Source organism: Elgaria multicarinata, chromosome 8 (assembly GCF_023053635.1).
Source record: "Elgaria multicarinata webbii isolate HBS135686 ecotype San Diego chromosome 8, rElgMul1.1.pri, whole genome shotgun sequence".
NCBI lineage: Eukaryota > Metazoa > Chordata > Lepidosauria > Squamata > Anguidae > Elgaria > Elgaria multicarinata.
Window position 1 is genome coordinate 102,701,412 of NC_086178.1, and position 140,337 is coordinate 102,841,748.

General features: G+C 43.0%; 2 protein-coding genes across 2 annotated transcripts; one reads left to right on the forward strand and one right to left on the reverse strand.

Moving 5' to 3' along the window:
* The first annotated feature begins 11,507 nt into the window (after positions 1-11,507).
* On the forward strand, positions 11,508-19,118 carry LRIT2 (leucine rich repeat, Ig-like and transmembrane domains 2). The gene is made up of 3 exons (XM_063131653.1): positions 11,508-11,623; positions 12,235-13,016; positions 18,319-19,118. The coding sequence occupies exons 1-3, from the start codon at positions 11,508-11,510 to the stop codon at positions 19,116-19,118; spliced, it is 1,698 nt and encodes a 565-aa protein (XP_062987723.1).
* A 15,954-nt stretch (positions 19,119-35,072) lies between these two features.
* CDHR1 (cadherin related family member 1) lies at positions 35,073-109,710 on the reverse strand. The gene is made up of 18 exons (XM_063131654.1): positions 109,650-109,710; positions 108,775-108,870; positions 96,215-96,360; positions 95,316-95,366; positions 93,385-93,474; positions 92,196-92,282; positions 87,523-87,639; positions 83,943-84,086; positions 78,715-78,793; positions 68,762-68,862; positions 63,592-63,795; positions 59,975-60,127; positions 54,735-54,899; positions 52,230-52,297; positions 44,335-44,563; positions 43,886-44,140; positions 36,681-36,692; positions 35,073-35,627 (listed from the first exon to the last, which is right to left on the reverse strand). Exons 1-18 carry the CDS (start codon positions 109,708-109,710, stop codon positions 35,073-35,075), a joined length of 2,613 nt encoding a protein of 870 aa, XP_062987724.1.
* Between the last annotated feature and the right edge of the window lie 30,627 nt (positions 109,711-140,337).

Genomic DNA, 140,337 nt, shown 5'->3' on the forward strand with positions numbered 1-140,337 from the left:
ACCCCTACTTGATTACTGATTTGGGCTTGGAGGTGCAGACATTCTGTTTCCTCTCCAAACAACATCTTTTGGTTTTGTCTCTCTAAACACTGATTGTGAGCAGGGGAAGGGGGAGTCTGGTTAGGTTAGACCATCTCCTAATCCTATGGTACATTTTACCAGGACTTCCAAACACTGGGGGAGGGATTGAGATCTAAGAAATATTCTGATTCTCTTCCATTTCTCTCAGTTGTTTGTTCTATCTGTAGCAAAACAGTAAGAAGCAAGAAATTCTGTGTTGGTTTGGTGCGGTTGATTGGTTTCATCGATTCTTTTCTTTGACTCAATCCTTCTCACTATCTTTTTCCGGCAGAGAAAAAAAATCATTCCCTAAGATACACTACTCTGATCTTTTCTGATGTTGTACTTTCTCAGTCATTCTGTGTTGTTGTTGTTGTTGGTGGTGTGTGTGTGTGTGTAGAATTGGGGCTATTTAAGCAGAAGGAGAGAGAAGCTGCATGACTTCTGCAGTTGTTCTAAATCATTTTCATAGATGTTTTTGTTTGTTTGAAATATTTCTATCCTGCCGTACTTACTAAGAGGCTCAACATAGTTTAAAGTCAATTATAACACAAAGTGAATTAAAAACATCAACACTGCTGGACAGTAAGGAAGCGCTGGAAATGCAAGTATTTTGTGTTGCATCGTAGTGAAGGTGTTTTGGAAAAATAAATACTCTTTATTATAAAATATATACGTTGAACAATACACCCTTGAAAGATGGCAAACACAAAGACATCAGTGGTTAGAACAAATGCAGATACAGACATATCATTGATGAGTAACTAATACAAAGAGAGTAAGGGCAGCATTGAATGGGATCACTGCACTTTCACAATTGACATAGTCCTAGTCCATAGGTCATAGGTCCATAGTCATAGTCCATAGTCAACGCTAATAGAAAATGCGGGGAAACCCATCGTGGCAGCTTATGCTATGGGCATAGAGATTGTTTACACTAGTTAAAGCCACAGGAGCCCTGCCCTCTTGACCAGGTACAAAAGAGGGCAGGGTTCCTGCAGCTTGAACTGTTGTGATGAAGAGGGAATTTCACCAAGTTCTGCATGCATACAAATGACACCTGCTGAAATTCCCTTTGCTATCCAAAGATATAGGAGCCCTGTCCTTCTTTTCATAGGGTCACCCTAGCCCCATTGAACTCAGGAGGATTCACTTCCAACTCAATTTGCACAGGTCAGGCTGCATAATCTACACTGAAAAATGTAGCAGCATGAAGCCTTTGAGCCCATGTCTACACTTATCTTTGCTAGAAGAAGAAGAAATTAGAAGCGTGAATATTATGATGATGAAAAGTTCCACGGGGGAGCATTTTAAAAAATGCAATTGGCCTGGAACAAATAAATAAAAGCATTTTTCTGTTGCAGAAAGATAATAATGTTGGAGCAAGGCGGGCCTCTCTGGCAAGGGATTCCAGAAATGGAGTATCACCACTGAGAAGGCTCTGTCTCTGTCCTTAGCTGTGATGGTGGGGAGATTTGAATGAGAGCATTCAAAGATGAACTCAATGCGCAGGTAGCTTTATTTGGGAGCAGGTGTTTCTTCAGGTACCTGCATCCTAATCTACGTAGGGCTTTAAATGTAAAGACCAGCCCTTTGAATTGTCTCAGAAAGAGACCATAAGCCACCAAACCTCTTTGAACGCTGGTAAGAATTGTTGCCATGAAACAATCCTGGAACTGCTCTATACTCAGGAAAAATACTGCAGCCTTACTGTGGCTTTCATCCTTGCAGCCTTCCCACTATCACAACATGCTTCTTTACACATGACCATGTGACTTTGAACTGAAACTTCCCTTCCTTGAAGGAGTGTTTAATGAGACACCACCATCTAGTGGTGGAGAGACCCTGTGATATCAGATACTGTAATACTACATTGAGCTTCTTCAGATAAGTGTTTTATCGCACGTTCGTGACTGGCCATTCATGGAACTTCATGGGTCATTTTAACAACACAGTGATCCCTGCTCTATTTCCCGTTCTTAGCACTGTAAAGTAATCCACAGAAAAGCCTTTTTAAAAAAAGACAAAAAAGACTGTATTTTCTGCCATGTGCAGGAAAGTTGCACTATAAAATGTCCACTAGAAGCTGCTATTTCCATTGAACTGTATGGGCCATGTGGTCTCTGCTCTCTTTACCCATGTAATGTCAACTTGTTCCCAATGCAGAAGAAAGCAAGAAGCAAGAGTAATGGTAAGAAAATGGATTTCTCCCATCTGAAAGTGCTCTGTATTTCAATTTTTGTTTTTGTTTTTAGAAAATGAGATTTCCCTGAGATTAGCAAGGGAGATGTCCTGGATGTTGATGACATCATAAAATGGACCCACAAATTTCCATGACTGGCTAATCACAAATGTGCAATAAATTGTTCATTTAGAGTAGGTCCTGGACCACAATTATACCAAATTGAATCTGATGTGAAGTGAAATGTTATTGCTGATCCATTTTATTGTTTAGTACATTTAGTACATTAGGCCCTTTACCAAAACAGAACTTCACAGTGGGCCTGAATGCGGAAACCTCCTTTTCCTCTGATGATGGTGACACATGGTGAACAATCAAAAAGTGCTCTCCATTTTCCTAGGGGGTTTCCCCTTTGTTTTCTTGCATTTGTTTTCTTGCATTCACAGTTACATTGCTCCCCTCTTTTTTAAACTTATTTTTCCATTAAACAGATAAACAAAGCTTTCAACAATAGAGGGCAATAGAGCTTGTTATACTGCATAAACATCCAGCTTCAGTTTTGTAGTGCCAAAGTTACATTAGGTAGAAAGTGTTGTTGTTGTTGTTGTTGTTGTTGTTGTTATTATTTGTATCCTGCCTTTTGCCCAATGCTGGGCCTCAAGGAGGCCTTACAAAGTTTAAAACATACATGGGGGGAGGGAAACAAAACCATAAACGTTTAAGATACACAACAAAATTATAAGATATTAACATAGATGGAGGGCCAGATTATTCTCCAAAGGCCTGCTGGAACAAAAAAGTTTTAGCCTGCTTCCGAAAGCCCATCAAGGAGGGAGCCAGCCTAGCTTCCCCGGGAAGAGAGTTCCAGAGCACCGGAGCAGCCACCGAGAAGGCCCTCTCCCATGTTCCCACCAAGCGCGCCTGTGAAGATGGCAGGACTGAAAGAAGAGCTTCTCCAGAAGATCTTAAAGCACGGGCAGGCTCATAAGGGAGAATACGTTCTTTCAAATAACCTGGACTTGAGCCATATAGCCATATAGTGTTGTACAAGGTATATATATATTCAAGTCTTGAGACATGACATCTCTCCAAAATTATCTCTGTGTGACTGGAGGTCTGAAATCAGTTTCTTCTTTGTTCACAAAAGTCAGCGATGGAAACCATCACTTTATTAAACTATCTTGCTTTGTCAGCCCTTAATCCATCTACTGTGATGGGTGAGCTGTCCAGCTATTGCTACTTGCCAAATTCTGGCATGTCCCCTGTGGACTGCATCGCCTCTGTCTCCATACATGCTGCTGGCAATAATAGGGAGACTCTGGCCTTAGCTAGACCCAAGGTTTATCCCGGAATCATCCCGGGGTCATCCCTGTTCATGTAAATGACACACAGGGGATTCCGGGAGCAGGCAGGGACGACCCCGGGATAAACCTTAGGTCTAGCTAAGGCCTAACTCTTTATGGGTGACAGGGATCATTACATCATCACAAATAGTGAGCAGTGCTAATAAAGGGTTTGGTGAAATTTGTTGTGTCGTGTCTGAATTTCTTTTAAAGCTCTTTAACCCAAATCCTTGCGCATGAACGCATTCCCACCAGATCTGCTAGGCAACGTTTACTAACACTGCTTCTTAACTGTACTGACTGTGGTGGCATCCTGCATGATTTTATTGAGGTCATCATGTCTCATGGGGTGACATTATGGGTTCCCAGAAACAAAAATCACATGGGATGCCACAGCCAATTTTGTTCCATGTGGCAGTGTGGGCAAAAGATGCTGAGGGCTCTGAGGGCAAAGAAAGGAAGTGGCACTTGGAAGCGGTAGCAGCCAAGATAATAAAAAGATGCTAGTCAGGACTCAAGCAATGGGTTCATTCGAATGGTTTGCTTCTGCCTATAGAATGGACACCACTGGTGGATTAAATTTCCCCTCCCTCCTTCACGCCCCCATGCCCCACAAATCTGTTCTGATGGATTGGGGGACCCATCGGAGCAGATATGGGGTGGGCACAGGGCTGCAAAGGGGAGGAAGGGAAGGAAAACTCCCCTTGTGTGAGTAGAAGTCCACTCACTTAATTTTGGATTTAGCTCAATGTGAATTTTGTTGAGCTGAGGATCTTCTTCTTCTTCTTCTTTTTTATGGTGGCAGTGGTGGTGGCATTGTCTGTGTTGAATGTGCTGCGTTTGAATCAAATATCCAAAATTAGAGAACATCTGGTCCAGCCATATTTAGAATATAATTGTGTGATGGCTTGAATATAATTCAGTTTTGGCATATACTTTACATCCCTCCCATGGCTTTTAGCTGCTCTGATTTAAATGTAATTGGACACATGACCACCAGAGGGCAGATATAAGCTTAATATCTGCTGCCTTGTATGCACCAAGGCCACAGCTAGACCTAAGGTTTATCCTGGGACCATCCAGGGTTCGCCCCTGCCTTAGCACTAGATCCCCTATGTGTCACCTAGATGAACAGGTTTGACCCCTAGACGATCCAGGGATAAACCTTAGGTCTAGCTATAGCTCTAGAAAACAGGCATGTACTTGCACAATGCCATGCTCTCAGGATTCCATAAGATGCTTAGCAGAATTCTTGTAGCAACATCATCAAGAGTGTGTCTGCTTACTGTTCCTAGTGATGCCAAAGCTTAGCGAGAGGACTGGTGCAAGCATATATGCCAGTTTACAACATACATTAGATATGGGTTAATATCAGAAGTAAGCAACCTGGTACCCTCCAGATGGCTTGAACTACATCTCCCATCAGCCCCAGACACTTATGGAGTTGTAGTGTAAAACATTGAGAGGGCACTGGGTTCCCTGCCAGTATCTATATTATCATTTGTATCATAAGAGACAGCAGTATTACACACATACCTTGGTGCAGTGTGGTTGATGGCACCTCTATGGTTGTTCCCATGTAAAATCTTCCAGCTGTATGGATACCTCTGAGCTTTTGGTTAGCAAGCACACAAAACAAGGCACCTACCAAGGCAAACTCACCATTAGCAGGAGAAAAGCAACAGCCACTGGCAATTGTGAAGATGCTCACCAGTCATGACTCCATTTGCATACAGCTTTGCACCAAGCAACAGGCAGCAGCATCACAATGGCAGAGCTGACCTCACTCAATATGGTGAAGGATACCATAGCATCCCTCCTTTGCTGGCTCCCTTAGCTCTGTTCCCATTACCAAACGATCACGAGGGCTGCATGTAGAACTGGGGCCCACACTGAAGTCTAAGCAATATCCCCACGGAGAAGGGGTTCAAGCCTGCCTTTTGCTCTAGCCCATTCAGCAGTATCAACACAGTGCATAAATGATACGCATGGGCAACTCGGACCATCACCATTTTGCCATGGAGTGGTCATGGGAAGATGGAGCCTCCAAGAGCATGGCCAATGCAGGCACTTTCTGCTCTAATGTGGCAGCGCAGAAACTGGGCTTGCTGTATGTGGATTGATGCATAGAACTGAACCAGATGAGTGGATAGTTAGGATCCCAACTATTATTTATTTATTTACAGTATTTTTTACCCTGCTCTTCAGTAAAAAGAAAAAAAATGGCTTACAAAAATTAATAATAAGGCAGCCCCTGCCCTCAGGCTTACAGTCTAAAATACATGACACAAAAGGAAAAGGGATTGGGAGGGAGGAGGAAAAAAGAAAAAGAAGTAAAACTCAGCAGTTCTTCATTTCAAAGTTCTGAGGGGGTGGGGTTTTTGGCAGGGAGGGGTGAAATGAGATCCCTGCACCTGTTGTTTCTCTGGCTGATGGATGGGGCCAGGTTGGTCTCTGCCTTGCCATGTTATTCTTCCTCGGAGGCAGGGGGTGCAGCCTCCCAGTGGCCCATGGTTCTCTGTTTGATGCAGGCGTGCAGGCAGAATCTACAGTCTTAAGAATCCATCACTAACCTAGTCTTGTTGTTCCCCACCATACCACCCATCTGTGGACTTCCACACTGGTATAGTTGCAGTAACTTAGTGATGAAACGCTAGCTACACATCATGACATCACAATGTCACATTGTATCACATGCAAGGGGACCTAGTTATGTCCACATAGTGTAAGTGTAGGATCATGCAAGTGTAGGATCTTGAGTGTGTAGGAACACACTCAAGAATTGGGAGCAACTAGGAACACATTCTAATGGGCTTTGCTATCATTAGCCAGTGACACAAGGCCCAAATAGTCTATGAAGCTGTTCTGGGGCCACTCTTTATATAGATTAGGAAATGCTCAGGAAAGAAAACACATTTGCCCTATTGCTTATATCAATGCCAACTTCTTCAGCTATTGATTCTAAGGCACCGCTGGCTCAAAGGACTACAAATTGGTACCAATGTTTACTTACAACAAACGCAAGCCAAGACTGGTGTGTGTGTGTGGATAAATCTAATCTGTCACTGGGGATCTATAAATACCTTTTCTATCCTGGTCTTCTAAGGTGATGGGTTAAGCAGGTTCAGGATAATCTCTGTTTTCGACCTAGCTTCAGAGAGCTGTAGCTAATCATTTTTCCATCAACATAGCATCTGCTGAAAACAGTAACACCAGCTACAGGCACTAGATGGCAGCAAAAGAATACAGATTTTTGACTCTGAAATGTGCCTGCCAGCCTTCCGATAACATTTTTAATGCAGGTTAAGCAGGCTCAAGTCCATTTCTATTTTCAACCTAGCTTCAGAGAAATGTGGCTAATCACCTCCCTATCAAAATGGAGTCTGCTTTTGTTGCCTGCTTGTTTTATTTATTTCATTTTTGTCATTATCCATATTTATTATGTATTTGTTTTTTAAAAAATATTTATGTAATCAAACAAATCTTTATAAATAAAAAGTTAATTTAAAACAAACAAACAACCTGTGATGCTTGTGGAAAACTATTAAACTAGCTACTGACACTAGATGTCACTAAAAGAACACAGACTTCTCATTCTGAATTGTGTGCCAGCTCTGTGTTGGCATTTTAAAAATACAAAAATACCTTCTGGATTGGGGGGTAATCTCCATCCAACAAGGCAAGATGGCCACGCTATCAATTAGGCTGGGATTTTCAAAGCAAGGTAAAAGGTGGATGGGTCCATCTCTACTCTAATAATATTAGGAATCAGTATATTCACGGAGGAATGAATGCTCACATTAAGAGTTTAGTAGAGGAACAGGCTGATGGAATAATGTTGCTGTTTGCCTAGTGATTAAGGCCACAGCTAGACCTAAGGTTTATCCTGGGATCATCCAGGGTTCGCCCCTGCCTGAGCACTGGATCCCCTGTGTGTCACCTAGATGAACAGGTTTGACCCCTGGACGATCCAGGGATAAACCTTAGGTCTAGCTATGGCCTTAGGCTCAAAATCTTAGAGATGGTCCATACATAATTGCAGGCTTCATGCCATTTGTCTTCTGAAAGCATTGCACTGGCTGTTGGCTTGTGGTCAGAGCAGGCTTGCATAGAGGCGCTGTTTGTGTAAATGAGTGCCTGCAGGTGGACCGCCTATGTGGATGATGTACATTCAGGGGTGGACAACCTGTGGCTAAGATTGCTGAACTACCACTCTCATCAGCCCTAACCAGCATGGCCAATGAGCAGCAAGGATAGCAATCGTTGATCTGTGCTGAGAGAGGAAGGGAGAGACAGACACCCAGGTAGTGTGATGTTGTTGATTCTCCTGGACTTCTCACTGACTATCTTGGCAGCTTTCAGCATCATCAACAATAGTAACCTGGATCACCCATCCGGTTTAGGAGTTAGGGACTGCCTTAAACCTGGGGCCAGTTCCACGTGAAAGAGATGACTCACAGCAGAGAAGAACAATATTATCAGAAGGGAAGTATGAAGTATATAGATCTGCTGGGTATTATCAGCAAAAAGCACTGATCGTCACTATATTTGTATACAGCTATGTGAACCAACTCTTAACTTCACAATGGCTGCCAACTACTCAATTAAATAAGTATACCTATGCTGTTAGACTGTGTATATGGCTCTGTGAAAAGTTCACACTTGACTCCTCACCATTTTCTTCCATGAGAATCCACTACAGGGACACCCCCAGATTCTCCTTCCTGGACAACAGAAGGTGGTGGTGGTGGGACTACTGGGCGATTGTTCTATTCTCTGGGGATTTTCTCATTGAGTTCTGCAGGATTCAGTTTTGTCCCCTCTGCTTTTTAATATGGAGATGCAACTAATTGGTGGCTGTTAGGCCATAGCTAGATCTAAGGTTTATCACTGGATCGTCCAGAGGTCAAACCTGTTCATCTAGGTGACACACAGGGGATCCAGTGCTCAGGCAGGGGCGAACCCTGGATGATCCCAGGATAAACCTTAGGTCTAGCTGTGGCCTTAGAGTGGTCCAAGAATATGGGATGAGGAGCCATAACTTTGTTGATGACACCCAGGTCTGTTTATCCCTTTCATTAGAAGAAGGTGAGGCAGTTACTTCGCTGGACTGGATTAGGGCAAATAAACCGAAGTTCAATACAGATGAAAAAAGAGCTGGTGAACTAGGGGGACCCTGGACTGGCTGCAGAAATGCTTGTGTTTGATGGAATCACGAACTCTCCTACATGACAGGTTCATAGATTGGGGAGGGGATGCCTGGGGTGCCTTTTACTAATTCCAGCTGGTTTGCCAGCTGTGCCCTCTGTTGAAACCTAGCTACTCTCATTCATTCCTTAGTGACTTTATTATTTATTTATTTTTATTTATTAATTACATTTCTATACCACCCAATAGCCGGAGCTCTCTGTGCAGTTCACAAAAATTACAAACATTCAAAGTATAAAAAAACAGTATAAAACCATAATATAAAATACAATATAAAAGCTCAACTAGATAAAAACAGCAGCAATGCAAAATTACAAATTTAAAACACCAAGTTTAAATTTATTTATAGACTTTAAAATGCTGGGAGAATAAAAAGGTCTTCACCTGGCATCTAAAAGCATATAATGTAGGTGCCAAGCGAACCTCCTTAGGGAGCTCATTCCACAGCCGGGGTGCCACAGCAGAGAAGGCCCTCCTCCTGGTAGCCACCTGCCTGACTTCGTTTGGCAGGGGCTCGCGGAGAAGGACCCCTGAGGATGACCTTAGGGTCCAGGCAGGTACATATGGGAGGAGGCGTTCCTTCAGATAGCCTGGCCCAAGCCGTTTAAGGCTTTAAATGTTAATACCAGCACTTTGAATCAGGCCCGGACGTGGACTGGCAGCCAATGAAGCTGGAAAAGGACTGGCGTGATGTGGTCTCATTGGCCAGTCCCTGTTAATAACTGTGCTGCTCTGTTTTGTACCAGTTGAAGTTTCCGGACTGTTTTCAAAGGCAGTCCCATGTATAACAAATTGCAGTAATCCAAACGAGAGGTTATCAGAGCATGGATAACTGTAGCCAGGCTATCTCCGTCCAGATAAGGGCGCACTTGGTAACTCAGCCTAAGCTGATAAAAGGTGCTCTTTGCCACTGAGTTCACCTGTGCCTCAAGTGACAGTTCTGGATCGAGGAGCACCCCCAAACTACGGACCCAATCCTTTAGGGAGAGTGCAACCCAAGAACAGAATACTATAACGCGCTGTTCATGGGGCTGTCCTTGAAGCCAGTTTGGAAATGATAGTTGATATGGAATGCCCCCACCTGCCCATTCACAGGTGAGAGCTGACACAGAGCTGTTTTACAGCTAAAAACCCATTTCCCAACATCCATGAGCAATCTTAAGATAAAGACTTGTTTTGTTTTGATTATTAAATCCTGTAAAAAAAAAGAAAAAAAGAGAGAGAGGATAAAAACAGCAGTCCAGATCTGTGAATGTCTCGGCCGCAGTGAGGGAGAGAAGAGGATTCCTTCCACCCTTTCTGCTCACAAGAGCACCCCTTCACCTCCCCTCTTCCTCCCCTTCTTTCTCAGGGAAGGAGTTCAACAGAGCTCCCCATCACTTCACAAGTAAGCAGAAAAGGAGAGGTAAATCCTTTGCACTATCTTCCATTTTCCTTCTAAGTCATCCATACTCCAATTATTCACTTTTCCTCCCTTTCTCCTACATCAAAACCCTTTGGCTTTGGAACTCCTTTCACACCTCTCCATCTACTCATTTTGCTCCAACACTCCCTCATTTGCTCCAACCCCTTCCTTCAAAATGCTCACACAATTCTACAAAACAGTCTCGTTTCTCCCCCATTAAAATTATTATCCTATGCTAAAACCTCTTTCTTTCCTTCCACTTTCTCCCCCTTTCCCCATGATCAAGCAACACACATGCACACACCTTGTTAAAAGTTAAAACTACTCGTTGAAGTGTTGAAACACATATATACGCACACACAATTTTCTATGCATTCTGGTGTACCTAAACTTCCACTATTGACTTTAAAAACATGATTATCTGAAACTTTCTCATTGATGTATGAGTCTAATTCCTCAAATGTATGCAGAATTCTAATTCCCCAGATGTGTGATCTTAATTCATTTAAAATTCTTCTGTAATAAATTAAAGAATTGCTTTCAAAGACTTTGTTGTGGTCTCTGACTCTTAGCTTTCAGGGGTATCTGATTTTCCTAAGTGCCCAGTGTTCAACCCCAAAAGATCCCACAGGTATGTGTTTTGTTTACATGTATATGAGATGCATGTCCATGTAAATGAAAGCATACTTTGTAGGAAGGAAAGGAACCTCTCATGCAAGCACTGAGTCATTAATGACTCTTGGAGGGACGCCAGCTTTCGCTGATGTTTTCTTGGCAGGCCTTATAGCGGGGTGGTTTGCCGTTGCCTTCCCCGGCCATTATTACCTTTCCCTCAGCTAACTGGGTACTCATTTTACCAACCTTGGGAGGATGAAAGGCTGAGTCGACCTGAGCCGGCTGCCTGAAACCAGCTTCCGCTGGATCGAACTCAGGCCGTGGGGAGAGTTTCAGCTGCAATAAATAAAAATGAAGAAAATATAATGAGTTTGTCGCTCATGTAATTTGAACCAGGGATGTCTTGGCTAGAGGGAGACTTGAGTTTTCTTTAGCATCGCTTTCTTCACGTCATCCATGGAATTAAAGCTAACAGTTGCATAGGGAGATTCTCCAAAGCCACCCTAACCAGAACACTTCCTGGGCTGGCGCAGCAACAGGTGCTGCAACATGCACACAAGTCCTTAAGATCTGGACCTGCCTTCACCAGCAGCGAGCCCTGTGCCAAGGAAGATTAATCTTAATAGGATTTGCTACTTGGAGGCTGTTGTTATGTCTGTTGCGAAACCCGTACGGTGTTTACTTACAGAAGAATATGGACCTCATGTGTCATGCATTCCTCCTCCTATTTCTTCTTTTCTTTGATGAGACAAACCTGGCAATTTCTTCTTGTGTTCCAGGATGCTTCTGTTCCAATGATAACTTTGGAAGGTAAGAAATGGTGACAGCACCAATGGGAAAAAAAAACTGGGCTTTTTTGAGGTCTCTCATTATGGGCAGTCTTATTATACTAAACAGGATCAGATAGGGGAAATGGTAGCAATAGCCAAATGCAGTCATGACATAAATGGGACATATAGTCATAACTAAGGCTGCAATCCTGTGCAGTCTTATTTTGGTGGAAGTTACAGTAAACAGAATGAGGCTTACTTCTGAATGAATATGCATAGTGTTGAAAAGCATTTTTCATTCCATGGTTTTCAATTTACCTAAGTAGTAGCCAAATTCTGTCAAGTATCCCTACTATTTTTAAACTATTATATTTGTTTTTAAGTGATTTTTAATCTTAGGGGATGACTAGTTTCCTGTAATATTTTTTTGGATATTATGCTAATAACCACTTTAATGTGCTTTCATTTGGGTTTTATGACCAGGGAGATGAAAATGAATCAAGTTCATGGTTACAGTGCATGCAAAAAGAAAAGTCCACTTTGCAGTCATTCAATGGCACAATCCATACAATGATGATGATGATGATAATATAATCCCTGAATGGGTTACTGCATAAAAAAATGTGTTAACTCTGCTGATTTCCATTCCAGGAGTTTGTTTTGCATGTCAACATCTTTGAGAAAGATCCCAGAAGGCATCCCTGAAGATATCAAAAAGATCCGAATAGAAAACTCTCACCTAACCGAATTGCTTCGAGGGTCCTTCTCTAATGCAAATGCCTTGGAATATCTTTGGCTTAATTTTAATAACATCACTGTCATGCATTTAAAAAGTCTCGAGTTTCTGAAGGATCTGACTGAACTGAGATTGCAGGGGAACAAGCTGAGTTCAGTACCATGGACAGCGTTCCAAGATACCCCATCATTAAAAATACTGGATCTGAAGCACAACCGTCTTGATGTCCTTCCAGAACATGCCCTCCGCTATCTGCCTAACCTGACCTACTTAGACTTATCTTCCAATCAGCTTACTGTCATCTCCAAAGATGTTTTCTATAACTGGCCTGTGTACCAGAAAACCCAGCAGCTGGAGAAGAAGGTGGAAGCTATTTCCAACGTCGTTTTGGCCTTGCACAATAACCCATGGCTCTGTGACTGTCGCCTGCGTGGGTTTGTCCAGTTTATCAAATCTATTAGCCCACCCATCATTCTGATGAATTCTTATTTAACTTGTTCAAGCCCTAAATTTAGGGCAGGAAAATACTTTCATGAAGTGGAGCTGAACAGCTGCACAAAGCCCTCAATATCATCCTTAGAATCCAACATTACTGTCTTGATTGGACTAAATGTGACCTTGACATGCTTGGTACAGGCCAGTCCTTCCTCAGCAGTCTGGTGGACCTATATGCTCAAACACCTGAGAGGATTTAACGGTAAGCTTTACTCCAAGGCAAGTGATTTCATAGGGATGTTTATCAGATCGGGCAAAGCCTGAAGCCTGAGCTGAATTGGGCCCCTTTGGACCATTTCTGGTGCTTCTTGAGGTGAAGTGGGTTTCACTCTGAAGTGATCAGAACCAGAGCTGGATCCTTAATGGGCCTTTGTTCATGACTCGGCTTCAGAAAGGCAGGCACAGTGTCTCTAGCAGCATCACCCCAAAATGGGAAAAGGGACAAATTTCATCCACTGCTGACAAACAGAAAAAAAGTGTTAAAGCTGTTTATTTAAATTTCCCATGATAGTTAATGGGAGGCATGAAGCCTCAGATTTCAATGTGCTGAATTGGGGTCTGAGTCTAATCTTGTGGTCGGTGCACACCTCTATTATTTCATGCTAAGAAGTGCTCCCAGTTTTACAGTATAAAGTTTGGCAACCAATCCTTCCCTCCCTCTGCCCATTTCTCTTCCTCCTCCTCCGCTTCCTCAGAGGCTACTCTATATAGCAGTTAAACTGATTTAGCTCATTGGGTTCAATGGGGCTTAACTGCCTTGCATTTTATTTTGTGGACTGGGCTGCCAGTTACTGAAAATAAAGACTGTGTGAGGCCTGAACGACAGTCATATGGTGTTATATGACAGGATTTGAGTCATTAAAGAAACACATTGATTTGGGAGAACAGAAGCATCAGGAACTACCAATTCCAATGCCTTCCTTTTCATTATATTCGTACAGTGGAGCCTGGTGACTCCGATTTCAGTGGGGTTGTGAATCCATTCTGGGTTTTAGTCAGAACCAGCTGGAACTCTAAATGAATATCCAAAGTGCTGGACCTATCCCCAAAATAGGTTCTGCAACTTGGATAGCACCTTTAGAGTTCTGGCAGGTTCTGACTAAAACCCAGAATGGATTCACAGCCCCACCAATATCAGAGTCTACAGTCTCCACTGGATTTGTATCATGACTTTCCTCTAAGAAACTGAAGGCAGCTTACATTATTTCCCCCCGCATTTTAACCTCACAACAACCCTATGAGGTAGGTTAGCCAAGAGATGGTGACTGGGTCAAGGTCACCCCTTTGGGGATTTGAACCTGGGTCTTCCCGATCCTAGTCCAATACTCAAACTACTACACCACCTGCTGTCATCTGTATGGTGGTAAAAGAGGGAGAATGAAAAATCAAACATGCCATATACTTCAGTAGGTGTGCCGAATCTCCTGGCATCCCAGATTACTTAAGGCTCTCCTGCAATGGAGAATGTATTTGCAAACCAGAATACTGGCTCTTACTTTTGAAACCAATTGCAGCACGTTGACAGGGGAGGGAACCTGGCTCAGTGCTTGAGCACATGCTCTGCATGCAAAAAGTCCCACATTTAATCTGTGGCATTTCCAGTTCAAAGGATCAGGTGGTCGGTGAAGGGAAAGTCCAAGCAGAGGTTGGTGGCTCCAATGTCACTGGGGCTATAAATCTGCTCTGGGTTTCAGTCAGAACTTTAAAGGACTATCTATGGCAATGAACCTATTTTGGGGGTTGGGTTCAGCCCCTTGGATAGCTCATTGGTTCTGAATGAAATCCGGAGTGGATTCACAGCCCCACTGACAGTAGAGCCACCAGCCTCCACTGCAAGACCTCTGCTTGAGACCACATTCTGCAACTATGAATCCAAGTACAGAAGCCTGGGCTAGGAGGGCAAAAAGCCTTACCTGCTATAAGGCAGCTTCCTATATTTTTGAGTATTCCCATTGATTTCAATTGTTCTGCTCCAGTGTTGTTGAGTTACTGGTCAAGCTGACCTATGCCATCTGCTTTCTGATTTTTTTTAAAGCCTTAATGAGATTACAGAAACTATTAACATTTCTATTCTTCCTGAACCCCATGTAAATCTTCAGGGTTCATCTTCTAGTTCTGATAGTCAGTAGACTGCCATTTTTTTTAATTTATTTTTTAGTAATCTTTCATTAAATAATGGCTATCCCATATCTGGTCCTATTTGTTTTCTTTGTTACCCTTAGCTTGATTATCAGTCATTGGTATACACTGGCCATGATACAGCCCTGAGTTGAAACCTTTGAGACTAAGCATCCCTAACGCTACAATAGATTGTGGCCATTGAGCATAATCCAGTACAAAATAGGCAGAACTAAATCAAAGTGAAATCAATCGGAGTTAGATGTCTCCCAGTTACGTCCCCTTCCTTTGCTTTCAATGGAACAAAGTTGCAACTAACTTTACCTGGGTTAGGACCATTCTCTTCAAAACATACGGATGCTTTTCACCTGCTTCCTCACACTGTTAATATATTGGGCGGTTTGGCACTAACACTAACATTAATTAAATTGTGCTGACCTAAGTGAACTCTAGTGTAACAGCACTAGCATTTGCAGAAAAACCATTGTCCCAGCAAATGCTATTGAGCTAAATGTTGCTTACACCACTACAATGTAAGTTACATTAGCACTACTGCCAAATTGGATACTGCCCCACTATTACTGAGCGCCTTAAAACTGAGTATAAAATGGAAGAGTGAACAAAATTAAGAAAGCATTATAATTTTGAAGCCTTACTTTGTTGAGCAGATTCCTATGGGGCTTAAATTTTCTTAGGCTGGCCTCAGCCCTGAAGTAAATTGTTCCAGACAGTCCAAATGAAATTGGTTGAGCTATTTTCTGATTTATCTGAGGACACAAAAAATACAAAATAAATAATACAGGACCCTGAATTTTCCCATAAGTCTTAATTACAATTTTCTTGCAGTTCACCATAACAGTTGCAGCTAGAAACAGTGACCTTGATTTGATCTATAGATCTTATTGAGTAGAAAGGGAATCTTATATCCAAGAGTCCCATATTATTTTGACAATATTGGATCAGTTGCCAAATGGAATGAATTATTGCTGCTCTGTTGACTTAAAAATCCTGACAGACACTTGAGAATAAAGTTTCTGACATTATTTTTAAATGAGATACTAGGCTTTGAGATACTAGAGAAATACTAGGGCTTTGTCATTGCCTAACTGCCTCCAGACAATGTCTGTCAAATCCTATTTAGGATTTCCATGAGCATTGACAAATCTGTGTTCTTCATAACAGGTGGACTTGGGTCCTCTCAAAATATGGGATGTATAGATGCTGTAATTCTTGTGGTCAGCAGATGATCATGTGCACTGTATTAACGTGGCAAACCACATGATCAAGCGTGCTGTGCCTGAGACCTCCTGCAGCCTTCACCACTCCTGGCCTGGATGGGACTTTCTCCATCATCACCTCACCCATTCACAAATAATACAATGACGTCTAGTGGTGATGAACATTCCACCCAGCTCAGGAAATGCTCAGTTTTTATGGAGGTCTCTAGGTCCCTGTGTGTTGATGAAGAGATCTTCATGCCTCACTGATTCAAAACTGAACCATTAAAAAACAATAACACTGATTCTTTCTGGTCATCCCCTGAATTACTTCATTGTGGGAGTGCAGGTGGATAAATAACGAGACAGACAACAATAGCTGGGTTTAAACAGGGCCACATATTTATTTAGCGATCTGCAAAGGGGGTTGAAAACCTATCGGGCATCCAGTATGGCCTGCTTACAGGCCCCTCAGGTCGGGCGAGATATTCATGGCCCGTGGGCAGGCGCTGCACCAATTGTCTTCCCACGGGCCTCCCCTTGTGGAGTAGGGGAGCCTTTCTTTGTCACCCCCAACTCAGACCGCCCGGTTCAGAGTGGATGAGTAGGGTTGGCCCCAACGGTGAGTCTTATCTCCCTAGCTAGGCCACTGGGCTCAAAGCTGGGAGCCTCGGACTTACCAGTCACCTTGAACAGCGCCCGTGAATCCCTCTGGATGCCCGTACCTAACGCCAAATAAGTGTGACCAAATTAAAGCAGATTAACCTATTAATACTCCCAAACTGTCTTACAGTGTGAAGTAGGCAAAAAAACTCATGTACAATTCAGTATATGAATAAAAATACCCTACTCGGCCCCATAAAAGGCAACCAGCAAGCCCACACTGTCTACAGGGAGGGAGAGAGGGAACAGCGCAGCAAAAGAGGAGGGGGGAGGGGGAGCCTCCTTTTAAAGCCTCTACACCCCCTCCCCACCTCGAGGCCTGGATGTGCCTTACCAATGACAGGAGGGCACATCTCGTTCATCCCCCCCACCCACAAATGCTTCCCCACGCCCAGGCCAGGCGTGGCAGAATATCCATTCTTTATTGACTAATTATTAATTGGACTCAGGGGAGTCTGCATCCTTAAAAAAAAGGCATGAGAAAAACAGGTTAAATTACCTGTGCCCCCCCCCCTCAGCAAGATCCAAACATTAAATTGAAATGGAAGGGGGGAAATGAAGAGAAATATAAACAATATAAGCCAACCTGGTGCCTCTAGGTATTTTGGACTAACTCTCATCAGCCCCAGACAGTGTGGCAATGGTCAGTAATGCTAGGAGTTGTAATCAAAAACATTTGGAGGGCCCTTGGTTGGGGGAAGGCTGGCTTCGACTGAAAGAGAGGGGGTTAGATTTAAATTTTATTGGGCTGGATCCAGTTATGGCCATTCTTTGAGTAAACCTTTTGAAATCAATGGGACAAGAAACCATGACTAACTGATTTTAGGACTCTTAAGTATGACCAAGTCTGCATCCAACCCATTGAACTTTGTTGGAAACAGTCCTATGCAAGCGTGATGGTGGGTCACAGGTGAGAGAGGACAGAATAGAGACGTTGAAGCATCCACTTAGGGAAGAATGCCTGCTCCCACCTATGAATCTGCATCTATTGCAAGATACTACTACTAACCATCACCATCATTATGCATAGGATATACTGGACCCCAGAGAGATTAAAAAGGACACAAGCTGAAAAAATAGTGACTTATCTAAATCACTCACAAAGCTTGGACTTGAACCCAGGTTTTCCCATCACAAGTCTAGTACTTTAATAGGACAATTGCATACATGTCTACTCAGAGCTAATGCCCACTTGGTTCAGTGGGTTTACTCACAAGTCAATGGGTAGAGGATTGTAGCCAAAGTATACCACCTTGGTTCTCCTAAGTTTGGTGGTTCCTGCTGTGGCAAAACATTTGAAGAACTTCAAGGGAAGCTAACATTGTTTCAGTAAAGCTAGTGGAATTTCTCAAGGAGATTTGCACATCTCTACAAGTTTTTTAAAAAGCTTCCCACCATTCTGATAGGGCTATAAAAAACAAAGTAATGGGATACCTAGAGTGCTGCCGTTGCTGAAAAGTAGCATTTAACATGCTTGCTCTTGGGTTTGTTTTTCCCTCCCTCTAGTGTCCACGACCCACATAAGTGAAGATACAATGAAGTCAGAATTGGTTATCCCTTCTGCCCACTTAGTGGATGAGGGGAATTATACCTGCACAGCTGCCAACTTCCTGGGTAACGCCTCTGCCACAACGCTGCTGAAAGTTCAAGCCCCCCGAATGGTGGCTTCTTCCTTTTCTTCCTCTATCTCCAAGGAGAATTCATACATCGATGTGAGGATCGCCAAGCAGACAGTCTATGGGATAACTCTGGAGTGGTATACTGTGACTGAGAACCCAGGGGATACTTGGTACACCCTCCATTTTGGGAAGTATGATGACACCAAGAAAGACTTGATTTACATTGGACCCGGCATCAACAGCTACTCCGTCAATGACCTGCTCCCTGCCACCAAGTATGAAGTGTGTGTTACTTTGAGGAACCAGACACCTCAAAAGGGGCAATGCATTGTGTTTGTTACAGGAAGTGACATCAGCGAGCTGGAGCAGAGGGAGAAGCTCATTCATATCATTATCATTGTGTGTGCCATGGTGCTGGCTGTCCCAGCTGGGATGTATGCATGCACCACCGAGACCCGGTTTAATTGCATGGAGAAATGTGCTGACTTCTGCCACAAGAAACGGAAAGGGCAAAATCTGAAAGGAGTCAGCAAAGAGAGCACGTTCGACAGCTTGCCAACCGGCAGTGAAGAGGGGCTCTGCCACCGAGATTTGAGTGATGACAAGAGAAGAATGAAGGCGTGTGAGGACAAGGAGAAGGCCCACAAGCAGAAAACTGGGCACAGAAATAGCGCTGACCTCTATTAGCCGATCTCTGAGCACAAACCCATATCACATAAGAGCAAGATAAATATAGGAAGGCTGACAGAAGTATCCCACACATGTGGACAGTAAGTCTTTGTGTTACATCAAAGTCAGTGTGTGACAACAGGCATACACAATGGAACTTTGTTTTCAAAGGGCTATGGAACCACCAAAGGCTGAAAGAGGTAGGGTTATTGATAGGCAGGGGAGTAATACACAGTGCATACTGTTCCAAAGGGAACTCCATACCTCCTTCAGCTGTCTAGCTATGATTTATGTTTTATAAAGCAGGCAATCGATGGATGGAACTGCAATGCTTGTAGAACATTCATACGAGTGTGAACTATCAATACGTTCCCAGGGAACCTTTGTAGATGTCCATCCGTAATTTAGATTACCAGGCTGTTTTAGGACTTCACCACATCACTTGTTCCCATTATAATTGATTGCTGGTTTATTTATTTTTAAAGAAATTGCTTGGGAAATCTTAGAAATGTGACCAGAAAAGGAGCACCAAAACAGGACAGAATGTGAAAAGAGAACATATTCTCAAAGGTTCCAATGGGGAGGGGGGGGAGTTTTATTGAACCCAAAACATGTTTATAGTGGCAGTTCATAACTGTATTTTTTGTTGTCCCTTCCTTTTGTGTGAAAAGTTTTTATTTTTACTTTTTCCACTTAAAAGATTTTATAATTTAAATTATCTGTAGACTGCCCTGGATGAAGGTTCTACAATGCACTGGGTTCGAGTTTTTCACTTTGAGAATAGGTTCTCTTTTTGCATTCTGAGCTGAAACCGCTGGTCACAATTGCATTCCTAAATGAGAAGAATGTGCTCAACTGCATTTAAAAGCAAAATGGGGAAATATCTCATTTATATTAAGGACCGTTTTGTACAATGGCTCATAAGTGCAGCACAGTTGAAGATTAAAACAGAAAAAATAGAAAAAGAAACAAATAGTTGTCATAAACGGTAAAGCAGCAGTTTCTGCAGCTGAAACTCTCCCCACGGCCTGAGTTCGATCCCAGCAGAAGCTGGTTTCAGGCAGCCGGCTCGGGTCGACTCAGCCTTCCATCCTCCCGAGGTCGGTAAAATGAGTACCCAGCTAGCTGGGGGAAAGGTAATAACGGCTGGGGAAGGCAATGGCAAACCACCCCGCTATAAAACCTGCCAAGAAAACGTCAGCGAAAGCTGGCGTCCCTCCAAGAGTCAGAAATGACTCAGTGCTTGCACGAGAGGTTCCTTTCCTTTCCTGTACCTAATGACAGTCTAACCCATTCATTTTGATGGGTCTACTCTAAGTAGGACTAACATTGGAGACAACCATAAGTTCTGCTTCTGGGGTGGGTGGTTCATCACATCAGACCCAGTTCAGGTCTTGCCAGCTGTACCAACTAGTGATTCTGGAAGCGGTTGTACATCTCCATCGGCATCAAAAGAGATGTCCATCGATTTCAATGAGACCCAAAGAGCACTGGGATGTGGGTGCATGTCTGCATTAGCTCCATGTGAGGGAGACTTCACTTCCACTCATAGATTTATACAGACAGCTTCAAAAGGGAGAAAAACACAGAGGACAAGTTATCAATGGTTATGAGCCATGGCAGTTAAGCCATGTTTGGCGGTAGCATACTTCTGAAGCCCAGTTGCGTGGGACACACAATGTGGGAGGCTGATGCCTTTATGCCCTGAACATGCACTTCCTGATGTCATCTGGCTGGCCACTGTTGGAAGCAGGATGTTGTGCAAGATGGACTTTTGATGTGACCCAGCAGGGGCTTTCTTCTGTTCTTATAGATATCCCTCGTTGGATTATGTCAAGAATGTATAACTATGTAAGTTTATTTTTAGCATTCTAGTGAGCTTGCATGAGTAGTTTCATAAACAGTGCAAAAAGCCAATATAGTTTTAGTTGAAGACTAGTATCCAATGTGACAGGAGTGCTAGAAAAATTACGTTGTGCTGAAGGACCTCTAGTGCAATGTCAACAGTGTTGGCTGAAAAGACAGGATTCCCCAGAAAACTCTTTGGATGGATCAGCTAACACTTTTTGCTAGGGCTGGCCCTACCATTAGGCAAAGTGAAGCAGTTGCCTCAGGCGGCAAATGCTGGGAAGCAGCAGCAAGAAAATTGTGTGCCACATGGCCTGCCTTGCATCCTGTAAGCTTCCATCTTGCCTTCAGGGAGAGCGGAGGATGCTCTCCCATTATCAGTGTTGAAGATAGATTCAACTGACAAAGTTCAGTCTGCCTTTGTATATGGAAAGGGGGGCATCTTGGTCTTTGACTCGGCCAGCAAAATGTTTTCGTACGGCCCTGCTTTTGGCATTCTGCTAGAGGTCCCTTCTGCTAGAGCAATGTAATTTACATTAATGCTCATGTTATATTGGATACTGCCCCAAATTAGACCAGATGTGAAGTCCCTCACCTTTAGAAAACTTAAACCACAGAGGAGCCCCTTTCTTGTTGAAATGAAGCTATACTCCTTTTTTTGTTTTGTTTAATCCTGTGGGTTGCTGTTGTTTTGCTATTTAGATGTGTGTGCATATTTTAGACACAAAAATAGTGTGTATGCTTATGGGAATTACTTGTTGTGCACACAGGACACATTCCAATAGCCAAAGGGAAGAGTTTGAGTTGATGTATATTTTCCCCTGTATGGAGAGAATTAGCTGGAGGTGGGAGAATGGTTTTTATCAGGCAAATGGCCTGTGGGGAAAGGGTAAAGCACCCCTCTCCCCACACCTCTCTCCCCACAAATCTTTCCTAAGAAATTCACAGCCTCCCCCATGCACCAGCTGCATTAAAGTAAAAATAAGTAAACTGGGAGACACTTCACAGATCTCTTGCATTACATTTACTTTCCCCCTGATAATCCATTATCTCCTGAATGGGAAAAATGAGATCATACACCATAAGGAAAAAAAATGCATTTCCCTTTGTACAGAATGTATTTACTTATTATTTGGAAGGGCTTTTTTAAAAATTGTGTTTCTGCATAAAACTCCCAAGGCTTTTTTTTTTTTTACAATAAAAACAAGTCAAAAATAAAATACAAATCAGGCAAGATCAAATAAACACCAATAACAAAGCAAGCAGTGGAACAGAGGACAGTTTAAAACAAGGCATGTTCATTGTTATGACTGTGGGAGACATTTCCTTTTAAATAAGTTGCAAGCCCCCCCCCAAAAAACAACAACAACAACAACATATTTAAAGTTGCCTGTGAACCTTCAGGCTGTAGAGATGCACATATATTGAAATGTAACATTGAACTAAAGCATGAAACTCCCAATAGTATTCTTTTACTGGGCTCTTCTAAAAAGGGGGGAAATGGTTCTTAAAAATGAATTTGTATTCCGCCCTTCCTGAAGGGACTTCAGGGCAGTGTACAGACCAAGGATGCACAACTTATTTCAGTCTGAGGTCCAAATTCCATTTTGGAAAAGCTCTGAAAGGTGAAGGCAAAGGGAGTGAAGCCAAAGAGATAAAATACCAGCATATTTTAGTTTAATGCCAGTAACTAAGTCTTAGGAGAGAAATTTCAACTTTTTAGAATGGGGGGCGGGGGACAAAATCTACGAAACCACCAAATGTTGGGGCTAGATTGCGACACTGGGTAGACTGGATTTGGCACCCAGATTTGAGGTTCTGCACTCTTGGTATAGATGATTTTCCCTTATAGGAATTCTATGGGGCCTGTTCAGACAACACACTAAGCCATGGTTAGGTTGCTAAACCTTTTGCAGCAAGTGGTTAGTGAGCATTCTTAAATTGTGTTTATGTAGCCACCATGATTAGGAATGGTTCACATGACACGCTAAGCCATAATGTTTTGCTCAAAATGCTTAACCACTTTGACTTGGTGTATCATCTGAACAGGGTATATGAGGTAGGTTAGGTTGAGTGATAGCCACTGGTCCATTGTCATCCAATCAGCTTCACACCTAAGCAAGAATTTGAACTCGAGTCTCTCCAGCCCAAATGCATTGCTATTATATCATATTAATAAGCACAGCTATGATCCTTCTTTCAGAACTTCTATCTGGAGTACCTAACCTTAGGGCTTTCCTTGCTTATCTATCAGTGACAATTTCCCCCAAATGATTGTCCTGATCCTTAGCTACAAGTGTATAATCATATCAAGAAGTTCTTAATAGCTTGTAAACCCACGTTTTAAAATTAAAACAAATCATTTTCCAAATGTCCCCGTGATTATTCTTTGTTGTGACATGGTTCTTCATTTTGCCCATACATCTCTGGAGGTTGACATGGGAATTAAATGAAAACACACCACAATCACATGAAAATGGTCAAACCATAAGGGTTCCAGATAGGAACAACAGTCCTTATGTTGGCAAATGGCCATTAGGTGGGGGCAGCAACTCAATGAGTTCTTCAGAGCCTTCATTTAATTGACCCCAAAGGAGGAACAAATGAATCTGCTTCAAGTGTGGTACCTCAGTCGTATTCCATCAAGGCCTATGAAACTGAAGTACTCCAAACACGAAGCACCAACAGTTCTATGGCTTTCATCCACCAAAATATGGTAAGAAAAATGGAGTGGTAGAAATAAGAATAGTTATCAGGGCTGCTGGCAATTTTTTGATGCGTGAGTGTAAATTTAGTATTTAATTGAGGTTTTGCTATCATTTGTCAATTTGTCAGGTGGAATCAACATTTTGGGTAAAAAAAAAAAAAAAAAAGCATGAGTGTTGGCCATGCCTTGGCATTTACTTGGGAGTTTGTCTTTCTAACACGTTCAGTGTTGACACTCCTGCCATAGAGACCTTTCTTTGCCACTCCCATCAGTTGTTTGGTGGGGATCCCTTATAACATTTTTGGCTCCAGCATCTCAAGCAAGTTGGAATGCAGTTGGGGCACTTGGTTCCCTTCCAGATCTAAGGCAGGATGGGGTTGTCCAAAAGTGCATTAGGGGAGCAGTTGTAGCCATCAGGCACCTCTCTGGATGCATTTAAGATGAAATTGAGGACCAGATCAGATGCTTTAAGACTGGAAAGCTGAATGCACAGTCTGGACTTGTCCAATTAGCCTGGAGAACAAGGGCCACTGGGAAACTGCACACATACCTCCCCGGCCCCAACCATTGGCCAGAAAAGGAGTTGCAGCTCCACTTGTTTTCCTCTTCCCTCCCCATTCCTTTTCCTTTTGTATCCTGTGAACCCATGGTAGGGATGCACAGGAATTTCGTTCCTGTTTGTAAATAATACAAACAGGTCTGGTTCATAACACTGAACATGAGCAGGGACACAATTCTTGGGATTGTTTTGGGCAATTTTCAGAAATTGTATTTGTGCTTGAAAGCGCGCACTTGTGCGGGTTTGCATTTCCAGATATGTGCAAGTGCTCGCATGCACTCCTCCCACCAACCAAATCTGCATTTTCATGCTTTACCATATGGGGAGAAATGCACATTTTTGATTGGGAAATGCAAAGGAGGTAAAACCTATTCGAAGAACTTCAACAAGCCAAAACGTGGCATGTTCGCCCATACCAGGCCTGCAGGCAGGGCTAATTTTATCATTCTTATTTATGCACGGCTCTTAGAACATGTTAAGTGCTTTATCAGTGTTGATTATTGTTGTTATTATTAGGTAAAAATATGGATGATTCCCTAAATGTCATCCACCTGTCTATTCCCCCATAATGCCTCATACAACGTATTCCTGTCCCAGCACCATCACATTTTCTCTACTTTCTGTCAGTAGCAGCCAAAGAAGAGAAGTGAGGACCTGGTCTGGCTTTGAGGTATGTTGGGCTCTGTGTCTATCCAGGCAGATGAGTTTACATTCCATCCACACTTTCATAAAAGCCATTTTTAGCATTATTGAAAACACAACTTAAGCAGCACGCAACTGATAAATGCAGAGGATCAAGTCATTAACTGTGGAAGGAGGGCGAATGGAAACTGAAGCAGATGACATCAATGAAATGGTTTGGGTGTGATAAAAAGACAATGCAGAAGTCAAGCATTCCAGGCTTCGACTCAGGACAGCAACAGAGAACCAGTCCAGAAGAAGACTGGTTGGCTCTGTCTATAACTGGTTTGCCTCCTATCTAGCAGGTCGCTCTTTCAGTGTGTTGGCTAATGGCAGCTCGTCTTCCTCCTTTCCCCTTTCAGTAGGGGTTCCGCAAGGCTCGGTGCTTGGCCCGTTGTTGTTTTCCTTATACATGTTGCCCTTGGGCAAGCTTATTCAATCTCATGGCCTCCAATATCATCTGTACGCCGATGATACACAACTATATCTGTCATCTCCGGAACTTTCTCCTGATGTTCACGATCGTATCTCGGCATGTCTTTCAGATATCTCAGCTTGGCTGCTTCATCGTCGTTTGAAACTCAATATGGCAAAGACTGAATTGCTCGTTTTTCCTCCTAAACCTTCTCCTCATCTCTCATTCTCTCTTACTGTCAATGATGTTACGCTTACTCCGGTCAAGGAAGCTCGTAGCCTTGGCTTTATATTTGACTCCTCGCTCTCCTTTATTCCTCATATTGAGGCAGTAGCTAAATCTTGTCGATTTTTCCTGTATAATATTGCCAGGATTCAATCATTTTTGTCTGTCTCTTCCGCCAAGACGCTTGTTCATGCACTGGTTAATTCACGGTTGGACTACTGCAACCTTCTTCTCTCTGGCCTTCCTTCTTCTCACATCAGTCCGTTGGTTTCTGTTCACCACTCTGCCGCAAAGATCATCTTCTTGGCTCGCCGCTCTGACCATGTTACTCCACTTCTGAAATCTCTTCATTGGCTTCCAATTCACTTCAGAATCCAATATAAACTTCTCCTGTTAACCTTCAAAGCTTTTCACGGTCTAGCTCCTTCCTATCTCTCCTCTCTCATCTCACACTATTGCCCCGCTCGTGCTCTTCGCTCCTCTGATGCCATGTTTCTCGCCTGCCCAAGGGCCTCTACTTCCCTTGCTCGGCTCCGTCCATTTTCTTCTGCTGCCCCTTACGCCTGGAACGCTCTTCCAGAACATTTGAGAACTACAACTTCAATCGCAGCTTTTAAAGCTCAACTAAAAACTTTTCTTTTTCCTAAAGCTTTTAAAACTTGATGTTGTGCAGACTTTATACTGTTAGTTTTACCCTACCCTGTGCCTGCTTACCCTACCCTGTGTCTGTTTGCATTCTCTTCCCCTCCTTATTGTTTTACTATGATTTTATTAGATTGTAAGCCTATGCGGCAGAGTCTTGCTATTTACTGTTTTACTCTGTACAGCACCATGTACACTGATGGTGCTATATAAATAAATAAATAAATAAATAAATAATAATAATAATAATAATAATAATAATAATAATAATAATTTTTGTACACATACAACAGCTATTTTAGTACTGCAACAAGTCCCTGCAAATTCAGACTGAAAATTGTACCAATGGCAGACAATGGTGATGGCTAGTGAAGCAGATGCAGTGTTACCTAAGCTATGTGCCTAGGGACAGTTAATAAACTATGCTGTTGGCGATACAGAATAGCTGCTGGTGTGACACAGAGGTTCCTATATGGGTGAGGCTCAACTAGGGATGCTCAAGGATTTAGGTCAGTTTGTATTTTGAAGCAAAATGACCTGGTCCATTGCTCCTGGTGGGAATCTACACTGGTGTTATTCTAATGTTTTGAATGGGTTACTGTGATGCACAGCGTCACGTGACCCTGGGTCTCCAGCGTTGTAAATGAGTCGTACTTTCAGGTTCTATTTCTTAGTTCCAGCATGGCTACAGATTCGTGTGCCTCGTCCTACCGGTAATTCTCCTCTCCCTTTCTCAGAGTTGCTGGGTTTCCTCCGCCCACTTCCTGTTCTCCTTCCTTCGCCCCGTTTGCTATCTTATCTGCTACAGCAGATAAATCACACCAGCATTATACTGTGCAATCACTGACAATTGCATGCAAAGGATTCAGAAGTTTTCCACCTTAGAATCTGCTTTTATTGTGAAGTACTCCCATGCATCCTGCCTTAAAATTTGAATCAAATTGGGTCATCGGTTGATTTTTTATGATTTTTTTAAACATTTCCCCCCTCTTTGCAAAGGAGCTGAGGAGCGCTCAAAGGATCGCTGTAGCTCCGTGCAGGAAAATTAACAAGGGTCTCTTGCTCCCAGTCCAAAACTCATGACCAGCGGGGCTTAAATAGGGCTGCTGCTAAAACTTTTCAATTTGGTCTCCCATCCAAACCCTGACCAGACCCAACCCTACTTAGCTTCAGCAAAGTGTCTGGCTCCTATGCATTCAGGCAATTCCCTGGGACTTGTGTTAAGATGTTTTGGGAGAGAGGCAGTTTGTGTGTGCTTATGACTATTGCCCTGCACTGCTGGCTAGGAATGAGGCAGGCAGTGGGCGGAGCAAACCCAGCAGCTCAGAGCAACCCAGAACAATGGAAAGGATTTAACAATGTGCCCTGCAGTAACGTTACAGCTAAACGTAAGTCACGCTAGTATGCCCCATGATTCAGAGAACCGATACAGAGAACCACGTTAGAAAGGGACACTAGCAACGTTATAAGACTAGTGTAGATCCGGCCCAGGTGTCGACAGGAACGAAGCTGTCCTTTGGATTTTGCACTTCCCCAAATTCTGCGATGCATTTCAAAAAATGTACCCAAATGCACGTTTTAAGGTAAAATAATTTTAAGAAATGTGTACTTGGAGAGAAAATAGGATTAGGGGTGTGTGTTTTCTGAGAAAATGCATTCAAAAATCCTATCCAAATACAAGTTTTCATGCAGATTTTTAATGACTGCAGAATTGGGATGGAACGGAGGGATGATTGAATACATGTGACAGTGACACAGACTGGAAATGGTCTGATCCCTCCATAACCATGGACGTTGTCTCACACAAGCATCTACCTAGATAAATCAACACCCAGCTGATTAAGGGCCCATATGGCAGGCAACTATATTATCAGAATAATATACAAAATGGTCCCTTGTAATTTTTATTATTTATTTTCGACTACATTTATATGCCACGTTTTTTCCCCCTTGCAAGGAACTCAAGGCAACTTACATGTTCCTCCTCCTCCTCTCCATTTTATCCACACAACAACCTTCAGCTATTGGGCAGTATAAAAATGTAATAAATAAATAAATAAAATAAAATAAATAGGTCAGGCTGAGAGTCAGTGATTTGTTTGAAGTTACTCAGTGATCTTCATGGCTGTGTGGGAACAAGAAACTGGATCTCCCCAGTTCCAGTCCAACATTCTAACCACTGGCTCTGTTCCATGCCTGTAGTATTCTTAACAGTCGGTGGGTGGGGCTTAAGTGGTCAGCAGTGCCCCCTGGCCCTATTCTGTGATGTCTGTTTCTTCCCCCTCTCAAAGTGTAACCCTATGCTCCATCTCATTCTCATTCTTTATGCCCTTCCCTCTTTCCCCAACCCTTGCCAATTTTTTAAAAATAAATTCTCTGAAAGTCTGAATCTTGGCAACAAAATCTATTATCTAAATCAAGCAATTGTATGCAAAATTTTGCGTGCATATAGGTATGGAATGTCTGTACTTACTTGCTTGTGGTAGTAAAATATCTGACACCAATTCGCTGAGATGGTATTTCGTCAATGGATCATTCCGAATGCTCAAACACCCACCCACCCCCAAGTTTGTGGATCTGGTCACGAGTGGGGGAAAGGTCTCAAGAGATAAGGACACAGAAAGTCCACAGAGAGAGGAAAGGTGACTGAAGGAAGGGTATAACGGATTGGTAAAAGGAAATATGGTGGAGTTAAATCAGGATTGGAGGAAAGAGCTGGCGAGACAAATAAACAGAGAAAGGGCCTTATCAGAGAAGTGGTTCTGAAGAAACCTCATGGAGCTTAAGATAAAGAAGGACTTGGGGACCCTAAATATAGTGAGGGTCAAAAAACCTTGGTGGCAGTGCTGACCCAGGACATTTTGCTGCCTGAAGGGAATGACAAGGGGGTGTCACCCTCCCATTCCACATACAGAAACTGACTAGATTGGCAGTTGAATCTTACCTCAACATGGGAAATGGGACAGCAACTTCTACCACACCTGCAGGCAGCAGGAAGCTTAGGGAGCAGAAGGCCCACAGCTCCGTCCTCCAGCCCCTTTCCATCATTCCCCACCTTCCAGCATCTGCTGCTGGAGGCAGCCACCTCACTCTGCCTAATGGTAGGGCCAGGTCTGTACAGGAACAGGATTTCACATATTGAAATGCAGGAACCGACTCACTCTTTGGCTGAGGGCTTCTAGCAGTATCTGGGTTTCCTTGACGCAACATTTTTTTTGGCACAGAAAACTCACAATATTGAATAGAAGTAATTACAGACACACACACACACACACACACACACACACACACACACACACACACACCAGAAATATAAAAATAGGATAGCAGGTGCATTTTAGCAGTTTTATTAACAAAAAAACATTTGGAATGCCATTTACTTGGTAAAGAATAACTGTATTCAATGAAAAAAATGCATGATGTGTAATAAAGACCGACTTTCCTTCATCATTTCGAAGCCTATAACAGCACAAGTCTTTTCTTAATCATCTTACTTATTTAGGCTTGCCACCTTCAAGCCTGCAAAATTATGGGCAGTCAGGTTATTCTCCATGTCAGTGGGGCACTAGCTGCTCTAGGCCTCCTGTACAGGAAGGGGAAGAAGTGAGATATGCACTTCTAAGTGAGAAATAATATAAATGGCATGGCAGATGGGTTTCTTGTGACCCACAGAATCATCTCCTGTTAGGTTAATTACTTTAAATGATTAAATAAGGCCTTGTGAAAAGAGGTCACCAATGCCCACCAGTGATCATTGTAATTCTTAGATGGAAATTCCAGAGAAGGTACATGAAATAAATTATTGTTATTATTGTTATTATTATCTCCCCTTTATCACTCATGGTGGTTTTTCTATTATTATTAAAAAAGGTTTTTAACCCACCTTTCAGGGCATACTGTCTGCACAGTGCCCTTTCCCAAGAAAGTAACATCCTTATTGTGTGTCTAAAATGTACCAGTTGCTGTTGCTTTTTTCTGTTTCCAGAAGTTCCCCTTTTCTCACTCAAATGCATAATTTAAAAACAAAATGCAGAACAGATTAGACCTTGGGCAGTAAATTCTGACTTCACAAAAAACATGACCCCATTCTATGCCTATAATAAGCTTACTACTTATTATACGGACGAGAGTTTCCAAAACATGAACCATCCATATAAATTATTAACTGGTAGCGACCCTACAGTTATTCGATCCCTGTCATGTTAAAAACACTGGCAATAAAACATGGTGAAAAGAAAACAGAACAGACAATCATTAGAAGTTTTTGATACCTTAAGAAGTACATTTGTTTAAGTACATTGAGAAATAAAAGATAGATATTGCATTATTTAGAAATCATTACATGAAGTGGAGGTATACCCCTGGGTGCAATGCACTCAAGAAATATGCTTTTTTCTGTGATTATTTATTACACTTATACCCAAGGTCTTCTTTCTAAGAGCTTGAAACAGCTCACATATGGTTCCTAGGAGGTCTCCCATCCAGGGAGCTTACAAGGCGAATCCTGATATATTTCCATAACAGAACTGTTTCGTGTGCCTTCAAGCTATTCCCTGTTGCTATGACATCGATAGACTGCTCCTTGATATCTGACACATGGGGTTAGGATTGCACTCCAGAACAGAATTGTGCAAATACATTTGATGGATGGTTTCTCAAGAAATGGAAGTGAGAAGATTGTGTGTGTATGGGAAATCCCTTTAGGATTGAAACTGACCACATAAAATGGAGGGTAAATTGGCCAGTCTGGTTGAAACTACTTTTGTTTCTCTCATGCATCCTCAGATTCACCCATCCCTTCTCTTATAAACACGCATTCACCACGTCATGTTGCTTTGGTAGCAACTCTCCACCCAAACGCTGGGGTATCACCTAGAGCCCAGTCTAGCTGATGCACACATGGAATTAGGCTTCCATAAGCCTTCTGGCTGCACTGGTAATGGTGCTTAATATATGCTGCCATTATAATCAGGGGTAAGCTTATACACCTTACAGACCATATCTGGATAGCCAGGTCTTCCTCCTAGACTGTGTTGCTTCTGTGTGATGACTGATCTGTGGGTCAATCATTCTGGGCAAAAGTTTTGGTACACACACACACACACACTTCGGTAGGTAGAAGACAGCTTGTAAGTCTTATGTTTTCTATCCCATGTATATAAGGATATTAAATAATAAAGTTGCCAATGATATCAACACAGAAGTTCACACATAATGGTAGCAAGGGAGCCCATTGCCTTCTTATTCACACATTTTCTTTGCACAGTTCTACTCAAAAGCAGACATTCCTGACACCCTATTTCCTATATGATGGAATCTTTCATGCTTTTTCTCTGTCACATCTTACGCCTTTCTCTATATTTCAATTTCCACAAATACAGGAATTTGAAACATTCAGTGGTTAGGATGGTCATAAAGCTGTAAACAACGGCTTTGCAGGTATACAGGGAGCAGTTCTATCTTTCGTAGGAACAGAGAACTTGATTTTCCATTCCTTTGTAAAAGTTTTACATCACCGATCTGGAGCAATGAGGCATATAGCATAGAAACAAGTCTACAATCAGTAATACTGAGCATGTGGGTCACTTTTCTTTAATCATAATACTGTGTATGTGTAGATGTGCCATTTTGTTTTGCTGTGGTCTTTGTTTGTGACAGGGCTTCTCTGGAGTCAGCCGAAATACCTGTTTAGAATGCCAAGATTTGACCCTGGAACATGTGAATGATAACACATAGAATCATAGAATCATAGAATAGCAGAGTTGGAAGGGGCCTACAAGGCCATCGAGTCCAACCCCCTGCTCAATGCAGGAATCCACCCTAAAGCATCCCTGACAGATGGTTGTCCAGCTGCCTCTTGAATGCCTCTAGTGTGGGAGCACCCACAACCTCCCTAGGTAACTGATTCCACCGTCGCACTGCTCTAACAGTTAGGAAGTTTTTCCTGATGTCCAGCCGGAATCTAGCTTCCTTTAACTTGAGCCCGTTATTCCGTGTCCTGCACTCTGGGAGGATCGAGAAGAGATCCTGGCCCTCCTCTGTGTGACAACCTTTTAAGTATTTGAAGAGTGCTATCATGTCTCCCCTCAATCTTCTCTTCTCCAGGCTAAACATGCCCAGTTCTTTCAGTCTCTCTTCATAGGGCTTTGTTTCTAGACCTCTGATCATCCTGGTTGCCCTCTTCTGAACACGCTCCAGCTTGTCTGCGTCCTTCTTGAATCGTGGAGCCCAGAACTGGACACAATACTCTAGATGAGGCCTAACCAGGGCCGAATAGAGAGGAACCAGTACCTCACGTGATTTGGAGCACCTCTGATAATGTACAGAGTGTACTTCCTACACCAATGAATAACTAGAGCCTGCCTCTTTCCACAACTACAATAATAAGGAAGGCTTTTGGAAGATTTGAGTCCCAGAATCTCTCATTAAAAATGGTAACTTTAGAAATATCAACCCAAATGAAACAAAACTTGCTCACAATTCTATGAAGACCACTCCTATGCAGGTTATGGGACATATCGTCTTTCCTAAACAACTTCTTGTATTGAAGAATATCCTGCTAGAATATTATTCTCTGCCCCTCCACCATTTCATTCTTAAAAACTACTCCTATATTCCTGATATGTTGGACCAAAATAACAACTGCTTTCCGACCCCAATTAAAAGAAAAAGAAATGCTCTGAGCATGTACGATTTTACATTTTAAATTCATCTAAACCCAAAGCACCATCATGACTACAGGAAGAAAATGGCATTTGCTTCCACAAGCCTGATGCCTTCATCACTTGGTGGTCTTTTGGGTGGTTCTTTTTGGAGCTCTGGAGTGTGTGTGATGGCAACATGGCACTGAGCACAAGGGTGCAAGTGTTCTGGCCCACTGGTGGGCTGCATTTTTTGTGATGGCTCCCTTTTTGTCCCATGAATGCCCTGGAATGACACAAGGTCCAGGGCATTTGGAGAAAAGAAAATGGCCACTGGGAGGCAGCCACCAAGAGGCCCTCTACTGCTGGCTACAGGAGCTAAGCTCTACCATCCTTGAATCATATGAATGCGTAACAAATGGGTACAAAATGCGAGCAGTAAAAAGCATGCCCATTCAACTCCACTAATTCCTCAATTTTTCCATTTTTGAATGAACAATAATTAAACTGAATGGGCTCTATGTTGTTCAGTTTTTTTATTTAATCTGAATGAAACAAATGCTCATCCCTACCTTGTAGGACTCCTGAGAGCAGATAATAAGTTCATCATCTTTATCAGCATTAACTTTCTTCTCCTTTGGGAAGGGAAGGGGAAAGCTGATGCTCCTGAAGACCCTTGAGTGTCTTGGAGGACTTTGCATATTTGTTTTATTATGGTTTTAATTTTTGTGAACCGCCCAGAGAGCTTTGGCTATTGGACGGTATAAAAATGTAATAAATAAATAAATAAATACTTGGAATGCGCACAAACTTTCAGTCCCTCTCTGGATTAACTCGGGGATGCTCATGCATCCCTATCTGTCTGCTGACTTTAGTTACTCATTGGTGTAGGACAAAGCAATTGTCTTTAAGTTGGTCACTTGGGTTTATTTGCCATAGGTGCAGGACAATGAACGGAACTGCTGAACTGTTCTGCATCTATTCCCTACAAAGTCACCTGCCTTTCCTACTCTATCCCATGTTGGTCCTTTGTGACCCTTATTCCTTGCCACCTCCTGCAATGATCCCTTGCATCCTTTCTGCTGCATCTAAGGCCATAGCTAGATGGGGCAAAATCCTGGGGCAATCCCTGGGATCATCCCTGTACCTCCACATGGCACACAGGGGACCCTGGGATCAGGGAGGAATGATCCCTCCCTTGCCCCGGGATCTCACCCTATCCTTTAGGCCTGGAATGTATGGCCGGGGGTTTGTCCTGGCTCCTCATGGTTACTCGCGAGGATCTGGGACCCGGGCACGGGGTGCAGAGCTCCTCAAGAGCACTGCGCCCATCAGGGGCAGGGTGGAGGGAATGGGGAAAATAAAGTTGTTGTTTTTTTAAAAACACACACACCTTACCTTTTGTGTATGAGTGCTGTGTGCATCTTCTCCTTTAATAAAAAACCCAAAATGGTGGGCGCCTCTCCCTCTGAGGTTGTCGCACACCACATGTAAACAGAGGGGGGATCTTGTGATAAAAACATCATGCAATAACAGGTAGGTCTAACTAAGGCCTAAGAACTGATCTTGGACAAGTTGAGGCAAATTGGATTAGTCTCACCTTACTTTGGGGCATATCAGTCTCCTTTCATGAAGCCTATATGATTAGGAATGATGCCAAATCCTGCTCCAATTAGACTTTGGGATGGATTCCCAAGTTCTGGCTGGGGCAGACCAATTTCTGATATTGAGCCAGGGCCCATCAAATTTCAGTGAATGCTGAATCTAGTATGCTAAGAGTTGGGACAGCCTCAGGCCTTGCTAGGCTATACTTGGATGCCTTGGCTATACTTGGATGCCTTTGGTGTGAGATTAAAGTTTTAAAATCTTTCAAGCTGGGCTTTAAAAAAATAATAATTGGAAATTCCTAAAAAATATTGGCCGGAATTCAAAACAAATTGGCATCTTGGTGCTGTACAGAAAACAAACTTTGCATGAGTCAACTGGATAAAAATTGTAACAAATTTGCATCAAACATTATCAAAGTGCTACAGTTGAAACAATTCCACAAGGAAATAATAGGATATGCCCTGGCATGCAATTCAAGCAAATGGATGTGTAATACTGATATGAAATAATGAGAGCTTGCAGCTTGCAGCTTGCAGCTTGCAGCTTGTGGGGAGATAGGGAAATGGTACAAAATGCAAAATTAAAGAATCACACCACGTACCTGGACACACACACACACACACCACATCCAGCTTGTAGGGATGCACTAAACGTGAAGGTGACCGATTGCTGCATTTCTCGTTTCAAACCTCTGCTTGAGCTCTGACACCAGGGCAGTGTGTGAGGTGCAAACAGTGCCCTTTTTCTTCTCCTGCTTTTTCATAAACCGGGGGCTCAGAGATCCTGATACTGTGGGCACTCTCCATTCTGGGCCATTAGTCTTGAATGGGGCAGCTGGAGGGAGGGCTGGGGCAATGGGTGGTGGTGGTGGAGGTGGCACCTGGAGGTTGTTATTGCAGTTCTCGTTCTGCAGGCTCTTGGTGTCCTCTTCAATGGTAAACTTCTCTGCCGCATTGCTTGATCTCTTGAATTTCAGCCACTCCATCCTGACCCCCCTGGGTTGATAGTTCTGTCTTTTTTTAATGATCCGTCGGACTGGCATGATTTTGTTGGATCTTTTATTGCGCCAGAACATGGCAGTAGAGATCAAGACGGTGATCACCACCATGACGCCCATGACACCAGCTAGTACTCCTAAGGCTTTCATGGGGTTATCTTTTGTTTGCATCAAAAAGGCAGCCATAGGCCCTTTGTGAAGAGTCTGTAAAAGAGTACAAAGAGAACATGTGACTTTGGGGGCACAGACAGACTGCACTTTCATTCGTCCAAAATATGTGACAACCAGGGTTAACCAACATCTCGAAACCATCTCCAATTTGGCATCTGAAATCCAGATTTAATGCCATGAAGGCTAAAGGCAATCCTTACAATATGATACTGCAGTATTTCCTTTCACCCAGGATGTTACTATAGAGTTTCGGACCATTCCTGTCATGCAATCCTCTATTAATTGCAAGTGGAAACAAAACCACTGGAAGCCGTGGGACATGCAGCCAAGGGCATCTCTATTCTACAGACTGCTTTTACATTATTCCCCTCTTCCCAAAGGAGTCCTATGGAGATGGTAGTTTTGTGAGAAGCAGTTAAGGATCTCTATCAGAGAATTCTCAACAGCCACAGACTACAATTCCCAGGATTCTTTTGGGGAAACCTATCACAGTTAAACTTGTATCCCACTGTGATAATTTCAGAGTTTGGGTATATTTTGAAGGTGTTCATTATGGTTCAAGTTGTATTTCAGATTCCCCCAAAAGCAGAACATTGCTTTCAGAGTGATTTTAGAAAAAGGATTTTCTTAGCCTTTTGCTGAATTTTCTGTTTAAAGAATTTTTGGAATGTCGAATCAGTTTTTAAATGGCAGAAACTGAGCATGTTCTGTTTTCTAGTACTCTTTTACAGACATTACAAAACAAAACACATTGAGGCAATGAATCTGAGTTGAACAGGCTGTGTGTGTGTTTTTCTGTCAAAAACTCCAGAAGTTAAATATGAAGTAACATGGTCTCTCTGTATGGCATATTAAGGACAAATGAATGAACAGGTCATTAAGCAGTTAGCACACAGAGTGCCGTGGTGGTCCCCGTATAATTTTTCGGATTTTCCCCTGAGGATGGAGCCTGGATCTTTTAACACTTTTCCAGTACGTGATGGTGGAGATCACCATGGTTAAAGAAATGGTGGAAAGGACGCCACTCATGCAAATCCCAAATATTGTCCAGGGATGTTTCTTGAGGCCTAAAACATAGGATTTTACCCTTGATTTGATCTGAAAATATCAAAAATAAGAAAATTGATCAAGCCACAAACTACTGCCTTAAAAGAAATAATGATTCTCACACACACTTTAATTGTAGCCATGGAACTAAGGAGGCACTTGATGTACCAAGGAGAGGGGGGCGGGGAATGTAAACTAAAAGACTACCCAGGAAATAAGGATGAATGAGTGCCTGACATTACACAGACTGGTAAGAATCTTATTAGTTATAATAAGGTAAACAGTAAACTAGAAGACTGGAGAAGGAAAACATGGACCACAGATGATGTTTATAGTCATAATTATGTCAATCCTGCTCTCACATGTGAATATAAGAATACTGTCAGGGCAAGGCTGAGATGGTCCTAGTAGGAGTTCTTTAGCTCAGGGTCTCTGAGACCAGAGGGAGCAACTATAGCAGCCTCCCCCAACCTGGTGCCCCCCATAGAGGATTGGTCCATGGCAGGTTGCCACCTGAAGTGGGGACCTGCTGCTTCCTGCCCATCTTCCCTCTGGATCTGGCCGCCCACTTTCTTACTTTTCTGGGCATGCAAACATACAAGCACCTCAACAGCCTGCATGCCCCTAAGGGGTTTCTGCCTTCAGGAGCCATGTGGTGCCTGTGTTTCAAGCAAAGCATTGTGAGAGGTCCCAGAACTTTCAAAACCTCTTGTAATACCATACCTGACCTTCTGCTGCTGCCACGTGGCTCCTGAAGGTGGAAACATGTTTCGGGCAGCGTGCTATGGAGGCAAACAAAAGTAAACCGGCCAGTTGGCCAGCAGCCAGACATGCATGGCCAGGCAGGCAGGGTTGGGAGGTGCAGAAGTGGAGAGGGGTGGAGAGGGAGGGGAGGTGCGGTACACAAGGGAGAGCGCGGCTGCTTCTTGGTTCTGTTGGGTGGCCTGCCATGTAGGCATCTGATAGGACCATGAAGTGGCAGACCCTTTGGAGGGGGAGAGCCCCACTCTTCACATACTCTGCCACCTGCTGTGCCCACTTTGTCCCGTTTCATAGTAGGGCTGGCCCTGCCTCCATATGTTTTGGACTACAACTCCCAGCATTCCTGACCATTTTAGCTTTGGCTGATGGAAATTGAAATCCAAAACTTCTGGAAGGCTGAACTAGAGGCTGGAGAAGCTGGAAGCTAGAGCCTGAACTACAGCAAGGAGAAGGTACTACTCTGTTGAACTGGAAAATTATTCATTAATTTTATTTATTCATTGTATTTTTAATCCATATAACAGCAAGCATTATCTGGGCTAATTACAAAAATCATATATAAACAGCACAGGAGTAAATATTTAAAATAGTCAATACAATTTGCATTGTATTTTGTATTTTTAACTAGCTTTTTAGTTTTTTAACTGCTTGAAGTCTGCTGAGAGAACATTAGTTACTGGATGGATTAGAAATGTAATGAAATAAATAACGCATAAAATAAACCTAAATTCCAAATCTTTAATGCCTGGGATACAAGGAAGATGATCGCCTGACATCTGAAAGTTAACAAAGTAGGCCCAGAGGTCCCTCTTGGGAGGGGGTCATACCACAAAGAAGGCACCACTGAGAAGACCCTCTCTTTCATAGCTGCCCACAGAAGATGACCTAAGGGTCTGAGCAGATATATATGTGGGGAGATGTTCCTTTAGTTATTTGGCTCCAAGCCAAATCTACATAAATGTGGTGGGGCAGAAACTCTGGCCTTTTCTGGACTGAGATATTCTGGCCATAGTCATCCATGCTCTGTTAACCTCCCTGTTAGACTACTGCCCTGTGATAGATGTGGGGCAGCATTTGAAGAGTGTCCAGAAACTGAAGTTAGTCCCAGACACAGCTACTATATTACTAACTGGGACTGATCATTGGGGACAAATTTCACCTGTGCTTAGAGAACTGCTCTGCTGCCTGGTCCATTTATAAGCACAGTTCAAAGTGTCTAACCTTTAATGCATGGATATGGCTGCTTGAGACCAGGGCTGGATCTACACTACTGCTTTAAAGCGCTTTATAACAGTTATAAAGTGCTTTAACTGCTTTAAAGCGCTTTAAAACTGTTATAAAGCGCTTTAAAGCAATAGTGTAGATCCGGCCCAGGATACTTGAAGAACTGTCTACTCCTACATCAGCCTGCCCTTGCACTGGGTTCATCCTCTGAAGCCCTGACTGACTGATGAAACTGTGGAGGGGGGCAATCAATCAATAATATTAGAGAAATTCATGGAAGATAGGTATATCAACAACTATTAGCCATGATAGCTAAATGGAACATCTGTTACAGGAGCAGTTATTACTACATCTTGGGGACAAATACCATGGAATGGCCTTCATCTTCATGCCCTATATTTGAGCTTCCAGATGTATCTGCCTGGTTGCTGTTGCAAACAGAGTGCAGCACTGAGAACCAGGCAGGCTGCACATTATATTCTTCACTAGTATAATGCCCATGTTGCCATGGGTGCTAGTAGTCTGAGGCAAAATATACTGTTCCGTGACTCCTGCTATGTCAGTCCTCCAGAACCTGTATGGAGGTTACTTTTGTAAACCGCCCAGACAGCTTCGGCTATGGGGCAGTATATAAATGTAAATAACAACAACATCCTTCAATGCAACTGAGGACTTTCGGCCCCTGCTTCCTCACACCCATCCCCACTGAACAACACTTGCTCCTGCCCCTCAGGCCTCAAGCCCTCTTCCCCAACATTTTAAAACATGGCCTTTCCTAGGGTTCCCTGGCTTCCTTTCCTCCTTCTCCACCACCTCAGAATATTTGCCTCCTCCTCCACCACCACTGCCACCAATATGGTTGCTCTGAAAGGGAGCTCGGCTCACAAAGCTCAAGGCCTGCCCTCCATCCCCGCCTTTGTGTATTTCTCCCAGCATGCAAAGCTGCACAGGAGCTGCAGTTCCCCAACTGCCTCAGGCTTTTGGCCAGGATGTGGAAACATACTGTTTGTTAGTAAAGCTCGAACTTTGAACTTTTCTTGAAGTTTCAAAATTTTCTGCACATCTACGCTGCTCAAGTTTCAGTTTAAAACAGAAAAGAGCAAAATTGTTCAGGTAGATCTTGAGTAATATGCCTTACACTATCGTATTCTTATATAAAATAAGGAATTCCCTCTAGCTCTCAAAACTCAGAAGGCTTCTTAAAGGATCCCGCTCTACAGGCAAAAAACCCTAATTTGGCTTTCCCTGTGATCTTGATGAAGAGAGTGAGAGTGAGAGAAAGAGAGACCAGACTCATACTTGCATGGAACAAAGAGCCACTTGCTGGGCTTCCTTCCTTCTGTTGCTAGCTCTCACATGGCTAATCTTCTTTAACATCTGGAAGGGGGAAGAGCATGAGATCCCAAGTCCCTCTAATTTGCCTGTGGCTGTGGGGAGGGATCTTTTAGGAATACTTCAGGGAGATAAGCAAGCACAGCCAGGCTGCTTTCCAATCCTATGTAAGCATGGTGTGTAGGCCAGCTCTGACTAGACCTTGTTCTGATCCAGCAAGGCAATTCATACATTTCGGACAAAGAGTTACTCTAATTGATTGTCACCCCTTATAACCCTGTTTTTCTACAAGATGAGGATCTTACTGACTACTGAACCAACCCCAGCAAAATACTCCACATGCTCTGCCATTGCAAGGACCATTCTTCCAATTCCAACCCATGAAATCTGGGCTTTCAAGTTCTCCCATAAAAATATCTGCTGTCAAGGACAGGAGGGAAGTAAAGAGCACATTTTCCAGCACATTTTTTTCACTGGGTTTGTAATCAATACCACGTTCTTAAAAATAGAATCAGTTAAATGAAATAGCCTTGGGATTTTTTTTAAATCTCTACATTATTCCAAGAGGGAAAGATCTTTTGATGTGTGAAACCACCAAACGTAGCCGCCGGGCATCCATCTCGAAGGGAGCAGCCTTGTGTTAATTGCAACGGTAAATGTTAATCAAAAATATGCCTGCTTAATTACTCAATGTGATTAACACTGCTGGACACCTCTAGTTATGCTGTCAAAGAAGCTTTTCCTTCAAAAGGGAAAACAGGACACCAACCTGTAGGAAGCAGAGGGCTGGGTCAGAGACAATGAAAGAAGAACAGATGCATTCAACTACAGCCTGAACATATAATTCAAAGGGGATGCCTCGTTCACATGCTGTTGGTTTTGATCAAGCTACCTCCACCTGAAATGTGGCATATGCTGATCTTTTTTCCTCCTGAAAAATGTAACTCAGGGCCTTGCTAGACCTACCTTTGAATCTGGCCTTCAGGCGCAGCGAGCCCGTGCTACAATTAGCATGGGCCGTCACGCCTATCCAGACGTCAGACACGACGGGGAAAGGAAAGCCCCATTGCATCCTCCATTTTTTTAAAAAAAAAGTTAAAGGGGCCATGTGTGCAGGAGCGCACCAATGAAAAGGTGTCTTTTTTTAAAAAATAAAGGGTTCCCTGCTCCCCCCCTGCCCGCTCGCCCGCTTGCTCGCCCTCCCCAATTGTCCGCTCACTCACCCGCTCGCCCATCCGCTCACCCACCCGCTCACCATGTCCGATACCCCCTCCACCACCACCACCCCGGCTGCGATTTCCCCACCCTGGCTCCACTCTTCCCCCCCATCTCCCCTGCCGGGTCTGCTCTTTCCCCCCTGGCCCCCATCACTCCCCCCCCATGATTCCCTCTTCCCCGGCCCAATGGGCTCAGCACTCCTATGGAGCGCTGTGCCCAGTGTGCGGCTTCTCCCGGCTACTCGCGAGTAAGTGAGCAGCCGGGAAAAGCCGCAGAACCAGCTAGCCCGGGGCTGCGGAAAAACCAGGCCACAAGTGGATCCGGTTATCCTGCGTCAAGGGAGGGTTTAGCCCAGCCTGACCCCGGGATCCCCTGTGCATCATCTGCACACACAGCAGGGAGCCCGGGCCTCGCACCGGGCTAAACCCTCGTCTAGGAAGGCCCTCAGTCTTAAAGGGTGAATGACAGATGGATTCATGCACTGTGATTATATGGTGGTAAGTGCAGTGGCAAAGAAGGCACAAACAGGGCAAAAAGAAATAGGATCTACAGCAGAAAGGCAAGGGAACGAAGCTGTAGAATCCTTATTGCTGAGGAGATTAAAGGCAGCATAGCAAAGACTAGCAGACATGAGCTTCAGGTATACCCCTGCAGATGACAAGCTTTTGGGATAACAAAGCTTGAAATTGGAGGAATGGAAGCTATTTCAAACTTCTTCACTATTGAATGGAAAAAAATATTCTAAAATATTCGGTTGTTGTCATGAATTGACATGAGAGAGCGCCTTTCGTGAGCTCAGTCATCACACAGTTAATGGGCAGAAGGAAATCCTAGCATATGAAAGAGAAGCCCATAGACTGACCTATGTGTGTGAACCATCATTGGTTCACATATGCATTGTGGAAACATGTAAAGGACCCTCTCTGGACTTCCCAGATATCATCCTGCAATACTGGAGGCAAAGAAGAAAAGCTGTGTTCTAGTGTAGCTACCATGTCATGCTAATTTTCTATGTTTAGGGTGATTTTTCATAGTGGGGGAATATTCCAAAATGTTTGGTTTCCTATAAGCAGCTTGACATGGTGCAGTCCAGTGACAGATATATTTTGTGAGACTATTGCTGTGTATAGGTTAGCTCTCAGTTATCCAAACTAAATAAAGTAAACCATTGCTTGCATAAGTTGTCCACTCATATTCCCCCTATCCTCTCTGGGCAACCACAAATCTACAAGAGGTTCAAAAAATTTCACCAAGCAACTTCAACAATTGTTACAGTTCTTCCCACCAATTAACAATTCTGCAGGAATTGTGCAGCAGTGATGTTACATGTTTAAAATATCCCAGTACTTTTAGCATAATTTCAGAAAGCTAGGAAAAAGGAAGACAAGGACTAGATCTACTCTACTGCTTTATAGCAGTAGTGAAGTGCCCTGATAACTGTTTTTATTTCATATTCGTAACGTTTCGACACAAGGTGTAGATCTCGCCTAATTGAGCAATGCAATAGCTTAAGTATTTTGATGACAAAAGTGTGCAAAGAAACTATTAGGAATATGTGGGCAGATTGCACCACAGCACTTTGGATTGGGCATGGAAACACACTGGGAGCCCGTGCAGAATGAATGGAATTCAGTAGCATGCCCTGATTAATAGGCCCCCACCAGAAGCAACATTCTGCACGAGCTGCAGTTTCCATCCAAACACTTTTCAAAGGCAGCTCCACATAGGGCATGTTGCGGTATCTGGTGACCAGATCTGCCTTCTTGAGTAATGTGTCCAATTGGTGTACTGGCCCAAGCTGAGCAAAGGTGCTCCTACTTAGCCATAGCCACCACCTGACTGCCCAGGAGCAGAACTGGGTCCAGGAGCACCGCCAAGGTGTGAACCTGGTTCTTTAGAGGGAATGCTACCTCATCCAAAACAGACTCCATCACCAATTCCAGAGCAGTTTTTCTACTGACTAAGAAGAACCCTGTCTTGTCTGGATTAAGTCTCAGTTTGTTATACTACATTACAGGCCACAAAAATGGACTTGAAATCTCCATTGCCTCCCTGGAGTCAGTTGAAGAGAAATTCCAAAATCCATATTGGTAGAATACCTTTATTAGGCCAACTCAAATAAAGGTATTACATGAGTATGGATTTTGGACATTTTTCTTTTGGACAACGCAGCTACTTAAAAAAAAGAAGAGAGAAATAGAGTTGTATATCACCTGCATATTGGTAACATGACACTCTCCACCCTCCAGACAATCATTATCATGTGCACATTAAAGAGGAAAAACAGAAGTTTGCCAGCACTTCCTTCTGGAGTCTACCTTCCAGAAACAGTGTCAAAACGGTGTCACCCAGTTCCAACCCACCCAGGTTATCCTGAAAGATACCATGATCAATAAGTATTAATAGCCACTGGGAGGTCTAGAAGAACCAGCAGAGATGCACTCCCTCTATCAAGTTCCTGGTGCAGATCATCAGCTAGGCAATTTCAAAACTAGTGCAGAATCCCAGCTGAAATAGGTCAAGTAGTTTCATCATTTATGGAATATTTTTTTTCAGCTGATAGCTCTCCTTTATTGTTTCCAACCCAACCTCAACATATTTAATAATGGAGCTTTTGCAATGCTATACATTACAAAGCATTCTTTGTTATTCAGCACAGAGCTTGGTCACCCAGTATGCCATTTCTCTCTGGTATGCTTTCCTCTTACCTCTTCTGTGATATCAATCTTCAAGACAGCTGTAGTACTAAATGAAGGAGAGCCCCGATCTTTGGCTTGGACTACCACTGACCATATGCAATCTTTGTTGTTGGTGATGTTGTGAATGATGTCCAAGGATCTTATGTAAGATTTCAGCTTTATTTCCCCAGTGCTTTGGTCTATATCAAACACATTGGCTGGATCCGCTTGCATAATAGAGTAGTCAACTATGTTATTGGGTTCTTCAGCATCTTGGTCTATTGCCTGTTTTTTGGGATGGGGGAAGGAATGATGGAAAAGAAGCTGCTATTGAATGTTTTAGAGTTGCTGAGCAGAAGAATTCAGCTAACACTTAGGCATGGTAACAGAATCAATTTCAACAGGATTACACCATAACAACAACAACAACACAAACAGTGCATAAAATCAAACATACAAATAAGTATATCAAGACTCACCTCCACTTTCACTGGAGATCCAATTATCATGGTTTTTTCCTGGATGTTCTCATTGAATTCTGGGGAGTGGTCATTGACATCAAGGACAGTAATGAATACTTCAGCCAAGCTATACTTCCCCTCTGTATCTTCTGCCTTCACATAGAAGTTGTACTTGGAGTTGACCTCTGCATCTAATGTAGCCCATGGCTGAGTGTAGATGATCCCAGTGGATGGGTGGATTAGAAATCTGGGAAACAAAATGGCAAGGGTCATGTGCATCAACTGCAGGGAACAATACCAAGGAAAGGACAAGGCATTTTTTGTTCAGATGTACCATTTTCAGGGTGATTTCCCTTTAATGCTACAGTGGCTCTAGTTCCAATTATGCTGGAAGAACTGGAATTCATCCATTAATTGATATTAGCCACTTCTCTGTAAAATACTCAAAGTAGCAAACAGTAAAACAAAGCAATGATCACAATGCATCTATTAAACGTAACACTAAATACCAATAAAATACCCATTTCAAATAAATCTCAGCTCAGCCATTAGGCATTTTCAAAAGCCAGCCTGGATATATATTTTTTAAAGAATGCATTAACTGAGAATAAAATGTATGGAAGGATGGAGTTTGGTATACTTTCTTAGGGTAGTGACTTCCATAGGGAGAGTGCCAATACTGAAAGGCTTGCTTGAACTGTGCCCTCATAGTTCCAACTTCAATAAAGGAGATTAAGCTTCAGTGGCTGATCTGCAGGGAAGGCAGGACACATATGGGCAAATGCACAGGATACAGACTTTGTAGGGCTTTCAAAGTAAGCACTACCAGCACAGCAAACTGGGTCCAGAAACAAATTAGTAGCCAATACAGATGGCTTAAAACTGAGGCTAATGTTTTCTATGGCCATCCTTGGCAGATCCACGTTTCTATGGATAGTTCTTGACCAGTTTGCACATTCACTGCAGCCCACCTTGAGTTATTTAAGCCATGCCGCAGGTGGCCACTCTTCAACCCTGGGTGAAGGGGTTGGCATGATTTATTCTGTTGTCTGAACCTGGGCAGCAGAGGTTGTTTGAGGGTTGTTTGAGCATGTGTTATTTGAGGGTTGTTTAACCCTCAAACAATCCCTGCCCCCTGGGTTTGGATGGAATGACAAGCTACTACCTGGACTTGAACAGGCAACTTGTCACCCACAGGTGCCATGGCTCACAGTGGCTTAAATAAGCCATGGTTGGATGTAGTAATTGTGGGAACCAGGACAATGGATAACATTCTTTGGGAGCTGCAGTCCACTATGCTATGCCTGACCCCTACCTGTCCTGGCTGATTAAAATGTCTAAGATAAGACTAAGTGTGTGGGAATCAAAGGTTAGTAATGCCTCATGGAGAAAGGGTCATGTTTCAATGATCTAAAGAAGGAAGTGACACTCTTTATTGGACCTCCACCACAATATCTTTGGACTCCTGTGATATGATTTGAAACCAGTTCCAAATATTTCATTCTTGGGCAAAGTGCTCAAACAAGTTGTAGTGATCCAGCTCCAGACTTCCCTGGATGAAACTGGTTTTGTGGATTCCTTTCAGTCCAGCTTTCAGTCCATTCTGGAGACAGGAACTGCCTTGGTTGACCTAGTCAATGTCTTATGCCAGGAGACAGATAGCGGGACTGCAACCCTGAGTTTGTATTCCAGGTGTTGGTCAAAACCAGATCTGATGGAGGTTCATGCCCAAGTGGGAGATTTCAGCAAGAGTTCATGTCCTGATTTCAGTGGATTTCAGAACTTGGACAGCTCAAAGCAGAGTTCTGGCTGGAGACTCACACATAATAGCAGCTTTCTATCATACACCTTCACACCAGGTAGGTTTTTTTTTACAGCCTGATTATCAGTTGGTTAAGGCAGGCTCCATCCAGCCCACCACCTTCCCTGTCTTATCTCCAAATTCTGGAGATAAGACAATTCCCCTGCTCCCTGCACAAGCTGCATTTAGTTTTTTTTTTAAAAAAGCCTCCATTGTTGTGGGGGATTTTAAGAATGGGCTGGTTGCTGGGCAGGGCTAACCCTCCCCACCAACACTGTGAGCCCCCTTGAGTGTGTGTGTGCTTCTCCTTGAACCATCTCTGGCACTTGAGGCTCAGGTGGCCTCGGTGGCATGGAGTGCTTTCCAACTCCAGTTGGTGGCCCAGCTATGCCCCTATCTGGACAGGGATAACCTAGCTTCAGTTGCCCATACTCTGGTAACCTACAAATGAGATTACTGCAATGCCCTCTTCATGGGGCAGCCTTTGAAGATGGTTCAGAAACTACAGCTTGTGCAAAATACAGTGACCAGATTGATAACTAGAACAAGGAAGTTTGAACATATAACACTGATTCTGGCCCACTTGCATTGGCTGCCTATATGTTTCTGAGCCCAATTCAAGGTGCTGGTTTTACCCTATAAAGACCTATATGGCTTGGGACCACAATACCTGATGGAACGCCTCTCCTGACATGAACCTACACATACACTGCGCTCAACATCTAAGTGCCTACTCCGAGGGAAGCTCAGGGGATGGCAACAAGGGAGAGGGCCTTTTCGGTGGTGGCCCCCCTGACTGTGGAATGATCTTTGCGGTGAGGCTTGCCTGGCGCCAACATTGTTATCTTTCAGGCACAAGGTCAAGACTTTTCTCTTCTCCCAGGCATTTAATAGCATTTAACAACACTAAGTTTTGTTTTTAATGGACCCCAGAACTGTTGTTTAAATGGATACTGTTGTTTTTATACTGTTGTTTCTGATGGCTTTAAATTTCATATATTTTTTAATGTTTACTGTTTTTAACTTTTGTAAACTGCCCAGAGAGCTTCAGCTATGAGGCGGACTATAAATGTAATAAATAAATAAATAAATACGAGTGTGCATAAATGTGCGAATGGGGCCTGATGGCTTTGTACGGAACTAAGTCAGCCCACAGTCCAAAAAAGATTTCCCACTCCCAGGTTAATGGAAACACAGCCTTATATCTAAAAGCAAAAAATAGTCTTAATTCCAAATCTGCACTAGTCAATAGAAAGCAATGCTTCTCCAGGGTAACACTGATGCATTTAGATGCAATGCTAAGTATTATACAAGCTCTCTAGGGCCTCTTTGTTTGGCCAAAAATGAGCATGGGGGATTTATTGTCTGGCATTTCAGGTTTCATATTTTTAAATCCATTTTGCTTATATTCCTTGTTAACAGTTTTCATATTTGTGCATGGCATCATACAATGGATTTTCCTCCAAATGCAATCTCTGTGGTGAAGCAAGACAGACTTACACTTTTATGCAGTTTGTAAGAACAATATATTGAGTTATGCCCAAAATAGAGCATGATGCATGTGGTATTTGGCAGTTCATTAGTTTTGCTGAAGCGTTTAGAAGATCCCATTTAAAACAGGAATGGGGGGGGGGAGGCTTTAGTTGGCTCTCTGATCCTTAAAGGCAGTTAAACTCTGCTCCTCGAACCATCTGCATGCAGAGGAATCCCCAGAGGTACATTTGGACTATCCCAGAGTAGACCCATTTGAAGATTTAAGGATAAATGCCTGCAAAGCTGCAGCCTTATCCCACACAAGCCAAGTCTGCATACACAAGTAAGCAGAACTATCAGTCACACGTTCAGAATGAATCATTCCAATTGACTGCCTGAATTTATCTGAAAGATGCTAATGTGAAATCTGATTAAGTGGAAGTGAAGACTGAATTATGGTGTGTGTGTGTGTGTGTTACTTTTTGTACACAAACTAATACTAGTGGAAATATTTTCTGTTCCGTTCAGTGTGTGTGTGCGTTTGTGTGTGTTCTTTTCCATTCCCAATAGCAATGAAGACTAGTGGTATGTGACTAAGGCTGAGCGAAAAATTCTCAAGTGAACCAATTAGACTTAAAAACTGTGGTGGGTGGGGGAAACTTTCATGAATCCCCCCTTTCAATTTTTTTTGCTCATGGTCCTGAGGGTGGCAGTATTGTTCTGGTCCCTGGTGCTTCCTGCCCTTACTCTTTAAGCTTCATGATGATGACACATAGTCCATATGACGTCTTAGGCAAGATATACACTATTCCTTTATAATGGTTTATAATGCTTTTGACAACTGTTCAGGCACAGGACAAATTCCATATACAGTTTTCAAACTGTTTTCAAAGTGTTATATCCTGTTTGGTATAAATCTGGCTGAAGTCAAAGCAGAATGAGGGCAATGGCTCCTGGCCTCATTGTGATTATTGGTTGGTAAAAACAAAGGGAAAAAATGCTGACCAACACCACCAGTATGCATGATTGCCATCACACGAACAGGACCATCATTAAGGGGGAATAAACTTCATACCACCCCCACAAAATTGCTGAAATGCCCCATCTAAATTTACTTCACATGACCAGGAACATGAAATGAGTATGTGTCTGTCAGCTTAGCTGTATGCAGACTCCATTGGCACACAGTGACCCTCTGTTGACCTTCACCTCTGTTTTCTCTCAGACTTTAGATGCTAAGGCTAAGCTTCTGGACCATGGATCGCAATGGACATAGATGACACAGTAGCACTACTGCTGCTATGACTACAACTATGAGTTGTTGTTTTTTACTGTTGTCTTCTGAAATGCCCCTAGACATGGAAATCTGTCAGGACACATCTTTGTCTTCCTTTCACCAGCAGTTGGAAACGTATTTCTTCTTACAAGCATTGCCAACTCCTTGCTGAGATGATATGTTGCTTTTAACCAATTTATGGTATTTTATTATTGTACTTGATTGTTTTGCATTTGCATATAGTTTTCACTCCAATGTGAAGCCGCTGAACTGCAACTTATCAAAAGGTTAAATTCTATTATCTGTACCCTCAATCAAGATAATAGGGTTTTATGCCACTACAGGTATTAATTAGGTTATCAATGCCAGGGTGCTTGTTTTATGCATCAGCGTTACTTTTTGGACAGTCACTGGGCATGTCTAGATGGGGCAATTTCCTGGGGATCATCCTGGGGTTCCCGGGAGCAGGGAGGGACGATATTTCCCTATCCTTAAATTCCGATTTTTCCCATGGTCTCGGGATGATCCCAAGACCACAGGATGTGTGGCCCGCCATTGCAGTTTTGTCCTGGCTCCTTGCAAGTAAATGTGAGGAGCCCGGAACTGAGCATGGGTGGGGTGGGGTGGGGTGGGGTGAGCATGGGTGGGGTGGTTTTTTAAAACAACAACAACACAGTTTCGTTCGAGTGCTTGTGTGCTCATTTTCCTTTTTTAAAAAATTCAAAATGGCGGGCATGATGTCCTCTTCCTCCTGGAACATCACGCACCACATGTAGATGAGGGGGACGATCTCATGATCATAAAATCGCAAGTTCATCACCCTCAACTGCCCTCGTCTAGCCATGCGCACTGTAATGAGTTTACATTTATTTAAGCTTTAACATGTTTTGCATTTATTTCCTTCTTGTAAGCATGAGGTTAACAGTCATGCTAAAAATTCTACCCCTTCCAACAGCCATATCTGCACTCAGCATAATACTTCATACTTCTGATGAAGTGGACTCCAGTCCATAAAACGTTATCCCATAATAAATTAATTAGAGTCTAAGGTGGTTGTTTCTGCTGAAGGATAATATTGCTACCACTCTGGACATGGAAATGTGAGTAACAAATATAATAACAATTACACTAATAACAACAATCTTCTAACGTAAAGTGTTCAAAAAAAGAATTTAAAAACCATAACGTTATCTCAAGTAGCTTTAATTGTAGTTTGTTTTCTATTTAAAAAGTCCCTAACAAATATAATAACTATAACCACCATCTAATGTAAAATGTCCCTAGAGCAGAATTTAAAAACCTTAACATAGTTTTACATCATATGAAAAAAACTTAAATATTGGAAGTAATTAAAAATGTAATTATTTACTCATTCCTTTGAGACCCCTTTCTGGCAATTATATATGTGATTTTGGATCAGTTATTTGTACCCAGCTTCCTGTAAATGCAAAGGGGGTAGAATATCCCAAACACTGTTAATGAGGGCCTGTTAATGCCATTATACTTCTGCTGGTGCATTAGTGCCTTTAGATTTTCAAACTAACAGGGACTGGCCAGTGAGACCACATCACGCCAGTCCTTTTACAACATCATTGGTGGCCAGTCCAGGTCTGGGCCTGATTCAAAGTGCTGGTACTAACATCCAAAGCCCTAAATGGCTTGGGGGCAGGTTATTTGAAGGAATGCCTCCTCCCATATGTACCTGCCCAGACCTTTAGATTATCCACAGGGGTCCTTCTCAGTGAGCCCCTTCTCAGTGAGCCCCTACCAAAGGAAGTGAGGCAGGTGGCTACTAGGAGGAGGGCTTTCTCTGCTGCGGCACCCCGGCTGTGGAACGAGCTCCCGAGAGAGGTTTGCCTGGCACCTACACTATACTCCTTTCGTTGCCAGCTGAAGACCTTTTTATTTTTGTGAACTGCTGAGAGAGCTTCGGCTATTGGGTGGTATAAAAATGTAATAAATAAATAAATATATAAATAAATAAATATCAATACAGGTAGGTCTTCCCAATGTACAGCTCATCATGGGGTGCATCAGGTTCCACCACCTCTCCCAACTAATATTTTGCAACTAGTTCTGACTGGATCTTGAGGGGAAAAAAAAAGATCTGGTAAGCCAATTGTCTGCCCACTGAGATACAGAGCAGATACTGTATTATTTATTGTTGTTGTTTTTATAATTCCCATTCTTTTTTCTTCTTCTTTTTTGCAGATGAGAAGCCATGCATAGGGGTGGTGGTGGTGAAACATTGATTTGTTCAAGGTCACACAAGAAGTCTGGTTCAGGATTGGAAGAAGAGACACTTGATTCTTTTTTTTCTCTCTCCATCAGGGCTGCTCCAGAACCTTTTGCTACTCCAGATAGCTGTGCCATAATATCCAATACAGGTGCTTACAATATTGCAGAAGGGAGATGCTAAAGGGTTCATCTCACATGTAGCTTAATTTGTATCCCTAAAAGGTTTGTGCTCTTACTCCTAATCTTTTACCGTTTTACTTGTTAATGTAAAACATTCAAAACCTGCACTTCCACAATTACTCAAGGCAACCCACAACATCGATTTTACATAGTTTTATAAAATAAAGCAAACTAAAAGTACATGCTAACAGCATAATCCGTAGGGTGACCATATGAAAAGGAGGATAGGGCTCCTGTATCTTTAACAGTTGTATTGAAAAGGGAATTTCAGCAGGTGTCATTTGTATATATGGGGAACCTGGTGAAATTTCTTCTTCATCACAACAGTTAAAGCTGCAGGTGCCCTGCCCTCTTTTAAATCTGGTCACTCTAGTATAGCTCCTGCAGCTTTAACTGTTGTGATGAAGAGGGAATTTCACCAGGTTCCCCATATATAGAAATGACACCTACTGAAATTTCCTTTTCTATGCAACTGTTAAAGATACAGGAGCCCTGTCCTCCTTTTCATAGGGTCACCCTAATAATCCTATACATGTCTACTCAGAAGAAATCTCCACTGATTTCAGTGGGGCTTTCTCCTATGTAAGTGCATATAGCATTGCAGCCTAAAACTGTGAGCATTGATCATGTAAGACATCAAAATCCTTTCCATTGTCCGTTATTCATTTATGAATTAATATTTGGTTCATACAGGAGAGGAGAACCTGGCGGATTTTGCTATTTGTTTGTTACTTTGTTTGAAATGGAACACTGTTGGTGGGATACAACCTGCAAAAGACATACATTCACCTTAGAAATGAATTTCATCCGGTTCGAGTTTGAGGTACGAGAACATTGTCTCTGCTCTTGTTCAAAAGTGAATCACCTTAAAATTGTTCAAACATATTCCTAAATATATCTAAAATAAATTATAGGTGTATCTATCAATCAATGTATTAAACTTACAGATCTGCTCCAGTTCCATATATGGAGTATTTCATTTCACCCCAAAGGCCCGAATCTGGGTCCGTTGCCTTAAAAAGAGAATGGAAAGAGATTCCAGTTGATTAAAATGGAAATGAAACCAACTCTCAAAGCATCAAGAACTGGTCCCATTGAGGACAGAACTACAATTTACATGATTGTGTGTGCAATAAAACCCCAGTGGCTATTTTTCCTAGGGGAAAAAAAACAGCTTTGGGAGTGGAATTTGCAGTGGAGAAGTGACCATAGTGAGAGAAGATGCTTAATCCTACCATTTCTCCAGCCCAAATTTTCACCACAAACCACTCCCAGCCCCTAACATGCATTTGGAACCTTATGAATTGTGCCTCTGCATCAATTTACAAAATGCTGAGAGAGGATTGCGGCTTCTGAGGTGTGTGAAACACAAGAACACGCTTCAGGATCAGGGTCCTATGTAAATTAATTTGGAGTCAAGAAGAAGAATACAAAATGAAAGGATGAAACGCTCCACCAAAATTCTCTAGCAGCATAACCTAGTGTGACCACTGGATGGCTCTACTCACTTGAGATACATACTACCATTAGGTTCTGTGACTGGAAAAATAAAAAAATGTTGCTCATAACATTTATATTTTTATGCTAATAAAATGCCTAAGCAATATGGAGATTGGATACTTTGAAAATATGGGAGATGCCTGAAAATCTACCATCTTGCAGTTTGCACCTGACATCTTTTTTCTTCTCCTCAGATATTCTAGTTACACTAAGGCCTTAGCTAGACCTAAAGTTTATCCCAGGATTGTCCTGGGGACATCCCTGCCTGCTCCCGGGATATCCTGTGTGTCATTTACATGAACAGAAATGAGCCTGGGATGATCCCGGGATAAACTTTAGGTCTAGCGAAGGCCCAAATAACATATGTGATAGAGAAGGTATTCTGTGCAGAAAAACCCAGTCTTCTTCAAGGGCATATCTATGCTGAAAACTTGTATAAGTTTCATATCAGCTGAATTGGTGTATCTTTCTCTAAAAAAACCCTGTAGTTTGGTGAGCTACTGTGAGGTTTTTGTTTTAATTAGAGATCTGTAGTAACGCTCAACCACAAAAGTACAATTCCAAAGATACCAGTTGGGAATGTACCGTATATGTGGATATGCTCTTGGTGATATTCCTGTTAGGGTCTATGGCACTGGATGCTTTATACTTTAAATACTAATATAATAAATTCAGAGAGTCTGTCATAATGAGTATATTACATCAGGCCTTACCCATAAAGGAGTTTCCACTATGAGAAATTATTTGTGTAGTGTTCCATGCAGAGAAACTATCTACTGTTTTCTCTGTGCTGGGAACTTCCCCCATTTCCCCCCATTTCAGGACATGGTGGTAATTGTTGGAGGACATTTAAATACCCTGCTCAGTTTAAGGTAGCGGCACTCCATTCCTTCTGGCACTCCATTATAATTTATGTATCAGATATATTGTTGTTGTTGTTTGCTTATTCAATTTATATCCCACCTCTATACACAATACCCTACATGGTATACAAAGTTAAAACATTTTAAACAAGATAAAACAATCAGTAAAACAATACCATAGGCAGCATAAAAAAGTTAAAAACAATTTAAAAAGATAAAAAACAAAAACAAAAACAATACAGCTTAAAAGCAATATATAATGGCCAGCAATACGATTCTAAAAAGGGGAGGCCTGCTGGATCAATAGAGTCTTTAATGCCTGCTTAAAGATATTCAAAATAGTCAGCAGGCACATTTCAACCAGCAGGTCATTCCACAGCAGAGGGGCGGCAAAGGAAAAGCTCCTCTGGTGTGATGGCCAATCTCACATTAGGCAGTCGCAACATGATGATGATGCTTGCTGATGATGCTTGCATTTATATCCCACCTTTTTTCCTCCAAGGAACCCAAGACAGTGTACATAATCCTCCTCCTCCTCTCCATTTTATCCTCACAACAACAACCCTGTGAGGTAGGTTGGGCTGAGAGTCTGTGACTGGCCCAAAGTCACCCAGTGGGTTTCCATGGCTGAGTGGGGACTAGAACCCAGATCTCCCAACTCCCAGTCCAACACTTTAGCCACTACACCACACTGGCAGATGACCCTCTGAGGACCTTAAGTGGCAGACTGGAACATAGGGGAGGAGCTCCTCAGGTCACCTTGGACCTAGACCATGTAGGGTTTTAAAAGTAAATAATGGGGTTGTGGGGAGAACAACAGCAATATGGTTTAGCAAATACATTTCTGATTGGCACAGAAAGTTCCACAATTGTTCCATGCACAATGACAGACTTTGGTGAATTCAAATCTAATGTTCAATGTTCTTTTTAGCTTGATTTTGTACTTAGCCTCATGACAGATTTCTAGGTACCAGCTGGAGTGGATGCAATAGCAATCTAGACAATAATTACAGATACTGAGAGCATTACGGTATATTAGAACATCAGTTAGTGAAACAGAGCTTGATTTTAAAGGAATGAAACTTACTGTTACAGCCACTACATTGGAACCACCGGGGGAATTCTCTGGAATCCTAGCGATGTAGTAATCAGATGAAAACTTGGGGACATTATCATTGGTATCCAAGAGACGGATCACAATATCAGCCGTTGAACTAAATTTCTCAGGTGTATTAACTTCTATTGCAAGAAGCTAAGGAAGTAATTGGGGAATTACCATTTCAAGACTTAAAAAGACATACAAAATTGTACTGTGAAATTATTTTTTTAGAGCAAGGGTAGTTTTAATCAACATTATAACTAATAATAATACAGAATCACATCAACTGAACATATGGTATATCCTGGTGGTGCTTTTTATACTGTGTTTTGTATTTGTGTTTTTAACCTGTTGGTTGTTTTATTGTGGTTTTAATTTTAGTGAACCGCCCAGAGAGCTTCAGCTACTAGGCAGTATAAAAATGTAATAATAAAATAAAAAAATAAATAAAAATAAAAATAAATAAATAAATACAAGGAACCAAAATAATGGAACAACAACCTTAAAAGTTTGAGTTTACACACCTGATAAATAATAAAAAGTTAATTCTCAAATGGTTGTTACAATCTGTGTATACACTTCTTAATGTTTCTGTGCTATGTGCTGCAAACTCAAGCTTGTTGAAACACATCCTGAAGCTATAGGGGATCGGAAGTGGAGATTCAACAACTTCTTCTTGTTCCTTGAGACAAGTTGGGTACCTGGGAGACAAATACTACCCCCCCCCCTTTACCACCCTGTTCTTAGAAATCATATTTAGTCTCCTCCTTCTGGTTTCTGAGATTTTAGCAGCTGTTATTCACATACTATCTAGAATATCTTTTTACCCAGAAGGGCTGGAAATTTGCTTTAAAGCAACAATGAATGCTGAGGCTTTCAAAAAGCTGAATTTGGTGCCAGTACCACATGTTGTGTTAATCACTGCTCTGTAGAATCACTGCATACGCAAAGCAATGCTTACAGTACTTGCATATTGCTTCCAAAAGAGACCCAATTGCTGTTGGCCATTGATGCTTCCTGATGCCCATTGCCATGCAGTGCCCACTGCTTTTCCATGTGTCACCTCTTGAATGTATTACTACATGTAATCAAGTGTAATGGTTAGTGGAGGCAAAACCCATGAAGGTGATCACAGGGATAGTAAGTAGAAGATCTGGGACTGGGGGCAGAGACAGGTCACCATTTCTCCACATAATGTATTTATTTCTTTATCACATTTTAAAGCTGCCCAATAAAATACAAAATAGCAATAAAATTGGTAATAAAAGAAAGCAGCTTAAAAACAAGACAAAAACAGCAGAGGCACAGAATAAGCTAGATGTAAAACCAGCAGTAGGGATAAAACATTGTGAAGATCTAAAAGCACTAAAAAGCACATTTCTAAAATGTCTGGGGAAATAAAAAGGTCTTCACCTGACACCAGAAATAGCAGAATGTAGATGCCAAGTGAGCTACACTGGGGAGTGAAATGAACACTCCCCCATTGGATCCTGGGTCACGTGGGGGACTGGGGAGGGGCTGCTCTATATAACCCACCCTCGCCAGCACTCGGCCTCTTTCGGGTCACTGACCCCACCCTCCCTCCCTCTTCTAGTATGGGATTAGGCAGACACTCTCTTTGGAGAGGGGGCTAAGTAGGAATCCCCCCCCCTGGGTTTTCGCCTACTTCATACTGGAGGTTTTATGAGGAAGGGTGAGTAAATAGGTGAATTTGTGGAAAGCAGGGATGTGCGGGAATTGTATAAGTTTAGCTAGGGATGGTAAGCACACTGGCACCCCTTTTTCTGGGTGATTGGCATATCCAGACGGCCTGCTCCGCGGGGCTCTGTGGCTTACATGTCAGGATATGGTGTGCCTTTGGAGACCCTCCCGTTCCATCTACTTGCTGTCATTATGGCAGCAAGCGGGGGTGAAACAGGACAGTCTCCCCACACTTACAAGATGACAGATAAGCAGGGAGCCAGGTTAACCTGCTTTTGGCTTGGAGTGTGGCTTGCCCATAATGACAGGCAAAGTAGCCTGAGTCAGAATTAATTCCCACACTGTCACATGAAGATCCGGGAGGGATGTATCTATGTAATCATAAATAAAGAGGCCCAAGTTTAACCGAAGCTCTGTGTCTGCGTCTTATTTACTGCTTCCTCCTACAACACACAACAGGTTGGGAACATTGTTAATGGGAAGTGTCAATATGATCACATTATGGCCCTGTTCAGACAACATGCTAAGCCATGCTGCTTAACCACAACATGGTTAACAGAACGCATGCATTCCATTAACCATTTTGTGGTTAAGCAGCATGGTTTAGCATGTTGACTGAATGGGGCCATTATCTCTTTCAGCTAATGTAGGGCTTTAATCATTAAAACCAGAACTTTGAATTGGGCCCCAGAAACAGACTGGCAACTAGGGCAGATGGCAAAGTACTGGCATAATGTGATCGTATCCACAATTCCCATTAACAATCTAGCCACCCTGTTTTGGACTAGCTGGAGTTTCCAGACTATTTTCAAAGGCAGCCCTACATATATAACATTGCAATAGTCAGAATGAAAGCTTACCAGAGCATGAATAACTGTTACTTGCAAGGCTAGCTCTGGCCAGGTAGGGCCAATCAGCCTGTGCTCTGAGCCACCGAGGCCACCTGTGCCTCGAATGACATGACAATTATGGATCCAACAGCACCCGCAAACTGCAGACCTGACCCTTTAGGGGGAGTGCAACTTCTTCCAGAACAAGGTAAAAGCATAGCACTCAGCCAGACAGATGAACCACTCATGAACAGTATTTTCATCTCATCTGGACAGAGTTCAATTTATTGGGCCCCCATTCAATCAAATAAAGTCAGTGAGTATTTCACTGCTAGCATCCATGAAATGGTGAATCTGTGTCTGACTTTCTTCCTCTCCAACCAATTTGGAAATTTAGAAAGGGGCTCTATATTTTCTAGCAAAACCCTTTGCAATTTATCCTCAATCACTTGCAAATAATAATAGTAATAACAGTTTTGCCCAAGACAAAGTGCGCAATCTCTTAAGTAAAAAAGAAACACACTCTTTTCTCTTTTAATTACTTCCTTTGGAGTTTACAGCAGTACTGTTAATCATGCTGAATTCTATTAGTATTCATGAGGCCACAGCATGTAATTTCTTTACCATGCATACTTGGGCAATGCTTCATAACCTTCTGTGAATCTTCCAGTTTTAGAAGGAATAAATTGTATGTTGCATTCCAATCGCACCTGCTTAATCTAAACCCTGTGAAATTAGTAAGGAAGGGATCAAAAGGAGTAGAAGGTCATCAAATCCAGCCATCTAGATGGTAATATTGATGTGTATTACAGATGAACCCACAGAGTAACCCACATAAACCAGAATACTGTGTGCCAAAATCAGAGAGTAGATCAAAAAGAAGTAAAACATAGCAAGATATCTGCAAAACAGGTAGGTTCAAATGACCCCAGAAGTGAGCCAAGGAACACACTATGGTGTGTGTGTGTGTGACACCTCTCCCTGAGCTCCAGGACATTAGACTGTCTGACCTGAGAGGGAGGGGATCTATAATTTTAGGGATATGTGAAATCCACATGAGAAATTTCACTAGACTCAACAAAACTCTAAATTTCTCTACCCTTTAAATTTCTCAGGTATTATGTCTGAGGAGGAACCTCCAAATTTGTTTCAGATTTAGAACATCTTTAGATGAATGTTTATCGCATGTTTGTGACTGGCCACTCATGGAACGTCGCAGGTCATTTTGACGATGCAGTGATCCTCCTGTGTGCCTGCCACTTTTACGACCCAGAAAATCTGTTTCTTCTTGGTTCTGACAACAATTTCCTGCTGTGTGCAGGAGAAGCTGCACTACAAAACTGCCCAATGAATGGGCCACGTGGTTGCTACTTGCTACCTCTTTCTTCCCCGTGTGAAGAAAGAGGAAGCAGCTCATTCCTATTGTGGGACAGAAGCAGGAGGCAAAGCGATGGTAGGGAACCCTGATTTTCTCCCCTCTGAAAATGGTCTTGGTGAAATTTCTATGTCATCTTCATAATTTATTCTCTCATGCTAAACCATGACAAGTCTTTTCCTTCTTTCAGTGTCTTATATAACTGTTTCTTGAGCCTTGTTGGGTGAATGGTCAGGGTTAAATATGTTCACAAGACTGCATTCTATGCAAATCTACACCTTTTGGTGAATACACAGAAAACATCAGTACAGTGGAGAAGGCAATAATTTCAAAAGAGATCCGAGGGCCAGTTCACGCTTGACATTTTGTACTTGATTACAGGCACCTACCTGATATTATTATTATTATTATTATTATTATTATTATTATTATTAATTGCATTTTTATACTGCCCAACAGCTGAAGCTCCCTGGGCGGTTCACAAAAATTAAAATACATGGGTGTTGTGTCACTGTGACACAACAAATACATGGGTGTTGTGTACTATTAGGCATGCGACCTTTAAAACTGTTGTAAGCAATGACCAGGGAGGAATCAGACCATTGTTTTCAAATAGTTTAATGGGACATGGAGCTGACATAGAAAAAAGCACCTTTCATGACTGATGTAGTGTATGTATATACAGTATATATTACATTCAGGTATTATTGAAAATGATGCAGGGTTGAGGAACATCAGAAGGACAGTTCTATGACACATCTTTTGTGCAGACTGGGAACAGAAGGGATAAGTGGGAACCTGCAAAAAAAGTTTGCAGAGTGGGAGAAAGAGGGGAGAAAGGCAAAATGGAAGAACTGTCTCTATCTTCTCTCCTCACAATCCACCTGTGGTTCAGGGCTCCATGGAATCAGCTCTGGGGCAGCCATTCAGAAGCGCCCAACTTGAATTTGGAGGAGGGGTTTTCAGGTGGTCTCCTTGGGAGACCCCCAGCTTCAAGGTGTCTTTTTCTTGATTCAGGAAGTGCCCAGTTCAAGCAGGCGTGTGTGGTGATGGCCATCTCTAGAGTCAGCTTCATGAAGCCAAGTCTAGGGAGACCTACAGCGGTCCCACTGCTCCATGTGGGTACTTCTCACCTCAAAACACAGAGGCTGCAGAGGCTGCAGTCCAGCCCCTACCATGGTTTGAGTAATATGTGAGTGTCAGCTTCATGAAGCCATTACAGTGGTTTGTCAGGCTCAAGCCCGCATGAAATGAAGATGAAACTCCTACACTTTTTTAAAAATACAATCTCTAACTAAAAGAGGCAGAAGTAGTTACAATACCTTGAAGGTTAGAACCTGGAACTTTTCATAATCTATGGCAGCAGAGTTTTCAACAATTATTGTGACTTGTGCTTCATTTAGGACAGTCTGAGGGACAACTCGAAAAATGCCACCAAGCCCAACAAGGCGGAGGTTGAATTTAGCATTTGCTCCCTGTGAAGAAAGAATTGGTATGAAAATAAATTAGAGACTCATTTATGATAGTATGTAATAGTATTGCTACACTTCTTGCTGCAAAGTATCTCATACACAATATAGTAGTCTATTAATATGTATAGTATAGTGTGTATTTATGTGTGTGTGTGTGTGTGTGTGTATGCATGTGCATTTGTGTGCTTCTGTGAAAGAACCCTTCTTTTTTTTACACCCCCTCTCCACATGTTGGAGCTGTTTGAACAATATGCTAACTCAAGCTTTTGTCGAACCCTGCGTTAGTGTGTTGTCTGAACCGAGGACATTTTCCACTGGGTGAGTTGTTAGCCATGCAGTAGAGTTTGTTAACCACCACCACCACCACCAAATCATGGGTTTACATGGTTGCATGTTTGAGACAAATAAGCCACACTTCATGGTTCACAAGCCAACCTACAGAAAATGTCCTGGGTTCAGACCACATGCCACAGTTCAACAAATGGTTCAACAACAACCCACATTCAACCACATATCAGTGTGGGTTACTGTGCTGTATGAAGCCAGTCACTCAGTCAACATGCAGAGGGGAACAGGATCATGCTGACTGGCCCAATCCTTAATCTTCATATGTCCACCAGCTTTGGCCACATCCATCACTATGCATAAGAATAGACCCTATGTGCATGCAACTGAACAAGCATAGGGCCTGTACTGAAAATCAGGAAACCTGCTGTAATCATGGTTTCCATGATTCCATTAAAATTCAACCCAGTTGAATTTTAAGATGCCTTTTAATAATGTATTAGTTTTAAATGTTTTAATCAATTATATGTATGTTATGGCATTTGCATTTGTGTTGTACCCTGCCTCAATCCGGAGGGAGAGGAGGATAACAAATACATATATTATTATTAGCCTGTTCATACATTCAGTCTAATGGACAGGGGTTAATGGATGAGGCCAGCCATGGAGGGAAGGAAAAAGAGGGCTAGAGGGACTGCTTAGAATCTTATGTCCTGCAGCTATTGGTTGAGAGAGGACTAAGAGGCTTTCTTAAGTAATCTCCCTGGCTCTGATCACAAGAGATATGCGGCTTTTATAAAAATAAACTTGGCAGGTTGCTGATTCATCCAGTCACAATGGAAAAATACCTAGTTTTGATTGCCTAAGTGTGAAAGTAATCTGGAAAATAGACTTTGGGGCTGGATATTCAGAATGAAATGGTTACCCCAAAATGGGTCATCTTAGGTAGAGGTACACTTCCTTATTCCTTGACCAGGAATATATTTGGATGTTATCCTACTCACTGAACAAAAGTCTGGGAATAGGTCCTGGACAAATCACAGTTCTCTTTGACTTTGCTACAGTAGATCAATATATATATACTCTCCTGGAATTTGTCACTACACATTGCTAAGACCATGAGAGTGCAAACCCTTACCAGTCATAAAATATTTTACCATTCCTGTCTTTTTTTTTCAAAGAACTCTCTGGCAGTTTCACAAGAATGCTGGAAAATCTGTTAGAGATCCCTTATTTCCTCACAAAACAACAGTTCTGAGGCTACTATCGAGCAGAAGACATGCCTGTTATGGCAACTGCTAGACTTTTGTTTTTGGCTTATAAACAAAAGGAAACATTATATTATTTTAGGGCAGTATTTGAGTTCCATGATGGAAGAAAGACAGGAAAGAAATGTATATAAATAAAAATAAATATTTCTCTCTAGAGCTGCCATTTTGTTTCACTAACAGATCCTTGCCATCACATGCCTTTATCAAGGGTAGCAAGATATTAGCCCTACACAACCAATCCCCCTATTTTCAACCAGGGAGTCACTTGTGTTGTGTTTTTCTCTTCCCGAGGGGGAATCTAGGGGGAAAAGAAGGATTGAATTTGTGGTTATGGGGTCTGCAAAATCAAAATTGTGGATGTGTGTGATGTGGGAAAATACTCATTGTTAAAAAAGAAGAAGCCAAGAATGAGGGGGAAATTGGACCATGCATATCCATTTGGAGGATGGGATAACACTTGAGTGAAATGCAAGTGAAGCAAGCATTTCAATCAGCCATAAAATAATTGGGGGTGGGGGAGAAAGGCTCAGGAAAATGTGTATCAGGAGCCAAGGAATTTGCTCACCTTCAAAATATGTCAGGAGGGAATGGTGAGCTTGAAGTGAGCAATCCAATCAGCTTTATATACATTGGGTAAGACTGAGCAGAATACTAGGGGAGGAAACATTCTCCCAGTCACCATCAGTGTACATTAGGGGAAGAGAAAGACTAAGCAGGATGCGAGAAAACACTAAACAAAATGGCGGTAGTAACCATCTACAACCGCAGTAGACTTTGTGAGAGAAAGAAAAGATACAGAATGAAAGGGAGACCAATATCAAATCAGGAGTGACAGTACAAATACGGATGGAAAAGCAACAGTTAACATCGAGAAAAAGTTGTATTCATTCATAGCAATAAAAAAGTGGAAAGAATGTAATAATACAAAAAGTAGAAGCAAAGTATGCCAACTGGTTTTTTTTTTTGGGTTTTTTTTGCAGGTCTCCGTTTGTTTCATGATATTACTAAGCACTTAAATTTTAATTTTGCTGCCTTCTGTGCCTGCAGTAGCAGCAATTATGAGGCTGGCTGCCTCAAATGTCGTTATTTATCCCTTTGCAGCAGACTGGCAGGGAAGCAGCTGACTTTTATATAGCACAGAATGCAGCCATGTTAGCACAACACTGAGTATATGCTCCACGTTGATGGGCTGGGCTTTCTTTTCAATAATTGCAGCCCTTTCATGTGTATTAAACCTTCAGGTCTCAACTTTCCCTCTCAGGTTAGCTCAGGTGGAAGCGATTACCAAGGTTTCCATAGCAACCTCTCTCATAATTCCTACAAACATTATATTGTACTGGAAGGTCTTCGGTAAACCTAAAAGAACCCTGCTCCTTTGATGAAATAAAACAGCACTTATGGCATAGAATGATTATGTTTCAAAACAATGTTCCAGGAGGACGGCTTTAACAAAGCCCCAGAAAGATCCAAATCAGATGATCCAGTAATGGAAATGAAGTGGCGAAGCTCAACAATATTCTTTCCATCAGTTAATGGAGCAAATCATCACTCATGCAACAGAGAAAGAGCACAATCTGGCCAAACTAAGAACAGAAGGCTTTTTTGGATCAGATCAAGCATCCATCTAATCCAGCCTTCCTCAGCTTGGTGTTCTCCAGATGTATTTCGCTATGCCAGTTTATAGTCCAGCACACCTGGAGGGGATCAGCTTGGGGAAGGCTGATCTTGTCCACCATTTTGCTTTAAGAACACCCAGCTAGATCTGTGGGAAGCAAGCAGGACAGGGCCTTAAACTGCACTCACCAGGATCTGTTTTCAGGGCTACCTTTGCCATTTGGTGCGGGGAGGGGGCAGAAAGACGAGTAAATAAATAAATAAATAAATGAAATGACAGATGGACGGATCACTGACCTGATCTGAGTCGTTGACTGTAATTTTGAGCCCCCTCAGGATCTCGCCCTCTGGTGGATGCTCATACATTGTGAGCTCAAATCGGTTCTGTGGCCCGTTTTCTCCATAGAACGTTGGCGGGTGGTTGTTTAGGTCAACAATTCTTATGGTTACCGTGGCAAAGGCATGAGCAGTCAGATCTCCATCTTGGCTGATTTCCGAAGCCTATAGCAAACAAGAGGCAAAACTGTATGGGCTGTTCTCAGTCCCCTCCTTCCCCTCCATCTCTATGTTTTATTATGTATGTTATTTTTACAGTTTGGAAATGCTCTTAATTCTTCAAAACTGCCATGAACTCTCCTGTGAGAGGAAAGTCAGTGGCAGGGAGAAGTTGGGGGAGGGCAAATAAATCCCTAAATAAATAAATGACTTGTTTTTAAATGTATTATTGGTGTGTGTGTGTGTGTGTGTTTATGAAGGAAAATAAATGATCAATTTATTGAACAAGGTACAAAGTGCTCAATCCATCAAAAATAAATAAATTCCATCAGCTTTAGTGGAATGAGTGGGACCTACTACCATTTTATTGCATGGGCCTGTTCAGACAACATGCTAACCCACCATGGATTGCTCAGAAATGGGATCCATTGTGGATTAGCATGTCATGTGGAGAGAGATTTCCCTCCCTGTGATGGGTCAAGTGCTCACACTGGCTACCTATATTCTTCAAAATGCTTAGCAGGCATCCACAGTGGTCCCCATATAATGTGATGGGAACTCTGTGGGTTTCAGGGCTCAGATCAGAACGACATTTTTAAAATAAATAAATAAATGGTGGTGACTACAGAGTCCATCGGCAAGAGTGACTGCCTTTTCTCTTTATACTGTTGCCACTGATGACAATTTCTATGGTTGTGCAGCCCTTTTTGATGGCTGGGAAGGCTGCCACGGCATGCGGTGGTGCCCGCTGGGATACATGGGTGCCATGGCAGGAGGCCATGATGTTATTGATGGAGCAGCGAGGGGTAAATAAGCCATGGTGTTCCATGGGGCAATGGTTATGTGCCAGGTAGGCACATTGTGGTTTGTGGATAATTTATCATCCCTCCCCCTGTGATTGTGTCAATGGGACCCATGATGTCTATTTCTTTTAGTGGAGCTTGAGTGGTAGAAATTGGTGTTCCAAAACAGCCAAGGAGGAAAGAAAGAAAATCACCCATCAACTATACATTTACATTTGTGAACTGCCCAGAGAGCTCCAGCTATTGGGCGGTATAGAAATGTAATAAATAAATGAATAAATAAATAAATATTTTAATATACAGTACAGAAGAGATTCCTTCCTAATACAAAACAACAGCAGCACTTGGTATGAAGTATGCTTAATTCCAAGACATACATTTCTAATAAGACTAAAAATAGAGGAAAAATCTAATTCCACATACAGGCAATAAAACACAATTGACAGCTATATCAGAAAACTAGTTATGACTAATTTGAAGTCTTCACATTTGAATCTGAAGTCAGAGCCTAAAGGCTTTCAAATTGCTGATTTCAATGGATTGAAATGGATTTCACAACAGCAAATCCCTAATAAATACCAGGAGTATGAGTAAGTGATGTCTGGTTGTTGTTGTTTTTAATAAAAGTTATTAACTTGAAAAGGAACCCATAATAATAATAATTTCCCACCCTGCTTTTGTGAAATGTTTTCTGTCTCAGGGCCTAACATTATGTGTAAAAGTATGCTGCATGGATTAGAGAGAAAAAAAACATTGAGAGAAGAACATTTAGAACAATGCAGCAATGGAGGTTTTCTCTCCCCTTTTCTTTCTTTACTTGAAATTGCCTCTTCACCAAGCACCTTCTCTCTCTTTCTCTCAAAGAGAAAAAGCAGCCCTCGCAGTCTCATTACACACATTTAGATGTAACATTTAGTTAGGACCTGAGAGTGTGAATGAAGTGCGAAACTGTCTGATGGTTTACATGAGTCAGTGTGTTTTTGTATTGCTGGTACTTTCCTTTGGGTTAGAACCATTGCGTCTTAGACTCACACGAGATGGCTATAATTAAGGAAAGGAATAGTGATGTCTTCCATTGCTGAGAAATGGCCAAGAGACATGGCTTGGAAGCAAAGAAAGAGGAGCTTCATTGCTGAACGTTTGCTGGAGTTGGGACAAGCAAACCCAACTGAGAAAAAGAAAGCGTCCGGACAACGCTGTAGTTCTTAAAGAACGCCTCTCCCAACATGAATCTACCCGTACACTGCACTCAACATCTAAGGTCCTCCTCTGAGGGAAGCTCGGAGGATGGCAACAAGGAAGAGGGCCATTTCAGTGGTGGCCCCTCCAGTTATGGAATGATCTCCCCAATGAGGTTCGCCTGGCGCCAACATTGTGGTTTTTTTGGCGCCAGGTCAAGACTTTTCTCTTTTCCCAGGCAGTTAACAACAGATGCTGAGTTTGTTTGCCCTTACTTGACCCCAGAATAGTTGATTTTAAAAGGATATTGTTGTTTTTATGGTTTTGATGAATTTAAATTTTGTATACTTGTTTTTAATGTTCACTGGTTTAACTTCTGTAAACCACCCAGAGAGCTTTGGCTATGGGGCGGTATATAAATGTAATAAAATAAATAAATAAATAAATTAAAGGGCAAGGATTCCTTGTTCAAGCAAGGATGTGTCATTGTAAAATAAGGCATATTAGAGATTGCCATTTACATAATATCTCAGGTGAAAGGTCCCACCCTAACTTTACAGGATTGGTTTATCATAATTTCTGGTTTCTCCCATATTGCCTACATATTTTTGTTTGAGGTCTTTATCAAAAGTTCTTATTAGGTCAGTGTGTGATGTTTCATCACAATTCTGGAGCACTAAATGCTGTCTTAATTTGACATGCATTTTCTTCAAAGCCCAAGTCTTCAATGACAACAGGCTGGAAGGCACATTAACCTTAGAAGCAAACAGGAGGAGATCACATGAATTTATAAGACTTTTAAAGAAAGAGAAAAGTCTTTGGTTAGCAGAAATACCAGAACACTGGCATCTTGAACAGTGTCCAAATCATCTTTCCCTTTAATAACTCATCCAAAGGTACAGCGGTAGGAATGTACCACTGTACATAAATCCTTATCACATTGCTTCAGCATTCAATACCATTTGATCATGGTGATCTAACCAATAGTTATAGATTTGGTAATAATCCACTCTCAAAGTCATAGATTTAACAGTCAAATATCTTCCAGTCTAGACATTATTTACAGCAAAAACCTGACACTGTTTTCTGTAACTGGATAGATGTAGCGATTTTATGCTGCATTTCTAGTCTGTTGCATTTGTTTATATGACCTTTTGTATGTTTTTATGAGGTTTTTAAAGGGAAAGCAGTCAATACTTTTCAGAAATATTATATAGGAGGTATTCACACAAAGTGACTATGACACTGAGCTGGAAACTGTTTGTGATTCCTCGTTTTATTAGCCCAGTCATTATATCTGCACAAATGTCACTAACATGAGAATAAGAGGGATCTCTGCAGCAAGCATGGCACTTTAGGCACATGCTAAGTAGCCTGAAATACAAGTCTTCTTGTAAATCTTGCATCATGGAAGGAAAAGGATAGTCAAGATGAAGAAGATGCTCTCGATGTGTTCCTGTAGGATCAAATCAATGTACTGGACATTTATGGTGCCATCTCTTGTAGTCTTTATAGCCCCACCTTTTGCTCATTGACCATTTGCTGCTTAATTAGCTATTTAACAGGCCTCCTGGGAAATTCAGACAGGCACTGCACTGAAATACCCAATTGCTTCCACAATAGAAACATTGATTTAAGTCTCCAGGCTGATCTCTGTTAGTCTGGCTCTCCACCCATGCTTGTTCCCTGGAGTCCTCTCTGCCTGTCCTGCTTAACCACTTCTATGTGCTTGTGTGCCTGTCCTACAGAATTAGAACCATACCCAGCTGGCTTCCTCTACTTTCAATCTTGACTTACTTTGCCTAGAGTTCCTGGGACATGATTCTGTCCAACATGCTTGGCAGCTCCTGTGCATGTGATTTGACTTGAGCTTCTGTACCTAGGACTTTTGTTTCTGGAATTGGTTCTGGCCCATGACTCTGAATACTGCCAGTGTGCCCTTGGCATACCCACAGATAGTATATCTGAGAATAATTAGTCAGCACAATTGCTCATGGCTGAAAAAAGGACCTAGAGGAGACATAGGGCATGACTAGACCTACCGACGGAGGGGGAGGATCTTGCGAAATGATGATCGCGAGATCCTCCCCCTCAGTCTACGTGTGGCACATGATGTCCTAGGAAGAAGAGGACGTTGCACCGGCTATTTTGTTTTTATCAAAAATGAACGCATGAGCACTCCAGCGATCAAGGTATTTTTTTTTTAAAAAAAACCCTCCTGCTCCCCACCCCTAGGAGCTCCATGCCCTGTGCCTGGTTACTTGCGAGGAGCCAGGACAAAACCAGTATAAGCTATCAGAACTACAGCTTGTGAGATCTTCCTGGCAGTGGTGTATTCTCAGGCTCTGGACAGGCCCTGCCCAATGCGACAGGAATGGGTAGAAAAGGCTTCTTGTTTGTGATGGGACTGACTACATCTGGGTAATAAAATCCTTCTAGATGTGGTGTATTTCTGTGCATTCCTCAGCTTTTTGGTTCCTGGCTCAGTTCCTTTGCTCAGACTATCTGGCTCAACCCTGGAAATATGTGCACAAATTTGCCTACCATCCACATGTATTCCTATTCAAATGCCTGGTTACAGAATCCAGATCTTCTGCCCCACTCCCAACACACCAAAAACCATTAGGCAGAAATGGCACTAACTTATTTTTTGAAAAACTGCTTTTAAAATAACCTCTTCACTGACAATGCCAATGTGCAACAGTTCTCTCATGTAAGAAGAGTACATTATTATTATTATTATTATTATTATTATTATTATTATTATTATTATTTGCATTTTTATACTGCCCAACAGCTGAAGCTCCCTGGGTGGTTCACAAAAACTAAAACTATTCAAAGTATAAAACAAAAGTATAAAAACATGATATAAAATACACATTAAAAACTGCACTACCTTTACACCAGTTGTACTGCACAGTACAAGTCTATCAGAAGTGATTCAAACATCATCAGGTTAAACTTTTATGATGGTAAGATGAGGCAAATACCTGAATTTTCAGTTCATATACTTCTTTCTTCAGATGATTTGGGCTTTTAATAACCGAAATGGCTCCTGTCATGTTATTTATTTCAAACGAACCTTCACTTCCTGTCACAAAACAGAGACACACATGGTTATGCCTATCAAATCTTCCATCCCCTTATAAAAAGAAGAAGAAGGTCAACTAATAGTTCATAACAACTCCTGGCCTGGGTGGGGTGTGTGCATAGACTAGTGGGGAGCTAAGTGGCCTGACAATGCTTTCCTAGCCATCATGGAACCATAGAATTGAAAAGTCAACTAGCTCAACCTCTGACAATGCAGGGAACCCAGTACTAAAGCACCTGTTACATGGCCATCCAGAAATGATGAATATGTAACCTGCAGCCCAGGTGGGCTTCACCTGGACACAGATGGTGGCCATGAAAGCAATGCTATGCAACAGCCTATTCTCTTTTTAGAAATCTTACATCGGATCCAGACTTACACTTGTATTCTCCACTGAGATCAATGAGACTTCAGTCAAGCATGACTAAGTCTGGCTCCAGTCCATTGAATCAAAATGGGAATGGATATATTTTATCTCTTCTGTTAAGCAAAAATTTTTTTAAAAAAATCTCTCCGTCGTCAATGTTCTACTGGAAATGCCGTCAAAGTGCCAGTGCTTCCTCTAGGTTGTGAGGAAGAGATTTCAGCACCAAGGACAGGGAATAATTGAACACGCACCAAAAGGCCGTTCTTCAATATATTCAAAGTTCCCAAAAGCAACCAATTTTGAGAGCATTTGTAGGGAGTATTGTCTCTCTCTCTCTCTCTCTCTCTCTCTCTCTCTCTCTCTCATGCACACATACACAATCTTTAGCAATATTGTAAACACTGGACAAAATGTTCTTTTAAAGCAATCCTTCTATTTTGAAGCAAGAGGATTTGAACCATAGCTGCACATAGACACATTTATCTGGCAATTCTTTTCACAACCTGGGGAATGATCCATCCCTATGTGGGTTGAGTCACCCACCCACCCTCTTAGGGAACAGGGTACAGCTCAACAGAAACTCATACATCTCCATTTCCTTGGTGAGCCTACTCTACAGCATGCTGTGGCATTACTAGGAATGGAAGGTCTGTGCAGAACTCCCATATTTAGTTCTAGCCTTCTTTCACTTCTGGTACAAGTTACTTGTGTGCAGTTTCTGTACTGAGCCTTTGATGTATGAGTAGCTTCACCAGCATGGTGGTGGATCAGTCCCTGAGGGAGCTGAACCACTGAGATGCCCAGATGTTTCTGAGGAATAATCATACGCAGACTGAAAAAGGTGTGTGAGATACAGCTTCCTGCTATCTCTAAATGACCTTCCTGATACCTTCCCCCCCACCATCTTTTGAACACCAAATTCCATGGATGTGTGAAGCATACATTAAGCAAAAAAAGAGAACACTTTTGCTTTAATTAGCAGATGCGTAATTATGTCCTCCAACAGTGAGAACATCTCACAAATATCAGATACGTGAGAAGTTTAATTTTTACAGATTCCTTTTCCTGCACACATTTCAGCAGGGGGGACCCACACACATACATAACAACAAACCAATATATATTTGGTATTAAATGCTCAACTTCATCTTTATAAAAAATTGTGAAGGGATTTAAGTCAGGCTTTCCTGATGCCTACAACTGTATTGGTCTACGACAATGGAAAAGCAGTATGACAATGGAACCAGTTACCTAGGGAGGTGGTGGGCTCTCCCACACTAGAGGCATTCAAGAGGCAGTTTGACAACCATCTGTCAGGGATGCTTTAGGGTGGATTCCTGCATTAAGCAGGGGGTTGGACTTGATGGCCTTATAGGCCCCTTCCAACTCCACTATTCTTTGATTCTATGATTCTTATATGTTCTTAAGTTGGGTTGCAGAGCTTGTGACTCAACAAGCCTAACAGAGCCCAGCAAACAGATGTAGCTTAGTGGATCATAATACACAGCCATAATACGCAGCCGCGGCCTGGTCTTCTGGTTTGAGTCCTCAGGCTCAGTTGAAGCCGCTGCCGGAATGCGACAGACTCAGGTAAGACCCTTCCCCCCTGCCCCCTTACCTGGCTCCACCACCATTGGGACATAGACAGCAGTGGTGCCACTGCTGCCAGGTAAGGCTCCCCTCCCTCCTCCCCCTTACCTGCGTCCATTGTGTTCCGGCAGCAGCTTCACCAAAGGCGGAGGCTCAAAGCAGAAGGGCAGGCTGTAGTTGCAGCCTGGTCTTCCGGTTTGAGTCCTCGGGCTCAGGTGAAGCTGCTGCCGGAACGCGACAGACTCAGGTAAGACCCTTCCCCCCTACCCCCTTAGCTGGCTCTGCTGCCATCACTGCATGGATTGCGGTGGTGGCGCCACCGCCAGGTAAGGCCCCCTTCCTCCTCCCCCTTACCTGCAACCCTCACGTTCTGGCAGCGGCTTCACCTGAGGCCGAGGCTCAAAGCGGAAGGGCAGGCCGCAGTTGCGGCCTGGTCTTCTGGTTTAAGCCTCAGTTGAAGCCACCGGCGGACCGTGACAGAGGCAGGTAAGCCCCCCTCCCCTCTGCCCCCTTACCTGGCTCTGCTGCCATTGCCACATGGACTGTGGCGCTAGGTAAGCTCCCACTTACCTTTAGAGCTCTGGATCGAGGTGAAGGATCCGCTTGGTTTCAATCCTCTTCACCTTGATCTGCAGCCCCCCCGACCCGCTTCGTCTCCACCTTTGTCGGAGGCAAATCAGGCCACCTCGCTATTGCTTCTACGCTCCGAAGCGATGCGGAGCAGAGCCCTACTTCAAACCATATCTCTAACAGCAATGACGAAACAGCTATTGTTCCTATCTCATCTACCACACATAATTAGTTCAATCTAGGTATGCAAATGAAACCAGACTTGCACACAAACATCAATAGCAGAGAAGAAATCATAGACAATTATCTGCCCAGGTTATATGCAGGTACATGATCCTGTCTGTCACATGCACACACAACATATCCAGTGAATCAGTGTATCAAGGGTACATGTGCTTCAGGAAGCATTTCCATACACCAGGTCTGAAACAGTTTCTGGGGCTTAACCTTGTGTGAAACTAGAAGTGTAGGAAAGCCAGTTCAAGAAAATAGTAGGGGTGTGCACGGACCCCCCGCTCCGCTTCACTTGCAGATCCGCCATTTTCCGGATTGGGCCGCTCCGCCCCGCCCCCGCTCCGCCCACTTCCGCTCCGCTCTGCCCAGAGCTCCGGATCCGGATCCGGAGCTCCGTTTCCCCCCCCCCATAGGCTTGCATTGAAAGCTAAAAAATTATACAACTTTTTTTCTGTTCAAGTTAGAAACCTCATGTTTGGCACCATGACACCTCATGGGGATATACACACGCACGCCAAGTTTCAAAACAATCCCATCATCCCCTGATTTTTGGCGAATTTTTGAAAATCGGGCACCCCACACAAAACATCCCTGCGAGGTGGGCAGGGGAGGAGGGAGGGAAGGCAGGCAGGCATGCAGCTGGCATTTCTGGGGGCATAAGGAAGTGAGCCAAGGATAAGCCAGTAATGCATATAAAATGGAATAAATCAATCAATAAACAAAGGAGGGGTGGAATTAAAAGCAGCAGTGTTGCTCAATAAACAGCAAGAAGAATTTTTTTAAAAAGGCTATATCTGTCTTTTACCAGCAATAGGGGGACGTGCCCGGGGGAGGGGGAAGTAGCTGCCAGTTCAAGACACTGACAGCCACCAACAGCTCTGAGAAGAAGTAAAACGCTCACTTCGACTCATAACAGGCATTGCTCCACCACTGAAAAGTGACCATTCACTTCAACTCATGATAGGCATTGCTCCACCGTTTTACTCTCTTTGGAAGGCTCTAATGGCCTTCCAGTGCAGGAGAGAGTGGGGGCACGTCCACGATGAGATGCCCTAGGGGAGCTCATCCCCTTGCACCACATCTATTCAGTTGTTCACCAAGGTTAGGGTGGGGAGCAGTGCTGTGTTTCTATCTCTTATTCTTGGCTTAGTATATGATTTCAGGTTGTGTTTGTGCATTTGGTGGGGCTACTGTGTTAAAAAACACGGGGAAAAGCCCGTTCAGATGAAGAAAGAGAAGTTTCCCAGAATCTCAAGTTACCTATTTTGCCTATGCCCTCCTCCAACTTTGGGATCATCATGACCGGGAGCTGACTCTGCCCCTCAGCCCTTTGAAAAAGGTATTTTTCCCGCCGATTTTTTAAAAACGTCTAGCCCGCGACCCGTACGATGCAGAAAGTTGAGAGTGGTCTCAAAATGACCCCCATCCACGACTCTCTGTGCACAAGAATTTTCAGAATGATAGCTTAAAAAACCCCCAGTTATCCCCGATTCTTTCCCTCAATGCAATCCTATGGGCGAAAAGCCGAAAACGCAGTTTGAGCCGCGCGGTTGACCCGATTTTCACAAAAATATAGCACGCGACCCATACGATGCAGAAAGTTGAGAGTGGTCTCAAAATGACCCCCATCCACGACTCTCTGTGCACAAGAATTTTCAGAATGATAGCTTAACCCCCCCCCCAGTTATCCCCGATTCTTTCCCTCAATGCAATCCTATGGGCGAAAAGCCGAAAACGCTGTTTGAGCCGAGCGGTTGACCCGATTTTCACAAAAATATAGCACGCGACCCAGACAATGCAGAGAGGTGAGAGTGGTCTCAAAATGACCCCCATCCACGACTCTCTGTGCACAAGAATTTTCAGAATGATAGCTTCAAAAACAACGTAGTTATGCGCGATTATTTGCCGCAATGCAATCCTATGGCGAAATGTTTTCAAGATGGCGACCGGAGCGCTCCGCCTGAACTCGGAGCTCCGAAAAATGGGCGCTTCTCTTCGCCTTGCTTCTAGGGGGTCCGCGGTCCGCTCCTACTCCGCCTCTGGGTAAGGCGGAGCAGGCCAATCCGCTACTGCTTCTACGCTCCTAATCGGAGCGGAGCACATCCCTAGAAAATAGTATAGTCGTTATTCTCTGTTTCTCTCTCTCTAATTTGAAGGCAATGCCCATTTTTTTTTTGTAAAAAAACCTGTCCAATAATGTCCAATTTTGCTAATAACTGCAATAACTGTGACTTCATTAGAGGGCATTAGACTCCACACTGAACACATATTGACTTGTGTGGAGGGCCATTATCAAGATTCATAGGCCAGAAAAGTAAATGTTGACTACAATGGAAATGAAGTCAATAGCAGTTTCAAGTGCTCATGCATCATGATATTGCCTAATTGCTATGTGGAAATTGGTAATTCAGAACATGGTCCACTGTGTGCTTGTTTCTATAAGAAAGCATTTTTGAAGGATAAGCCTGTGCTTATAATATAATTCCTTTTAATATTGTTTCTTCTTAAAAAACCAAAAAAAAACCACCTTTCTGTAACACCACTAGTGAACACACCCAAAATGTCACATAAAATGGAGGTGGTACAAAAAGCTCAAGGAAGAACAAGTTTGGTGCTCACTTTTTAAATGTGGAACCCCACATCTTTTGCAATGTCTGTTGCAATGACAAATGGCTAAACAGAAATCAACAGTTCTCTTTTACATATTGCTTTTATGGTTGTTGCATGTTAGTTATTTTAAAGAATGTTGTCATATTGGAATGCAGGGTAGTAATAGATGATGATGATGATGATGATGATGATGATGATGATACTAATTTCAGCACCATTAAGTAAATGATAAATATATATAACGTGATGCAAAAATTCATCTCAAAAATATATAAGACATGATATAATCAAGATTAATCATTTCACTTCAGCACCATCATTTCAGCATCATTGATTGCAGTGGAAGAGTGAAGCATGGATTTAAATATTTTCCATTGAATTCAATGGGACAGAAAATTGATTAACTTTGTCTGGATGATGCTCCCATATCCTTACATGTTACAGGAGGCATGTTTGGAGGCAGAGAGGCCTTCGGTAGATAGGTTAGGGCTTCGGTAGATATATTAGGGAGCCACTAAAGGCTGAATTGCATGGGACAATAGAAAAATCAATTGGTTTAAACTGGGTATGCCCTAATCTAATAAAAAGGGGGGAGCAGATGAAAGAATCTGAACCCTCCTGTTCACACTGCATGCTTCCCTTTCCCCAAAGTTGGGTTCTGCAGTAACTCTATCAGGGTAAAAAAAAAACTACCTGGGAAAAGGGCAGGAAAGAGATAAACCATGGAAACAGGTAAGATTCAGCTCCCCTCACCTTTATGCCCCTTTTATCTTAACCCCCTTATTCAAATTTGTACATGATTGGAACAGACCTAAGTTTAAACAAATGGGCTCTGCTGCCATCACTTCTAATTTGAGCCTGAGAGGGCTCCTTGAGCTGTAAAACCACTGCTTTTCTGCTGTAAGCTACGAACAGGATGGCAATGGACTTTCCATACATTGAGCGTCATGGGATGAGCATTTTATTGCACGCTCGTTATTGGGCACTCATGGATTTTCAAAGGTCCTATTCATGATGCTGTCCACTCCCACACATCTCCCGTTCTTTCTGATCTTTTTCCCATCTCAAAAAATAATAATAATGAACAACAACATGAAATTTGTTCTTGAAATGTTGTTGTTCTTGAAATGAACAACAACAAATGCCACCATTTCTTGCTGTGTGCATGAAAACAAGGATCACTGGATGGGCCACATGGTCTTTGTTTATTTCCACTTTCTTCATCAACTAAAGAAAGAGGAAGCTGCTCATCCTATTGTGGGACAAAAGCATGATTCAAAGTGACGGGAGGGAAACACGATTCCCTTCCCCGCCATCTGAAGGAGCTTATTAAGAGAAAGAGCAATTTTATGCATATACCCTGCTACATTCCAGTGGAATGGGACATAGGTGTGTGGGCAGGGAAAGAACCCCAACTCCTACTCCTACTCCCTCCCAAGTGTACTTGCAGGCCCTGGATCAGAGTGACTGTAGCCTTTTTGGTTGTTTTAAGCATTGTCTATAAAGTAAAGATGCTTCTGCTTTTTATGGTGCCCCCTCCCTCCTTACCTTGCTTGCTCAGCTGCTTTGAAATGCAGCTTTCTCCCTCCCCAGTTCTGGTACTGCAGGGGGGAAATTGCCAGTCAAAGCAGCAATTTCTTTGTTGTTTCAAAACAAGTACTGGGGCTTCCTGCTGCACTCAGTTGGAGAGGTTTGAAGAACAGCACGAAGAGGCTCAGAACTGAGCCTCCCCCTCCCAACACACACACACACACCATCTCCAGAGTCATCTCAGGCTGTGGATCTTTGAAAGCAGGAAGAGCTTGGGCTGCTTTTCAGAGAGGGAGATTCCTCCCACTGATGAACACGATCTCTCATGGGTTTCAAAGTCCCATGTGAGCTGCAGGGGTTGGGGACAGGGACTAGAATTCCTCTCGTTTGAATCTCTTGCTGTTTTTCAGACATCTCCAGGCTATTTCTTTCGGGCTTGAAAGCATCTGATATTCACTCTCCACCCCACTTCACCCTAACCCCACAATGACCACGAGGCTCCACTGTGAGCTCCAGGGACTTCTCATGTCTAGCCAAAGACCATCTCCTCCCCCTACCCTCCACCAGCAGTGCTTGCTCCAGTTTCTTGTGCGCCCCTCCCTCAATAAGTCTAACTTCTTGTCACAATTGTCTCCTCCTCCTCCTCCTTATCATTTCTACCACCTGCATGCTGGACAGGCAGAGAGCCAGTGAGCAAGTAGGAAGCGGCATCTATTGTTCCTCCTCCTCCTCCTCCTCCTCCTCCTCCTCCTCCTCCTCCTCCCCCCCATTGCTGTAGTCTGGGCCAGAGTGAGAGGCAGGTGAAGAAGCAGGTAGCAATGGTGAAGAGGAGAAGCAACCCCAGGGAACACATTTCAGTGGGCCCCCTGCTGAGGTTTGGGCCCAAGACAAGTGCCCAACATTGCCTACCCTTGACACTGGCCTTGCCCACCTGTATGGCCTGGAGGCTGGCAAACCATGGCTGCCAGCAAAGGCTTTGGGCTGAAAGGCTGCTTCTGCTTCTAAGCTAGCAAACTGTTATTGCCTTCTGTACCAGTCAGTAACATTCCTTTGTGTTATGGGAAAGATGGGTCAAAAGCACAATTGCAATGATCTCATGAGAACAGCAAGTGTCTTATCTGTGTAGCCTGGTACTGTATCTGGAGGCTCTAACGAGCTGACATTCCAGTCTCACCATCCAATCATTAAGTGCATCTGGGTGAAGGAGATGCTTGTGTGTGCCAAAGAAACGCCAAGTAGTGCCTTGTTTATCACAACAAACTAGACTTATGCTATAGATTCTTATGATGAGAAGAGTTGCTTTGTTATTAACAACATGCAATGAATCACTTAAGCTTAACTTGACAGCAATGCCAAGTTCAGTTATGCTATAACTGTTCTTGTGCCCAGGTGTGGGGGGAGGGGGTCCAGATTTTGCTGAAGGGTCTTTTGTGCAGGATGCTTTCACCGTCTGGTCCACTTTTATTGGGATATGCCAATAAATTTAGTCTCCTTGTAAGCAAACCTGTGAGTCTGGCTACTTTTTTTCTCCTTGGCAACCCTGGAAAAACCTGAAAGCCCACGGCTGGGGCAAACACCACACAACACAGCTGGACCCCACGAGTTTCCACCCCCTGGTTATCCAGGGCATCACCTCTGAGGTCTCAAGCTTCTTCCCTGTATATTAGAGTCTGGGCCCAGGAAAATTGATAACCTAGCTCAGCAGCATACTGTAGATTCAGCCAAGATCTCTCTCTCTCTCTCTCTTTCTTTCTCTCTCCTCCCTCCCTCCCTCCTTGACTCCTTTTCCTTGTGTGTCATGTCTTTATTAGATTGTAAGCCTGAGGGCAGGGACTGTCTTTTTTTGCTAAGTGTAAGCCGCTCCGAGAGCCTTTTTTGGCTGAGGAGCGGGGTATAAGTATGATAAATAAATAATAATAATAAATATAAGATGATCATAGCCCATTATGGTGCACTGAACGGGAAGGAGCAGGCAGGCAGTCTTCCTGATCCAGTCAACACACACACACACACACACACACACACACACACACACACACATTATAACTTGTAGTAAAGGAAAAGCTTGTGTCTCTCACTCCCTGCCTCGCACTGACTGAGCTATACAGCAGGCCCAAACAAATTGAAGTATCTCTTTTATACCTGACTGGGGGCTTTGCTAGACCTACCTGTTAATCCGGTTGGGAGTAGGGGTGAGCCCACGCTGCAACTAGCATGGGCCGTTGCCCCAGTCTACATGTGACACACGACGGGGTAAGGGAAAGCCCCATCACGTCAGCCATTTTTTTTTTAGGTTAAAGGGGCCATGTGTGCAGGAGCGCACCAACGATAAAGATAGGTATTTTTTTTTAAAAAAGAGTTCCCCACTCCCCCCGATTCCCCCCTGCAATCTCCGATCCCCCCACCCGCCCGCATACCATGTCCGATAACCCCCCACCCGCCCGCCATGTCCGATCCCCCCGCCTGCCCGCACGTATGCACGCCATGTCCGATCCCCCCACCAAACCACCCACCATGTCTGATGCCCCCCCATTGCCTCTGGGCAACAATCCCCCCCCCCGATGTCCCCTGGCTCTGCTCTTCCCCCCACATCTCTCACACCTGGTCCTCTCTTCCCCCCCGGCTCCTATCTCCCTTCTCCCCGGCCCGATGGGAGCACTGTGCCCAGTGCGCAGCTTCTCCCAGCTACTCGCGAGTAAGCTGCATAGCTGGGAAAAGCCACAGAACCGGCTAGACCTTCCACAGCCCCAGGCTCAGCCCGGGGCTGCAGAAATACCGGGCTACAACCAGTGCCGGTTATCCCAGGCCAACGGAGGGTTTAGCTCGGGCTGACCCCAGGATCCCCTGTGCGTCATCTGTGTTCCTCAGATAAATTATACCATAACCAAACTATCTGTTAATTCAGTGTCTGACTATTCCTTTAGGATTTCACACCAACCCCATTCACTTACCATTCATAAGGCAGTAATGAATGTCATTAGGTTTCCCTCGGTCTCCATCAATAGCAAGGACTGTTATTACCTCAGAATGCTGGAGAGAAAAGAAGGGAGGGGGGAAGTCTCTGAACAGGGATCATAGTGAGATAAAACTGCTTCAGATTGTTAATCCAAGCCAAATTAATGCAGCAACTCCTTCACATTTAGCCAGGCAGATAAGATTGGGATGCACACCAGTGGAAGAAAAAAAAAAGTTAAATTCTTGTCAGCCTTTTGTGATGTAATTTATTTGATCTTTTGTTTTCTGGATGCTAACAGCACTACTTTTTGATAGGGATGCCAAGTATTGTTTCCCTAAATTCTGGGAATTTACCTCTCTCTTCGTGCAGAGTGACTTTTTCTCTCATAGGATGTGATTTGGGACACATTGTGAAAGTGTGGCGAGAATATCTTTGTAAAGTGTCAGAAGAGCTTTGGTATGGGGCAGTTTAGAAATGCAAATTATTATTATTATTATTATTATTATTATTATTGCTGTTGTTAATCTCCTCATTTTGCCAACTGGCATGAACGAATAGCTGGACCATCTGTAGTTTGCAAGGTTAAAACATTGAAACCCTATAGCAGAGATGAGGAACTGGTGGTCGGCATGTTGGATTTGGCTCACAGCCCTGCTCCCCATCCCCCCACCCCAATACAGCAATTAGGCCTTGGCCATAGCTAGGCAGGGCAATATCCTGGGGCAATCCCTGGGATCATCCCTGTTCATCCACATGATGCACAGGGGATCCCAGGAGCAGGGAGGGATCATCCCTCCCTTACCCCGGGGTCTCGCCCTAGCCTTTGAGCCAGCTTTTCCCATGGTCTCGGGCTGATCCCAAGACTGTGGGACATCTGTGGGGGGGGGGGTTTGTCCTGGCTCCTCATGATTACTCGTGAGGAGCCTGGACACGAGCACAAGGTGCAGAGCTCCTCAGAAAAGTTTTTTTTTTTTTACAGAAAAGTAAGTTTTCTGTAAAAAATCAAAAAGAAAGAAGAAGTATATATCCTTATATTTTATCAGAGCACAGGACAAGACTGAGCTGAATTAGGTGCAAACAAGACAAGAAACTAGGGTGAACAAATGAAAAGGAGAACAAGGCTCCTGTATACTACAGTGACAAAAGAGGGCAGGGCTTCTGCAGCTTTAAATGTTGTGATGAAGAGGGAATTTCACCAGGTGCTGCCTGCATACAAATGACACCTGCTGAAATTCCCCTTTCAATACAACTGTTCAAGAAGATACAGGAGCCCTGTCCTCCTTTCCATATGGTCACCCTAAAGGAACTCAGAAATTAGTTGTAGAGGGTGTAAGAAGTGCCAACAGCTTTGCTAGTGCCTGTGAGGGGGTGTTGGGAGGGGGAGAGGTGACCACAGGGAACAACCATCCCAAATTGCTTTCCAGAGCCAACTATAAACATTTCCATAAGTACAATTATCTGATTTGAACAAGGCTTTCCGAGAAAATGGCAGAGACACAGATAACAATGGTCCCCACCATCTGTATCTCCTGACTGAAGGGAACATTTAATTGATTTAAAGAGACTGAGATAAAGATGAAGGGTTGTTTGAAGGAGAAAGTTCAACCCAGTGTGTGGTTTCTGAAAGCGCATGCGCTTCCTTTCCAGTATATGCGTCCCCTTTGGGAGTATTACTATTTATATAGTGCCATCAATGTACATCGCACTTTACAGGGATGTGGGTCACTTCTCCTGAGGAACTTACCATTTAAATTTTGACAGTGGGGGAGATACCAAAGCTAAAGAAAGGGGCAAACCAGTGTCAGAAGTGATCAACAAAACCACTGACCACCTGGTTGATCCATTATCATTATCATCATCATCATCATCATCATCATCATCATCATCATCATCATCCCACCTTTTGTCCAATGCTGGGCCTCAAGACGGCATTACAAAATATAAAACATATTTATTCCAAGGCCCAGTTGGTGGACAGGGAGATAGATACTGCATCCAAATAAATACAATACTGCCTGATTAATTTGCTCTCTTTAGGAGGGAAGCATACAAAAAAGTCCAAGACTCATTATCAGTTGACAGTTTCCTCTGAGGGAGAAAGATCTTTCTGCAATCATTTGAATAGCCTCAAAGAAAATTGGCAAAGATTCGAAAAGCTCTATAAGAAGAAATCCATTTCAATGTCTAAGAAACTGATGTAAACCAACAAACCTAAAACATGGATGGATCTGAAAAAAGCAACCCCCATTTGCAAGTTTTAATGGACAACATCTGGATATAATCATAAATAATACTAAACCTGGGAAGTGCATTTTAGTGTGTGATGTTTCCTGAAATACCTAAACTAGGAAAGATGTGTGTGTTTCCATCATTATAATATGATCATATTTTCGATAATGGGACTCAGAGTTGAGGTCATTAATGCTTACTTATCCTTGATTTCCTCAGTAGGTTCCATAAAAACAAACAAACACAGTTGTTATTATGGGTATTTCCAGATCACTGGTTAATAGCACAAGGTAAATTATTATGTTTCATAATTTTATAGCACCTTTTATTGCCAAGGATTACAAAGTGCATGAAAAACGTCTCCAGTGTTCCCAGAAATCATTCTCTCCTGCCGCTGAGACTGGGCAGGCTACAACAACAAAGGCAATGAAATATGGTACCAGCCCAGGAGATTGCAGTAACCGCAAAACAGGACAAAAAGGGTGAGAGGAGGAAGCTTCTGTAAACAGGGGCTGAAAAGCAAGCTCTGGAGCCATGGAGCTAAACCATGGCATCGGCCTAATCCCTGGATACTTTTATATCCATTTGTAGTCCTACAACTTCAATCAGGATTAACTGCTGCAAGTTGAACTCAGATCTCTGCCAAGGTTAAAACCTGCAGGTTGGATGTACTGCACTGTGCAGTGGGATTAGGATATTAAGCAGGGCTGGCTTGCCTTTCCATTTGGCAGAATGAAAGAGCTTTAGAGAATGTGTGTGCATAATCATCAGGCTACTACAACCCTATCTTCTACTTGAGTACCATACACTTGTTTTGAAGGGCTTCTTGAGCAATGTTTCTATTAAGTCATTTATGGCTCCTGTCCCCTGTCCCTTTGTACACCATCTTTCAGACTTCTTCTCATCCTTTCTTGTTTGTTCCCCTTTCTTGACATATTACCTACTAGGGATGTGCTCCGCTTCTAATCGGACCGGAGAAGCAGGAGCAGAGTGGGGGGCTTCGCCTGCCCTTAAGGCGGAGGCGAAGAGGATTGGGGGGCCGGCGGAGCGTGGCGAAGAGGATCGAGGTGAAGGCGGATCCTTCGCCTCGATCCGGAGCTCCGCCGGAAAGGTAAGTGGGGTTTACCGGGCCCTGCCGCTGTTGCTGCCGCCCATGCGGCGACGGCGGCAGGGCCCGGTAACCCCCTCCCCGCCCTTCTCTCCCTTACCTGCCTCCGTCCGTGGTCCGTCGGCGTCTTCAATTGAGCCCGTGCGGCCCAGACTTCCTGGTGGAACCACGGGCTCAATTGAAGACGCCGACGGACTGTGGACGGAGGCAGGTAAGGCACCCTCTCCCTTGGTCCCTTGCCGGGCTCTGCCGCCGTCGGCGCATGGGCGGTGACGGCGGCAGGGCCCGGTAAACCACCCCCGCCCTCCTCTCCCTTACCTGCCTCCGTCTGCAGTCTGTCAGCGTCTTCAATTGAGCCCGCGGTTCCACCAGGAAGTCTGGGCCGCTTGCGGCCCAGACTTCCTGGTGAAACCGCGGGCTCAATTGAAGACAGCGACGGACCACGGACGGAGGCAGGTAAGGTCCCCCTCTCCCTTGGTCCTTTACCGGGCTCTGCCGCTGGGACTGCCTTGAGTCTTGGCGTGCGTATGTATCCCTGGACAAGCTATCATGGTGGCGAGTTTGAGGTTTCTAAAGTGCAAATTGACGGAGCTATGGAAAGGGGGTGTGAATAGGGTGCCTGGTTTTCATAAATTCCCCAAAAATCAGGGGATGATGGGACTGCCTTGAGTCTCGGCGTGCGTGTGCACCCCTGGATAAGCTTTCATGGTGGCGAGTTTGAGATTTTTAACGTGCAAATTGACAGAGCTATGGAAGGGGGTGTGAATGGGGTGCCCGATTTTCATAAATTCCCCAAAAATCAGGGGATGATGGGATTGCCTTGAGTCTTGGCGTGCGTGTGTATACCTCCATGAGGTGTCATGGTGCCAAACTTGAGGTTTCTAACTTTCACAGAAAAAAAGTTGTATACTTTTTTAGCTTAATGCAAGCCTATTGGGGGGGGGGAAACGGAGCTCCGATCCGGATCCGGAGCTCCGAGCGGAGCGGAGTGGACATAGGCGGAGCGGGGGTGGGGCGGAGCGGCCCGCTCCGCAAATCGCGGATCTGGAAGTGAAGCGGAGCGGGGGGTCCGTGCACACCCCTATTACCTACCATGCTTTCGAAAAACTTGGAGAACTAAATGTTAATGCAGTATAAATACAATCCAGTGTTAATTAACTCAGGCCATGGCTATACCAGGCCTATATCCTGGGATCATCCCTGTGCATCCAAATGACACACGGGGATCCTGGGAGCAGGCAGGGATGACCCCTCCATTTGCCTGGGATAATCCTTAGGTCTAGTTAAGACCTATGATTCATTTTGAGCATCCATAGGTAAAAGGGGGAGCACTTTTCAGTTGCCTCTTGTATCAGAAGCTCCCCACACTCTCCTGAAAAGCTACCCTAAAGGTCAGGAGACTTCCTTCCTCAGGACAGAATTCTACGAGCTGCAAGGAAAAGCAAATCTGTAGGAATGTCTGTGGAATCTGGGTTTTTATTTCATTTCACAGATTTTTACAATCCACAGCCCCTGGAAACCGACATGGATCATATGTGTTTTGCATCTGAAAATCCATACATTTGAGGATTTGCAATGCATTGTGTGGACCAAAAAGAATGCACCCAACAAACGCACACTTCTGAAAAATGCATGCACAAAAATAAACTTTTAAAAATGTACACAGAAGTCCATATGGATTTATGTCTCCCCCCAAAATCCACGCAACCGGCACGTCACCAATTTGGCATTGAAAAATGGCAGAGGTCTGCTGAACTGGAAAATGGCACATCCATCTACCTCTAGAAATCAGCAACCCCCTTGTGCATAGGCAGAAGCCCTTTGCACCCACAGGAAGACCTCTTTGGGTCCCAGAAATACTATTTTGAGTTCCTTGCAATACTCACCGCCAGAGTGTCCTCATAGACATATCCATAGTAGGGAGTGCCAACAAACAGCGGTGGTGTGTCCTGAACATCTTCTACATTGATCGTGACAGTGGTTGTGGCTGAAAACACCTTGTTGTTACCACGAAGCTTGCCACCACCATCCTAGGATTCAAAACAGTTCCAAGATCATTATGTAGAAATTGAGCTGGGCCCCAAATCCCCAGAAAACAATTTTCTGAGACATTTTGTCAGAATTTTCTTTTTTTGAACTTCCACTGCGTTAGAAGAAGCATTATATCAAAGACACATTAAGTCCTTATTCCTCTTTACTCTGCAATAGTGAGACTACACCTGCAGTACTGGGTACAATTATGGACTCCACATTTCCAGAAGGGAATTGACAGGTTAGAAACAGTTCCAAGGAGGGCAACAAAGATGATTCAGGGACCTGGGGACATGCCCTATGAGGACAGACTGAAGGAACTTGGGATGTTAAATTTGGAGAAAAGAAGACTGAGGGGAGCAGTGTACAGGTACATAAAAGGGTGCCACAGGGGAAAATAATGGGTATAAGTTACAGCTACCTAGATTTCAATTAAATATAAGGAAATACTTCCTGACAATAAGATCTGTACAACAGTGGAACAGTCTAACTATGATGGTTGTGGGTCCTCCATCTCTGGAGGTTTTTAAGAAGAAGCTGGCCAGCCACCTCTCATGGATGGTTTAACTGGTTTTCCTGCACATTGCAGAGGGGTGGACTATATGATCTTTGTGGTTCCTTCCAACTCCACAATTCTATAATTCTATGAATTTCAGCCTCCCCTAAGAATATTTGGCAAATTTCAGCCCCCTCTCCAATTTTTTTTCTAAAGATGCTTTTTCTAGAAGGCAAAGAGGCAGAGAGATTTTAATCTCAACAAAATTAAATGTCTCTTTCCCCACTAGAAAAATAGAGAAGTAGACAAGGCAGGCAAGATGGAAAATGCCTTGACGTTTAGATCCCCTTTGTTTTTAGTTGGTTTTGTGCCTCCTTGAAATAAAACCAGATGTAAATCCATCAGAAGTCCTTTTTTAAGCTTTAAAAGGTTTGTAAATTTGAGCTTCCATTGGCCAAGTAGCAACTCAGTTAGAAAGTTCTGCTCTCAAGTAGGGCTATAGCTTAACTAGAGGCTGAGTCTAAATTTACCCAGTAACATTAAATACAGGCTTTAACATAATGGTAACACAACACTCATCTTGGCAGTCGTGTTTCTAAGGGGAAATCACACGAAGGGAGTCTCTTTCAGACTCTCCTGTGATGGTATAACCAAAGACATAGCCAAAAAACGCACAACAAAAAACGGAGTAGCAACATATGCAAATAGCCTCTTAGAGCCATAAGAGAATTGACTCCTGCTTGAACTGCAGGCACAACAATGGCAATTATAGACATTTTGGAGTATGCATTAGGAGGAGATCTTCAACACCGAAACTACAAAAACAAACAGATTATGTGGGGAAACAGTTCTTCCAGTTACAGTGTACATTGAGCCAGGAAATGCTTGTGACGTCTACTGTAGCACATAGCAGAGATAGGCAGGTTGGTAAGTGCTTTACTTTTGTAAGGAACAACACATAGCTATGATTCCATTTTGCAGCAAGGCAGAGCAGTTCATAGAGATGTACCCTCACTTGAACATGCCCACAGAGAGATAGCATGAATGATAAGCAAACCCAGTGGGGACTGGGTTTGTGTAGAAAAGTGAATTTCAGCAGGTGTCATTTGTATGCAGGCAGCACCTGGTGAAATTCCCTCTTCATCACAACAGTTAAAGCTGCAGGAGCCCCACCCTCTTTTGCATCTGGTTACTGTAGTATAGCTATGGGTTTCAGGGTAGACCATCATTGATTCTGCTGCTACAACATTACAGGGACAAGGGATGGCACGGTGCTTGTCAAATCTGTGAGCCTAGTGGATATGGATGGAAGGCAGCTAAACAGCACAGTGCAAGTTCTGCAGCCTGGATGTGGATCCAAGCCCATTGGGTATGCATTTGATTTCTGGATTTGGATTCCTACTGCTGGGAAAACCAACTAGTGGCCTGCAGGCCAAACACAGCCTGTAAAGCAATTTAACCTGGCTCTGGGCAACTTTTCCAAATTTTAATGAAGGCATGGTTCAAATTTTTTGCATACAATTTCACTTGTAGGAAAAGAACATTCTTTTCACAGGTTGTGAGGGATGGAGGCATTCTATATGCTAATGTTACCTCTCTTGGGGTGGCTGGGGGTTGTGCGTAATACATACCCAATCCATGTCTAAATGCATAATTACAGAATTTACTGCTAAGTGGTGCTCCTAACTTTGTAGAGCCACACTTAGGGCTATGAAAGGGTCAAGCTGTGTGGCAAAATATTCGGCCCCCAGGCAGGCCCCATAGCTCAGTGGTAGAGCACACACTTTGCATGAAGAAAAAGGTCCCTGCTTTCATCCATAATAGCTCTAGTTAAAAGGGCCTGAAGTAGTAAGGCTGGAAAAGTCCTCTGCCTGAGAGCTGAGAAAGCAATTGCCAGTCAGAGTGGACATTACTGGGCTAAATGAACCATCTGGTCTAACTCAGTATAAGGAAGCTTCATAAATTCACAAAAGTTGGACATCTGTAGTCTAGTGCAAGGATGGTCAGGAAGTAGATCTCCAGATTTCAACTTCCAGAAGCCCCTTCCAGCATGGCCAATGATGAGGAATTCTGGGAAGTGAAGTCTAAAATATCTGGAGGTCTACCTTCCACCAGCCTCTGTTCAAGTGTACACTCATTTATCACCACTTCTTTCAAAATGCACGCGAACATTGACACAGCCCCCCCCCTAAATCCACTCACTATGATGGAAAAGCTAACTACGTTTGACTGCCACAAACTGTTTCACAAGCATTTTCTCAGCAATAATACCTGCCCAGACCCTAAGATCAGCTCAAGAGGTCCTTCTCTGGGTATCCCCATCAAATAATGTGAGGTGGATGGCTACTAAGGACAGCGCCTTTTCAGTGGTGGCACCTCAATCATGGAATGACCTCCCCAGAGAGGCTCATCTGGTCTTTTGTGGTCTTTTCAGCATCATGTGAAGGCCTAGTTATTTTTCCAGGCTTTTTATCCCTTTAGTTTTAAAAGTGATGTTACTGTGTTTTTAGATCTTTGCACTGCTGCTGACATTGATCTTTGGTTTTATTCTGTTTTAAACTTGTAGTTTTATGTTTTATTTTACTGTGTTATTGTGTTTTATTATTTTAAGCTTTGTCTTGTAAACCCTCTAGAGAGCTTTGGCTAATGGCTGGTACAGAAATGTCATAAGATAAAATAAATAAATAAATACTGAATGATACTCAAATTAAGTCCTTCACTGTAAACCCCAGGAGAAATCACCACAAGATGTCTTGAGAATTGTTTTGATAGACTGGCAAAAGTACTGTAGATTCAGGGATAAGGAAAGCTTAGATGTCACAAGCTATTCTGGGCTTGTTAGATCTCACACCATCTCTAGCATCTGCAGCTATGTCCTATCTTGCCTTTGTACAATTTTTCTTTTAGCTGGGGAAAGCAGTCAGGAGAATATATCATACCTTTGCTACCACAGTAACAAAATATGTTCTTGATTTTTCATAGTCGAGAGTGATCCCTGTTTTGATGCGAAGGACACCACTGTGACGGTCTATAGTAAACTTATTTGTACGGATATTCTAGAAGAAAGAATAGAATGAAAGGGAAAGTTCGGAATTATACTTTACACGTTCCATTTGCTGTAAATTGTTACACTGTATTATTTCCTTTGAAAGAACAAGATATGTAGCAAAACAGAGACCTAATGGTTGCAAATGAAAGTGGGGGAAAGAACACTCTGCACACAAATGGTTTTTCAAGTGTTATCACCATGAGGTCAGCTGAATAAAGCAAAGTGCAGGAAGCACAGAATACATCCACACTAGCTGTTTTATGGGACACTCCACTCAAGCATTTTCCTGCAATCCACAAGGGCTCCCATGTTCAACCCATTGTAATTTCCCATCTACGTGCACAGTTCAAACAGAGAGCAGTAGAGTCTATGGCCACAGCTAGACCTAAGGTTTATCCTGGGATCATCCAGGGTTCGCCCCTGCCTGAGCACTGGATCCCCTGTGTGTCACCTAGATGAACAGGTTTGACCCCTGGACGATCCAGGGATAAACCTTAGGTCTAGCTATGGCCTATGAAGGGGAAAGAATGGCATTGACATGGCAAATGTCAATGGTGTAGATCTGGCCAGTGTTACCACAATGGGATGATAATGATTTGACACAAGCTGTAGGCAGGTCCGGCACAACCATAGAGGCGACTCAGGTGGCCGCCTAGAGCACCAAGGTAAGGGGGCGCGCCAACGCTGCACCCGGAAGCTGCTCTCCCACAGCGGCTCTGAGAGGGCGGCTTCCGGGCATGCCGTTCCAAAGCTGCCCCCCCACCCCAGTGTCCTGGCTTCACTTCGGCTGGGTGCCCACCCAGCCGAAGTGAAGCCACGCCTGCCCCCCCACCCCAGCATCCTGGGTGGGTGCCCAGCCGAAGCGAAGCCAGTATGCTGGGGCGGGGGCAGACGGCTTCGGAACCAGCCGGGTGCACCATGCTGAAGCTGTTCCACCACCCCAGAGTCCTGGCTTCACTTCGGCTGGGTGGTCGAGATGGCGCCCCACGCCCAGGTACGCTGGGGTGGGTGTGGGTGGTTGAAAGTAGCTCACCTGCCTAGGGCGCAAAATAGTCCGGCCCTGGCCCTGGCTGTAGGGTTGGCAAAATCTGCACCACCTTTCTCCAGCATTAACAGATCTAAAGCAATCGTAAGTCTGGCTTCAGCCCAATGCAGTATAAGACTACAGCTTAGCACTTATGGAGAATTTCAATTCAGGGAAAAGGATGATTAAAAGCCCCCCATCTCTGATAAGTTAGCTTTCCGTGCATGAGGAGTCTTTGACATGGCACTGCTTCATTTTATTTATTTAGGATGCAATCCTTGCATGTTTAACCAGGTTGCTGGGAGTTGTAGGACTATTTCCTGTCGAAACATGCATAGCATTGTGCCCTTACTTATAAAAGCATTTCTATCCTGATTCCCAGCCTTAACAATGGCCACCAAATCAGTGCACTGTAAAACAAAGCAAAACACAACAAAATACCATAAAACTGGAATTATTATTATTATTATTATTATTATTATTATTATTATTATTATTATATTATAAATGAACCCAAATGCAATCAAACAAGACTGAGACCAAAAAGAAAAAGAAAAATGACTTAAAGTGACAAGCTGGGCAAAATAAAAAAAGTCACAGGAGCTCGCCTAAAGCTTAAACGGAAGGCCTTCAAACTTGCAGTTTCTTGTGTGCATTTTGCAGTGATGCAAGTGTTTGGGAGGACTGTATTGGGCCAGGTCTACACCAAGTAGGATATAACACTTTGAAAGTGACTTTGAAAGTGTCATGGGCCCCAACAGTTATCAATAGCGTTATAAACCATTATAAAGCTGGAGTGTCGATCATGCCCTGAATATCTGAATCAACTTGGAGAGAGATTACTTTAAAAAGAAGAGCTAAACTCTTTTTAGTCAAGACCATCTTGACTAAAACGAGACTTTAGCTCTCCTTTTGTCTAAACAAGCCTTTCTGTCTTCCTTGATTATTCATGATGCTTGGTTTAAGGGTTTCTCTCCTTTCAGTGTTTTTCTTCTATTAAGAAGATTAGATGTAATCCTCCTTAAATATTTGTGCTTTCAAAAGCAGCTACTTGATTAGTGAGCTCTTCTGCATCTAATGAAACACCAAAATAAATTGGTTTACATGGATTCTTTTCTCTCTAGTTGGGTGGAAATCAAACTTACTCAGCTGTGAGATTTTTTTATTTTATTTTTTAATATTGCAAGCTCTATTAGTTCAGGTAACAGGCAACTTTCTTGCATTGAGGTTTTATCTTTGTAAGGAAAAGCATGTATTAAAAGAACTTGAACTGCTCTCCTTCAAAGATTGGCCCTCTTCCTGCATGGATTATTCACTGCTGCTACACGATTGCAGGTTGATATTCCTAAACAAATCATGACTTGGGTATAGCTAGCAAGTAACTGACATGTTTATATCAAGTGCACTTGAAAATTATCTCCTCTAGGCCCAATCTACACTAAGCAGGATACAAAACTTTAAAAACATTTTTAAAACTGTATATGTAATGTGTCCTGGGCTTGAACATTATAAACCGTTATAAGCAGAAGTGTAGATCCTGCCTATGTGAACAACCTAACTGTTAAAGTGAGATGGGAACACAAGTACAGATTCATCTTTAAAATGAAGAAATATCTTAATGTGAGACCTACTAGGTCAGGTCTACACCAAGCAGGATAGTGCACTATGAAAGCAGTATATAAAAGGCAGGAGCCACACTACTGCTTTATAGAGGTATTGAACTGACAACCGTTGGGGCCCATCAAAGTATACCATATTAATTTATTTTATTATTTATTTTATTTATTTATTACACTTATATACCGCCTCCATAGCCAGAGCTCCCTGGGCGGTTTACAGAAATACTGCTATATCCTGCTTGGTGTAGCTCCTGCTTTTTATATACCGCTTTCATAGTGCAATATCCTGCTTGGTGTAGATTAGACCCTACTTTCCTCCTTCCCAGAATGCATCTCACTTCTACAGTAAATATGGCTCCTTGCATTGTATGATGTAGAGCCAAGGAGATCATGGCACCATCTTCCCGGGGAAGCTCATCTGGCACCACATTGTGGCACCAGGATAAGACCTTTCTGTTCTCCTAGGCCAGTCTTCCTGCCATGGTACCCTCCAGATATTTTGAGCTACAACTCCCAGAATCCCTAACCATTAGCCACGTTGGATAGGGCTGATGGGAATTGAAGTCCAAATCATTTGGAATGTACCAGATTGGGGAAGGCTGTCCTAGACCTTGTTATTTTAATCTCTGTTGCATTAGTGGTAGCTTTAGCTACTGTATTGCCTTTTTTTTTGGTCATGTGATTTGTATTGTATTTTATTGTGTTGGGAGTGTGTGTATTTGCATTTTATCTAATATTGCTGGATGTTTTATATTTTAAATCAATTTGTATAGTACCTAGAGAACTCGTTTATAAAGTGTCTAATAAAAATGATAAATAATACTTATCACTGCAGCTCAAGACAAGTAGCAATCTTTCCTTGCCCATCCACACAATGACTACTGAGGTAGACCGATAATACTTTCAGATAGATGCGACGGCCAGGAGTGCCTACTATCAGCTTTGGCTGATACGCCAGCTGGGCCCCTTCCTAGAGTCAGAAGACCTAAAGACAGTAGTGAACTCATTGGTAACTTCGAGGCTCGATTTCTGCAATGTGCTCTACATAGGGCTACCTTTGTGCCTAGTCTGGAAACTTCAACTAGTTCAAAATATGGCACCCAGGCTGGTCACTGGTGCACCTAGAGGTGACCACATTACACCAGTTTTAAAATCTCTTCACTGGCTGCCAATTTGTTTCCGGGCGAAGTATAAAGAGTTGTTTATCACCTTTAAAGCCCTACATGGTTTGGGTTCAGGCTACCTGCGGGATCGCCTTCTCCTGTACAATCTGCCCCGCACACTCAGGTCCTCTGGGAAGAATCTACTTCAGTCAGCAAAAACTAGATTGACAACTGTTTCCTTCTCTTCTGCTGCTCCCAGATTGTGGAGGAGACTCGTCAATTTAAGAGTCTATCAGCATTTAAGAAAGCTATTAAGACTGATCTCTTCTGGCAGGCCTATCCAGTGTAATTTTAGGATGTTTTAAAATGATTTTAGGATGTTTTAACAATGTATATTATGTTTTAATTAAGTTTTATGTAATTTATATTTATTGTTGTTCTCTGCCTCGATCAGGATGGAGAGGTGGGTAAGAAATTATTATTATCATTACTATTATTATTATTATTATTATTATTATTATTATTATTATTTTCTGGATTAGGAATTGGGGCCTAGGAGCTGCACTGAGCTAATGTGAAATTTGGGGGAGTTCAACCATTTAACCACTAAGTCACAATAGTATCACTTCAGAAAATGTACAGTTTATTAAGGAAGTTCCAGTGGTATTGGGCTTACTTGCATGGTCAGAAGGTACTCTCACAAACATACCGGCCTCTCAGGGTAGATTTTAAGTGGCTCCCTGTCCTATGCATCCACCTTCTGCCTCATACCTTTCTCTTCTTCTTCAGGTACCTGGGCCCTTCGGTCAATGCTTACCTGTAGAAAGTAAGTAATGCTTCCCCCTGAACCTGTGTCTCTGTCGACTGCTTCAATTTTGAAGATGCTGCTCCCCGAGGGTGTGTTCTGTGAATCCAAACAGAGAATAGAATCAGGATTGAGAGGAGGAGGAGGAGGAGGAGGAGGAGGAGGAGGAGGAGGAGGAGGAGAAGAAGAAGAAGAAGAAGAAGAAGAAGAAGAAGAAGAAGAAGAAGAAGAAGAAGAAGAAACAACAATAGTGGCAATGTGGGATGACAGATGGGATGGGAGAGTAAGGTGACAGACATTACAATGGGAAAGTAATGTTAGAGTGAAAAGAGAGAAGGGGAAACAGTTAGAGATGGAAAAGAAAAGGGAGTTTGATCACACACCCCTCAAAATGACTACAACAGGAGACACCTAATGACTAAGTATATATCCAGATGTTAGCGGCATGTGCTCTTAATTGAGCATGGAAGTGTACAGTCTGAAGCTTAGCAAGTGTCCCAGGACAAGTCAGACTAATATAACATTTGACAGATATGACATCTGTAGGGCTTAGATACCTCTTATGGTGATCAATGCAAACTTTCTTTTTTGAGCTCTGAAAAATGTTTTTGCAGCTTCCAGGAGAAGCTCACTGTGGCTAGTTGGCTGGCTAGCACCCATGATATCATCGAAATGCTGCCTCCCAAACCCTATTAAAGTTTCACAGCTGTGATTGTTTTTTTTAACCAACAATTTTGTTTTTAAAAGGCAAGGGATGACTATATACTATCATGAAAATTGTGGAACTGGGCTCAAATTACAGATGAAGAACCTGCTCTGATTTCTCTTTAAATATTTCATCTACAGTTACATATCTTTCTCCCTGGTATACTTTGAAGCAAGAGGCAAGTCAAACAAAAGCTGTGAGTTCTGTGGAATGATGCATACAAATGTTAGGGGTAGATTTCTGTGGAAACTTGGAACGATCTTATGGCTCCTTTCCTGCAAGGGGAAATTTGCTTATTCCAATGGTTGGTTCAGCCATTTTAGGACTCTGGTTGGACCCATCAGAAGCCTACATTTGGAGTGGAATTGGCTACCGAACTTGAAACTCACTGAAAATCCTGATCTAGCTTGATGGCTATGCCCATGATGAAAGAGTCCTGCCCAATCTGCTTTCCATTCACATTGAATCAAGAGACTGTGTATAAGCTTCACTAACCTCCAGGACCTGGACTATGTAAGGTGTGTTGATAAATTCTGGGCTCTCGTCGTTGGCATCTGTTACAAGGATTCTGACCTTCTCAGCCACCTGAAGTTGAACATAATTAAAATTTAGCTAGGCAAAGTGAATTCAGACCTTGAGGTGATCATATGCAACCTTCTTTGCTTTGGTCATATTGATAGCATCATAGCCTGGCAATAATTTTAAGAACCATAAAAATGGAAAATGCTATAGAGAGCTAAGCAAAGAAGGTGGTAACTCCAGTCCCTCTTCTGAAAGTGCCACTGGGTCCATGTTAATACCCTGATTAGAGAATGTCAAGTATGATCTAAAATAGATGAGGAAATACCCATGAATGGTATGTTCTCTAATTTTTGAAAAGGTGTTTTTCGAAGGACAAAATGGCAGCCATAGAGGAAAGGCTGGACCTGTGCATGAAGAACACCCTGGGCTCAACTCCTGCCATCTCTCAGACAAAACCTTGGCATCTCTTAGGGAAAGATTCCTGTCTATAGCATCATTCTTGCTGCCAGGGTGGACAAGACTGAGCAAGATGAACCTGCAAGACTGATTCAGTATCAGGCAGCTTCCCAACTCCCTAGATAGCTGAAAACACAAGGCTGTTCTTACAGTGTCCTTTTTGTTCACAGGAGAACATGAGGAAGAAGAGCCCTGCTGGATGAGGACCAGGGCCTATGTGGTGCAGCATCCTGTTACTAAAAGAAGCCAACCAGCTGCCACCAGTAAATGGGTATGTGGGGGATGAAGCCTGAAGGCAACAAGGCCCCCTGTTTGTAGCCCAACATTTGGCATTCAGAGATATACCATCTCTTTCAATGTGGATGTTTGATGGCTTTCTAATATTGATAGACCATGATATCCTCCATGAATTTGTTTTTTCAAAAAGGCATCTAGACTAATCATCATTACCATGTGTGGGGCAGTTAATTCCCAAAATCAAGTTTTTCTTGTATGGAGAGAGATGCTTCCTTTTACCTTTAATTTACCATCTGTAAGTTTCATTGAGAGACCTGCACTTCCAGTGTTAGAAGGGAGGGAGAAAAATTCTCACTGCCCCCTCTCTCTCTCTCTTTCTGTCTGTCTCTCCAAATAATTTATAGGCTGGAATCCAAGGCACCACAAGCAGAAAGATTTTTTGAGAGCCCCTCCTCCATCCCCATGTCCCTCCAACCTCTCAGCATTTTCACTTCACCTTTGGAAGTGAAAATCAGCCACATAGAAAATCTATGACTCATTCCAATAAAAAAAATCTTAATAAGGAAATAATAGAAACACCTAAATCTATTGATGAGTCAGATTGTGGTGTAGGGTAGTTTGCATATCAAGCTACATTATTGAAATATCCTCTTCTAAACAAACAATGTGCAGGCACCCTGCCCTATTTTGCAAATGAAACACTCTTGGATGCTTTGTCATTCCCATGTCTGAGTGGGTGAGCAAATGAATGAATTGCAAAGACCTGGATGGGACAAGTATAGAGAAAGAGAAATGGTTTTCCTAGTACTGGACCTGACTTATATGTATGTGAATGGGCAGAGATAACAAGGAGCTTTTCTAGAATGGTTAATAGGATGTTACTCCATTGTATCTACTTTCAGTTCCATTGCAGATTGGGATCCGAGTACTACACAAAGAGAGTTTCCTTTTCTGCTATATAACCTCTAGGTGTCACTGTGGTATGATTGAATAGTGCAAAACAGTGGTTACTTTTGCTTTCGCAATTAAATGCCATATTTTCCCTGCTCTCAAAAAACTCACAGAAAGTGCTAGTTAGATACAGAAGCAAAAATGGAGGGTCACGATGTCATCTAAAGAACCCATAAACAACCATGAGTAGAGATTGGCAAGTGCACAATGAATGCCTAGTGCAGAAAAGCATAACATGTCTTTTCTGTTGAAATACTTACTGTACTTAACCCATCTGAAATGCTGACAACAACTTCAATCTCATCTTCTCTCTAAAACAAGTAAAAGAATTAGTTGTAGGTAGGCTATTGGAATCTAAGGCTCATATTTTTTTTTCAAAACTTACAAATAACACATTTCTGAAACTTTTGCTTGTGTTATATTGAATATAGTTTAGGTAGCTAAATAAATATCAGATAATTCTGTCTGAAGAACACTTTTACATGAAACAGATTAACAGCACGATCATCTGGATGTCTATTAAAAAAAACCCTTTGAGTTCAATGGGGCTTACTCCCAGGTAAGTGTGTACCCTTTCCTGTGAGCAAGCTTCCTTGAATTCAGTAGTAACTTCTGAATATAAATGCACAGGACTCCACCTTGACTGTTCAGAACATCTGTTTCTGGATTCCCCCCCTTCTTTTTATGGGGATGGTTATAGTTACTAATATTTTACTTTTAGTATGCTTATTTATGTGGAATGTCAAATCCCAACTATTCCCTATAAATATTAGGCAGCTTGCAATAAACTCAAGTGATCAAATCAATCAAATTGTACTAAAAATAAGCTAGAAATGAAGCAATTACTAAAAATACAGCTATTTATCATAGCTACAATCATCTCACACTGGCTGTACTGTCATGAATTCATTTTGTCCAGTACAATGGATGGTCACCATAACCAGTATTATTATTTTTTTATAGAGATGGCCTGAGGTTACACTGTAAGGAGAGAATAAAACCCATTCTTGGGCTGTATCCAGATAACAACTTGGGTGAAATCACAGACCAAATAGGGGGGTTACTATCTCAGTGAGGAGGCCACAAACAGCTCCCATTTGAAAGCAGTTTAAAAATTGGGCCTTGTAGTACAAACAGGTTCTGCTTTGTTGCACTGTACCTCTCTGTCAAGCTCTTCAATTAGTGTAACATTTCCATAGTTCTCATCAATAGCAAAGTAGTTTCTTGACCCAGCTTCAAAGGCCATGCCGTAGGTTACCGGATCACTTTCTGGATCAGTTCCATTTAGTGTGTATACATGCGTGCCTGAAAGAGAGAGATGTGGTCACCTCTGTGTAGACATTTCTGGAAGATTTCACTTGCCATAGCGTTATATTAAGAGCTGGTATGATTTAATTATATCAATATCATTTTTTTAAAAAAACCCACACAATTAAGCCTTCTTACTACTTAATAGTTTGTGAGGCAGCCTCCATTCATTTGGAATAATATATTTTTCGTAGGGGGTCAGCCCTCACTCCAGTTCTGATTTTACTTCTCAGTGTCTGTTTCCTTTCTTCAGGCAGGAAAAAACAGCTCAGGGGCAAAACTGGGGTGGGTGGAGCAAGCCCCCCCCCCAGTGATTCTCAGCTGGTGTCAGGCTTGTAGCAAGAAAGGAAAACAACAGCACTGCAGAGCTCCCTTTCCAGAACACTTGGATTTTAAGCATTCGGGAAAAGAACAGAAGTTAGAAGTCTCACATCTAGTTGAACTCATGTCTCCAAGCCTGGTCCAGACAAACTCTTTTGCTGACCCTGGAAATATACAAGAAGTGTGTGTGCGTGTGGGTAAGGAATATATTAGGGGTGTGCACGGACCCCCCGCTCCGCTTCACTTGCAGATCCGCCATTTTTCGGAGCGGGTCGCTCCGCCCCGCCCTCGCTCCGCCCACTTCCGCTCCGCTCCGCTCGGAGCTCCGGATCGGATCCGGAGCTCCGTTTTTGCCCCCCCATAGGCTTGCATTGAAAGCTAAAAAAGTAAACAACTTTTTTTCCGTTGAAGTTAGAAACCTCACGTTTGGCACCATGACACCTCATGGGCGTATACACACACACGCCAAGTTTCAAGGCAATCCCATCATCCCCTGATTTTTGGCGAATTTTTGAAAATCGGGCACCCCATTCACACCCCTTGGGATAGCTCCGTCAATTTGCATGTTACAAACCTCAAACTCGGCACCAGGGCAGCTTATCCATGTGTCCACATGCACGCCAAGTTGCAAGCAAATCCCATCATCCCCTGATTTTTGGCGCGGCTCTACCCTCTAACGCACCTCCCATAACCCTAATTCACACCCCTTTAGATAGCTCCGTCAATTTGCACGTTAGAAACCTCAAACTCAGCACCATGATAGCTTATCCACGTGTCCACATGCACGCCAAGTTTCAAGGCAATCCCATCATCCCCTGATTTTTGGGGAATTTATGAAAATCGGGCACCCCATTCACACCCCTTGGGATAGCTCCGTCAATTTGCATGTTAGAAACCTCAAACTCGGCACCAGGAGAGCTTATCCATGTGTCCACATGCACGCCAAGTTGCAAGCAAATCCCATCATCCCCTGATTTTTGGCATGGCTTAACTCACCCCAAATTGTCCCATTCTACAACTACGTCAATTTGCACGTTAGAAACCTCAAACTCAGCACCATGATAGCTTATCCACGTGTCCACATGCACGCCAAGTTTCAAGGCAATCCCATCATCCCCTGATTTTTGGGGAATTTATGAAAATCGGGCACCCCATTCACACCCCTTGGGATAGCTCCGTCAATTTGCATGTTAGAAACCTCAAACTCGGCACCAGGAGAGCTTATCCATGTGTCCACATGCACGCCAAGTTGCAAGCAAATCCCATCATCCCCTGATTTTTGGCGCGGCTTAAACTTTTTAACTCACCCCAAATCAAGTCCCATTCTACAACTACGTCAATTTGCACGTTAGAAACCTATCCTTTGGTCCCATGACAGCTTACCCATGTGTCCCCATGGACACCAAGTTTCAAGGCAATCCCATCATCCCCTGATGTTAGGGGAACTTTTGAAATTTGAACACTCCAGTATGTCAGGGATTTAAAGTTGCAATTGCAGACAGCTCAATGGGGCCAGTTCCAAGGCAATCCCAACATGCCACGAGATAACCCTAAATCTTCTGGCACATTTGAAAAAGGGATTATTGAATTTGATAAAGTCTAAGTGAGCGCAGGAAGGACTTCTCCCCTTAGTCAAAGCAAGACACATACACCATCGCTGCAAGGCGGGAAGGGGAGAATTATTATTATTATTATTATTTATTTATATAGCACCATCAATGGAAAGCAGGCAGGCAGCATGCATTGTAGTGCCGCAAGGATGGCTTGAGCACTAACGCATAGCAAACCAACCCATAAGTGGGCGCAAAGTGAGGCAAAGATGGCTGGTTGTTTCTTTCTAAGCCAGCAGCCAGTTACGCCTTGAGGGGCACAGAGGAGGACGATTGGGAGCAAACCAGGCACCAGGCGGGCAGAGAGGCAGGCAGAGTAGGCGAGGAGTCAGTCCTGGCAGATGCCCCACCACAGCAGCACCCCGGGGGAGGCGGGCAGGCAGGCAGGCAGGCTGCGGGCATTTCTGGGGGCACAAGGAAGTGATGGCTGGTTTCTAAGCCAGCATTGCAGTTAGTCACGCATTGCAAACGCAAACCATCCCAGCGAGTCGGTCACCGAGGAGGACAGGCTAGCAGAGGGGCAGGCAGAGTGACATGTCATAGATCTAGTATTGGGGAGGAGTCAGTCCCGGCAGATGCCCCAACACAGTAGCACCCTGGGTGGGCATTGGAAAACGCCATCTTGTGGGTCAATACTTCCCCCACCCCATGTCCTGCAGGGTTGCCTGCCTAACCCTTGTGGGGATGGGAGATGGAGAGCTTAGAGTGGCAGTGCCAGCAGCAGCCTTCGGCTTTCCCCTGGAACCAGTCGCCTTGCCCGCCTCTTTCCCCAGCAAGATCGCCTGGTGCTGCCTATGAAGATGCATCTTCATGCTGCTGGTTCCATAATGCCCTGTCGATGAACCCCTGCTTAGGCTGAGTTTGCAGTGGCGACAGACAGCAAAGCGGGGATCCGCTCCCAACTCAAAGTGGTCCCACACGATGCTTGTCTTTCGTTTCTGTGGTGACACCACCAATTGCCCGCCTGAGCTCTCTGGTGTTGCCACAGAAACAGGGGTGTGGGATGAGACTGGGGAGAGAGCCTCGGCCTGCTGCTGCTCCTCCTCAGCCCCCACATCCTGGAGGCCCACCGCCTCCTCCTCCTCCCCCCCCTCCACTGTGCTGAGGACCTCGTCTAGGTCCATCAGCGGGCTCGTGGGCTGAAAGGAGAATGAAGGAGTTGGGGATACTCCTCCTCCTCTAATGGCACTGCTGCCACGTGCCTCTTGCAAACGGGCACTTTTCCCATTCCCACCCTCAAAAAGAGAACGCCGGGCACAAGTTGCAGAAGAGAGTGGCTCTGCCTGCTGCTTGTCCTGCTTCTGTTTTGGAGCAGTCAGCCAAGGAGTTGCCCGTTTGAGTTTCACAGGAGGAGAGGAAGCCCTGCTGGCAGACTGAGCCTTGCTGCTTTCAGCACGCCTGCTTTCTCTTTTCATGATGACTAACAAAATATTAATACTACTAATACTATGTATAAGGTACTACTAAGAATATGTATAAGAAGAATATAATATGTTTAAATGTAGGGAAATGGGACAAGAACAATAAAATATACTACTACTAATATGTATGAGAATATACTACTAAGAATATCTACAAGAATATAATAATATGTTTTAGAATATTACTAATAAATGTAGGGAAATGGGACAAGAAATGGGACAACCACTACTATAAGAAGAACAAAATATGAATACTACTACTAATATGTATGAGAATGTATACTAATAGACTACTAAGACTATGTCAAAGAATATAATAATAATATGTTTAAGAATAGGGAAATGGTGTGCGTATGCTTTCCCCAAAATGCTCAATCTGTGGCTGCCTGTTGAACTTGACAAAAGCAGCCCACTCCGTCGAAGTTACACAGAGAAGAAAAAGAGAATCCAATTTTTTTGGTATATTTGGTATATAGAAGATAGAAGGAAACACAATCAGGATTTAAGAGAGGGGAGGGGGAAAAAGAACCAACCACTACTATAAGAAGAACAAAATATGAATACTAATATAATATGTATGAGAATATATACTAATGGACTATGTGAAAGAATATAATAAAATATGTTTAAGAATATAAATGTAGGGAAATGGGACAAAAAGTGTGTGTATGCTTTCAAAAGAAAGCTTTCACAAAAGCAGAACAGTCAGGCTTTAATACAGGGAAGGGGGGGGGCAACCAACCCAACCACACACTCCAAAATTCAAAAATAAAGTTTATATTAAATCAAAGTAAGGGGAAAACACAGGGCAAACTAAGCTACAAGTCAGAAAGAAGCAAACAAACACACACACGCGCCAAACTAAACCTATATTAAATTAATCTATCTCCAAAGCAGGAGCACTAGCTAAGTAAGTGTTCCCTCCACGAACGCCAACCCACAAAGAGACACAAAACAGAAAGTTCTCAGGGTGGGTCTGCCTTAGTCCCCCCTCCAACGCTGGGATTGGAGGAGGATGCTTTCTGAGGAGATGAATTCTCATCAGGATTGGGAGTTGAATGTGCCTGTCATCGCTTCCAAAAAAATAATAATAATAAAAAAAAAAAACCCAAACCCCGATTTTTAAAAAAATATTGCACGTGAACCACAGCACGCAGAAAGTTGAGAGTGGTCTCAAAATGACCCCCATCCACGACTCTCTGTGCACAAGAATTTTCAGAACGATAGCTTAAACCCCCCCCCAGTTATCCCCGATTCTTTCCCTCAATGCAATCCTATGGGCGAAAAGCCGAAACGCCGTTTGAGCCCTGCGGTTGACCCGATTTTTAAAAAAATATTGCACGTGAACCACAGCACGCAGAAAGTTGAGAGTGGTCTCAAAATGACCCCCATCCACGACTCTCTGTGCACAAGAATTTTCAGAACGATAGCTTAAACCCCCCCCCAGTTATCCCCGATTCTTTCCCTCAATGCAATCCTATGGGCGAAAAGCCGAAACGCAGTTTGAGCCCCGCGGTTGACCCGATTTTTAAAAAAATATTGCACGTGAACCACAGCACGCAGAGAGGTGAGAGTGGTCTCAAAATGACCCCCATCCACGACTCTCTGTGCACAAGAATTTCCAGAACGATAGCTTCAAAAACAACGTAGTTATGCGCGATTATTTGCCGCAATGCAATCCTATGGCGAAATGTTTTCAAGATGGCGACCGGAGCGCTCCGACTGAACTCGGAGCTCCGAAAAATGGTCGCTTCTCTTCGCCTTGCTTCTAGGGGGTCCGCGGTCCGCTCCTACTCCGCCTCTGGGTAAGGCGGAGCAGGCCAATCCGCTACTGCTTCTACGCTCCTAATCGGAGCGGAGCACATCCCTAGAATATATATATATATATATATCAGATTTAAAGCCCAATCTTATCAGTGTGCACTTGGAAGTAAGTCTCTGTTCAATAACACCTACCCCCAAGTTGCAGTGTACAGGATTGGTGCATGAGGGCAGGGGCTGGTCTAGTGCCAGCAACTGGTTGCATGGTTGGCCCTAGGCATGGTTGGCCCTAGGCAAACCATGCAACCAGCACCCCAAACCCCAAGGGCAGATCTAGGCTGAGGTTTGCAGTAAAGTGGGAAACATTTTGCCCCTATTTTCCATTAAAAGAAGAGGCATCTTTGGAAACAGAAATATTATCATGTATAATACAACATGTCCAAATAGTTTTTTTTAAATAATAATAATAATAATAATAATAATAATAATAATAATAATAATAATGCCCTGTATCAGCAAAGAGGGTCTTATAAAAACAACAAAGGAAATGAACACATCTGTCTGTTCTGCGAAGGAACGGAAGTCCCATCCACAATGAACAAGGGAGGCCCCTTGAAGGAAGGTCCTGGTTGCATCCTTGGAACAACATGGCCGAGCAAGACCATGCCAGCCTCCTAGGCTCAGCCCTCCGAGGGCAAATGAAGTGGCTTCTCTTGGGGGAGCTTCCAACTGGGAGCAGCAGAAGAGCATAACCTTGCTCACCTCCACAGCTTTGGCCATATTCAGTCTGTAAGTTCATGTACTTTTTGGGTGACATTTCCCTTCAAATTTGGTGCCCCGCTTAACTTGGCACCCTAGGCAACCACCTAGTTCACCTATATAGAGAGGCTGCCTATGGATCCATGCAGCCTTAAACTGGTTAAATAGCCTTTCCCTCTCCCCAGAGAACTATGGGAACTGTAGTTCTATGCTTGGAACTAAGGTTCTCTAACTGGTTATTCTCAGCATCCTCTACAATTCCCAGGATTTTTCATGATTTCCCATGGATATTACACTGGTGAGCCCAGTCCCAGCTTTTAGGTGGGGGGGGGGGCAATCAAGAAAGAATGTGGATACATTATACGACCGATAGAGAAATCCAATCTGCCTCCAGTTAAATTGTTTAAGTCCTTTCTAAGAAGTTGTTGTAGCTATAGTATGGATTCTGGCAGTTTAATTTGAAATCCCATCCAAGTCTTGTATGGAAATAGAAATATTGTACCATCCATTCAGCCCATTCAAGGGAGTCTCTTAGCAATGAGATGAACAAGTCAGAACAATGTGAAATATTCATCCTGCTGTCCTTTTGGACAGCAAGGGCATTATCCAATCATGCAGCAATGGAATCCACTGATCTTTCCTGCCTCCTTCCTATCAAGCAGATATCCTGGATATCAACTTCACTGGTTGTGTGAATCTCAGAATGCTAATAGAGCATTAAAACTGGAGGGCTTTATGGCTTCTTTTCAAGATCAGGCTCGGTGTCTGGCTGATAATTTTTACACCCTTCTCAGCACAAACTCTCCATATCATTAACACCTTGGGAACACTTCCTGGCACAGAATTAACACCAATTAAAAATCTATCCTTGGCATTTCTGCCTCCTCTTGCTGAAAAGGGAAGTGAATTAAAATAAAGTCTTATCTTTATGGGCACAAGCAAATGCAAACAAAAGGAAACACAGCAGTCCTCATCAGGGGACAGAAGTATCTCCCCCCAACCCCCAGCCACACCACAGTCCATGAGTGAGTATTTAATTGTGCTGAAACGTAACCCTGGCATGAATCCACTTGCACATTCAGTGTATGACTGGGAGCAGTAAAGCTTTCTGGGGAAATTTATGGAAAAGGTAAAGCGAGCTGTACAGGAGGGATAGAGAGATTCCCGATTTGGCTCCAGAGATCACAATACTATGCATTTCAGTTGCTCACTCCTGTGCATGAGCCAAGCTACAGGCAACATGGAATGAGGACGAGCCATGGTCCATGAGGACAGAATTCTGAAGGAGCCTTTGCAGACACAGACAGAAGGAAGCTCAAAAAGCCATTGGCTTGTGTTTTGGGGTGAGAGTTGAGGAGAACCAAACTAGATATGACCAGGGGAGATTGGGTTTTCAAGGGTTCGCTTAGATTGTCATACAACAACACTGCAAACATTTCACATATATTGTAAACAGTCCTGCAGAGTAGGCTATCATTATTATACTCATATTGCAAATCAGAGTGACTGACTTGCTTAAGGGCCAAAGTAGATGTCTTTCCAGGGGCAAATAGCAGCTTCAGAGGGGACATTTCAATTGGGAAAACAATGCAGGGGCATGAATTTCCAATCCCCCATGGCTGCTATTAACATTTTTAAAACCCACAGGAACTCCAGTTTGTGGCTCTCCCGTGCTACATGTAGTTTGTCCCTGAGGCTATAAGGAGGCCACTCAGGAATTTTTTCAGCCTGAGGTGAAGGAGAAGATGGCACTCTTCTCCCCTCCGGCCCAGTTCCATCTATAAAAACTGACTGGACTGGCAGTTGAATCTTACTTCGATACTACTACTGGGACAGCATTCTCCACTGCAGATGGAGGGGTGTCTAAGGCTAACTCTCTGCCATTCAGGAGTGCCAGTCCTAGGTTTTGGAGGGCCATTGGGCAAGATGCCCCTACCTCAGTGGCTCTACCTTCTCACTGCTATTGCTCCTCATCCTCCTTCTCATTGTTGCTCCTACATGCATGCTTGACAGCTAGGGAGCCGGCAGGCAGTGGTATCTGCTGCTGCTCCTTCTCACTACCACCGTTGCCAGAGCAAGAGGCAGGTGAACATGCAGGGTGCCATGGTGAGGAGGAGAAGCAAGTCCAGGGGGCGACCTGTGGGCTCTCAGCAGGTGCCCAACCACCCCTACCTTTAAGGTCAACCTTGTCCTTCAGAGTGGAAGATCCCTTGCAGCATTGATCTCCTCTCTCATACAAGCAGTGGTATCATCCCAAAAGATGCAGTAGGGTTCTCTGACACAGCCTGCTCGACAGCTGACAGGCATGGGGACAATCACAGAAGCATAACCATAATTCTCCCAAACCAAATGAGCAACCCTGAGTCCTGAAATGTAGGACTGGTGCAAAGGTCCTCAAATAAGGTGTTTGGTTCCAATTTGGGGACAATTTTAGGGGACTAAAGGGGGCTGAAAGTCCTTATCCCTTTCACATTTTTACTGTCACCACCTGTATTTTGAGCCAGCTGTGGTGATGGCAGTGGTGGTGGTGGCAGCGCTTGTTCCCACTGACAGAAGTAGTAGCAGTGCTGAAATTTTCTCCTCACAATTCCCCTGCAGAACAATGCTACTTTAAAGGCTGGGAAAGTAGACATTTCCCACCACTTTCTCCCCACTCCAATAGCCTTCAGAAGTCACTTCTGCCTTTTAAAGTATCACATGATGTGTCAGAAAGTATTCACTCACAATTATTGAGCTCCATCTCACCAGTGTTTTATTGTACTTTTGTCCTGCCTTGTTAACCATTTACTATTTGCCCCACAATCATCACAGAGTGTCACCTCTTCCCACCACTTCCCCTCCATTTCCCACATTTTTCTGGTGTGGGGAAAGTGACGTATTTTTTCTCCATGCATGATAAAACCACCCTTCTGTTCCTGTGTATTTCTGTCCTCGGGCTATGTCGCATAATGTCCCTTCTTGGGAGTGTGCGCGTTGAAGGGTGGTCTTTCTGATGAAAGAGGAGGCTGGGGGTGGTTCCCCTCCAGTCCGTAGAACCGCTCAACTGGGAAAGGGGAGGGAGGGAGCATGAAGACCTCATGCAGAAGGGTGCATTATTTTACCTGAGCAGGGGGTTGGACTCAATGGCCTTGAAGGCCCCTTCCAACTCTGCTATATTCTAAAGTCAGAAACAGCACCCAGCCAATGAAACACTAAATTTCTAAAATGCTAGACAACAAAATGAGAGTGGGGGGAAGCGCCATGCCCATCACAATGTCAATCAACCACAAGAACCAATGAACTGGAGGGGGAAGAAGAAAGGGATGTGGTGGGGTGGGCACAATAGCGGAAAAGCGAACAAATGAAAAGAGATTTCGCCAATACAATGGCAATCCTAGGAAGGCACATGAAAGGGACCAGCACTTGTCACAATAATGAAATGGAGGTGGAAACCGCGGATTGTACCTGGGAAAAAAGTAGGTGTGATGGACCCCATTGTCAGCTGCCTAGGCAGCCAGTTGTCAGGGAGAAAGACAAAATTAGTATTTGGGAGGGGAAAAGTAGTAAATAGAGGCTTCATCATGTAGCATTGCACTGCAAGGAAATATTGTGCAAGGCCACCAGCCACTGTTTGATGGAACAAGCACTGTTCCTTACACTGGTGTATTATGCCTCTCCCTGACGAGGCCTGCTTGGTGCCAACATTGTTATCTTTTCAATGCCAGGACTTTTCTCTTCTCCCAGGCATTTAGTAATATGTAATTAGCCTGGGTTTGTTTTTGTATGTTTTTGTGGTTTTCAATTGTATGTTTTTGTGATTTAAATTTTTCGTATATTGTTTTTAAGTGTTTCCCCCCCTATGTTAACCACGGCTATGGGGCAGTATATAAATGTAATAAATTATTATCATTATTATTATTATTATTATTATTATTATTATTATTATTATTCCACTCCTTCTGAAAACCCCCACTGAATTTGGTCCAGACAGGCTTATAATGGCAAAGGAGAGGGCGGGACCCCAGGAACCAACAGCAATTGGGCAAATCTCACAGTTGCAAGAATGGTGCCTGCTCTTCATTCTAGGAGCTGACTGAGTGAAAATATATATAAAAGGCAAGAATGAAATGTATCTTCAGTGTTAATCCCAAAGGAAATAAAACCCAATAACTATTCTCAGGAATCAAGCATTGGAGAATTACTGTGTTTAAGAGTCATCATTTTAAGAGCAAATTTCCCCCTAATACAGGGACATTATGTTCTAACTCTCCTCCCCACCCTTGCCATGAAACATTTGTTTATTACTCTTTCTCAATCACTGCTTTTAAGAGATTTATGAACTGGTAGCGTTGAAAAGAAATAATATTTTGCTATAGCAGGATTACAACTAGTAATGGCCCCAACTATAGAAGGCAATGTGCAAAACCACTATCTACATCATCAGGTGCAGGCGGTCTCTGTTTAGAAACAGTTTAGCGTATACTCATGTCATGTACTGCCCACAGAAACTATGGGGGCAAAATGGAGGGGGTATTGAAGGATGCAAAATGGCCCCAAACTCGCCATTACAATAAACCTTTTATCGCTTTGTCTGTCGCTGTTTACAACCATGATGATCCACCTTGTTTCTCCCTCTCCACACCATTTTGTATTCTCTCTCACTTTGCATGATCCTAGCCAATCAAGGATCACATAGTGAGCAAGATAGTGCCACACTGTTATGTAGCCAGTCTACTTACATTGCTTTTTATACTGCTTTTTATACTGCATTTTGTATTTGGTTTTTTTAACCTGTTGGTTGTTTTATTATGGTTTTAATTTTTGTGAACCGCCCAGAGAACTTTGGCTATTGGGCGGTATAAAAATGTAATAAATAAATAATAAATAAATAAATAAATACACTGATTGGCTACACAAGGACTGTCACCCAATCCACCCCTACTGAAGGGAGCACAATGTTTGTTTCTCAGTGATGATGTACGTAGCCAATCAATAGACCACTGGTTTAGCCCATTGCCTTGGCTACATAACAGTGTGATGCCATCTTGCCCACTGTGTGATCCTTCATTGTCCCACCCGATCCTGCAAGTGAGGTGAGCACAATGTGTGTTCCCAGTGATGACAGCATATACCCAAGCACATCCTGAATGTTGAGGATTTTTGAAAGATTTTTTCTTTAATCCTCAAAGTCAAAGATGAGCCAAAGTTAGGACTGGAAAAATAAGAAATCAAAATGGACAGATTTGTCCATTCCTAGCTACATGCAGGATTTTGTTTTGTTTTGTTTACCAAACACTGACAATTTTACAGGGATTCTGTGGTTAATCTGTAAAAAAATTCCCCTTGCTATTAAATCCCACGATCCCATCCTTCCACACACATCCTGCCCACTCAAAACAATGCTGTTTTCTAGTTCTCACTTCCTTATTTGTTGTAAGGTATTTTTGTGTCTATTTCTCTTAATCAATGCATTTTGCCTAATATGCACATTCTTTGCCAGCAGTTTGCCTAACATGATTCATATTTGTTTTCTCTTATATACACATTTTTGTTCACATTTTTTTGATTGAAGAACTCCACTGCAAAATTTGAAAGGATAACTGAGTTTAGGCTCATGTAGTAGTATGAAAATAGTTTGGCCTGAATTGAAATGTGAACTGAACAAATTTCTCTCCCATCCCTAAGGTATGACTTTGGGGCATCTAGGCGTCTTGCCCTTCAAACCATTTGAGTTTGATGCCCTTGCCATATATTACATGCTGTGTGGGTGGGTGATATGTATGAGATAAGATAGCTAGATGATCCATTTTGGCAGGGAAAGTCCAGAAATGAGCTTATGCAGGCAGAACCAATGAAGATGCAAATATCCATCAGGATACTTACTGACTACAATGCGCATCAATGTCCCATTGAATAGGATGGGTGGCACCATCCTACACAAATAATTATTGCACAAATAATCCAATTACCTAAATTTAGTTTAGAAAACAAAACTATATCCAATTCAAAGCCAAGATGACATAACACTAAAATACATCTGTAGTTTCCTTTTCCTTTTTAACTATATCTAAATAGGGATGTATGAGAACTTTGTTCCTATTTGCAAATTATGTGGACATCCACAACCCTGAACACAAATGTGAGCAGGAACACAATTCTCAGGAAACGTTTGCAATTTCCCCAAAGTTGCGTTTATGTTCAAAAGTGTGAACTTCTGCAGAGTCGCATTTCTTAAAATGCACATGGATATTTGTGCACTTGCAGAAGTGTGCATTTTGAGCATGTGTGCATTTGTATAACACCCCCATTTACATTTTTGTGCATTAGCCTATTGGGAAAATTGTTCAGTTTTAAATATGCTCATTTTTTCCAATCAGGGGGGGAAAAAAGACACGTTCAGGAATGCAAATGAGGCGAAATAAGCTTCGAGGAATAATTCAGAGAACCTGAACAAACTTGAACACTGCATGTTCCCCCGTCTCCATAATATTAAAAACCCCAACAAATGTCAGCATCTTTTAAAATAAACACACAAACATGCACTATATTGTAATACTGACCCACAGCGGTGTCTTCTGAAAGGCTTAGGAGAGCCATGTTCCCAGTAGTGCTGCTGGGTCCATTGTCAAAGAAATAGGGAGCGTAATTTGCCTGCGCTGCAAACCAGAAAAGAAAACAGAACCCAGAAGAAAAGCCTTCTGTAAATCGTAACCAGATTAATTGCCTACTCCGCTTCTGAGTATAAAGCAAAGATCAACCCCCATAGGAATAATCCTGGTTCATAATGTATCCAATTATACTAATGGCTCTCATCTACCTTTTAGAAAGTTTATGGGCATCTTAAAGAGATTGTGTACTAATTGCTAACAATACAATTAGCCATGAATGAGTTAACATAATCTTATATATGCATATATATAAAAGCACAGAAAAGGAATTAAGAAGGACCCCACTCTAAGTTCCAAAGTATCCTAATGTTGAATTAACCTTCACAAAATGTTCCCTAACTGTAGACAAGTGTGGTATGTTTTGATGTTGACCTCCAGGCAATCCCTAAGTAATCTAAACAATATTATAAAATGTGCTGATTTTTTCAGGGATGCCTACCAAGAAGCCATAAGGAAATCATTACTTACTTGCTGCAAAGAGAACAGCAAAGTTCAAAGAAAATAAAAATAAAATAAAATTAGTTAGCATTCTAATCACAGATCAAGATTTTTAAAAATATTTATATATATCACACACAGCCCATTTGAAGCTGCAAATATGCAATTGGCAAGAGGAGAGAAAAGCAGGTGTGTGGGGTCAACAGGTAATATTTGCACAATTATCGAGAAATAGTTGCAAGGCCACATTACCAAGGATTACTACAAAGCTTCAACATAGGCTGCTGTGCCACGCTTTCTGAAGTAGCTGAGGGGTTTGCTGTACTTACCCAGGCAAACATGTATCAAATTGAGAAATAAAGATGAGGGTAAGTGCCATGCTCGCTTCATCTCATCAAAGTGAAGGTCAGTTTCTTCTTCGTTTGCTGGGGGTGGGTGGGGGAAAATGCCCCCAAAGCCCAAGCGATCAGCGTCTTTCGGACCTGTGTGGTGGGGAGCTATGCGATAGGCAGGAGCAGATGTTAAGATGTTAAGTGGATGACACACGACTTAATTTCTGAGGAATTTAAAGGCGCTCCTTCCTTCCACCTAATTAGACCAATTACTTTGCAAGGAGCTGGGGGACTCATTTCTGAGACCGACTTTGGAGGAACCAGCAACACTCTGCTGGGGTTGTTTCTGTTTGTACCAGACATACGTCGCCTCATGAAATGTTCTCCAGATCCGGAAAAAAGCAAGGTAAATCAGGGAAATTTTAAAACATTTCTCTTCTTTTTCTAATTTCACTTTTTTCTCCCACCCCACAAATAAAAGGAGGGGCTCAGAGCTATTAATTACCATTCTGAATTTTATCTTCCTTGCAAAATTCTCAAAATAAAATCACCTTCATGGTGATTTACCAAACAAGGAGCAAGGTGGAACATTTTTGGCATGTAATCATTGCAGGGCACCTAAAAGTAAATGTAATGAAGAGTCAAGTGTTCATCTTGACTCCAGATACTATTTTATTATGTTTTCAAGACTGATTCTCTATGAAGTTTACAATGCTTCATTGAAAAGTCAACATGTTTTATAGCCAGCACAGATAGTTTATCAAAAATACCCCCCCTACAAATCCCCCAAATTCTCCCTCAAATAATTGAATAGGGCTTTTATTCTCATTTCACTTTATAGAATTAACTGGGTTTTGCAAAACTGGGTTTTGAAGAACTAATTAAAATAACAGAAATTTCTAAATTCAAGGGATTAAATTAAAAGCAAGTACTTGCCATCAGAATGTGTTCCTATAGGCTGAAAACAAAAATGTGCTTGAATAAGTCTTATTCCTGTGCAATTTTACTCGGAATACATCCTACTTAGTTCAAGGGGAACTAAGCCTAAATGGGCTTTCCCAAATTTTGATTAATAGGATAATCCAATAATGCATTCATTTAAAAAATGCACTTAGGAGAAGTTGTAATAAACATTCTTATTTATTTATCTGGAATGCTTAAATCAGCAACATATGTACCAAAGACTAATGGAATATTTGTTGTTTTCTTTCTGTGTGTGTGTGTGTGTGTGTGTGTGTGTGTTTTCTAAGACAGATATTTTACATTGGATCAGAACCAGGCTGAGAAGAGATGCAATTGGTGATCACAGTCCAAGCTACAAGAGTCAGGAGCCCAGTTATTAGAACCACCAACACAGTTTACAGCAAGTAAAGTTATGCATCACTTGGATGTATAACTGAACAGGGAAAGCATTGTGTCATTACGACAAATAAACCTATCCATCCATAAAGTCCCTTTCAGAGAGGTTTCAGTCTCATGATATCAGGGATAAAGGAGAATTTCATCTAGTCCACATTTCAAGGTGAACCAAGCTAATGCACATTCCCAGGACTAATAAGCAGATCAGAATACTTATCTTCCAGACTGTGTCCTTTTCTGAACTTTGTAATGCAGTTCACAGCTCATCAGTATATAAACAAACAAACAAACAAAAATCCATATATCGGGGAACTGCAGACAAAAATGTATTTTAGGAGAAATTGCCCACAATAATGTATTTTAGGGAAAATGGCATATGAAAATAAATGCGTGTGTGTGTGTGTGTGTTTTCTTCTTAATAATTCAGATCAATTCAGAAATGGGATAGACTTATGATTGAACACATGTGAAACTAACATTGACTGGAAATTCATCCATCCCTACACTCACCTGTCTCTCCAAGTTCTGATTTCATCCACTCAAGCTGCTACTAAGGATATACACAATTCCTTTGATCTTTCATAAAGCCACCTACATTGGACTCCATTTTCTATGCAATGCTTATCACTCTGTTTTATGGAGGATTCGTCTATCAATGGCTATTAGCTACAGCCAAACAGTGACTTCGCTGACAACATCATGTGAGAGACAGGGCCTCTTTCTGAATGACCAATCACACAGTAGTCCTGCTTTGATCACACAGGAAATTATCTGTGTGGTGCTGGTTGGGAAGGGCTCTTGGCAATTGTGGTTCCAAGTGAAATTTCTTATCTTTCAGGTACTTAAAGTAAAACACATATGAAGGACCCACAGCAAAACAAAAGATGCATCTATTGAACTCTAAAGAACAGAATTCCTCATGATTTGCCCAAGAAAGTCATCACTTATTTAGGAATGGACAAATCTGTTGATTTTGGTTTCACTCTATTTCTCATTTTTTTTCAATCGTAAGTTTTTTTGTCCCAATTTTTGAGATATTTTTAAAATTCACACAGAAATTCATACATACTTTTTGCACATATGAAATTTGTATATATTTATGCCAAATATACAGGCGAGAGCTGCAAACAAATTTCCTAATGTAATGCATTTTTAAAGTTATTTTCACAAATATACACCTCTTTGTGTGTACCTGCCCCTAATATACACAATTTCGAATGTCTTTTTATTGCAAAATTTCAAAATGTGCAAATTTTGAAGGATCACTCAGTTTTAGTTTGCATATTGGTTTGAAAGTGTGAAATGAGGTAATCAAATTAATTACGTGACCAAATTAAATTCTCCACCATCGTTACTCTTATCCCAGTCATGGTCCTCTAACATGAAATCACTGGAGATGGAGCTATCCCACAGCCCAACTTGCATAAGAGTTGACCCACCTCTATACCCTTCAATGCCCATCACCTTCTTCAGTGTGTCCAAAATAGATTGGATGCCTACTTAAACCCCTTCAATCTCACAACTTTTCCTCTCAGTTAGAAAAGTTTCTATCCTTGGCCCATCCCTGCTATACCCAATGTTTGTATCTAGCATCATGGGTACCAACATAATAGAAGCTGACTGGTGGAGAAAAGAAGGAAAAGACTATGCAAAAATCATGAGGGTGGATTGTAGGCTTCAGCACTTCACATTGCTGTCAAGGGAATCATATGTTGAAATGCTTTTCCATTAAAAAATGCCTCCCTGCACACAGAAAAGTAACACGACTAGGAGAAAGGTTCATGGCTACCATTCATTGTCACCTCTGCGCTAGTGTTCTGTTGCAGAGAGTCGTGGAATTCTCCCACTTGTTCTCTGATATGGTACAGCCCAGGAAAAGCTGTATTGCATGAGTAGAAATGTCCATCACTGGGAAATCTGGCCATTTTGGGGTACACAGGAATTCCACAGCACGCCTGACTCGGCTTGCTTATGGAAGCCACGCCACATCATTTCCCCAAGTTCCACAGATTTTTACACTTTTTTTATTTGGTCTTGGACATAATTTGTGCAAATAGAAATTTGCACAAATTATAGCTGCAAATTGTGGAAATTTTCATGATTTGTGTAAATTAAGGCCATAACGTGAGTATTTTCTGCAAATTACAGTTATGGTTTGCACAAATGACATTTTATGCAAATATACCGGCCAGCTGCCAGAAGATAGAATGAAGTTGGGGTGTGTGTGTGTGATTTCATCAAGCTCCATCTCTGTCCAGATTCCCCTCACATGCCTATTCATGAGTTTGCCACATAAGTAGATCAGATCTTCCACAGTGATGCTAGGCTGTGCATACACAAAGTTTTTCATAGTTATTGTGATACAGGACTAGTTGCATGAATATCATTGACACCAAGAAAAATTAGCTTTGCCCTTCATATCAAAGCCAAGAGAGAAAAACAATGTAAGAGACAATATCTGAATTTGGTCTCCCTCACAAGAACGTTGTTTAATCAGAAACGCCGTGCACTGCATCTCACTAGCAAGCATCTCAAAGTGAATGGTCTGTTTGCAAAGGTTTCCACTCCTCTCTCATGATCACACCCACAGCAAGAGGTGCAAAGGCACAGGAGGCATAACATCTCACCTTCATACCGGGATGTGAACTCCATTTTACAACATATCACTTGCTAACACTACCATGGATTTAAATAGGACTGGGAATTATTGACAGAAAGTAATACAAGGGGAACAACATATGCCAGTCACACAGCACCAAAACAAATCCTCACTGAGTCAAAGGCAGTGTGCTAAAACAAACAAATAAAACAAAACCATCTATGACTATTTCATTATACTTGGGATTTTTTTTAGCACATGTCGATGTTTGGGTTTGATTTTTTTACTTTGCCATCTTAAAAAAATATATTGCTGAATTGACTTGAAGTGTGTTAAAAGGTGAACCCTTAGGCATGGTCTGGGAATACAGACAGGGCACTGCAGCTTCCGAAACTTTTGAAAAGCAGGAGGAGGGCAAGGAAAAAGCTGCGGCAAAAGGACTTGGGGGTGCTTCCAGATGGAAGGCTCCTTGCACTGCTAATTATAAAGCATTGTGCAGTTCTTCCATCTTCTTCTCCTTAAGGGATTTTCTGCGGTATGGGAAAGTTTGAAAAAATGATGGGAGGGTTGTGACCGGAAGATGTCGTAACCTGGACCCACACCCGTAAAATTCCATGAATGAGGCAGGGCAATTGCACCATAAAAGTCATATCTGGATGCACCCTCTGGTGCTTGTATACACTGTCTGTCTATCTCTCGATAGATAGTTAGATACATTGCCAGTATGTTTCACTTTTAAGCAGTTCTTGTACCAATTTCTTAGGCATATACACCCAAGGACGGGCAAATCACCTCTACATACCCGACATCCACCTCTACATACCTGGCATCATCAAAATGATGGGTCCTTGACCTTTTTCTCTCATATGTGGGGGAAAAAAAGAACATTCCACATTGTGCACCTCCATCCTCCATATTGTACATCCATTATAAAGTTTTCAAATGAAGGAGTGCTTTAAAAACATGTCTCCTTTGCAAAATACTTTCTAATGACAGAAAGTGGTGGAGTGAAGGGCTGCAGAATCTGGAATCTATCTAATGGGATTCCATACTCCCAACATGCTTCCACACAATCAGGGACCCACTTTCACTGTTTTTTGAATTCCTCTAGGGTTTGGATGGCCCTTGGACAAGATGCCTTCAAAGGGCTCCTTTACCTTAGTGAGTCCACCTTCTCATCAGAACTGCTGTCTGCTGCTATACCTCGTCTTCCTCCTTACTACTACTACCTCTTTGCTTGCCAGGCAGAGAGCCACAAAGGCAGTGGAACCAACTGCTCCTCCTTCACTCCACCATTATTATTATTATTATTATTATTATTATTATTATTATTATTTGCATTTCTATACCGCCCAACAGCTGAAGCTCCCTGGGCAGTTCTCTGTGCCGAGCAAGAAGCAAGTTAACAAGCAGGTTGCCATGGTGAAGAGGAGAAGCAGGTCCAAGGGGCTCTTGCTGGTGAACCCTCTGCTGGGATGTGGGCCCTCAGCAAGGGCCCTGCCCTGCCAACCCTTCATGCCAGCCCTGTTTGGGAAGATGAGATATTTAAAAGGGAAAATAAATATGAGTCCTACCATAGTGACCAGTTATGTCACTATGAGCAACACAAAGGGGAAAAGCCATATGGTTTGGGTCCAGGTTACCTGCGGGATCACCTTCCCCCATACAATCCACCCCACACTCAGTCCTCTGGGGAGAATTATTCCAGTCAGCCAAAAGTAGGCTGACAACTGTTATCCAGAGGACCTTCTCTTCTGCTGCTCCCAGACTGTAGAATGGCCTGCCGGGAAAGATTCCTCAACTTAACACTCTTTCTGAGTTTAAGACAGCCATAAAGACCAATCTCTTCTGGCAGGCCTACCTAGATGAATTTTAAACCTAAGGATTTTAAGATGTTCTGATTGTTATTTTAATATTGTACTGGTTTTATATGCTCTTTCAATCAGTTTTATGCATTTGATTTATGTTATATTATTGTATTTAATGTTGTTCCCCACCTCGATCCAGAGGGAGAGGCGGGAAAGAATTTAAAAATTATTATTAGTATTATTATTATATAACAACATGAGAGCCATCTTACTCCAATTAGTTCCCAATTCAAGTATCATCAGCAAAAACAAACAAACAAAATAACCCCCCACCTGCAATAAAGAATATGTTCTCATGAGCCAACTGACAGTAATTGTAAAATAAATATTTGCCACAGAATTCAAGCTGGCCCAGTCTGAGCCTGACAAACAGAGAGCACTTGTAGTCAATACTGCGGATTGCGGAGGAAACAAAATCCATTATGCCGAGACCTTGTGATGTTCTTTATCTGATCATAATGTGGAAATGCAGCATACTTTCTCCCTTAAGGGACACAAAATGGTCTATCATTATGACTGCATTTTAAACCACTTTCATGAGGGTCAAAAACACTTGTAAACAACCATGATTTTAGCCTAAGGATATGTTTTCCTAGTTTCCAGAAAAGAGGAGCACAGCATTTGCTCAGAATGGAACTGGATATGAGGTAGGGTTTGTACCCAAAATAGTAGGGATGTGCTCCGCTCCGATTAGGAGCGTAGAAGCAGTAGCGGATTGGCCTGCTCCGCCTTACCCTGAGGCGGAGTAGGAGCGGACCGCGGACCCCCTAGAAGCAAGGCGAAGAGAAGCGCCCATTTTTCGGAGCTCCGAGTTCAGGCGGAGCGCTCCGGTCGCCATCTTGAAAACATTTCGCCATAGGATTGCATTGCGGCAAATAATCGCGCATAACTACGTTGTTTTTGAAGCTATCATTCTGAAAATTCTTGTGCACAGAGAGTCGTGGATGGGGGTCATTTTGAGACCACTCTCACCTCTCTGCGTTGTCTGGGTCGCGTGCTATATTTTTGTGAAAATCGGGTCAACCGCGCGGCTCAAACGGCGTTTGGCTTTTCGCCCATAGGATTGCATTGAGGGAAAGAATCGGGGATAACTGGGGGGGGGTTTAAGCTATCATTCTGAAAATTCTTATGCACAGAGAGTCGTGGATGGGGGTCATTTTGAGACCACTCTCAACTTTCTGCATCGTACGGGTCGCGGGCTATATTTTTGTGAAAATCGGGTCAACCGCGCGGCTCAAACTGCGTTTTCGGCTTTTCGCCCATAGGATTGCATTGAGGGAAAGAATCGGGGATAACTGGGGGGGGTTTAAGCTATCATTCTGAAAATTCTTGTGCACAGAGAGTCGTGGATGGGGGTCATTTTGAGACCACTCTCAACTTTCTGCATCGTACGGGTCGCGGGCTAGACGTTTTTAAAAAATCGGCGGGAAAAATACCTTTTTCAAAGGGCTGAGGGGCAGAGTCAGCTCCCGGTCATGATGATCCCAAAGTTGGAGGAGGGCATAGGCAAAACAGGTAACTTGGGATTCTGGGAAACTTCTCTTTCTTCATCTGAACGGGCTTTCCCCCGTGTTTTTTAACACAGTAGCCCCACCAAATGCACAAACACAACCTGAAATCATATACTAAGCCAAGAATAAGAGATAGAAACACAGCACTGCTCCCCACCCTAACCTTGGTGAACAACTGAATCGATGTGGTGCAAGGGGATGAGCTCCCCTAGGGCATCTCATCGTGGACGTGCCCCCACTCTCTCCTGCACTGGAAGGCCATTAGAGCCTTCCAAAGAGAGTAAAACGGTGGAGCAATGCCTATCATGAGTTGAAGTGAATGGTCACTTTTCAGTGGTGGAGCAATGCCTGTTATGAGTCGAAGTGAGCGTTTTACTTCTTCTCAGAGCTGTTGGTGGCTGTCAGTGTCTTGAACTGGCAGCTACTTCCCCCTCCCCCGGGCACGTCCCCCTATTGCTGGTAAAAGACAGATATAGCCTTTTTAAAAAAATTCTTCTTGCTGTTTATTGAGCAACACTGCTGCTTTTAATTCCACCCCTCCTTTGTTTATTGATTGATTTATTCCATTTTATATGCATTACTGGCTTATCCTTGGCTCACTTCTTTATGCCCCCAGAAATGCCAGCTGCATGCCTGCCTGCCTTCCCTCCGTCCTCCCCTGCCCACCTCGCAGGGATGTTGTGTGTGGGGTGCCCGATTTTCAAAAATTCGCCAAAAATCAGGGGATGATGGGATTGCTTTGAAACTTGGCGTGCGTGTGTATATCCCCATGAGGTGTCATGGTGCCAAACATGAGGTTTCTAACTTGAACAGAAAAAAAGTTGTATAATTTTTTAGCTTTCAATGCAAGCCTATGGGGGGGGGGGAAAACGGAGCTCCGGATCCGGAGCTCCGGGCGGAGCGGAGCGGAAGTGGGCGGAGCGGGGGCGGGGCGGAGCGGCCCGATCCGGAAAATGGCGGATCTGCAAGTGAAGCGGAGCAGGGGGTCCGTGCACACCCCTACAAAATAGTAGCCCTTCATCTTTGCCCTACCCACGCCAATGATGTAAGCTGAGGAAATGAGAAAATGCCATAGGTGAACCAGACTAAATGTTACAGAGAGGGGTGAGGGAGAAGAAATTGTTACATTTATGGTAGCAGCCCCCATGCCCAGCATAATAACTTGTTCTCTCTTCGCTGTTGGTGATTCAGTGTCTGCTTCACATCTTCAGGGCGCAATCCTATTGGGATGCCTGTCAGACTCTCAACTCAGAGGCTGATGGGTTTCTTATGTAGAGTGTGGAGGCAATCCACATCCTCCAGCTCTGCATTTTTGTTAGATGGGCTTTTGCAACCATCTAACTGGGGCTCTGCAGAGCGGGAGGGAAGGAGGCTGGAGGATCCCTCATAAACCATCATCCCCAGTCCCCTCCCTGCCCACAGACATACCCCCTTTCCCTCCTCACTGAGGTCACCTTTGTGACCTTGGAGAGGCAGCTGGAGCGGTTCTCTCCATGCTGGCTGTGAGGTGGAGGGGTGGGGAGCTCAGACACCTGGGTCCAAGATTGGAACACTGCCTCCAACCTTGGATCCAGGAGTCCAAACTGTCCTGTGGCCTCCCAGACACTGTCTACAGGCCATAGGATAGGGTGACCATATGAAAAAGAGGACAGGGCTCCTGTATCTTTAACAGTTGTATTGAAAATGGAATTTCAGCAGGTGTCATTTGTATATATGGAGAACCTGGTGAAATTTCCTCCTCATCACAACAGTTAAAGCTGCAGGTGCCCTGCCCTCTTTTAAATCTGGTCACTCTAGTATAGCTCCTGCGCTTTAACTGTTGTGATGAAGAGGGAATTTCACCAGGTTCTCCATATATACAAATGACACCTGCTGAAATTCCCTTTTCTATACACCTCTTAAAGATACAGGAACCCTGTCCTCATTTTAATATGGTCACCCTTACCATAGGTTTACTCTCTAAAAGTGTTAGGTGAACATGAAAGGCATTTTCAGTGTTCACCTAACATGAATGTGACTGACATAATGTGACCAGAACTGTTTTGCAAAGCTCCCTGTCAAACACTACATTTTGCTGCAAAATCAGAATTTTCTGCCACATAGTGACAGAATTAGTCCTTAGACAATTAGGACACAACCTTATGCATGTTTAGGTAGAAAAAACCCTACAACTTCCAGCATGCCCCAGCATGCTGGCTGGGATATGCTGGAAGTTGGGGGACTTTTTCTGTCCAAACATGCATATGATTGTGTCCTCAACCACCTGAGCAATGAGTTTCATGGTGTGCTCTCCCTGACGTCCCATCTGTTTCACCGAAAACATTACAAATTCGATCAGTGGAAGGAAACCTGAATTCTGAACCTGGGACGACACAAATTCATGGACGATAAGGCAACCAATGGTTACTAGTCATGATGGCAACATATTAACTCCAGGATCACAGGCAGCTTGCCTCTGTGTGCCAGTTGCAGGGAACATGACTGAGTGAAGGGTGGATGGTGTGTGTGTGTTATTACACTCATGTCCTGCTTGTGAGCTTCCCATGGGCATCTGGTTGTCCACTGTGAGAACAGAATATTGGACTAGATAGGTCTTTGGTCCATTCCATTTTAAAAAGAATAACAACACCCTATATGCATACGTTAATTTTGCAAATATGGGGTGTATGTTCCTTCCTTTTAGATTTCTCCCCCCACCCAAGGGAATAGAATTAGGGATGTGCTCCACTTCTAATTGGACCGGCGAATTAGAAGCGGAGTGGGGTGCTTCGCCTCCCCTTAAGGCGGAGGCGAAGAGGATTGGGGGGCCGGCGGAGCGTGGTGAAGAGGATCGAGGTGAAGGCGGATCTTTCGCCTCGATCCGGAGCTCCACCGGAAAGGTAAGTGGGGTTTACCGGGCCCTGCCGCTGTCGCCCATGCGGCGACAGCGGCAGGGCCTGGTAAACCCCCCCTCCTCTCCCTTACCTGCCTCCATCCGCGGTCCCTCGGCTTCTTCAATTGAGCCCGCGGTTCAACCAGGAAATCTAGGCCGCACTTGCAGCCCAGACTTCCTGGCTGAACCGCGGGCTCAATTGAAGAAGCTGACGGACCGCGGACAGAGGCAGGTAAGGCCCCTCTCCCCTTTGGTCCCTTACTGGGCTCTGCCGCTGTCGCCGCATGGGCAGCGATGGTGGCAGGGCCCGGTAACCCCTCCCCCCGCCCTCCTCTCCCGGCTTTACCTGGCACCACTCCCCTCCACTGCGGAGCTCCGATTCGGAGCCGGAGCTCCGCGGTGAAGAGGAGCGGAGTATGGGCGGAGCAGAGCAGAGCAGGCCGATCCAAAATTTCCGGATCGGCCCGCGGGGCGGGGCGGGGGGTCTGTGCACACCCCTAAATAGAATAGTAAAATATTTGGGTGGGTGGGTGGAAGGGTTAGGATATTATTGCATCAGGCCTTTTCTTTGGAATTGCAAACCTTTGTTCACTTACTTTTAAAGCAACATGTGCATTAAATGGTACATTATTATCATCATCATCATCTACTATTCAGCTTAAATCATAGGAAAATCAGGGAGCATAAAAAGTAGAGTTTGGATTAGGCTCTCTCTCTCTCTGGATGCTTTCTTGTGTGTCATCCACTTCCTTGTATTTAATTTCTGCCTTTCAGTTTCCCTCTGGATCCTCATCTGTCATTCTACAAAGGGTAAGCAAATGCTTACAGTGGCCAATGTACAGTAATCCTCGTGGCTCTTGGGCTGTGACATTTGGGGCTCGGGAGTCCATGACTTGGGTCTCCATGCTCAAAATAATGATGCCTTTGGGCTCTGCCAATGGATGATGGATGTCCACCTGGCTAGGTCTCTGGCTGAGTGAGTGGAGCACAGAAGGGGTCAGCACTAGCCTAATTTTCTTGCCCTGTCAGCCATAAAAAGGCATTATATAAGCAGGTGTCCAATGAGAGGGAAAGGGAAAGGGAGTAATACACAGGAAATAGTAAACTGTGTTGCAGGCTGGCTGGCTGGCTGTGGAATGCTGGGAGTTGTAGAATGTTTTTCTATCTAAATATGCATAAGATTGTGCTCTAAGTCACCTTTAAAGTTTTAAATTGTAAGTTGCCTTTGGGGGCCTTTCTGGTCCAAAAGGTGACTCAGAAACAATGCTATACATACAGTACATACATACATGGGCTTTGTTGAGGAAGACTGGAGTACCAATATAGACACCACTAGGGCAGTCACCTATTTTGCAAAGCTGACAGAGGACAGTTCTCTATTTGATTGTTTCCTCTTCTCCAACTTAATGTATTTCTATAGAAATGATCACTATAATCTCTAAATTTGCACCTAGACGTATACATTTGCCCATGCAATTGTTGTACAAATTGGTGTCTTCTTTTGGGTGATACATTTCCTCTTTTTTGATGGCACATAAGTGGCCACCCCAGACACCCCTAGGATGGCAGGGAAGGTTTTGCTGCTTCTGCAAGGTTGCTCCTACGTGTGGGGTTTTTCTTTTCCTCATAGGAAAGAATGGCAGCCATTCATGTCTATGGGAGAAAGTTAAACAGGGATCTCATTGGAGGGATAGCTAAACCTACCCCCATCTCCTGCCCCAATGACCTTACTGTCTTACAGTAAGCCTTAGCTCCATCTCCCAATTGTATCCCAGATTGAAATTTGCCCCGCAGAAATGAATGGGGGCTATTGAGAAATCAGTCAGCTTCTATCTCCTAAAGAGGAGATGGGGGAACCTCTGTCCCTCCTGATATTGTTGGAATACCACTCCCATCACTCCTGAGCATTAGCCATGCTTGCTGGGATTGATGGGAGTTAGAGGCCAACAACATCTGGAGGTCCACATTTCTCCCCACCCCTATCCTCAAGCCTACATTCCATTGTTTGGTCATCATAGTATTATGGGATGGAACCTAAGAAGTAGTGTACACACACACACACACACACACACACAGAGAGAGAATTTTGAGTCAGTCTGTTGCAGCCAGTGATATCACAATGCCTAAACACTCATGTGATCTGCTTGCTTGTACTGGCTCAGGGTGACCTGGTTTCTCCATTTACACTTCGGTGAAGTGGACAGATGGCATTATGCTTATGAGAGGATTATCACCCAGCAAATCCAGGCTCTTATCCACTTCCAGCAAGAAGCTGAGTCAAATGGAAATTGTGAATGCTAAATCTTCAACACCTGAAGATATTGACGGGAAATGTTATCCTATCCCACGCGCATGTGAAAGGCACAATGTTCACAGTATGACTCAGTAATAACAGAGGGTTTAGCTTTGCTCCCAGGTGGTAGGTGGCAAGCGCCATGCTGAATTCCAGATACGATACACCCATTTGCAGACCAGATTTTGGAAAAACCTGTCCATGTAAGAAAGACTTCAAAATCTGCCAGTGTATTAAAAACCCATAAGAATCTGCATAAGCCTTGTCCCAGACCTCTGTGGTTCAATTACAAAATCATTTCATTCATAGGTTCTTCACTTCCCTCTAAAGGCAGTAGACAGCACCTGTTTCCTGGCAAGGAGAGAGTGGTAGGAATGTGTGCCCCCTTTTCTAATGCATGACAACTCAGAAGTCAACCTCACTGACTTCAGTGGTACTTACTCTCAAGTCTGGGGCATTGGATTGAAGCCTTAGGATGTTTTTTGTGATCCCTGTTCAATTACAAATATACATTTTGAGCAAGGGCAAGTGTGTGTGTACGCGACAAGCATCCGGACAGATGGTTCTGCTAAGTCATTGAGGGTGAGAGACATGTTTAGACAGAAAAATGTCCTACAACTCCCAGCATTCCCCAGACTGCCTGATAAAGGCCTACAACTCCCAGCATTCCTCAGCCAGCCAGAGGAGTGCCTTAGATTATGAATGCAGTAAACAGGTAGGTTTGTGCTGGGAGAGATTCTCCAACAGGTATTGCAGTCCCAAACCATGTAAGGCATTGTAGGTCAAAACCAGCACCTTGAATCAGGCTCAGAAACATACAGCCAGCCAGTGCAAGTTGGCCAAAATCAGTGTTTGGACCTTCTTGTCCCTGTTTGCCACATTTTGCATGATGTGCAGCTTCTGAACGGTCTACAAATGCAGCCCTACATACAGGCTATTGCAGCAATCGTCAGAGCATAGACGACTGAACTTACATTTTCCTTATTCAAATAGGGGATAGCTGGTCCAGTAATCAAACTTGTTAAAATCACTCAGTGCCATTGAGACTGCCCGAGCCTCAAGTGACACAGATGGTTCCAGAAGGACCCCCAAGCTATGGAGCTGCTCCTTTGGGTGGGGATTACAACCCTCTAACTGGTCAGAAGAATCACCCACTGTCACAGCCACCAGGCACCGATCTAGCACATCCACAGCCTCACCTGCTGAAGATGAAAAGGAGAAATAGAGATGCATGTCATCAGCATACTGATTAAAACACTCCAAAACCCTGGGTGACTATGCACCATAGTTTCGTGTAGGTGTTAAACAGCATGGGGGACAAAACAGACTCCCGTGGAAACCCATACCAGAGAATCCACAGGGTTGAGCAATATTCCCCAAGCACCATCTTCTGGAGCAGGCCATCCAAGTAGGAGCAGCACCTGCTACTCCCATCTCAGACAATTGTCCCAGGATTGAAAGGCAGAGCAAGATCAAGGAGAATCAACAAGGTCATTCTCCCCCTGACTCTGTCCTGATGTAGATCATTCTACAGGGTGATCAAGGCTGTTTTTGTGCCAAAACCTTGCCTGAACTGGATCCAGATATTTGGTCTCATCCAAGAGTTTCTGGAGCTGGTTAGCTGGTTAGCAACCACGCATTCAAGGGTGGTTGCCCCCCCCCATGCCATCTTGAACTCTTTGGAAGAAAGGTGGGCAGAAATATGAAGGGAAAAGAAATGCAATGAGGCTGCCAGACCTAGACCTCTCAATTGGGGCAGAGGGCAGAGACAGGCTGGAATCTGATGGGTTTGGAGTAGAGCCAGGGAGGTCAGAGGGAGAGAAAACAACAAGCAATAAATCCTTGTTGAGCTGAGTGTTGAGATAAAGCTAAGAAAAATGATTAGAAAACACTCTTCCACAGGGGGTACACAACCAGGGCTACAAAACGAATATTATTTCTTTATTTTACCCCACAAAAGCATACATGTTGAGTGATACCACTTTTGAAATTGGATACATTGGACCCATGTTGAAGCAGAGATTTGAAGTTTCTTTAATCTGCCACTGAAGAATATCCAATTGAAAAAAAGTTTGGTATACAAGAATGTTAAACTCTACAGATTGCTCTTGCAATTTGGCATTGTAATCCTTAGTATAGAGAGATATTTTGTCAGCCTTAAAACTCCTGTATATTTTTTCACAGTAGAAGGTTCAGAAATTACCTTTCGCTGCACGATTTGCTGTATAATTTTTAGCTGTGTTTTACAATTTCTTATTTATTTTATTAAAACATTTATATCCTGACCTTTATCACTGGCATCTCAGGGTGGCATACAGATAAAATCAAAACAATGTAAACAAAAATACACAGCTAAAAAAGTATTAAATCATTAACAAATTAAAACAGGTGGATTTTTTTTAAAAAAACCCACACACAATTAAAACTATGTATGGCCATGGAGAATTTAGCCCAATTTCTTATGTTTTATATTGTTTTATAGATTGCATTACTACTTTTTACTAACACATTTTGTTTTGCAATTTAAGCCACATTTTAGAAATGTTTCATAATATTTTATAAACTGATTATAGTATTGTTACTTCTGTGTAAAATTTGCAGTTTATCCTGATCTCGCATTCTCCTTTGAATGCCATATAAGCAGGAACCATATGAACTCTTAATCATATTCATTGCCATTTTTTAACCCAGAACACATTTTTATTGGTTAAACCAGTAAGATATTGGCATCTCCTCTAAGCATGGGTAGGATTGTGGCCTTAGATTATAGGGTGACCATATGACCGGATTTGCCCGGGTTTTTGATGACAAATCCGGGAGGGGGAGGGGAAATCCGGATTTTTCAAAAGAGCAGCTCTAATGGAAATTAACAAAAATGCTTATAACTCCGCCCCTTCTTAAGATAAAGACATGAAACTTGGCACGATGGTAGCTCTTAGGAAGGGCTTTAGTCATACCAAATTTGAAACAGATCCGTTCATCCATTGATTTTTTTAGGAATTTTTTAAAATTTGAGGTATTAAAATTATTATTTTTAAATCGTCATTTTTAAAGATAAAGAGATGAAACTTGGCACCATGATTGCTCTTAACAAGGACTTTAGCTATGCCAAGTTTGAAACAGATCTGTCCATCCATTGAGTTTTAGGATTTTTTTTTAAAGTTTGAGGTTTTAAAATTATTTTTAAAAAATATTTTAATATGGCGACTATGTTGTCCTCCTTTTTGGTTTCCAAAATATGGTCACCCTACCTTAGAAGAGCAGATTGATGGGAAGTCAAAACACCTTTGCCACTTGCATGATGTGAGAGCACTTTTACCAAACCAAGAAGTGGTTCTCTGGTGTTCTTCTCAGGGCCTTCCATTTTGCCAGTTAATAAGCCACCCACACCAAATTATACGACGATGGTGATAGGGTCATAAGCCATCTTCTTGGGCAGGGCTTGGTACCTCAAGACATCTAAGATGAGAAAGTGTTGCCACTTTTAAGTTCCATGAGACTGCAGAACCGTGGGGCTCCTCCTGCCCCCTTCCATTCCTAGCACATAGGGTAGCAGAGGCCTTCAGGGGGAGATATGCATTAGCTATACATGATGGATGTCTGCTGAAAGCTAATGTCAACAAGCAACCAGTTGAAAATGACATTTTGGAACCCTCGTTAGAAAACCAAATGCCAAGGTAGATCAGGAATATGTTGTGAATGAACAGATATTACTGAATGAAGATTGTCTGGGGGCAGGAAAGACTTCAAAACACATGCTCTTGGGGAATTGATTTGTCTGAGCCGCTAAATCTTTTTCTTCAGTATTAAGATAGTGGTCCAGGAGGGATTTTCGGAGTGTTTTCCTTTTTCTTACAAGGCCTACAGCAGTCCCTCTTCAAGTGTCTGGCCATCTCTGTAACATAGAATGGAAGAGAGAGAGAGAGAGAGAGAGAAGTTTTAGTAGTGCTTTCTTAGCCCATAGGATAGAGGCCTACTTGCTGTGATTAAGACTTTACTGAGAATGAAACAAGATTTGCTATGCTTACTGAGGCTCCTCTCTCATGACCTCTGTACCGGAGTTCAGCTTGCAGTCTCTTTGCAGTCCCCTGATAGGATGGAACTGCTATCTATTATAACATCCCCAATGTCATATTTGTTGAATATATAAATAACAAAAGCTAACTTCCCAAACTAAACATTTAGAACAATTAACTTGAAAGTAGTACTAGTTCTGAATGACTGATAATTCCGTTGCCCATCAGGCATTTAATACAAAATCTGTGTATCGCTTGGGTGGATTGATATAGCTGGGGGGTATGTGAACTTTTCACAAGGTCACTGCATACAGAAATATCTTGATCATGCAGGTTCTTACTGTTCTGTCTTGGTGATGCATTTGCATGTGTCTGTTGGTTTTGTGGTTCAGGGTCAGGAATGTGGCATGCATTTGCACGAGAGCATGGAATGACAGAATAGTCCTGTATATCATCATCCACCATATCTGAGGTACCTTGGAGTCCTCAAGGCCTAGATGAATGAACTTGCAATTCCGTCGATATGAGCATCCATTAACTTCAGTAATATAAGTGCAGGGATTATCAAGTTCCTTTTGTCCAGGGATATGACTAGTCATGAGGAAATAACTGGACTCATACAGAATCTCTAATGTGCAGCAGCGGTAACTCTTTTGCATCCCTGTCATAGTAGGTTTTAGGGCATAGCTAGACCAGCCAATATCCCAGGGATCGCCCTGGGATCATCCCTGTGCATCCACATGATGCACAGGGCATCCTGGGAGCAGGGACGAATGATCCCTCCCTTGCCCCGGGATATCGGCAGGCCCTTTTTTCCTGCTTTTTCAGTGGACTCAGGATCATCCCGAGACCGCAGAAAGTGTGGCTGGGCATCATGGGTTGTCCTGGCTCCTCGTGAATAACCACGAGGAGCCTGGACCCAGGCATTGGGGTGGGGGGAGCGTGGGTGTTTTTTTTTTTTTAAAAAAAAACCCTTATGACTTTGGTGGAGCGCTCATGCACTCCTGTTCCTTTAAGAAAAATAAATTCAAAATGGCAGCCATGATGTCGCATGCCACGTGTAGACAAGGGCGACAATCTCACAATCATAAAATCGCAAGATCATCGCCGTACAACCCCCTCATCCAGCCATGGCCTTAGTTTTAGTGTGTTTGTATTACAGTTGATTTGTGACTTTTGTTGCAACTTTAGGCTTCAATAATGCAAGGAATGTAGGTATCAAGGATCATGTGCATCTAGACATAAATCTTTGCAGTGGGCTGCTAGTCATGCCAGCAGTTGGAGTATTTCTCCTTTCCAGAATAGCTTGCCAAATGTTTTCTTTATTTCTTGCCATTTTCTTTAAGAGATTTTTGGCAATTTTGACGGCTGATTAAGCTTTGGCATTAGATTAACTGTTGTAGGGAAATGTGGTGAAATTCCCAATCTTTTGAAAATTTGGCACATTCGTTGCAGGTGAACTGTGGTCCACCATCTGAAATCACAGAGTCAGGTATGCCTTGTCTGCTGAAATGGATCATGATTCTTTCTATCATAGTTGCTGATCTAGCAGATTATCCATTTCCCAGAAATCTGAATAGTAGTCTACTAGAATGGGATGATTGCTGCCATTTTTAGTGAAAAGGTCCATTCCCACCTTGCTCCATGGTCTGTTAGGAATGCTGTGTATCACCATGGTTCTTTGTTGATTTGCTTGGAATTCAGCACATGCATCATAGCTGCTTACGAGGTCTCTGATGTCATTAGCAATATTTGGCCAGAATATCGCATCTCTAGCTTTCCTCAAACATCCTTCCATTCCAGAATGACTGTGATGTATTTTTGATAATATGTCTTTTCTCATGAACTTTGCAATGAGTATCTATTGGCCTTTGAATATGATGCCATCTCGGACACGTAGTTTATCATGATAGTTCCAGTAGTCTTGAATGGACACTTGAGTATCTGGCCAACCCGTTAAAATGATAGAGATCAGTTCCTGCTGTTCATTGTCCTGTAAAGTGTTTTCCCGGACTCTTTGAAGTCCTTGCTGTGAGATGGGCATGTAAGCATCTTGCTTAATGCTTTCTAGTTCCTCTTGAGTTGTTTGTGTTTCAAGGGAATTGAGTATCTCATAATCTTCCTTGTCAGTGTGTCTTTCTTGTGGCAAGGGTGCCCTGGACAAAAGATCTGCTATGTACATCTCAGTACTTTTTAAAAAAATGTTGTACATCCAGGGGATAGCATTATAGTCTGAGAAGCATGGATTGAAGGCCTTTCGGAGCTGATAATAATGACTTCTTAAAAATAACTTCTAGAGGCTTATGATCACTGTCAACCGTGAGAGATTTCTGACCTTGTATACACTTGTCAAACCTTTCTTAACTGAATGCCAGACCTTTTTCAATGTGGCCATAATGCCGTTCAATCTGCAGTAAAGACCTTGATGCAAAGACTGTCCATTTGGCCAGAGTACAGCACCCAGACCTATCTAACTGACATCACACTGGAGAGTGACATCTTCATGTATGTCATAGTACTTCAACACAGGATGTCTGGTAACCAAGTCTTTGGTCTGTTGGAGGGCTGTATCATGTTGGGTTAGCCACATGCAAGGTACACTTCTGTCCAATAATGGTCTGAGAGGGGAAGAAATTTAGTCAGGTAATCAACAAATCCTAGTAACTGCTGAAGAGATTTGGTATTAGATGGCTTAGTCATCTGTTGTACAGCTTTTCTGGATCTGGTTGCAAACCTTATGATGTTAGCTGCTTTCTTCATCTAATAATATTTGCCAATATCCATCTTTTGCATCTTTTGCATCTAATAATTTTACATTATTAGAATGTAAGCCTATGCGGCAGGGTCTTGCTATTTACTGTTTTACTCTGTACAGCACCATGTACATTGATGGTGCTAAATAAATAAATAAATAATAATAATAATAATAATAATAATAATAATAATAGGACAGAGAATATTTTAGCTTTGGCAACATCTGGTAAGATTTCTTCTATAGTGGGCATTTGTGAGTGAGCTTGTAATAATGCCTTATTTAAATTACTTGGATCTATACAGATGCAAAGTTTACCAGGTTTCTCTATGGCTACCATGCTGCGTATCCACTTGGTAGGTTCTGTCACACTGGCAATGATTTTATTCTTTTCCATTTGTCTTATTGCAATCATTATTTTTTCTTTCAATGTTATGCAGACTCTGCGTTGGGCTGCACAGTTTCATCCACTTTGTAAGGTGCCTGGGAGACAACCAAGTCCTTCAAAGACATTATGGTGGTTTTTTTTAGGATTTGTACCTTTGGTATTCCACCTTGTGGTTGTCCCAGAGTCAAGGTTCTGTTGTTTTGTAGTCTGACTGTGTGGATGTCTTGCGAAGTATGTAACATCACTAGTTTCATATATTCACATGTGCTTGCTGACAGGAGGGGCTTTTGCCTGGAATTCACAACCTGGAATTCTGGCTGATATCTTTGTCCTTGATATTCTGCCTGCAGCACACATTGTCCTAGTTGTGTAAGGATTGTGCCACCATATAGCCTCAGCTTGGCTTTGCTTGGTGATGGTTTTGCCTTTCCATCTTGCATAATGTTGAGGAAGTCTCTGTAACCCATGACAGTTACAGATGCACCACTGTCTATTTGGCATTCTGTTTCTTGCTTGAGCCAGGATTGCAAAGTTTCTGGGCAAGGTGCTAATACAAGTTTGACAAACCATTTCTTTGTTTTTGTATGCACTGTTTTGATGTCATGCATATAGAAAATATCGCTTCCTGAATTATTGCAAAGATCATCATTGTCTATTTGTTTCACAGGCATGGAGAAGGGGACTTGGCCAGCACCAGGAGGAGCGACCGCTCTTCCCAGCACCGGCTGAGGCCCTAGCTTTGCACAGTGTGGGGCACCCCATGGACATCGTGTGCTATTAGGGTGTCCACTTGTGAATCTCCAAAAGGGAGGATATGCATCACCAAAAGGAGAACAAAAGAAGAAACGGAATTGCATACAATTTGCATGTGCTTATTTAGAAGTATAGGTGTAAATTTAGGAATAATTATTATAATGTAAATGGAAATACGGTACATCTCACCACAGTGTGGAAGACTGCCTTGTGCCTTGCTCAGTCTGCTATTCAAGTGCAAACTGGTGATGGGCAACTTCAAGGCCCTTGCAGGCTCTCCCTTCTTAGGGTTCTTTACCTTTAAATTGGACTTGGACTGAGCAGCCGTTCACATAGAGGACACCTGCAAAATAATGGGCACCCTGCTGGCATCTCTTCAAAGCACAAAGCGACTCAACCTGCATCATTTGTGGAATGGCTTGCCGGGAGAGATTCGTCAACAGTCTTCCAGAATTTAAGAAAGCCATGAAGACTGATCTCTTCTGGCAGGCCTACCCAGTTGAATTTTAAGATGCCCTTTTTAATGGCGTGCTGCTTTTAATGATGCACTGGTTTTAAACGTTTGAATTAGTTGTATGTATTTTATGGTGTTTTTATTTGTGTTGTACCTGCCTCGATCTGGAGGGAGAGGGGGGTAACAAATAAATAAATAGATGATGATGATGATGATGATGATGATGATGATGATGATGATTATTATTTATTTATATAGCACCATCAATGTACATGGTGCTGTACAGATAACACGGTAAAAAGCAAGACCCTGCCGCATAGGCTTACAATCTAATGATGATGAAGAGAAGCTGCTCTTCCCAGCATGGGCCAGGTCTATGGCTGTGTGCTGCATGGACACCACATCCCTCACAAAGCTATGCCACTGGTGCCAGGATCAGCAGCTGTTCTTCCCAGTACTGGCAGAATCCCTGTTGCCTCCATCGGAGGTGATCACAGGGATGCCCTACGAGGAGGGGGATTTCCTCCGAGCCCCACCCCTGGAGAAACCCAAGGAGACTGTATGGGCTGCACTGTGGAGCCCAGCAGGCCAAGTTAGGCTTGGAGGCTGAGGGTTGTGCACCCATACCGTATGGACCGGCAAGGAACAGATCAGCATGGGAACATGTGGGCTGCACGTGATCATTTCTTCAATTCAAGGCACCCATCACTCATACAACACTCATCATTTTAGTTCTGGTTCCTGTCAAGAGATTATTTATTTATTGCATTTATATCCTGTCTTTTCCCCAAGGAACCCAAGGCAGTGTATATAATCCTCCTCCTGTCCATTTTATCTTCACAACAACCACCCTGTGAGGTGGGTTGGGCTGAGAGTCTGTGACTGGCCCAAAGTCACCCAGTGAGCTTCCATGGCCAAGTGGGGACTAGAACCTGGATCTCCTGACTCCCAGCCCAACGCTTTAGCCACTACACCGCATCTGATATGATTCGCTTTCAGACAGCTTTCTCCAACTCAGTGCCTTCCAGATATTTTGGACTTCAACTCCCATCCACTCCAGGCAATATGGCCAATGGTCAGGAATGCTGGGAGTTGTAGTTTAAAACATTTTGAGGTCAGCAGGTTGGGGAAATCTGAGTTAGAGTGGCCAACTAGGATTAGGAGACCTGAGTTCAAGTCCCCACTTGGCCATAAAGCTGGTTGCCACTCCTCTGCAATGAAAGCAATTCATTTATCATGATCAGAATCATAGATAACCATACTTCTCTTCATCATAGATAAGCTTGACTTCTTCATGTTGCAGCAGCAAATTCTTCTAGATTTTTGACCTAGGGAATGATAAACAAAAAGTTGCCAGTAGCAGAAGAAAAATGTAAACACAACTAGGCTTCTATGAAAAAGATGCACAGGCACAAAGGAGGCTAGCCCAATGAGCCAAGAAGCAGAGGGATAAAACCACTATGGATAAGAATAATGAAAATGTATAATGTACATAAAGGGTTAATCGAAGATGACAAAGTAATAAACGTCACATCACTCCCTCCAATAGCAAACACAAGTAGTGAGTGCCAACAGGATTGGACCACAGGGGGGAACCCTGAGGTTTGCAAAAATACAATAAACCTTAAAAATAAAAATAAAATATCCCTTCAATCAGCCAAATGAAGATGAGTTTGCTCAGTAGCCATGGAAGCTTGAGTGTCACTTGAAACAGACAACTGGGTTGGGGATGGAATGGAGTCTCCTGCAATTGAGATAGCCAACAAATAGAAGTCGACAAAGTAGACTTCACGTTTTAGGCAAAGGTTCATACTCTGCAGGTGGCTAGAAGGAAGTCCACCAAGTTTGGTTTACGACCTGGGAAAATACACAGAGGTTGTGTATTTACTTTCTCTTTCTGCTAGTTATCTCATGTTATCATCAGAGCTGGAAAGTCCATACTGCTCATTAAAAATGAAGGGTGCACAATTTTTAACACATTGATTGATAGAATGCATCACTGGCAGAAGGAATACTATCTACACAAGGTGGAGTTTTCCCTTGCCTCAGTTTTCAGAGAACAAATATTCTTCTCAGGAGCACATATCTCTCTAGTTATTCTGAGGTATACAACAGTATCCACAATAAATACTCTTTAAATGCATTGCTTTCTGCCATTTCACTTATATATTCGTTGCTGTCTTTCCACAAGATTGTGCACAAAGTAGCTTGCAATAGGCCTATTCAGACAACATGCTAAGCCATGGTTAGGGTGCTGTTTTACAGCAAATAGTGAGTGAGTGTGTTAAACCATGGTTATGTAGTCATCAGGGTTAAGAATAGTTCACATGGAACACTAAGGCCATTTCTACACCATCCTGGTGTAGAGGGAGGGAAGGAGGGGCGAGGATCTCACGAGATCCTGATTGCGAGATCCTCCCCTAAGTCCACATGCGGGTGCGACATTCCGGGAGGAAGGAGGGTGTCTTGCCCACCATTTTTTAAATTTATTTTTTAAAGGACCTGAGTGCACACGCACTCCAACGCACAGTGAGTTTTAAAAAAAGCCCCGATCCCTCTCCCCTCCCACCCACGATTCCTCCTGGCCTGGCTCCTTCCCTCTACCGTCTATTGCTCCCCACTACTCGCAGGGGGGAGAGAAGAAGCCGGGATGGGCAGCCACACCTCCAACAGTCTCGAGACGATCCAGGAAGAATCGGATTTTCCTAGGGATTATTTATCCCTGGGAAAACCCACGCTCATCTCCCCCTTCCCCTGGGAGTCCCTGTGCAGCGTTTGGATTCACAGGGACTCGGCTGTGCCCAGCCCGCATTTTCAGGCTGATGTAGAAACGGCCTATGTCATGGTTCACACAACACGCTAAGTCATGGTTTAAATGACAGACCAAGCCATAATGTTCTGCTCAAAATGCTTAACCACCGTGGCTTAGTGTGTCTTCTGAACAGGGCCATCATATCAAATGAACAACAGCAAGCAGTGCCAGGTTCAAGTGTTGGAGGGCCTTGGGCACCACGCCTCTCCTCCCTCCGTGAGCCTGCCCTTCTCGCCACCATTGTCACCAGCTGCTATTGTTCCTCATCCTCGTTCCCATCATTGCTCCCCCTTGCTTCTTTGACAGGCAGGGAGCCAATGAGCAAACAGATGTTGGCAACTAAAGCTCCTCCTTTTCACCAGCACTGTTGTCTGTGCTAGAGCAAGAGTCAGGTGAACCATGGTGAAGAGGAAGAGCAACTCCAGGGGAGGTGTGGGCCATTGGCAAGTGCCTGACCATGCCTACCTTTGATGCTGGCCCTGCTAATACATATAACAATTCAAAACATACCATATTTCTTTGATTGTAAGATGCCATCGATTGTAAGACGCACACTAATTTCAGTACCACCAACAGAAAAAAAGCTTTGATTCTAAGAATAATAATCACAGCCGCGATTCTAAGACGCACCCTGTTTTTAGAGATGTTTATATGGGGGGGAAAAGTGTGTCTTAGAATCGAAGATATACAGTAATAATAATAAAAAATTACAAATATTAATAACAGTAGCAATAAATCTCAATGCAAGTAAAGCAACCATATAAAAATACAAATAAACTTATCTTCTAAATCCTGAATGAAAGTTAAGGCTTGCCAGGTACGCCTTGTGGAGCTGATCATTTACCTGCACTTTCAGCTGAAAAGATCCCAAGGCAGAGAATCAAGACGAACAGCAAGCCGCACAGTTTCAAGCACCTCATGGTTCCACGTGGCCACACGGACTGTCTCTCAAAGAAATTTGAGCAGCACAATACAATGCGTATTTATTTATACAGTCCGACAAAAGCATGTGACCGTTGAAGATATGATGTACTAGTCTGCGGGACTGCCCCAACTGCTCCCCCATTCAGGGCAGGAAATGCGCCAATACCAATCTATGACACATTAACCAAATGGGACACCTGTTATCGTAAAGCAATTTATGACATGTTAATATGCATTGCTTAAACTGGGACTTTTTGGACTAAGATCAATTGTTTGATCGTATCAAGCCCATGAGATGGAGGGAAGAAGTGGGGAGGGAAAAACAGGTTTTCTTGTTGCTTGGGCCTGGAATCATTTATATGGTTCAAGGACTATGACCATACCTATTGTCCTACTAATGCAAAGAGAATTACTTGGCTGATGGGCATACACAGCTACACACACAGATTGAATGCCTGAGGTAGGCTTACCACCTGTTCCATATTTCAAGGAACATTTCCTATTTAGTATTAATGTATCAATGCATTACAAGGACAGTGTATTCTTCCAATCAAGCCATCTTCCCTGACATGGCACCTGACAGATGTTGGGACTACAGCAATCCAATACATCTGGAGGGTGCTGCATTGAGGGAGGATGTAATAACGTATTGCAAACAACCTGACACATGTAATATAATTGTTTTCTTATGGTTTTGTAAAGTGCTTCTTGTTTTGGAGCTCTTTGGGTAGCACCCCAGCTTGCGGTCACTAACTTCTTTGCAGGCTCTAGCCCTGACAAATTGATTTTTAAAAGTATCAATATAAGTGGATGACAAATTAAAATCTGTAGGTATTTAAGTCAAGTCAGTCTGGTTTTGCCCATATCCAAAGATCCTCACTTGGAGGTCCCTCACATGCTACTGCCTGCAAACCATCAGGGCCACAGCTTCTGTTTTTGCCCATGCAATTCTCCCTTGCATGGAAACAGATGATCCCCTGTTTACAATAACCATGTTCCGTTGAGGTAGGAAGGGATGAGTACGACGGTGCGCACACATCCCTGCTGAGGTGACCTGCAATGTTATGGCAGATCATCTCTTGGCCTAGGCAAATTTATTCAACTCTCCAGCATGGCATCCCAAAAATGAGATTCACAGGTTGGGGCCTAGTAGTGTCTTTGCCAACTAGTACTGAGAAAGGGCCAAGGGTAAAGGGGGGAGACCAGTGTTAAACACTCTGTTCAAGCAAAAGATACAGGTGCTGCATAAACTGAAAAGTCCCCTGATTCCAAGCTATAGATCAGGCTTCCCCACCCTGGTGCCCTCCAGATGTTTTGGACTTCAACATCTGGGAGTTGTACTCCAAAACATCTGGAAAGCACCAGATCAGGGAAGGCTGATATGGACACACACACAATTTCAGGTTAACCCAACACAACCCAAATTCCCAGCGTACCTCACAAGCACAAAGCAAGAGCTTTAAAAGTGAGTCCAGGCAGGTGAGTCCAGTCACGGGACAATCGGTGAATCTATGCGGAGTCAAAATCCACACAAAGGAAACCGTTCAGGGAAGTAAACCAACTATTTCATATACTGAATACGTCTCATCCAGACACTATTCTCTCTCTCCTCCCCTCCCCCACCCATCCCATTTTGTAGAGATTTACTTTATCAGCCTAAAGGAGAAAGTTCTGGAAAGTGATTCTTCTTGAGGTGCCCCTGCTAAATGAGGTAAGGTCATTGGCTACAAAAGAGAGGGCCTTTTCAGGAATGGCCCCACCCTCAGAGCTTGCCGGATACCTACATCATGGTATTTTTGGTGCCAGATGAAGACCTTTATATTCTCCCTGTCATTCAAAGAACTGCTTTAGTGTTTTTAGATCGTTGCATTGTTTTATGTTTGCTGGTAGCTTTACTTTATTTTTATTATGTGCAACATTGTTTTCACCCCTTACTGCAGAGTTTAATTATGTGCTGTATGAATCGATTATCATTGTTTTGTTACGTTGTGCTTTTAATCTACCTATAAGCCTGCTCTCCAGCAAACAGAGACTCCAAATCAGGAGTTCAAAGTTCACTGTCATCTAATGATGCAAAGGCCTCCCGGAGAACCTGTGGTGCCTCAACCAGAAACAAATCCTTGAGGATGAAACACAATCAAACAGTGGCATAATTTGAGCTGGCCTTGATCCCATATTCGTGGCATTCATATACAGAGCAAACGCTGGGAGCGAGAGACCCCAATGTAGGCATGGACAAATCCATCAGTTTTGTTTTCTTCCAAATCTCCAGTCTTTCCATCCCAAATGTCAAATCCAAGTGAGGCAGTGGATATTCTGAACCGGTGCCTGGGTACAGTAATGGACTGGATGAAGGCCAATCAACTGAGATTCAATCCAGAGAAGACAAAGAAATTCACAAATGTTGAACATACCTGGACACTTTAATCAATATCTCCCGCACCCCACCCCACACCCGGTCTGAATGCCACCTTCAAGAGAGACTGGAAGTGGCAACAAGGGAGAGGGCCTTCTCAGTGGTGGTTCCCCGACTGTGGAATGAGCTCTCCACAGATGCCTGCCTGGCACCAACATTATCATTCTTTTGGCACTACTAGGTCAAGACTGCCCTCTACTACCAGGGATTTGATGGCATATAATGGGGCATTTATGCCAGTCATCTAAACAGGTCTAGTATTTTATTGAAACTGTTTTAGCTGTCTAAATTCTTTTAAATTTTGGATATTTAATTGTTTATGCTGTGTTTTATCCTGCATTCTTATGCTGTATTTTATTGTCATGAATTGTAAACAGCCCAGACGTTTGGCTATTGGGTGGTATAGAAATAATAATAATAATAGTAATAATAATAATGAGGAGGAGGTCCTGCTCATCATCACAAAATGGAAAGAATGTCTCCATGAAGAACCTCGATGGCGGGCCTTCTCTGTAGCATTCCCCACCCTCTGGAAAACCCTCCCTCGTGCAGTTCGGGAGGCAGAAAATGTAATAACTTTTCAACGCCTCCTAAAAACGTTTCTTTTTTTATTCTGGTTTTATGTGATTTTAAAGTTTTGATCTGGATTTTAAGGTTTTAGTTGTAAACTGCCCAGAGAGCTTAGGCTGTTGGGCAGTATAAATATGAAATAAATAAATAAATAAATAAATAAATAAATAAATAAGCAAGCAAGCAAGCAAGCAAGAGAAATTCCATTATTGGGCAGTCTACCAGTTTAAGAAAAAAAAAGTATTTATTACATTTATATTTTGCCTTTTTTCCCTCTTGCAAGGTACCCAGAGCAGTTTACACAGTCCTCTTCCTCTCCATTTTAACCTCACAACAACCCTATGAAGTAGGTTAGGCTGAGAATCAGTGACTGTCATCCTGTAAGCATCATGGCTGATGGGGGACTAAAATCCAGATCTTCTGAGTCCCAAAAGTCCCACTATACCATACTCGAGTAGAAATAAATAAACCCCATCTGCTGCATGTGCATGATGCATGCAGGTTTAGAACTAATAGAAATGGACTAAATGCGGAAACTTACCCACAGTGGATTGCCATTGCCAGAGCCTTAATTGATTAACACCCTTGTACCTACAGAACAGCACCTTTGCAAACATATTTGGAAAACACCTACATGGCATGTTATTATTAATTATTATTATTATTTATAGCACCATCAGTGTACATGGTGCTGTACAGAGTAAAACAATAAAATAGCAAAACCCTGCCGCATAGGCTTACATTCTAATAAATCATAATAAAACAATAAGAAGGGGAAGAGAATGCACTAAACAGGCACAGGGTAGAGTAAAACTAACAGTATAAAAATCAGATGAAAACCAAGTTTTAAAAGCTTTAGGAAAAAGAAAAGTTTTTAGCTGAGCTTTAAAAGCTGTGGTTGAACTTGTAGTTCTCAAATGTTCTGGAAGAGCGTTCCAGGCGTAAGGGGCAGCGGAAGAAAATGGACGAAGCTGAGCAAGGGAAGTAGACACCCTTGGGCAGGCGAGAAACATGGCATCAGAGGAGCGAAGAGCACGAGCGGGGCAATAGTGTGAGATGAGAGAGGAAAGATAGGAAGGAGCTAGACTGTGAAAAGCTTTGTAGGTCAACAGGAGAAGTTTATATTGGATTCTGAGGTGAATTGGGAGCCAATGAAGAGATTTCAGAAGTGGAGTAACATGGTCAGAGCGGTGAGCCAAGAAGATGATCTTAGCAGCAGAGTGGTGAACAGAAACCAATGAACTGATGTGAGAAGAAGGAAGGCCAGTGAGAAGAAGGTTGCAGTAGTCCAACCGAGAAATAACCAATGCATGAACAAGAGTCTTGGCAGAAGAGACAGACAAAATTACATGAGGGTGTAATTACATGAGGGTAGTGCCAAAGTCCAGGGACCAGGCACCATACATTCTTTTATACGTTTATGTCGGAATAAGGTGTGACATTGCCACACCTTTCTTTATTCAAGTGCTCTCACCCAGCATAGGACACTAGGTGCTGAAATTTCCATGTGTCTCCAGGGCATCTTCCAAGCAATCAACTATAGCTTCTATTTTTGTTTTTTGGAAGTTTGTAAGGCTCCATGTACATTGATGGAGGTATATGTGTAATACGAATGGAAGTGCTGTTTCTCCCATGCCTTAGGCTATTTCCACACTAGGCATGGAATTGCTATGCTTCATTCACTCACATTTTACTGGGCCTGCACACAATACCAGCACTCATTGGTAAACCTCCTGGGTTTTTCCAGTGCATCTTCGTTTTTCTTATCACAGAAAGTTCAACTTAAAAAAAAAAAAGTCAGAAAAGCTGTGCAAAACTCCATAGGTGCCCTTAGCATTATTTTCCTACCTATTTTAAGAGGTGTGGTTTTGATGTGGGCTGACATATTTGGCAGGTAAACCAATCACGACTAAGCATACATTCACTATAATCTTTGGGTTCCATTTTATCACTCCACAATTTTTAAACATAAAACTTATAATTAGCAGTAAAATGCTTTTCTCCAAATTTTATGAAAAACAGTTGCCATTAGGCTTACTCCTAATTCACCCCATCATCAGAGGCTTCATCAGTTATCAAGCTTTCCCTTCCCTACCTGATATAGTAATATTTACTGCAATATGTGTGGTCCTCCATACACACCATTTTAAGATATAGATTAACATGGTCACCATTTTAGAATTTAGTACCAGAGAAAACAGATTCCTGCACTTCGTGAATATTAACACATTTATTGTGCTAAGAAAGAAAAAGTCAAGGGCTCAGTGATGATATGAGGCCACCTTCCCTAATCTGGTGCTCTCCACATGTTTTGGACTAATTCCCATCAGTCTCAGCCAGTATGGCCAATGATTGGGAATTATGGGAGTTGTAATCCAAAACACCTGGAGGGCTGAAAACAACAGAATGAAATTTAATAGGGATAAATGCCAAGTTCTACATCTAGGAAATAGAAACCAAATGCAGTTACAAGATGGGGGATACTTGGCTCAGCAATACTACAAACGAGAAGGATCTTGGAATTGTTGTAGATCACAAGCTGAATATGAGCCAACAGTGCGATATAGCTGCAAGAAAGGCAAATGCTATTTTGGGCTGCATTAATAGAAGTATAGCTTCCAAATCACGTGACATATTGGTTCCTCTCTATTCAGCCCTGGTTAGGCCTCACCTAGAGTATTGCGTCCAGTTCTGGGCTCCACAATTCAAGAAGGACGCAGACAAGCTGGAGCGTGTTCAGAGGAGGGCAACCAGGATGATCAGGGGTCTGGAAACAAGGCCCTATGAAGAGAGACTGAAAGAACTGGGCATATTTAGCCTGGAGAAGAGAAGATTGAGGGGAGACATGATAGCACTCTTCAAATACTTGAAAGGTTGTCCCACAGAGGAGGGCCAGGATCTCTTCTCGATCCTCCCAGAGTGCAGGACATGGAATAATGGGCTCAAGTTAAAGGAAGCCAGATTCCAGCTGGACATCAGGAAAAACTTCCTGTTAGAGTAGTACAACAATGGAATCAGTTATCTAGGGAGGTTGTGGGCTCTCCCACACTAGAGGCCTTCAAGAGGCAGATGGACAACCATTTGTCAGGGATGCTTTA

Bases quoted from the DNA above. Each gene is read 5' to 3' on its own strand.
- LRIT2 (XM_063131653.1), top strand. From the start codon at position 11,508: ATGGACCTCATGTGTCATGCATTCCTCCTCCTATTTCTTCTTTTCTTT. The intron at 11,624-12,234 runs GTAAGAAATGGT...TTTCCATTCCAG, and splicing joins TCCAATGATAACTTTGGAAG to GAGTTTGTTTTGCATGTCAA. The intron at 13,017-18,318 runs GTAAGCTTTACT...CCCTCCCTCTAG, and splicing joins ACACCTGAGAGGATTTAACG to TGTCCACGACCCACATAAGT.
- CDHR1 (XM_063131654.1), bottom strand. From the start codon at position 109,710: ATGAAGCGAGCATGGCACTTACCCTCATCTTTATTTCTCAATTTGATA. The intron at 95,367-96,214 runs GTACAGTGCAAC...TACTTGTTTTAG, and splicing joins TTGAAGAGCTTGACAGAGAG to AGAGAAGATGAGATTGAAGT. The intron at 87,640-92,195 runs GTAAGCATTGAC...TCTTTCTTCTAG, and splicing joins GCATTACTTACTTTCTACAG to AATATCCGTACAAATAAGTT.